Below are 144,179 nucleotides of genomic sequence, written 5' to 3' on the forward strand. Positions count from 1 at the left end.
GTCCTGTGCCGTTGGAGGCCCCGCCGACTACTCTCCTGCCGGGGGTCCTGCCAACCCTTTGTCCTGTCCCGTTGGGGGTCCCGCCGACGACTCTTCTGCCGGGTGTCCTGCCAACCCTATGTCCTGTGCCGTTGGAGGTTCCGCTGGGATTCCTGCCAGCTCCATGTCCTGTCCTGTTGGAGGTCCCGCCGACTACTCTCCTGCCGGGGGTCCTGCCAACCCTGTGTCCTGTCCCGTTGGGGGTCCCGCCGACGACTCTTCTGCCAGGGGTCCTGCCAACTCTATGTCCTGTGCCGTTGGAGGTTCAGCTGGGGTTCCTGCCAGCTCCATGTCCTGTCCCGTTGGGGGTCCCGCCGACTACTCTCCTGCCGGGGGTCCTGCCAACCCGGTGTCCTATCCCGTTGGGGGTCCCGCCGACGACTCTTCTGCCGGGGGTTCTGCCAATCCCAAGTCTTGTTCCGTTGGAGGTCCCGCCGTCACCTGTCTTCGCCCTCGGGCCCGGTCCCCTGACTCTTCATTGGATTTTGTCTTGTTCCCGGGCCGTCCGCCCGAGTCCCCCACCTTGGACTCTGCCTTGCCCCCGGGCCATCCGCCCGAGTCCCCTGCCCCCGGGCCGTCCGCCCGAGTCCCCCTTTTTTAACTCTGCCTTGCCCCCGGGCCGTCCGCCGAGACCCCTTCCGGGTCCTCCGCTGTGCCCCTGGGCTGTCAGCCCAAGCCCGTCCTCCAGACACCCTCCACCCACCTGACAACACCAAACTCTTGGACCTATAAACACACCGAGACTGGTGTTAAATGTACTCTTATAGAGTACAATGTACACTGTGGTTTTTGCTGTGTACTTCTCCCACCACTAAATATGACTTGTTATAAACTGTACTGTAGTGCAGAGTTTAACCATGACAGACTCTGTTCATACTTAAATATACAGATGATACAGGCCTGTGGTTTCAAAAACAGATGTTCTTTCTTACAGCCAATGTCCGACTGAGTGCGTTCATCTCCACAATAAATCAGCTCATTTACACCATGTAGCCTGAGCTGTTCTTCAGAGGCTTTAACGCTTTACATATTGTGATGGCACGAGATGAGATACTGTCAGATAAATGTACTCCAAACACTCAATCTCATTTTCACACCTTTTGCCTGTAAATAATGTATGATGTCCTTTATTGTTTTATGTTTCATGTGGAACCTATATGCTGCAGGTCTCCCTTGAAAAAGAGATCTATAATCTCAAGGGACCAATCTGATTAAATAAAGGTTTGAAATTAAATGAAAAATGAAATGTAAATTAGAAAAAACGAAACTACTTTGCAGACTTATATACTGAATAAACTTTAAACAATATATAAATGTGCAGTTCTGGTTTTAAAGTATCCTTTGTTATGATTTTATTGGTGGTAGTTTGGTCTATTATAATGTATTCTTAGATATGTTTTTCTATTTAATATTGACTAATCTATATATACATGGATATTAAGTTTTCTAGTGTGTGTGTATATGTATTTATTGATGTTGATAGCATAATTATTTCCCAATTTAGGATCAATGTATCTATGTATTTATGTATGTGTGTATCTATTCATTTATCTATCTATCTATCTAGCTATCTATATGTCTATCTATCTATCTGATAAGATAATCCTTTGTTTTCCCACAGAGGTGACATTTGCAGTGTAAAAGGAGCAAGTAAATGGATCGCAGTGAGCATGACAAAAGCAAAACAATTATGGGAAACCATTTTCAAATCCATGTAGAGCTGACTGGAAAGTCTGTTGATAATTCCCTGTAGGTTTGTCACTCCGAGCGGCCCCGTTAACATTACTCATTTTATCCATCTGATCTCAGAGTTTCTTACTCATTCTCACTGAGTCACTCGCTTTCTCAGCTGGTTCAAGTTATAGAGGAGCAAATGAGCCAGGTTAAAGGCTCTGAGCTAAAAATAGGTACTTGTAATCTTGACTGTTAGAAACTGTCACACTAAACAAATTCACAAAGACAATAAAAAGATGCTGGAAAGGATTGTGCAATCAAGATAATCAGATGTTGTTTTATCTGCAGGCACAGTGCTTCTGCTGCCAAGGAACTGGATGAGAACTCTTCTAATGTTGGTTCACACATCAAGAACTCTTCAGCCCAAAAATAATCTTTTGTGTTTTAATTGAGAAGAAATCTCTGTTGCATCCCAACACAATCATCCAGCACTTATGTGTGTTGTTAGCTGTTGGCATCAGACAGACTGACAGACAGACAGTCGTCCTCGCCATCATGATCAACATGCGAGACAACATCACTGTCAAGTCTCAGGGGTGTTTCACAGTTTGGATTACAGCCACTGATAGCACCATGAATTGAAAATCACTTGCACCAGCTATCTGCCCCGTCCCCAAGGCAGATTCACAAAAAGATAACGCAGAAATGAAATTACTGAGCAAAAAGCTACTACTATCTGTCAGCATATGTATCTCCGATCTGAGGTGAACACAGTGTTTCCATATTACAGTTGGAGTCTGTAAACGCCTTTAAGATGTACACTACCTTAATTAAGGCCGACATTTTGTTAATGTGCGTGCTGTTATAAAATATTTTGGTTTCGAAACATCTATGACATAAATGCTTTAAGACATATATCCTGCTTTGTGATACCTTTTGGTGCAAAACCCTGTTGCTTTTAAAAGTGCTTTATAGAAAAAATCGACTTGAAAATTGGGTCATTAAACAAATATTGTCTGATTTTGATGAATTGGAGCCTCTTTACTAAAGGACATCTTTGTCTTTCCTCACAGGAATACAGATCTGCAGGGGTGTGTATCTGAAAAGAAAAGAATAGTACAGGACAAAAACAGTGTGTGTGTGTGTGTGTGTGTGTGTGTGTGTGTGTGTGTGTGTGTGTGTGTGTGTGTGTGTGTGTGTGTGTGTGTGTGTGTGTGTGTGTGTGTGTGTGTGTGTGTTATGTATACATGTTGTACCAGTGGGACTGTATAAAACAATGCAGTATCATAATAACTGAACCACATATTTATCACCTGCAGTGTCAAACTACTGTGTGTGTGTGTGTGTGTGTGTGTGTGTGTGTGTGTGGTGTGTGTGTGTGTGTGTGTGTGTGTGTGTGTGTGTGTGTGTGTGTGTGTGTGTGTGTGTGTGTGTGTGTGTGTGTGCTCATTAATCACGGCAGTGTTGTTCCTCCAGTGGGACGCTGTGATCTCAGGAGGGGAACCATCTGTTGCGCAACACCTTTTCTTCTTCCGTGGTGAGAAGAAACACCCAGGAGTTTGAGCTGAACTCATTAGGCATCAGTGATGACAAAACACCAAAAAGATCATCCTATTTAAAGAGTGAGAGACAAGTTGAGTTATCACTAAATAAACCATGAGAATCCAATTTCAACCTGTCTCTACTGTGTAATTCACTGCAGGTTCCAACACTGAACTATTTGTTAGATAAATATTGTTCAAATCAATAAATCAATGTGTTGTAACAACAAACGATACAGGGAAGAGGACTCAACCTTTGTTTACATTTATCTGAAAACTAACACAATGTCTCCCCCTAGACTAGAGTCATGCTTGACACATCTTTAAAATCGTCAGCAATATACAGTATATTTTTACTCCAATCAGGGCTCCCAGAAAACTAGCTCGATTTAAAGGTCCCCCTAATATACTGTTTTTCATCAATATATATTATAGATGTATACAAAACATGTCTCTGAAGTGTTTGGCTGAAACACCAGCTTTCAGCCCTGTTTCCAAAGTGCTGATTCTCTGTCTGTTACTTTAGATGAAAATAAGGAGCCACTCCCCACGCCCCTCTGAGAGATATTTGGTTAAAAAGAACACAATAGGCTTGTTTGAGACGAGCTGCGGCTCGCCTCGAAAGTAGACGAGAATAGCCGATCGCAGCCGGGGGAGGTCTCAAAAAGCTCGCCTGAAGTCAGATAGCTCGGAGTCGGCTTGTTCTTGTTCTGCTTGTTCTTCTTGTTCTTGTTCTTCTTCTTACCTTGGTTGGTGATTGGCTAATGGTTGCATAAGCCAAAAAATCGTTATGACATCATAAAGTGGCCAAAATCTGATCAGCTCATTTTCAGACAGGTTTTTATAAATGGATCAGGACAAAAAGTGAGCAAATCTTTTTTCCTGAAACTTTTAGAATCTCTTTACACAGAGGGGACACATGTTGATGTATAAAAGACATGAAAAAGTGGATTTAGCACAATAGGCTACCTTTAATACATTTGCAGTGCAAGACTGAAAAAAAAAAAAATCTTGGAGAGATGATGTGGATAGAAAACAAAGTTATACAACCTGAAATATTTCAATTTCCCACGTTAACAGCGGTGCCATCTAAATAGTTTGATTGAGAAATTTGACACACAACTGTTTATAAACGAGGAATTACAAGTCATGTTCCATTTTTCCCTTTCTGATTAAGTATCTCCCTCTGTTGCACATGTTCTCTTTATAAGAAGAACATCAATATACAGTATATATAGGGTTAATACAAACGCTAATTTGTGTTTTTATGTTAAGATCCAAAATTCTTAACACAAACACTTTACTTACTTTTCCTGTTAAGACTTGAAACAACCACAGTCTTGGTGTCCTTTGTGTTGCAATACTGCCATCTTCTGGAGTTCATTTACTCTTCTTTTGAAAGAAGAGAAAAAAGTAAGTTAATCATTCTACCAATATTACTCTCCTGTTCTATATTTTAATATTAGGAAGTTTGTCTAACACTTAAATACTAGTAGGTTTGCTTTAAGGTTCTTAAAGTTGGATACAAATATCTAGATTTGCTAGATATGTTTATGATGACAGAAACCCATACTTAGTTAACCAGAATGTATTTATATCTTCCCTCAAAATACGTAAAAATGTGACATTGTAACTGCACCTTTTGTCTATCTCTTATCATTCATTGGTTATTGGTGTCTTTTGCAGCCTTATGTTTTGTTGTCAAGTCGATCATCCTTAAATGACAGTACTTCTGAAAACCAAATGAAGAGATATGATAAGATAAGATAGTACTTTATTGATCCCAATTCGAGAAATGTTTGTGTTGCAGCAGCATAAAAATACATGGCATTGTACAATGCAAAATTAAAAAGACTAGAAATAAACAAGAAAGTAGAAATATACATGTTGAATTTACAAATAACAAAATATAAAGCAATATATATATATATATATATATATATATATATATATATATATATATATATATGCAGGGGTTAAATTGGGCCGGGGCTGTCCGGGGCTCAGCCCCGGCACATAGGACGATGCTCTGACGTCATCACCCTCGCTCATTTGTCATTTGTTTAAGCCATATGTTAAAACATCTCTCGTTGTTAATATAGACTTTATTTAGGGTCGATATGAGTTGACTTTACTTTAAATTAGCAGATCTCTGTGACAGGATATCGTTTTTCCGCTTAGTGAACGTGTGTCTCCTTCGTGCAGAGTCTGCAGCGGTGTGTGAACATAACCAATAACATACCATAGCCAATAACAAATCAATGCAACTTATTTTATTTTTGGTGTTCATTCATATCTTATTTTATAGTTAACATTTATTTATGCATATTTTTGTATCTCTCAGGTTTTAAACGATATGTTTGGTTTACTGTCCTATAGTATACATTGAAATGATTTCAAACCTGTTCATCCCAATAATTATAAAGGAGTGCCTTGGAAATATGTGTTAACATAAATTGCATTTATCTCTCTTGCTCGCTCCCACGCCCACTTTAGCTGTGAGCTGCGGGCGCCTGATAAGCCAACACCCCTGCACTTTCATCACTTACAGCGCCCATCGTACAGGGCAAATGAAAAGTGTAACTGGGGTGAAAAGGGTGTTACATTTACTTAATTATGAATGTTTTTACATCAAGGCCGAAAATTAGGATGAGCGCAAACAGTCAAAAATGTTTTTTTCCCTCCCAGAGCTGCCACCGCAGCGATCTGCCGCCCTAGGCGACTGCCAAAAACCGGCCCTGTACACCATGCTAAATGTATATCTGCATAAAGCTGAGTTATGATCGGTCATAATAACACAGAATTTGGTGATGATTAACTAGTTTACAGTGAGATTTACTCCCATACTTTTGGCCATACTCACGCAGCCCTACAAATGAATTGAGATTTCCAGACAAATGTTCTTTAGCAAGTGTGCAGAGCAGTGTTGATTTAAAATAGCAATTTGAAGGTTGGATATTTGTAAACCTTTTTTTGTGTATATATATTAATAATTTAAGATGTAAATGAATTCCAGTTTATTTGTAGTACTTTCTATTTTGACTGTGACATTTGGTGGCATCAATGCGTGCATTTGATACAGATAATGGAGCAGTTGCTTTAGGGCCACAGTGTATATCCCTTAAGGTCAAATAATGAGATCCTCGACCTCCACCCCCCTCTCGCACCTCCACACAGAGCCCCCCCACATATCAAATCCCAACTTAACCCCTGTATATATGGAATATTAAATATTAAACTGAATATATAAATGTAAAATGTAGTGTGATTTTAAGTCCAAGAGAAGCTATGGAGCAGAAAGTACTCTGCCAGCCAGAGGTGATTTGTTACAGAGAGAAAGGAAGGAGGGGTAAAACATATATATACATGTTAATATAACCTGCATGCATTTACAGCTATGTAAGAATTATATAATTGTACACGGAAGAGCACACAAAGACACTTTAATTATCCACTGTACAAGATGAACTCTCTCAGATGCACTTTATACTTCCTGAACGGATATGTGTATCTGCCTCCAAATCCCACAATGCTCTGCGGCGATTTCTCCGGAAGAAAACCTCAGCTTTTCCCCTTGCACTTCCTCTTTCCGTCAACGGAGTTTAGGTAGGACATCTTCTGTACGATTCCCTTGACAAAATCTGCTTTAAATCACGTTTTTCTTAGTTCATCCACTTTAAACAAACCTTTATTGTCGTAGATTAAGTGTATAAGAACCTGTCCGTTTGAGTATTTTAGCGTCAGAAGTTAGTTTTAAAGCATTTTGAGGTGTTTGTGTGTAGCTCAGCGTTGACATGGTTAGCAGTGTGTTGCGGCTAAAGGGCCGGCAGCCACTGCACACAGGATGTATATCTGTATTTAATGAATACCGTTTAGGGAAGAGGGAAATAATTTAGTTCGTGAATAACTGACAGTGAGTTAGGAGCAAGATTGTTGTCTTGGTGTCAAACACTGTATCGTACCGTTAGCATGAAGTAAGTTACGTTGCAAAGTGTGCTATGCTAACGATAGCCTAAAAGTTAAGTATTTTGCTATGTAAATGTGAGATACAAGTCGCTTTTTAACCTAGTTTTAGCCCGATAATAACATGGTCGCTGAAGTTCACTTCACTGAAAAAAGCTAATGTGTTTATTAAAGACAGTATATATCTGTAAGAATTAGCCTCAATGTTAGCACTCACTCACATGTCAGGCTGGTAAATAACGCTGTCTCTCGTCCTGTTTCAGTACACGATGGGACGTGTAATCAGGGGACAGAGAAAAGGTGCGGGCTCCGTGTTCAAAGCCCACGTTAAGCACAGAAAAGGTGCTGCTAAACTCCGTCACATTGACTTCGCTGAACGCCATGGATACATCAAGGGGATCGTGAAGGTAAGTGAAGACTGACACTGTTTTTAGGACCATATGGAAGTCTTACTGGATAGGTGAATACTGACATTGTCTTTTCTCTGCCCTCTCAGGATATTATCCATGACCCCGGCCGTGGTGCTCCCCTGGCCAAAGTGGCCTTCCGCGACCCATACCGGTTCAAGAAGAGGACCGAGCTCTTCATCGCTGCTGAGGGCATCCACACCGGACAGTTCATCTACTGCGGCAAGAAGGGTAAGAAAAGTAGACTGATGGATGCATCTTAAAGCAGATGATCATAGTACTCTTGTGTGTAGTCTCAGCTATACCCAAATCCTATCATTAGCATAAAAGCCCTATTTAGATATATAATGTTGCTTTTTAGACTCGGAAATATAAGTCCCTGTTATGTAAATGGATCAAGCTGGTTTGAAACAGCCATGGGGGATGCTGTTGTATAGCTAGCACAGGGCCTATTGATGGATTTAAATAATAAGTTAAGAAGTCTGCTAAAATGCATAATATGGCTTGATTTTAGTAAGAAATACTGAATGCAGTTTTCTTTTGAACGTTCAACTAACTTGCAAATCTTACAGAATCTATTCCATGTAGGGGGTCTTTATTTGGTGTACAGGCATTAATGTTGCCTCAACACATGGCATTATTTTAAAACTGTTGGCCTAAAGTGACATCAAGTGTTGTGAAATTAAACTGTAGGAATAGTGTTCAATGAACAGGTTCTTTTTAAAGTGCAGTGCTTGTTATCGGGTGGAGTTTGGGTTACAATGTTGGTTGGAAGTGTATGATTGAGTGAATGTCTTTCTATGTTTTTACCTCACAGCTCAGCTGAACATTGGCAATGTCCTGCCCGTCGGCACCATGCCTGAGGGAACCATCATCTGCTGCGTGGAGGAGAAGCCCGGAGACAGAGGCAAGCTGGCCCGCGCGTCAGGAAACTACGCCACCGTCATCTCTCACAACCCTGACACCAAGAAGTCCAGAGTGAAGCTGCCCTCAGGCTCCAAGAAGGTCATCGCCTCAGCCAACAGAGCCGTCGTCGGTAAGGACCCTCGCTGTTAACCTCGCTGCCACTTCGACATTGTTTGAAGCTAGTGTTGACAGGTGCTAAATTGGTGTTGGAACTTGAGGATTGGATCGAATCGGTGCACTCTGACTGACTCGGCTCTGTGTGTTTCTAAAGGTGTTGTTGCTGGAGGTGGACGTATTGACAAGCCCATCCTGAAGGCTGGTCGTGCCTACCACAAGTACAAGGCCAAGAGAAACTGCTGGCCTCGTGTCCGTGGTGTGGCCATGAACGTAAGTGAACACATTGTCTTATACATGATGCAAACAAGGTAACAACTAGTTTGCAACATGTTGGTCCCATGCAACAGCTATGCATGTAGGTCATGTTACCAGTATCTGGTGTTCTAGTGATGACAATTATTTACAGCAAGTAAATCTGCTGGACAATAAAAGAAAAGAGATGGGTTTTCTGTTCTAGGATGAGGTCGAGTTATGTACGTTTCTTGTAGTTATATTTTACTTTTTTATTCCTTGCACAAATCAGACCTTCCCATGTAAATGATTGGGGAAAGCTGCCATGTTCAATGTTATGGTGGAGGAGTAAAGAATTCGATTTGATGAATGCCAGAATTTGGGTATCTTATTGTGATAGTTTAGTGTAACAAAATGTAAAGTGATTCCATTATGAGTTAGTGCCATTTCAAGAGTTGGACACATGTGATAAATGTTCGGATCCTTTTGGGTATCCAATTATTTTGGTCAGGATAAAAAAGGGAACAGTTTAAAGGTGGCAGTCTTTCTGCAAAGCTTGTGTTTACGCTGAAGTTGGGTTCAATACATTACCTTAGGTTCCTGAGACTGATCTCCTTTTCTCTTCCCCTCTGTGCAGCCCGTTGAGCATCCCTTCGGTGGTGGAAACCATCAGCATATTGGTAAGCCCTCCACCATCAGGAGGGACGCACCCGCTGGTCGTAAGGTCGGTCTCATCGCTGCCCGCCGTACCGGCAGACTGCGTGGAACAAAGACCGTACAGGAGAAGGAGAACTAAACCTGACTTTCTTGATAATAAAAATGTGTTCCAAAGGATTCTAATCTCGAATGATTTTTATTTTTTTCTGTAGCCACACACTCACTCAAATGTGGGAAAGATGCTTTGATTTTAGAAGCCTGGAAATTGGGCTGGAAGCAAACCAGTTAATAATAAATCAAATATCACTATCGACTGAGAAGGAAACCTTACATCCAGCTTAGACTGCTACGGGTCAATGACAATAAGTCAATTTAAATGTGTTTTCTTATATCTACTTGAGAAAAACCCTATACTATCATTGTATAATCACTTTTGACAGAAATATTGTCCCGAAATGACAGCACTTTGAAAAAAATGGGTGAGAGGGGTTAAGGTGTCTTTTGTGTCAGGACAAGACCTCCAGTAAAAAGGCTGGTCCATCCAAAGGGACATTTTACTGTGCAGATGTTCCAACGTTTATTTGGTAATATACATTTAGATGTTTCTGTGACCCACAGATTCTTGCTAATATGGACCAAAGAACACATTTCACTTTTTAATTGAAGGTGTTTTAAAGACATGCAGATACTGAGAGTATCCACTGACAAAATCTGAACCAGCAGACTTTCTATTTTTCTTGGGACCAGTTACAGCGGCCCCTCCCTCTTAACCAGAAGTTAAAATAAACCCAAAATCATGTAACTCGTTTTAATGAGAATATTAATCTAAGTATCACAAAATTATTAGGTACATTTAAAGTCATTATTTTTGAAATACCAACTCAGGGATAAAGTCATTATTTCAAGAAAGTTTGTCACAGACAACTTACAGGACCTTTTTCACACGTATAAGCTTCCATCTTATTTTCTGTCACTGGCTAAATGGGCTGGGTTGTATTACAGCTGTGGCGGTTCTAGACCAATTTGACTGTGGGGGGGGGGGGGGGCCAGGCTGGGGACAGTTATTTTCTGAGAGGGCACAATAAATGCAGGACGAAAAGACAAAATGAAGTAATTGCGCATTAAGAAAACAATGCACTAGTTATTGGTATTTATTTCAGTTACAGAATCATTCCGATGACAGTATTGGTTTCAGCAACTTTATTACACAAAATAAAACACATTACTGTAAGTTTCAGCTTAAGTTATAGTACCTTTTTTGCACTGCCACCATATCATGAACAGTTACATCTACTGTACATAAGGGTGTCTGCATCCCAGGCTGTAGCTTCCTTCCCAAAATGTCACATTACAGCAACAAAATCCTGCGGTTTTTGTGACTTTTGGCAAACCGGTCAACAAATAAGTCAAGATTCAAAGCCTTTGACCTCCTTGACTCAATACTAAGCACACCCAGATTGCTCAGTCTCTCATCAGTTATGGTGGATCTGAGAAAAGTGTTGACCAGCTTCAATGTAGAAAAACTACACTCACAGGAAGCAGAACTGACTGGGATTGCGACTGCTATTTTGCAGAGTCTGAAGAGTTCAAAAAACACTTATTTATAAGGCTCAATGAACTGAACCAGCTCACCTGTACTATCAGGTCTCTGCATGCCAGTCTTCATTTCCCCATCTAAAAGTCTGCTGAACTGATTTACTTCATGCCCCAAGTCATCAATATTTGCATCATACAACTGAGCAAATGAAAACAGTTGTCTTCTTCAGAAAGGCATCACTTTTGGGGTTAAGAGCTTGGATGCTATTCATCATGTCAGTTTGTCTTTGAAAACCGTCTATTAAGCTCACTGAGCATCTGATCAATGACAGGGTAGAAAAAGGCTGTACGAAACCCGTGTGTATCTTGTTCTGTCTCTCTCTGTCCAACAGTAGTCAGTACGAAGCTTTCAACGCGTTTAGAGCTTAGTGTTTTTTGTCGTTTTGCTGCTGGCTGTATTGCAGTATCACATTGCTCAGAAATGTTCAACACTTCATCCCACAAGTTATCAAAAAATGACTCCTGCCTGAAGTCATTCAATGTCTGAACTAAAGACCCAACTAAGTCAACAGCTTTTGAAAGGTCAAGGGATGAAGATTGTAACATGTCAGAGAGAAGTTGTGTTTTTCCAAACACTTTACGGAGTGTTACAAGATGCACAATGAATTCTAGATCCAACTGTGCCAGCAGACCACGTGCCTCAATAGATCTCTCACCATTGCGTTCTTGGGCTATGTCTTGCAGTACTCGCTTGAGGGCCGGTAATCTATCCATAATGTTACGAAGAGATAGAAATCGGCATGCCCATCTAGTGTCACTCAATCGCTGGAGTTCTCTTGGTGCACCTTCGTACATCTCTCTTTGAATATCTAGCCATTTGGGGTGGACATACGACCCAGATGTGAAGACGTATAGCTTTTCTAGTAAGGAGAAGAACTGCTCTGCTTCTGGGACAGCTTTGACTGTATCTACTAAAACTAGATTTAGACAGTGAGCATTGCAATGAACATAAAAAGCATATTTAGCTTGCGCTCTGATTCTAGCCTGGACCCGAGTGCTTACCGCTCATGACAGCAGCACCATCATATGCTTGGCCTACGAGGTTGTTTTTGTATTCCAGACCGTGACTTTCCAATATGTGAATTATTTTTTCAGTAAGCCCTGCTGCCTCTAGCCTCTCTGCTGACTCAAAATGGAGAAAACTCTCCTGGATAGCACCGTTGAAGTAGTACCTGACTACAAGAGAAATCTGTTCTTTTGTTTCATCTGCCATGATGCTAAAGACTTCACTGTTTTTCACTTCCTGTTATTTCAGATCGAACCATGTCTGCAAGACAACACAGAACTTCATTCTGAATGATTTCGCTTGTGTACTTTGCATTATGAATGGAAGTCAACCTTTTCTTAACAGCTTTGTCATGGTTAGCAATTGTCTCTAGAATTGCCATGAAGTTCCCTTTATTATCCGAGCCTGCTGACTCATTGTGTCCGCTTTGAGCAATGTTTTGTGTCGCAGTAAGTAGCAGCACTTCAGCTATGGTTTTCATATGTTCCCGATTTTCTTGAACCGGTTTGTTATGTTCTTTGTCAAGTACATTTGCCACAGCTCTCCGATAGTCTTTCCGTGCAATCATTGCTTGCGTGTGCTGCTCAGATTTGGCATGGATTGCAAATCCCCCCTCTTTGTATGTAGCCTTTTTGAAACCTGAAGGTGAATCAAATTCAGTGTCTGTGCTTTTCGGAGGGCTAAAATGTCTGCAGGCATAACAATGAGCAGAGTCTGACATTTTGGAGTACTCAAGCCAGGGGTGAATCTTGTACCAGTCTGCCTTGAAACTCCTTCTCCGGTCGCCCATCAAGGTCCTTGGAAACAATTTAAAGTTTGGTTGCATTGTTGGCTCTTCTTTGCATTTGCTGATATCTGTGGAGAAAGATAAATATGTTTATTATTATTGTAACAGATCATTATAAATGACATGCACATTTACCAGAGCAATGAAGAACCACAAATTAGATATCTATATTAATAGATTTATGACACGAGGGAAAATGTAATGAATTCGTATCACACACACACTCCTACAAGAGACAAACCATTTGAACTGTAACTAAGATTAAAGCAGGCACATTTGTTTTTCAAAATCACAAACCTGATGTTCCAGCACTTGCGGATCTTTCCTCTGTCTCACTCTGCGACTCTTCATCTCCCTGCTCTGAACCCTCACTTTCAAGATCAGTCTCTCCTGAAAAGTCCTCAGGCTCTCTCTCTGTGGCAATCTGCACTTCCTGCTGTGTCTCTGTGTTACTGTCTGCCGCGAAAAAGGACATCTCCTTTTTTCGTTTCATTTGTGAAGAACTATAGAGCAAACACAACGGGGAGGACAACACTTCAGCAACGCAGAATATAAATGTATAACCGCTAGTTACATTTCACAACTATATAGCACAAAGACGAATGTATATCACGCTAAAAGCTTTCCAAACATTAATGCAAAGCTCACAAGTAACGTTTGAGCCTTTTAATGAAAGCAAACTGTTCGCTGTCGCTGATTACGTCTCCCACTAAGTTCACTAACGCTAGTCAACAACACTTACTGACCTTAAGTCTTACCTTGTAACAATTGAACGGATACAATAGTTTAACTCACCTTCAATTATCGTGGTAGTCTCTAGAAACGTAGGTTTCGATCTTGCTTGGATACAACAGCCTCTGATCCGAGATTAAAAGTTTGTTTTTCTTTCGCGCGCTTCAGCCGGACAGTGAAAGTGAGTGCACCGCTCTAATGGGTCCGACTAGAAGGACGAATAACGTTAGTTCCGTCAGCCAATAAATCGTTTATCCTTAACTTTTCATTTTCAGGGGGTCCAACGTCGGTGTTACGGGGGCACTGGACCCCGTTGACCCCCCCTAGAATCGCCCTGTATTACAGGCTAGGCGCCCCATTTAAAACATTGCACATTTTGTTGCCACATTAGGTAAAGTCATGCAGCTTAATCCAAAAGTTCTGCAATAAATCATACCTTCATTGTTATAGACTGTTACAGGGACATTGATTTAACTGTATAACCAGGACCTTCACGTGTGACACTATTAGTTTTAGCTCTGTGTACATAATGAAAAAGTATTCAATTACTCACATATCCTAAATAGTACATGTAAAAGTAAACCAACTAAACATGAAGCGGTCATTACAAAGGAGTCACAAAACATACTTTCTCTTCAATTTTTCCAAATATATTTGACTTTAAGATCAGAGAATTACATGTTTTTTGGTAAAATTGTGAATGTACAATCTCAAAGAAAATTCAATTTCTCTTATTTTCTCATTTATTCACAACTTTAATCTCAGAAGTTCAGAATCTTTTCTCTGAATATTAACCACCTTCCCCAGCTTTATTACTCATTGTCTTTTTTACCTAATACACCACATTACAAATGTTCCCTCTGGAGCTGGATGCAGAAACATCAATATTGTGTGTATAATTTCAGACTTTCTGGATGAACTCTTGTGATGCTTGGTAGATGTTCACTGTTTATTGTCCACATGTGAAAAATGAGACACGGGCAAGATTCCATGTTCTTTATTTGCTAAGGGCGCAATGCTTTTTTTGTTATATTTCTGTGCACAAAAAACCTCACAAAGTGAAAGTCCACATCGCGACTGTAGCTCCAGAATTCAACGTCACACCATGGCCAAAACAAAAGTCGGCAAAAAACAGGGCGCAGAACTCTGTACAGTCAATATCTTCTTTAAAAATAACACAAGGACAAAAATGTTCCTCTTAAATCAAATTCTATTTTTAGTGAAATACAACAAAATAAATTCTATAAAATAAGAGCAAAAATATTTAAATATAATACGATGGGCAGAATATTTTCATTTGCAGGAGTATTTGGTATGTTTTAGACAAAAAAAATGAAAAAATACATGCATTCAAGTTACCAATTAAATACAGTATTTACTGATGTTTACCTTTTTACTCCTACAGAATTACAAGTTAGCTCGAGTTGCAACATGACTAACCAGCCGCTATTCTTACGGTGAACCCTGCTGGGGAACCTATTCTCCGTGGAGCGACAGCGCGCGGGTTAGTTACTTCATCCCGAAACAAATCCATGCCGCCAAACCTGACCAGCTCCACGGCAGAAAGGCGGCCGATGGTCAACGAGTGTGTCTACGACTAGGCTCTATCGCAGAGACGGAGGTGAACCACAGTCTATCAAACACCAGATAACCCAGTGCAGATTCTGTTGCATATGTATTTCGTTTTTCAGATTTCCTAAATATGAAAGCTAAGCTGTCTATCCCACCAAAAACGGACTGCCAAATGTTGAAGTTGTAGGATTATAATGTGCAATTGAAAAGCCACTTATTCATACATTGGTTCAAAATATCGCCCTCATTGTAGATAGGGTAGATGAGTAGAAAAAAAACAAAACAAAAAAAAAGAAACCTAAGGGTCACAACACCCTTTTGGAGATGTGGATTAAGAACAGCTTTAGGTTGTTATGATCACAAGTCTTCCCTCGGGCTACACTATTCTGGTGAGAAGCCATGCTAAATGTTACAGCATATTAACTAGAGCTTCAAAAAGGATTGAATTAATTACCAGAACAAACAAAAAAGAAAAGAAAGGCAATGAGTTTCAGAACAATGTTGCATCACTGCTTTTTCACATCAACCAAACACCGTAAAAGTCCACCCAACCATTCCAGATCTCACACTAAAACCAACCACAGCTCGTGAGTTGATTCGGCATGGGTCATAAGGTTGCCAAGGAGCTTAAGAATAATAATATAATTATGATAATAACAATGCGTCCTTCTACAGTTGAATGACCAGTAACCGTCCGATGGTAGAACAAACTTTACTGCTGAGCATGGGTGATAAAACAAAGAGGAGTTGTTGTCTTCTTACAGGTTTTTTTGGGCATTTTTCTTATTTATAATATCCATTTTTGTTTTTCATAATATCTGCAACATCTCCCAACAGCAAACCACACAGAGTTATGCTCCTGGGGGATCTGAACAGTCAAAAACATTAACATACTATGTACACCTTTTCGTCGTGTAGACAAGCGCATCAGCATCGTCGGCTCTGGGTACATTTTCTTTATTAGAACTCTTTTCCACTCCCTCGCCTCTGCAGCCACCAGCAGGCCCCTGTCGCACCGTCAGGCAGCCCCAGGCCAGGGAAGAGCGCCCCCCCCCCACAGGCGAGAGGTGGCCCGGAGAGGAGGAGGAGGCCACCAGCTCTGCCCTGCCTTGAGGCCAGAGATAGAAAGAGACAGAGAGACAGAGAGAGGCCCGACGAGGAGCTCTGTTGACCGGAGGATGAGAGGAAGGAGAGCGGGACGATGGAGGCTCGAGGCACAGCAGGGGGGGCGGGACGTTACTCCTTAGGCGGGGCAGGCGCTGGGGCGGGGGCGGTGGAGGTGGTGGCGGGGGCGGGTGCAGGTGCAGGGGCGACCTCCTCGGTGCTCTCCCAGTTATCTTGTGCTCGCGGGCCTGGGCCGGGAGTGGGCCCGGGGCCTGGGGTGGGGGGGGTCTGGGCGGGCCCTGGAGTCGGGGCCGAGGCAGGACCGGGGCGCTGAGGGTTGTTCATGTGCTGAGCAGCAGGCCCGGTGTACGGCTGCCCATGGGGGTGGTTGTTCTGGGGAGGGGGGGAAAGGGGACAGAAATCAGTGGATTGTAAACAAGTGGTGACCAGTGTTACTGCCTTAAACCTTCAGTCTGTCTAATGGCCAGCAGGGGGCGCCTCCAATGGTCAGATTGTATATAAGTCTATGAGAACTTTACGAGACTCATCACAATACTCAAGTAATTATTTTCCTATTGATTTGTAAATTAAATATTAACATTACATATATAGAGGGAGCAGTTTAACAACGTATTATAATCAGTTAAAAACCTGTATTACAGTTGTTTAAGTCATTTTGATAGACTGATAAACAAATAGATGATTAACACAATTATTTAAATGTTTTCTCATTCCATTTATCTTTTGTTTATAGATTTCACAAAAGATTTCTTAATGGTTTCAAAATGTCATCATTAATAAATACTCCATTCAGTTTATTAAATGTCTGCAACAGTAAACTTCTAAAATAAGTTGACTACAAAAATTGAAAACATTGTTAATTACCATTTCCAAGTTATAGTAAGTAAGATCTGGTAACTTACGTTTAATTGAATAAAACGTAACCTTCAACCCTTTAATGAGCGTAATCTTTAAGTCTCACCGACAAATCCTATTAAAGACCACCAACAACAAACCAATCCCACTAACACATATTGTCCGTTCATCCAATGCCTGATCTCGTTGCTGTGCCATAAAGCACCGTTGTTACATTTAAACATTAACACGCCACGCTTCGCCCTGAGTGACATGTTGCTCCATCATCACGGACACGTCTGATTCCGAGTCGATTCGTGGCTTCCTGGGAGACGGGCTAATGCATTGTTTGCTTCGCTCTTTTAACAGGATTTGTTGACGATAACAGAAACAAAAAGAGTATTGCCATCCTAATCCTTTAATGATCCTAATCTTTTAACGGACATATCCGGGAGAAGTCAAAGGACTTAAAGGATCACAGCTGAACAAGCAGAGGCTGCAGATTTTTCTACATCGATGACTTGGTGGCTGATTCTCCTCAGACTGAAGAAAAACTAAGCTGCCCTATCAGTAACAATTAGACCGGGCACATCTCAGACTGTAGGAACAGTCAAGGATCAATTCTCTAAGGCCTGGCCATTTCTTTTTCCTTTATAAGCTGTTCATGACATTTTTGGAAAATGTGGTTTTCTTAAAGTTTTAACGTAAAAAATATGGAGTAAAGCAGAATTTTGGAAATAATGACATCTTTTTTTTTTTATTATTCATTTTGGTTTCTTGACGAGGCTCTGGAGTTTTTAGAAAGGTCTGGATCCCAAGAGTTGGAAACAATCCTATCAATGAAATGTAATTCTACAAATAGTGTAATATTATTGTCATTACTCTAACTGCAGAGTCAAAAACTAAAAACTAAAATATTAAGCTGCACAGTATTTGAATGTTCAAACTATTCTGTAAAGCCTTGTTTCTGGCTTTATTCATGGCTACACAAACTGACAAACCTTCCACTTCATGCACAATATGCATGAATAGTTACAACATACGTCACCGACTGTCATGAGGGTGTAAAGGTCCCTGAGACACTACCTGCTGAAACTGTGTGGTCCCAGGAGAGTGGGGGTACAGAGACGTGTCCTCTGGAGGGGAAGAGTCCTGATCATCAGGTGCTTCCTGTTCATCGGGCTCCTAGCAGACATGAAAGAAACGTTATCGCAAATTCATTTCCACTTTCAAAGTAAAAAAAGATTGTATTTTTATGAATTTTACACAGCAGGAATTGCTAGTTTATTTGGATAAAAACAGTGGGTATAATTTGAAGCTTTTGAGTTATGTGGGGAAGTTACATTTCCAACTGCTCTCTGTTATCGAGTAAATTATGTTTAAACGAGTTTTCATTTTGTGTGTGGGTGGATTATACACCCGAGAGCATCCTCTCAGCTGGAGAGCTGCGGCTAATTCATTTTTAAAAATATCTAAAACATGAAGTGCAAAGAAACCTCTGGAGGTCATCTCACTGTGCCACTTTCTATAGACAAGGCTGCACATACATGTTATCTTATTAATGTCAATTAACACCAGCCTGATCATTTAAGTGTTAATCACATATCTACGCTTCATGGTATTTTACATTTCTCTGTAACATACATTATAACGTGATGTAGTCTTAAGTGGAATAACAACAGGCTATCAACACATTTACATGAAGCTCATTTAGTACTAGATGACATCTAATGCAAAATTATTGACAACCCTGAGTTAAAGGTTTTTTTGTGAAACTTCGTTCAAATGTTCAAAATGTTTCGTTTCACCCATCTAACTGAAGAGAGTAAAATGTATGTTGGGTTCAAGTCATGTTGAATTATTCTGGCTACATTAGCATAATAGAGAACATAGCACAGTACAGTGATGTCCTCACAGTTTAAATGTAACTAATGTGAAGTTTTGAGAGTTTGTTCAATCAGATGCAGGTGGCTGGCGGCATCACAGTTTGAGTTTGGGGGAAGGAGTAAAAACAAAAACGGCACTAGTGTGAGATGGAGGACTATTCCAGTGATGTTGCTTTGGCGAATCTCTGTGCAGCGAGAGAACAAAGATGTGTTCACTGTGTGCCGCTGTAAACAGGATTTATTATGCCAGTTACACTAAAAGGCTGCCTGTGCACCTTTTCTTTTACTATGCGAGGGGACAACATGATGGAGGAGGGCAATTTAGTTTAATCTTGTATCTATGGTCACAATCTGTGTTACTACCACAGCATGAACATTGTACACAGTTTGAGAAGTGAACAGAAAAACAACATACATCTCAGGTATGCACTGTAGACACAACTGTTGACAACTCAAAGTGATAATTCATTTATCACTCGAGCACTTGATAGCTTTTCACTAGTCTCCTGTTTTTAACTTTTTATGTGACATTTGTTATCTTTTAAATGCATATCAAATAGGACAAAAAGAAAATGGCGCAAAGTTGACAAAATGGGAAAAATCAACGAGGACTCAACATGGCGTAATGCTTCTAGCCTCTGATCACTTTTAAAGCTACAAATAACTTAACATTTTGCAATTCTAGCTAAACAAAGTGTGAAATGTGTTGCATCTAAACATAGGCCAACTGTTTCTCTGCTGATTATTTAATACAATTTCATTTCCTTCTTTGATGTTGTGGTGCCTGGAATACTGACCTTCCCTGGGCTTCCCTGAGTACACTTGAGCTGTGTGTGGAATATTACAGGAGAAGTGTGTCACTTGACTGCATTTGTCAACATAAAAATACAGACATCTTATTTTAAGTGAGAACAAAAAATGATATTTGTATGCATTGTGAACTGCAGCCATGATTAAAAGACAAAACGATATTCAGCATAGCAACATATTCATGGCTGTAGCTTAGGGCGGACATTCAACATTTAATGACTTATTGGAAACACTTTTAGTAAATGGGTCCAATCAAATAAATGTCACTTTCATTTTTTTTAAAATCATACCATAACATTTCAGGACAGAAAAAAGCATTGGCTAAAAAACCCAAACAAGATCAATTTATAATGACATTAGATAGATAAACAATTAAATAATCATAAAAAGTATCGATTATTAATGTTACCATTAGTGTTATACATATATACCTTTACACAAAGTTAAAAGCTGGTCATGTTGTGTGATGTTTAAGCTCCTCTGGCTCATACACAATATATGTGGGATTCGTTTTTTACCTTCACTACTGTACACCTTTTTTAAAAAAGAGACAGTTTACCACAAAATCGAAAATAGATTTGTTTTAGTGAGGATAACCAAGTGTAGGAGAAATTGGCTGAAGACGTCTGCCTTTTCTCGTATACAATAGAAACAGATGGCACTTGACTTGTAGATCTCAAAGCAGCAACAAAAATGACTAAGACTCATTAGCAATGTCTTTCCAGAAATCGTGCACAGGTTACTTGGAACTGCTCACAAAATGGTCTGTGGACTATCTTTAGAAACCGGGTAATGATTTCTGAAGAGACATTGTTGTTGAATGGTTGGCACTTTAAAACCCACAAGCCAGATGCAATCTAGTTCCATTATGTTAGAGAGAAGGCAAACATCTTGACAGAACATTTCACAAAGCAACTCACAAAAACAATCTAGATAGTCACTGCCCTTTGCCAAACTGCCCCTTTACAATGTTCCCATGGCAACATCAGATATGTGTGACTGAGGTGTTTTCCCAAATATTTGCATATTTGCATGCAACAGAAAACTATACTTCTTCTATACTGATGTTTGATCAGACAAGTCTGATATGGACTTTAAGCAGCTGTTCTGAAATCCAGATGTTTTCCACATGTTTACCTACAAACAGTGTCCTAGAGCTGTAATGGTTTGGCTCCCTGAGCACAGTACCTAAGACTGATGGGTAATATAAATGAGCGTGTGTGTGTGTGTGTGTGTGCGCGTGCGTGTGTGTGTGTTAAAATGTCAATGTGATTACCTCCTCAGGACAGAGTTCACAGGCCTTGGCGAGTGTCATACGTGCGCTGTGCGAGCGCTCCAGGAAGTAGCCGTTGGAGGTCTCGTTGCTCTGGACCGGGGGGGACCAGTTGTTGTACGTGTACTGAGGGTTCCCCGTGTAGGGTCTCCTCTCCAGCTCGTCCCCTAACCACTCCACTGCCCACGTCCACTTTCGTTTAAGGTCACCATTACTCTGTATGCAGAAGAAACACAAGCTGATTAGAACATATGTACACCTGTGAATGAAGGATGAACACACTGCTCTATAAAGTCATTTATTCATTTTCTATAATTTGACAAGAAAAAAGCCCACGGTCCATTTATCAATACATCTTGGCCATATGTTTCCTTGTGTTTAGGAGAGACAGAAAGGGTTTCCAAACATTCTTAAACCGAAAATGAAAGGACATCCGTCAGTACTGTACCTGTAGGATCTGGTAAGCCACGGAGCAGTTGCTAAAGAGGGCCACCATGCACTTGATGCACTGGTAGGCTCGTTTCTGGTAGTGGTTTTTGGAGCGCTGGATGGTGTCAAAGAGCCCATCTCTGTCATCGGGAATGCCCTTCAGCACATTGTGGATCCTACACAACCAAACGAAGAAAAGTCATTCAGATCCCAGTCAAAACAAACCGCACTGTTAACTGAACCACAGAGCAGTGAGTCTGACCTGTGTGTCTGCCAGGAGTCCTCGATGAGCAGGATCTGTAGCAGCAAGTCCAGGTAAGGCCTCAGTTCATACGTGTAGGAGTATGCCACCTGCAGACGCACAACACCCACAATCTGAAGTCTTGTGGACAGAAACAAGTCAGCCACCTACAGAATTATAGATGTTGTTTCCGTTTACCTGCCAGAGCAGCTCGCTGAGCACAGTGGAGGAGAACTGAGGGTTCTCCCAGCAGCTGAAGCGCAGCAGCTTCACCGTCTCCTCAGAGTTGCTGCAGTCCTCGATGATCTTCTTCACGTAGCTGGTCCTCACAAACAGGATCTCTGCCACTAGCTGCTGCACCGGCATCACAGGGGTCGTCAGGTTGGTGTCCCCGTACGGGTTAGGGAGAGGAGGGTTACCTGGAGGGGAGGATATTTAGAGTTAGAAGCAAATAGATCATATTTATATTTTCTTCATTGGGCTCAAATTCTCTTTCATGAGTTCATATCAAATGTCTCTGTGGCTGAAGGGTAAAACACTCACCATTGATTGAGGACTGCATGCGTGCGGCGACGTCACAACAACGGACCAGCTGGGAGACCACAGTGTAGAGCTTGCCCAGCTCAGCGTACTGGTACTTAATGGGAGGGCCGGGACCCTCGTCCAGAGCGACCAGCATGAAAGTGGCAGGGACATTCAGCTTCAACAGCTGGGTCTTTTCTGCCAGCCCTGCAAGGGGGGAAACATCTTTAAGTCCCGAACAATTAATAACATTTGGCATGATCTTATATTTTATCATTCCCAGAGGAACAGATGTACATGGCAGGATTGTGAATGCTGTGCGCTCCTTACCGAGATTTGCATACATGACAAAGAGGTTGAAGTACTGCTGCAGGTGACGGCCGTGTTCAGAAACCTCTCTTCTGAGCAGGTTGAGTACAGCTCTCAACAGGTGGTCACTTAGACTGAGGTTATCACAGCCCTGATACAAACATAGAAAACAACACGCAAGAAGACAGCAGGGTTACATCAATATGAAAAGTGCAGGATGAGAAGCCTCTCAGTGGTAACCTGCGATGCAAACGGCTTTAATTATCTTCCGGGAAACCTATGATTCAAGCAGCTAAAAGAGGGCTCCATTAAAAAGGCCATTTTCCACAGAGCTCAGCTGAAGTCTGAACCAACCTGAGTAGCGGGTCCAGGCGAGGCGGTGGGGGAGGGGCACGGCCCGTCTTGCAGGGAAAAGTGAGCGATGAAGACGATGAGTTTGGCAAACGCACCACGGACCTCAGCGCTCGGGCACTCAAGCAGGTACTCTGAGAACCGGTTGGGGAATGCAAACAGGACTTTGTGTGCAAACCAATAGCGTACATTCTTACTGTGTCTCAGCAGGATGCAGAGGGCGTCATACCTACAGGGAAGGACAGGGAGACAAGTTATAGAGGACGAAACAGAGAGGAAATCTAAAAACCCAGAGGCAGACGGAGCTTACCAGTCACTGGCAGGCCCCCGTACCACTTTCTTGGTGTGGAAACCTGTGCTGAAGAGGAACCTAGCAGCCAGCTGAGCACTTATCATAGCAATCTCCTCTGCCTCAGGCAGAAGGTGGTCTTGTCCTGATAGAAAGAGAGCAATGGTTAACATAACAGAGACAATATTCCTCATTAGTACTATAAAATAAGCTGACAACATCCATTAAGCTACACCCAGAGATAAACATATTACTCAAGGTTGGAACATGTAACCGAATTGTTTAAGAGAATATATATCGAAATAATTCATCATCAAAAATGATGCCCTAGACTGTAAACGATAAGCAAATTATAAAAACTTGGATACACGTCATATCATAAATAGAATTATATTGCCGTATGCAAAAACAAGGGAATTGATGCACCTGCCCTTGTTTTGGCTCTGAGCTCCAGCACACAGGCTTTGCAATCAAATAACATCTATAACGTTAAAGAGCAGAGTTTCAGCTTTAAGGCTGTTTACTCAAATGTTAGCCTAATTTGTATTATACACTTTTGTTTCCTAATTATAAGACTATAAAATAACAACTCCGGTTACAATGCCAGGAAAACTGTAAATATTGTTAATGCTTCGAGCCCATTAAGACATTTCAATTACAATCCAATGTGCATGAAGTACAAAGGCAATGATGTGACTGTGGGACATGTACAAGATATTATGACCGACGATGCAAGGGACACTAAAAGACAGAAAATCACAAATGATGACGTTTCAATCCAACCTAAATTAGGATGAAACACAAAAGGCAGTTGATAAAGCAACCAGCAGACTCCAGCGTTAAGGCACAGAGACAACTACAAAAAAAGTGCACTGGTCTCCGACTAAGGCCAATCAGTCAATGATATATCATACAGTCAGACTAACATACCGGGTCAATGTGTTTGATCAGTAGGGAAAAAGGAAAAATCACTTCGTATCTAAACTGGATGCAAGGTAGTAAACATAATGCCCTCTGATATTTATTTTCCTGTGACACAGTTAGGGGTTCTGGCTTTATTAATAATGCAGTGCAGAGGCAGTGCATTTCTCGGCAGCCTGTGCTGAATGTCACACTTTGAATACATTTTTTGAGAAGCAGGTCAAAGATTAGTAGTTGAATTATAATGGCAGCTGCTATATGTTCAAGACAGCTGAAATCTAAAGTGGAGATACGATGAGGAGTTCATTGTTCCAAAGATCAAAGAATCCCTCTGGGGGTTTTGGCATACAGTCATAACTGGAGAGAGTGATGTGCTGCTGTACTCAAATCCCACATCATGCCCGTACAATCATCATGACTGTATGTGTCAAACGTTTCATATACAGTACATTGTTGATCCCTTATGTTTAATCACATGTTGTGGTACAGAGACTGACTGTTATTCCCATATATAAGGACATCCCGCTGTCCCAGTGGCTACAAGGTCTTTGATTGCACACATTTATACTTCAAATTATTTTTTTATAAATATCTATTCATTTTAAATCGAATACGGTTCTACTTTCACAAAACGTAATTCCCCCTGGGATAATTAAAGTATTTTAATTTGTTGATTGATTATCCATTATTCCAAAATATTGACTTTTAGCCTATTTATGTATTGTTCTGCCTTGTGGGCCTAAACGGGTACAAATAAAAGCTTTTACAACGGAGCTACACAGCGTGGGAAAATTAGATCGGGTTCATTGCCATCCTTTATCGGGCAGCAACGTGTGCTCCTAAAACATCCCAAGGCTTGAGATGAGGTTAACTAGCTACCTATATACATTTGGTTTACAACTTTTTAATATACAATAGAGACATTCATGATCCATTGAATAGGTTTTAAATCAAGCAACCCATTCACCAGCACGCTAGGAAGAAGGATTCATACCTGGAGGAGGGTTTAAATAGACACTGTTACAGGTCAGAAGTTTCTTAATGAACTGGAAATATTCCAGGCTGTATTGCATTCGGTTGTGCATGAATTGGACGTTCTGCTTGCGGACGCTGCACTCGATGACACCCGGCATCTTGACCTGATTGGGCTTGGTGGAGGAGATGGTCAGCTCCGAGATGTATTTGACAAGCTCGCTGTCCTTGTCCATTGAGTCCATACGCTCATAGAAGAGGATGTAGGCATTCCACCAGCGCTTCTGCCTCCGGTACGACATCCTCTTCATCATATGATCGAACACCTCGCCCATGTATTCCCCTCCGAAGCACTGGTTCTTCATCTCCTCCTCATCGTCCATCTTGCACTCCGTCACATCACCATCGTCAAACTTATACCAGCGGTTCTTCTCGCCATCGCCGCCGTTCCTCTGGATTATGTAGGAGTAGTAATGTCCGCCGCTGGCCTGGCCTGAGTGGACCAGCACTCCAACCAGGCGATACTTGGAGCTGCCGGGAGGCGTGGGTTCAGAGGGCTCGTTCTGTTGGATCACCTGGTTCTCCGGGTTCACGTCATCGCCCTCTAGCTTAGCCACACCAGCTACCGTGTACGGCTCCATGTCCAGCTCCCTGGGGAACTCAAAGTAGTCATTGAACTTGATGGCACACTCCCTCTCCCAGTCGTAGTCGAAGCGTTTCAGCTGGATGGCCAGGACCGGCGGCAGCTTCTTTATCAGCAGGCGCTTCACAGTGTCCACCTGACAAGGAGAGCAAAGGGTTACGTCTCTGTCTTTTTGAATAAACCTCCAAGTGAAGTGATTGAATAAAAAATCTGCATGGAAACATTCATAGGCTTAAATATTTATGTAGGATTTTTGTTTTTGATCCAAGAACTAGACCAGGCACTAGGATGAAGTACTGAGGGGGCTGCTTTTATCGATGTAACCATGCAAACTAGTAAAAAGGGCTTAATAACAACAACAACGACATGCAGCTCTGTTCTTACCTTCTTATTACACTTCTCACAGTGGTAAGCATTGGCTCCTTCAAGCAGATCTCCTTTAACGTACTGCTCCATGGAGTCCAACAGGTTCTGGTGGTTCCTGATGTCTACATTGAGTGTTGTAAATGACTCCTCACACTCATACCTGGCAACACAAAACATCATTATTATGCAACAACAAAACATCATTTTTCAGTTATTATTCGCGGGGAATAGCACTGCACTCACCTGTGGGGGCATCCCTGACAGATCTTCTGGTCAGCGAAGGACCCTCCCAGCACCTTGCTCAGCATGGCGGGGTGGCCCAGGGCTTTCAGTGCTTCATCCAAACTGTCCACCAACGAGTTGAAAAACTCCAGAGCATCATGCTGCTCCCTCAAATTGACTGGCTCACCCCATAACCTAAACCACATGGAACAGAGAGAATACAATTAGATCAGCAACTACTAAACAGTCAAAATGCGATAGAAATGTATTTGAAATACCTGAACTGTTTCCAGAAGCCCCTGGGGACATAGTACTGAAGCCTAGATGCAGCCAGGTGTCCGAAGATGACCTGCAGGTGGCGCAGTACCCCGATGTTGTACTCTTTCCTGTCCTCGGACTTACTGGCGGGTTTATCATCGAACTGATGGTGGTAGCTGAACACCTCATCACGAGGATCTACGTTACTCTGTTGAGACGAAACAGACAGAAGAACAATATTACGCTACTTTTTCACAATTGTTCATTACTTTTGGCTACCGTTTGTGTTCACCGAGTTCAGAGTTGCTTGATTAAAGAAAGCAAAAATCATAATCACATTTATTTTTGCCAATATTGAGATTACAACTACTCGTTGATTTTTGAAACGGTAAAAACATGTAAATGGTAAACGCATAAATCTGCTGCCCTTTGAGAGAAAAACCAAGAGAATAGATCTATAAATAACAATTCTGTGATGATTCCTAAATAAGCATCTCCACTGTACCTCATTCTCCTGCTTCTCATCCCCAGACATCTCGTCATCCACATCAGTGCCGGTGCCTTCAATGGCCAGGATGCCGTTGCGGATTGGAGGGATCATGTACAGCTGCTGGATGACAGAGTTCATATAACAGGTGGCCCCGGCGTTCTTCAAACCTACAAAGCCTTTGTTGGGTCGGGGCCCCACCGGAGGCAAGTACTCCCACTCTGTCAGTGTCTCGCAACCTGGAAGGGGAGGGAAGGAAACAACATCTCTCAGACATGATGCAATTTACCAATCTTCAAGTGAAATTGCCACACTGCTGTTTACCAACCTAAGTAGTACATGTCAGTCAGGGTGTCGACTATTTGCTTGAGGTTGCGAACACATCCTACAGCCAGTGCCACGAGGAGCTCAAAGCCAGCGTTGATGGAGGCGGGGCTGCTGCACACTGGGATGGCCTGCTCTGTGGGGAACTCCCCGCTCTTCATGTACTGCAGGTACACGTTAGATGCTGGGAAGATGAAGTCGTCGATCAGCTCCTAATCAAGAAAAGAGGTAGAAAGAAATATCTTAGTAATGTTACAAGAAAAGGAAACAAAATAAGAGTAGCTGTTTCAGGTGTTTGTTTTACCTTAATGAGGTTCGCTCCTCCCTTCTCGCAGCCAATGTAGTACTTTTTCTCTGGCGTCTGGAAGGCTAGAAGCTCTTTGGTCACCCCAAGGTGGCCCTCCAGGATGGTCTCCTCCACACCGGTCTCCCCTGTCCTCTTAACCTCATCCTAGCAAATAAAACATATTGTGTATCATCAATACTCGTAAACTACGTATAATAGGGCTGTGCGATTATGGCAAAAATCATAATCACGATTATTTTGGTCAATAATTGATATCACAATTATTAAAAATGATCATCCATTAACTTTGAAAACATCCATTTATTGCAAAAAAAATATTTGAACAGTATGTTTTTCACAGTTGATTACCATGAACTTTAAGTATAATTCAACTGGAAAAAAAAAAAATACATTTTTAAAAAATAAATAAAATTAATAATCGTTTTATTTCGATTACGTTGTTTTTTCGTAATCGTTGCAAGCCAATATCGTAATCGAGATTAAAATACGATTAATTGCACAGCCCTAACGTATAATATATCATATTTTCTCAGACATATGATGAGCCGGTGCTTTTACCCTTATCCGTTTTAGCCAGTCGATCTCGTTGTTGAGCAGCACCTCAGCGTTTGGCAGGTTGATGTTGCTGTTGTAGGCGTAGTTCAGAAGGTGTCTGAGTAAAGTGAAGTAGTCTCCAGCATGTTTGGCTCGCTCCTTGGCTGTACTCTGGAACATTTAAAATTAGGATCTTGTAAGCAGTTCAAATGCCTAGCACTGTGGTGATGCATTATAATACTTTTTTTTTTTTTTTAAAGTGGGAGGATAAATAATAGTCTTTATAAACCCAAGGCAACAGCAGCTCACCCCTAGCACAGTGAAGAGGAGGGTGATAAAGAAGAGGAGGGGTCGATGGCCCATACAGCATCTAGTTGCCATCAGGAAAAACTGCTCCTGGGCCATTTGACGCACAGATCTGTGGGACACAAATGACAACATTACCATCAGAAAAGGCCGTCTCCACCATTAAGGTCAGTATATTTCAGGTCAGTCTCAGTTGGAAAGTTTCCTGGTGTACTTACTTGCTGTGGCAGTGCAGTAGCAAGTCTATGATGAAGGTCTGCCAAGCCTTCTCTTTACTGAGGGTGTCCAGAGCCGTGGGCATGAGGGCAAAGCACAGAGTCATCACCTCCAGGGCTTCACAACACACCTGCTCATCTTCCCCATCTGGCTCCTTAGCTGCATTTGTCTACAAAGAAAAAAGGAACAAAGAAAGATATTAGGCAAAGATACATAGAGCATTGCAATTTGTTTGATTGCTAATCCCCTGAAAGTCCACTAAGCCATTGAGAGCTCTCTGTCTCTTGCTAGAAGCTTAGTGCTTTTTGGGAATGAGCTATTACCGTCTCTCCTCATGTCTTCTATTCAGCTTCATTTAACCTGTATTATGTGTTTTTGTTTAAAACATTGCGACTATATTTAAGGGAATATTACAAAGAAAATGTGCAACATTCAAAGGCAACTCACCTTTTCATATATCTTGCTGATTTCTTCATTTGAACTGAAGACGAGCTGCACTGTTCCGCAGCCTGATGCCCACACTATTTTCTGAACAGCTCGGATCACACAGATGTCTGGGATGTACTTTGATGCCTGGAAAAAATTCTGGTGAAAAAAGTAGTCCCATAGAAGCCATTATTACAGACGGCACCAACACAAGAAGGATCCTCGTAAAAAAAAAATGACTAATTCACAGATTTCTGTCATCTTAAAATCCTCTATCCGTTTACTTACATTTTCTGTTACCTCATCAGAGATCTGCTGGGCGAGGCGGATGGCTACATTGCGCAGCATGCATTCTGAGGCAGGGTTTGGGATGTTTTGCAGGGCGCTCTGGAGGACCAGAGCCTGGTCGTGAGTGGCCTGATTAATCTGTGGAGAATAAAAAGCAGGTTGTGAAAAAAGACGAAAACATGCCAGATACGGCAGTACAATACCCGTCATGCAGGTATGTGTCAGTGACAATTGTCTTTGTGAACTAACCGGAGAGACGGGAATATTTCCTTCTGCGTTGGGCTGGCAGGCCTCAGCCACAGCCTTCACATGGCCGAAGCCTACAGCAGTGAGGAGGAGCTTGGCGATCTTGAGCGCATTGAGGTAAGCTCCACGGCGTGTTTCCATGTCCGCCGATGGGAGGAAGTTGTTTCTGGTGAGCATGCTCAACACCAGGGGCAGCCCACCGCTCTTCAAGAAGTTGTACTGGAAGTCGCTGGCATCCTCGCCCAGAGTGGCACTGGCTGGCATCAGCAAAGCATAAACAACCTGCAACATGGGCAAACCAGTGTGAACCTTCTTATAAGTAGGCTGGCATGGGACAGTAGTACATTTAGGTGGAGTAGGAGTAAAAACTCTCAAATGTGGCACATGGTTAAAATTCTATTCACTGCAGTTTATCAACTACTAATTAACATATTTTGACACACAATGGCCAACTGAGAATGTATTACAAACACACTGAGACCCACCTCAATGAGGTATAGCACTTGTGAGGGTGAGGGGCCGAAGAAGCGCGAGTCCAGTGAAGGACTGAGGCTGTTCTCCCCGAGCTTGGCGTGGTCCAGACACACAGCTCGCAGATTCTCCACAGTAGTGTTGTCTGAGGAAACAGAACAATGACCAATGAGCCAACATCGCCCCGGGCTGTGTTCATGTATGTTTACATTAAGTAAAGTGGCTGTGTATTATTGGAGAATGTGTACCTGGAGGCATGAGTTTCATGAGAACCCGAGCTCCATCTCTGAGCAGTGGCATGTTGAGGTTGCAGCCCAGATCAGCCACCTGCCACAGGAAGGAGATGTAGCGCAGATGCAGCGACATGATCTGTGGAACAGGGCAGAGGGTGCTGTTTACAATGCATTGCCACTTCAATTAAATCCTCACACAGCCCTTATTATTGTGACACATATCAAGCACTTGGAAATCAGCCCAGGTTAAACTCACCACACCAGGAAGACAGCTCTCCACCTCAGGGTTGGGCCCTTCGCTGAAGTGGTTGCCGTGGTTACCAGGAGAGCCAGTTGATGAATCAGAAGAGCTGTCTGGGCTCGAAGGCATGTTGGCACTCACCTGGGTCAGCTTGGCCGTGATCAGCTATAAATAAACAACGATAATGAGTTAGCACTAATGAAATAGATATAAAGAACTAACAACAAATGACATCAGTTGAACAGTCTAATATTCTCACCGTTTTGTCCTTCAAATTGAGCTGACCAATCAACTTCCTGTCGTCAGCTGGATCAACAACCTCCCCACCAATGAAAAGCTCAATCTTCGTATGTGCAGCATTAGCTTTGATCCTGTTGAGGATGCCTCGGCGGACCGAACCGATTGTATCGTTGGTGTGTGACCAGATATCCAGATCATCGACCTGGCGCCCCTGGTTGGGGAAACGGACGATCAGTGTGATATGTTTCCCACGGAAAGCTCTGCAAGAGAAAAGTGGGGGGGAAAAAGTTTTGGCGCAGCCTGATTAATACAGGTGCGCGTATTTGTGTACAACAAGCCTGAGACGGCAGTAAAACATTGTTTATAACAGGCAGCAACAAATAAGGACTAAAGCAGAACATTCAGGAAATTATTAAATCCATCTTTTTTTTGTATAAATCCTGATACGGACTGAGACAATTAAACACTGTGTATTTTCAAAAGAGCAAAAGCAAGGAGCATTAGCAATTAATAGGCGAGATACTCCAAATTGTTATGGGTTCCTCATAGACCAATACTACGCCCTTCCAACAAGTTTTATGAAAATTAGAACAGTAGTTTCGCCGTAACCCTGCCACAACAAAAAAAGTGAACAATATAACGTCTTTTGCAAATGTAATAAAGCGTGTCATCATTGTGACTGTACCTTGACATAGGCAGTATAGTCCTCTCCTCGTGGTAGTCACTGTCACACTCATTGATGTACTCTTTGAGCACAGTAAGGACTCGCACCATGCGAATAGCCTCCTGACGGGCACAGTTGATGCTATCTTTGTCTCCATCTAACACACACAGGGTGTCGTAGGAGGCCTTCAGACGGTCAAAGCAGGACTGGATGAAATCTTCATGAATTTCAACCTAAAGGGAGAGGAAACGGGTAGAACAATGAAGACAGGTAACAAAACAAGTCATTTTAAATTATTTAAATCGACATCTGCTTGGGGCCTTTGTTAATGGATGAACCTTGACAGGAAATTGGAAAGCACAAACCCTACTAACTAAAATAGAAAAGTCAATGTACCTGATTGACTTGTAGTTTTGGTCCGAGGTTGGTATAGATCTCTTTGAGCAGGTCTATAGCTCGGCTGGCTATGTCATCACTTCCTTGAATGACCACCTGGAAGAGAAGGGAACATTTAAAAAAATGAAAGTTATTCTCAGAGTCCGGCTTCAATGCATTAATGTCTGTAAAGTAAAGAGGAGCCTCATTATTGACAAGTCACAATACAAGTGGGGGCAAGGTGCAACACACTAGAGCAGTGGTTCCCAAACGGTGTGCCGCGGCACACTGGTGTGCCGTGAGGCAAGTCCGGGTGTGCCGTGGGATTTTGTGACAACCATACGTTATTATTGCAATACACAACTACACAAAAATAATTACTTTTTAATTTACTATATCAATACTTTGTAGGTTTATATGTACGTAATCTGCGCGACTTGTGCGTCCACATCTCTACGTGCAGTGCTGCATAAACATGGCTGAGTCAGCGATAACTTTCGAGGGATGGAGGTATGCCCATTATTTTGAGTTTGTCCGAAGAATAGACAGGAATGTGACGGTGAGGTGCAAACTGTGTCCAGGCCAGAAGCTGTTATCCACTGCTGTAAACACCACGTGGTCAAACCTCAACAAGCACCTGCAAAGAACACATGCTAAGGTGAAGCTACCGCACACGCTATTTGTTGTTTGTTTATATCACGCAGTCTGTTCTTCTTCTCTGTCTTCCGGTTGTTGACTGTTTTGAATGACAAATACACACTACCGCCGCCTGCTGGTAAGGAAAGTTATTGCCACTGACGAATGCGCAGTTCGTACGTGCTTGGCGAGTAAAGTAACGAGTAAAGTAACGAGTTACTTTATGTAGATAGTAACGAAGTAGTGTAATATATTACTTTTTTTAAAGTAATATGTAATATATTACATTTGTTTAGTAACGACCCCATCTCTGGAGTTGGCGTTCTCTACTCTGGTTTACATGAAGAACAACAGGAGGTCACGGGACTCACGGCTCTCTGTTGAACAGGACTTGCGAGTGGCCCTCTCCTCAGTGCCACCAAGGATAACAAATTCTGCGCGCCCCGACAGGCACATGTATCTCACTAATTTGTAAGTCGGCAAAATATTTACAATAGCACATGTTTCAATGCTGATTGCTGAAATGTTAATTTTATAATTTGTAGTTCAGGACCATGCAGTGCAGCTTCCTTGCATTGACAGTTCTCTGTGCTGAATTTCTGCTGAGTTTCCTTTGCCTCATTTTTAATGTTGTGACCTGTCTGGTTTAAATGAGTGTGTTGCTGCTTTGATGAAACCTAATTTGATAAAGTTTCAAATTAATTTCTGAAATATTTCGTTAATAAATATTTCATGAGTAATATAGTTGTCTTTGTCACATTTTATTTGGCATTAGTAAATAATTATGCACATTTACAGATATCTTACATGATATGAGTGATAACACGTGTTATAAGGGCTATTTTGCACAATAGGTGTGCCTTGAGATTTTTACTTGTCCTTTGGTGTGCCTTGGGCACAACACGTTTGGGAACCACTGCACTAGAGGCCTGCTGTTTTTTCTCTTGCAATATAGTGGCGAAACATTTCAGTATTGGCTTTAGGGGAAGAGAGGATCTCAAAAAGCATGTGCGTAGTGCAAGTCAAAGTATCATAACGGTTTCTACTGTGCCCACAACTCCTCTTTTGTTCATAACATTCTGAATTCCAAGGCCACAGTGAAAAGGGTAGAGTAGTAGTAAACACATTTGTTGCAATTGTAATTTATGCACAAACTACATTACTACAACATTTGAATCATCAGTTCTTCCTCATTTTCCTCAATTGTTCATATTTGGTTTATTAAAATAATTATATTGTGATCATTGTTAAAGAATGTCTGCTATTATCATTATTATGAGTATATTATTATTTGTATAATGCGCTTTCTGCCTTCCTGTCATTAGGAGTTAGAAATGTAATGGCTATGCAATAGATTAGAACCTTCATGATCCTAAACTGCTGGGACATTTCCTCATAGCGAATACCTTTATATTTTCTACTCTTCACTTACTTGTCAGCATAGGTCGGCATTGATGTACAGAGCCGACACAAGACCTTGTTTATATTGGCATCATATTGAAGCCAACTCCATCGATCAAGCTGGCTGAAACCTTCTCTCCCTCTTCTTCTCATACTCCCTGTCACTCTCCTTTAACTCTTCCGGTGACATTCTTTTATTTGAAGATTGTTTTTTGCCCGGCACTTGGACGGTTACTGCTGTTATTAAAAACATTTTGGCGAATGGTTAGGTGGCGAGAAAGTCTGTAGTGAACGAGCGCGCTCCCGCTCTGCAGCAAACAGCGGTTTGCTTTTCACCCAACAATGACAACCGCCTTACGAAACGCTATGTTGTAGCGTTAATAAACAAACTAATTTAACAAAATTGCTTTTCAAAATACCAATACCACAGGACCATTTTTTGTTTTTTTAAACCAATATTTTTAGTGGCCCGAGCGGGCAAGTGGAAAGTACGTTATGCTGGCCTGGGGTGTCTAAATAGTGCTTCCGGGCCAGCGGGCCATTTATAATGTCGAGCCCTGCCAAAGCAACGTACAAATGAGTTACAATCCAAGCCACAATGGATCCAGGAGAAGTCTTCCAGAGCACTCAGCTCCATGTTCTGCCTGACACAAGTGCCATAAGGCTTGAGGCAGATGCATGAAGCAACTTAGCAAATGTTTTGAGAGAGATGGAATATTAGGTGGAGTATGTACTTTTGAAAAAGGTACAGCAAGCATTCTTTAAGCCAGTTAAAAATTGATATAAATAGGCTGAATTCCCTGTCATACATCTGCCTCCCTCAGCGATAAACATATTTTCGGTGTGTGCCTGTTGTAAAAAATCTCCTCACCCTCCAGAGGTAGTCCAAGCCTATTAGTTCCAGGTCGTCCATCATGTAGGCCCTGCGCTTCGCCACCAGCTTGCCCTCCCTGCAGTTGACAGCCTTGAAGAACCTCTCAAAGCACTTCATGCCGTTCTCCGTCAGCAAAGATGGGTCCAACTGCAGGACATTGTTCTCAAAGAAGTCCTTATTGATGTCTGGGTCCAGGTCTGGTTCATCACCCATCAGCTTTGAGTACCTAATCAGTGGCAGCAATAAAACAGATGCCGGTTGAATGACAAATGTAAAAGGAATTCCATCAAGCCAAAAGGCAAAAAGACATCAAAATCATACTGTACCATTTGAAGCAGGCCTCCCGGTCACAGAGGAACACCGCATTCTCAGCCAGACACTTCCAGATCTGCTTGGCCTGAGGGGCGCACAGCCACAGCTGGCCATCTTTTAGCAGGAACCTAGAGAAAGAACAAGATAATCAATAGCGGCAGACACTCGTGGCCTTAAGGTCAGTTAACATTCTTGTGAAGGTCATGTAGTTCGGGCCTGGTGGGGGTTAAGTCACTGGGTACCATTGCTCTTCCCTAATTACCCACTGTTGAACAAGCTACTTCAATTGAGTGGCTCAATAGCTAAAAGACACAACTGTTGATTTATTGTGCAGCTCCTATAGGATGTGTGAGTGTGACCTAAGACGCCTACATTAAACAGTGTAAAGGAAACGCTGATAGTGATCAGTTACAGCGATCATCTGCTTGTATGGCAAAGAGCATGGGACTATCATTTCAATACAAAAATGCTGTTCTCAATTATCTTATTGTAATCAAGTAGTCTTCTTCCAGTGTTCTTTTAGGAGTTTCTTCATACAAATAAAATAAACTGTTAAATTCTATTTATGTATGTTTACTTTTACTACATAAAAACTAAAAAAGTTGTGATGAATTTGACTGGACAGATGTGATCACTATAGCCAGGTTTTTACTGTATCATACACTTTTCTTAGGCTTTAATATATCCCCAGATTCTGACAAAAGATAAATAAGCAGGTCTAAGCTACTACAAAAATGTATACTATATTGATGCATTTATAAGTTAAATGTGATGTTGTACCTAAGGAAGTTGAGTCGTTCCTGTACTTCCTGCACATGACTGTAGCGGCTTCCTGGTCTGACCGTCTGGGGGTCAAACTCAGCCTGCTCTTCTGTAAAAGCACACATACAACCAGTCAGATGGCACATCCCTGAAACAACTGCTGTACATAGTAAAAACTACATTTTCAAGAAACACAGGGTGCACTTTCTGGCCAGACCATGTACCTTTGGAGAACTGCCTCATGGTCTCCATGTAGGCCGAGAGGTTCTCAGCCACCAGGGTGACCAGAGCGTGGTTATGCTGCAGCTGGTTGATCAGGTCGTGGCGGTAAAACACATGAGGACTTCTCTGGGTTTGGCTAAAGAGAAAACAGTGGGAGGAGTGGAGGTTATTAGGGCGACCAACATATAATTCACAGCGAAGGCAAGGAAGACTTTACTCAAATAAAGTGAGAATGAATCTGACAAAACGTACTTGAGTACTACAATTTTTAAGAAAACATAGCATGACTGATTTCTCATTTGTTTTTATCAGGGACATAAAGAAAGCAGCTTTTGGTGTATTTGGGTATATGTGTGTGCATCATAGAATAACCAGCAGAAGAAGTCATATCAATATAGGCCATTTCCTGCCTTGTTTTCCACATCTTTTGGATTGAAAGCTAAACTGAAAGCTAAACTTATTATTAAAATAACCCTAAAATCTATGATTCACAGTTTAGATAGCAATCATACTAAAATGAGCCAAATGGGAATCTGCAACACATTATCATCAGTTTGAATATCCAATAGCCAAATCATTGTTTATAAAAACGAGCTGGCTCAGATTTGTTACATGCTGCAGTTACATCATGATTGCAGTTCATCAGCAGCAGCTAGATTATGCTGACTCAAGGAACAATTATCAAAAATGCATGCTTGTGTTACTACAATTATTTAGGTAAATTATTTATATCTGCATATCAAATGCAGGTAAAGAATGTAAGCATACATTTGAGTGGGTTCAAGGCATGAAATACCCCTGATATTATTTGCATTGAGTGATTTGTGCTGAAAGGAGCTGGCATCAGGAAGAACGGGGCTCCATCTCAAAGGACATTTCATTTAGTTGGCAACTGTCGTGATTAAATGATGATTCTGTGTATGCACTACAGCTTGTGTTCAGTACTGAGAAACTGCACAAAAAAATCCAACAAAGGGCATTTATAAAAAATGATGAACAAGAGGTGGACTAATTGTTCAGGCTGTCCTCAACTAACAAAAGTCTTAGTTGATTTACACTTCAATTACTTTGTTAACTGATTAGTTGAATTAAAAAGACAAACCGTATGTAAAACTGACTTTCTCGAAAATAATCTTAAATGATTGTGTTTACAAGAGATATGCTAATAAGCTTGTCAGAAATAAATCATTCAGCATTCAATAATGATGTATTGACTAAAACACTAGGGTGCAGCCTCCTTATTGCCTGCTTTTTAGCAGTTATGTATCCTGTCTCTTGTTTTAATGAACTCAACGTATGCAGGACTTTGAACAGGGGGTTGAATGAGGAATCAGTCATTTGAGATGAAACCCAAGAAAGAATAGCTTAAGCAGATTCATGACAGATTTACATTTTATAAAGTATATTTATGTTTATATCATGAATATGTCAAAGAGAAAGTTAGACTTGACGTGAAACAGAAATAGGTAGAACCCTGGAATTAGCACTCAACTTACCCCACTAAGTTCGTTTGTATGTTAATTGGCATTTTCTTTCTGAAAAACAACAGGCATGTATACTACATGTTTTCTGACTAGAAAAGGGCACTATTTCAAATCAGAACAATTTGTGATAATACTGAACAATATGATTTCATATAAATATTACAATTCTTTTACAAATGTTCCATGGTAATGTTAAATATAACACTCCCTAAAAACTTCTTTATAAACATGATTTACTGGCAGAACATTTTTTTAAATATGCTAAACTTAGCATATGTAACAGATAGGCCTTTTTCATTAAAGAAATGTTGTCAGAGCAGGAAAAGACAAATGTACATATTTGAATGTCTTATAATACGGGAAAGTTAACCCCAAATTAAAAACAGACTGTTTTAGTGTGAGTATCTGAATGTTGAAGATATCAACCGTAAGATGTCTGCCTTCTCTTGAAAAAAAATGTAACAAGACGGCAAACAAATTGTGGTGCTCAACACCCCAAAAAAATACATTTGAAAAACAAATTTCATAGGATGAATATTATTAATGTTCTTTCTACCGATCAACACCCGCATGCCAATACACCACCGAGAGAAGCACCCATCCACCCGTTACCGAAATGCTCCTGTCCACTGGTGTAGTTCGGTAGAAAGAGAATAATAAAAATATACATTTATCTTGTTCCATTATATTCAAGAGAAGGCCGGTGAACTGTCCCTTTAATGTCATTTGTTACATCTTTGCTTTTCCTATTATGACAAGTCAAAATGTCTGCTGTGAAAAAGGCTTTTGATTAAAAAAATATTAATGTAAACAAGAGCTATATTTAATATTTACTGAACATTGATATGACAAGCTAGCTACCAGACTAGACAGAAACTAGCTAGTCAGCTGTAAACAGAAGTGGGCATTTTGATTTGTGGATGTGCTGGAGGGTTAACATTGTAAGATTATAACAAAGACAAAAATGTAAGGAAAACGTTCAGCTCCTTTCAGTGTAGTAATATAAAGGTGAGTATGCTTTGCCCACAACCAAATAAAAAAAAACACCTGTACTTCCTGTATTAAGGACACACTCACAGTGAGACATGTTTTAAGAACATACCGACAGTCAAAATCAAAAATGTGTATATTTAATAGTATAACAAACGAATACATGTTGGGTGTATCGCCCAGCCCTGTTGGTTAATAAGGGTACTGTGGTGATGCATTCTGATGTTGTCCTGCAATAAAACGAGCCTAAACTGCAAGGCTATTTACTCTGTGGGGCACTCAGCAGAAAAAGTGGACAGGCCTCAGAACTTGTGCAAATGTGATCAAAATGCCAAGAATGTCAGCTAGTCAAAATAAGGTGAATGTGAAAATTAGTTGTGTTTCTTTTCTTGTGGGTGTTCATGCATAATGAATACTAATAATTCAGAATTTGTAACTTAAATAAACACTTTATACTTGCCGACATAATAATCCTCCAGTACATGTTCCAGACATATCAATTATATTTTTACTATGACCTTACCTGAGGTTTTGAGGGGCTTCTCCAAAGAGGCTACAGATTTCTCTGATTTGCTTCAGGGCAGGGATCACCCATTTGTCATTGGTTCGTAGCTCCTCTATGAAACGATCTATCCACTGAATCTTCTGTGTATCTCTGTCCTGTGAGTGGAAATCAAACATCCTTAGTATTCCGAGCTTAATCTGTCATTTTGCATGCCATTTCCCATGTTCACTGACACGTACCTGTGAGCAACTGTAATCTAATATTTTGATGTGAGCACTAAGAGCCTGGTCCATGATGTCTACAGGCACATCATCGCTGTGGGCCAGGTTCCACAGCAGGTTGAGGACCTTGTGGGCCATCACCCCATCCTTATCATCTTCGGCCAAGCGCCGGATTAGTTCCAGCAACTTTTCACGCTGCTTCTTGCTGGCATTGGTCCAGCTTGCCTGCACAAGAGGAACAACCAAATAAAGGTTATTTCAGATACATTATACAGTGTACAAACCACCCTTTGTAATCCGAAACGTAGTGACTGATTACTACAACTCTTACTCACCTTGAAGCAGTCAAAAAGGTGATCGAGCTGCTCAGGTGAGAAGTCCCATGCCAGCTTGGCCAGGAGGTCATGGACGTTCTTCACAATGGCCTCATGCTTACCAGCCTGCAGATATACAACAACCCGACGATTGGGTTAACAAAAATACTTCCAACGTCCACCACCGGACGTCTCGGCGGTGGCAGGGATATGCTGCAGTTGCAATGGGGACCAACAGATCCTGTACTTTCTGTTTCCAACTATTGTTAGGGAGGAACAACTACAGTTGTGGTTAAGTCACAGGAATGCAGTACCATGTCCTATGATTGGATGTTCTTTTGAAAGCAAATGTAATATTGATTTACTCTATGTGTAAAGTGGTCAAAACCCAGCTACATTTTAAGTAGCACATAACACATTTATTGTGATTTGAAAAAGGTCTCATCTGATCCTGATAAAAACATATGCTGAAAAGGGTTGCTCTTACAATTAAATCGTTCTTTAAACTACAAGTGGAATGTAGAGCTCTTCAGTCTATTTCCTCTCTCCATGCACCTTGCTGTGTCGTGTTCACACCATGATGACTCAACCTGTACCGTCATGCTCATTAGAACAAATGGTAGTGATTTAGCTAAATGCTCAGTAGCGGGAGAAGGAGGAAAGGCAGGAGGCTAGAAAGTGGGCAAGAAAATGGGACTGAGGTTTGTTGCTCTCCACTATTAAGAAAAAAAAACGATAATGATGGAAAAGCATGACTGACAAGCAACAGGTGCTCCTGTGTTGGTCCAAATAAAACAATAGTAAACTAAATCGCTATTTTCATTTAACATATAATAAAACTACAAGAAGATACTGTTTGTCCGTACAGTGAAGCACACAAGTACAGAACCACGCACTGAAGTCATGAAGAACAGGGCATTTGTTGAAGGCTGTATTAAACCTTATTGATGCAACTAAAATACAGACCCTCAATATCTCAGACTATATAATGAAAGAAACATAATGTCACAATGTAGAGAAAGAGTGCTTTGAGTGGTTATAGGACTACAAAAGCAAGTCATTCTTTACCATTACAATAATATAAAACACTGAGTTGCAGTGTACCTGTGCCGCCCAGATGTTGTCCAGATCCTGCATTGTAAGAGCTTTTTCTTTGATAACGAAGCGAAGGATCTTCTCCAGTTTCTCCACGTACTGCGGCTGGTGCAAACTGTCCCTCAGCACGATGGACAGGATGTGGTTCTGCTGGATCCACTCCTGATGCAGGACATGAACACACAGAGAGGACAAGTGGATTTTAGATAAAGATAAATAATTGATGCACACGGCACAAAATGTGAAGAGCAGTGCTTACCGCCATGCGCTCTGCAGTCAGCCACTCTTCCTCCTCAGGGTTATGTCGATGAGTGTAGTAGGACACACTGGAGATCACCTTGTTGACTTCATTTAGTGCATTCATTTTGCCGTTAAAAGAAGAAATTTGCAATAACCTGTGGATAAGAAATGTGGTTTTTTTTATCAATGGGATTAAATGTGTATGTGGTGGTAATTGCTCTTACATTTCAACAAAAAGCACAAGGACATTATCTTTTGATACTCACCTAAGAATCATTTTTAATCTAAAAATCTCTAAATTCTTCACGGTCTCCTCCTGCCCTGGTACACGAGAAGCCAGATTCTTCAGAGACTTGATTATCATGGACAGTGCGTCGTTTTTGGCTTCATTCTTCGCCTCTTTCTTCAGCTCCTCATCTGTGAGATTCTCTAGAAACTGGGGAACCATCTCGATGACTGGAAGGAAGTACTTCTTTACCGTGTGCAATGTGAGGAACTCGTAACACTGGCCAAAAGGCCTGTAATGCAGAAACCACAAAATCAGCTCACACAAACAACAGTACAGTGATAGCACATACAAGCAGCATGTTGTAGAATGTTGCTTTCGTTAAACAACTGCCTTACTTGATAAGTGCAGCGATGATCTGGACGTTCAGTGCTTGGCCGCTCATGAAGCGATCGTGCAACATTTGAAACCCGTTTAACGTGCCAAATTTGTTTATTAAGTCCACCAACCAGCCCTGTGGACAATAAATGAGAGGGAATACACATTAAAGAAGTTGACTAAATAAGTTGGTCAGGGGCCTCATGTATAACGCCGTGCGTAGGATTCACGTGGGAAGGTTGCTTACGTAGTAGAAATCCAAAAAGTAGGTACAGAAATGTTCCGATTCACCAAACATTGCGTACCGGCGAGGAAATTGTGTACGGCACTTCCTACGCCGGTTTCCCTTTATAAATCACAACCGACTCGAAATGCGGTGCAGCTTTTGCGGGCTTCACGTAACGCCCATATTTGCCTATAAATAGTCAAAGAAACGCCCATTCATTCATTCTGACTGACTTTATGAAGAAGATAGCAGGAAATGACGACAGAACAGCTAAAAAAGACATCTCACACCGTGTCAGATTCTGGTTATTTTGGGGAGGTCGAGATAAATCATATTGTTTGGTGGATGCCGTTTGAACCAGAGCAGCAGCATGGAGGTCGGATCGTCACCAAAATAAATAAATAAGTGGTCCGAAAAAGGTTAATGACAAAAACAATACACATCTTTCCTCAGGCAGTGTGTTTGTACCGGGGACAGGAGACCCCCCCTTGATGAGAAACTGTAAGAAATGATCGGGGAATCCCTCCGGTGTGGAGTCATGACGACTGGATCTGAATTATGTTTTTGTATTTGGTGGTTTGTGTCCCAGCTGTCGATCAGCTGTGTCTCCACTGCAGCCTGTGCATCTCATCCTTATTTATTTATTACTCCAAGTTATGTTTTTGTGTGCACTGAGGAGTCGCAAACAGGCGTTTGTTTAATCATTTTAAGATTGGCTTTAATCAATGTTTGAAAATGAATTCTTCATATATGATAAATGAGGTAACATTTTATTTATGGTATTATTTCCACATATTTCTCTCCATTCTTCCTTCTGCCAACGCGGTGTCGCAGTTTCTCGTCTCTCCTGTTGTTGTGCTTAGTGCGTACGCATGGGTTAGAGTTTGCGTGGAGGACCGCACGTTTTCCCGTCAAGTTAGTATTTTATAAATCGCAAACATTGCGTAGAAACTGGCGTACGCAATTTTTTGAGCGTATATCGCTTTATAAATGAGGCCCCTGTTCAGTAAGAGAGAGTAAATAAAAATAGTTCTCAATTTCGACTAAAAGAGACATCCGTAACAAAAAATTCACTGATGTCTTGATTGTGTTCCCCTAAAACTAAAATCACAAGGTTGAAAAACAATAATTGTGTGCATTATTATCTCCTTGAGTCTAATTTGACCAAGAGATTCAAAGCAAGCAAGTATTAGACAGGATTAGGAGAGATGAGACATTTAATATCTGTTTTAGCCAATACAAAACTTAAAGATAAGAAAAATAAGACACTAGCAGAATCTTTCGTAATAGTTCCAGTGGAACACTTAGTAGTACTGGCCCCCAGCCAACAGAGGCAGACAGGCTGCAGTGCTGTTCACACTGACCCCGTGCCCACACTGTATTCATCACTTTTCACTGTTCCTATTCTCTGGTGGAGCCACCTTCTCTTTATATTATCTAATTTGCCCCAAGCATTAAGGCTGCTTTCACACCTGTGGCTCATGGGGTGGTCACACTGACTTTTCCCCAACAAACCACAAGTAGTAAACATGAAGCTATACAGACTGAAGGCTTGACATACGGTTAACGCTAGAGGTAAGGTGTGAAAGCACCCTTAGTGTCTTATAGATTGTCATCATCATCAGGCTGGAGGCTAAAAATAGCCTGTTTACTGCACAAAACAAAACATTTAAAAAAGGATGCACTTAATACTCATAATGTAACAGAAATAAATATGATAAGTAATATCATGCTGAATTACTGTTGAAAGTGTCATGGGATCACAGCATGTCAGACATAAGGTAATTTTCAGCAAGGTTAAACCAGGCCAGTTGAGAGAAAAGGAAAGCCTAATAAAACTTGTTAAACATTACATTAAAAAGGTACAATGTTCATGTTTAGTCAACTGTTGCCATGGTGACTCACCTTGGGAGAGCGAGGGTCAGGTGGTCGGGCGAAGAGCTCGTCGTCGGCCAGCTGTGCTCCGGCAGGGACGGTCTCAGAGGGCCGCGTGCCGTTGTAGATGTGGAACTTGCAGTGAGGGTTGGTGGCCATGGCCAGCAGCTCCAGTAAAGGGAACCAGTCCTGAGAGAGCTTGGCTACACACAGCTCCACCAAACGGTGTGTGTTGTTGATGATACACCTCTGTGAGGAAAGGGTTGTTTGTAAAAAAGAATAAAGAAACAATGGCATTAGACAACAAAAGACAGAGGGTAACAACATGTATTTAGCCTTTATATGATCCCATTATATTAATACACTGTACCTGGAAATATGAGAAATACTATATTATGCATGGCTTCTGCCTGGTTACCCTGCATTCAAGCCAGCCTAGCAACTACCAATACTATACTTCATGTCATATGTTTTGCTCAAATTGTATGCATTAGTGGAATCTACAATATTTTTGATGTGAAAACTTAATTCCTTCTGAAGGGAGACATTTGTGCTCCTTTACATGTCTGTCTGTCTCACTGGTTTATCATGAAAAGGTCCAAGAGATCAATCTTTAGTCTTAATACAAAACAGCCAGCCTCAGCTCCTTCCAACAAAAACATCATCGATCACAGCCGGCGTTGCCTCTTTCCTCAGCTCGTTGAGAAACAAACAGAAAATTCAATTTACGGGCAAGACCCAGGTCTGAACAATACATGCATCTAATGAAAAGGGCAAACATTTCAAAGAATAAATTAAGCCGAGTTGGCTGTGCCGAGTCATAATATAGATTTTTGTCAATTTAATAAAACCTTTGCTACCTGACATTTAATCTACGCCACAGTAGTTGTCGTGCGCTGTGGTAATTGAAAAAGGGGTCAAATTCCACACAATTTGTTCAGTTTGTTATGTGTATTGTGGATTTTTTATTTATTTTTATTTTGAAAGATTATAATAAGAGGCTGGATTGTTACCATGGAGTCTTTGAAAAAGCTATTTTCTCATGTACCAAAATATAAAACAACAATAAACACTCACATGAATCTCAAACTTCCAGCCACTGACGGCCTCATCTGTCAGGATCTTTGTGAAGGAGATTGTCAGACCATCTCGGAAAAACCTCTGACACGCCTCACACTTTACATCCATTCCTGCAAGGAAACACACCCCTCATTTCAAACCATACAATGCACAGAGTGTAAAACATCTGTTCGTTCCAGTTTCTAACATTTGTTGAACTTCTGCTTTATATCATTTCAATTACATACCTTTGTTTTATTTGACTAAACCCCTACTTGAAAACACCCATGGACTCTTAACATGTGTGGTGACTTGTGACTCACTTCAAATAATTGTTTTGAAACTTGAATAAAACATTTTTGAACAACATTGTTTTGATTAAAAAATCATAACAATTAGTGGCCCGATTCTATACACATACATTAAATATGTAATTAATGATAGTTTGCACTTCATGGTTAGCCTTTGACTTGCTTTAAAGCTCAGGCAATAAAATGTAAATGCCACAAAACATCTAAACAGACAAAAGAACATTCTGTTTATTCTTACCTTTTTTACTCAGGTCAATAGCAGCTTCCAAGAGGACTTCTAACTCTCCTTTTGGCAAAACTGGAACGACCCAACGAGGCCTGAGAGGAAATAAAGGTGAATCAACAAAGACATTCAAACTCACTTAAGTAATACATGAGAAGATGCAGCTCATTGTATTGAACTTGATATACAAATGTTTTAACTCATAAACTGTTGATTCAAAATTGGGCATTGTGAGCATCTACTGCTAATGAACACAAAACTGGTAAGAATACAGTGGCGATGTAATACATTACATTAGGAAGTTCCACGAAATCTGCATTGAAACTCTCTTAAAGGTAGGGTAGGTAAGAATGGAGAAACCAGCACGAGTGCGCTAGAATTTGAAAATACACAACCGGGAATAAATCTGCCTCTTCCTTCAGACTTCCTCACAGAGCCCCTCCTCCAACACACACATGACACAGCCGGCAATGAGGGCACGAGATAAGTTTGTGCACGACATGGAAGGCTGACAGGCAGGTAGGCCATCCAGTTATTTTAGCCAGGCCGGCTCAGATGATTGGTCGTGCTTTTTACAGCGCCACGGCTTCCACAGATGAACATTTTTAATGTATTTATTGTCATTTATTGTTTAATGTATTCATTGCTATCGGGATGTTAAGAGCATTCCATGGAATATAACAAAAAGTGTTTCTGAAGTGAATTACCTACCCCACCTTTAATAAAGTGACCCTTTTGCGTTATCAATTAATCTGGCTGTAGAGCGATAGTCCACATAGTCCACATTCTGGCTGTATCTAGGGCAGAGTTAGGAGTGACAGAAGATGCAGCCTGTGTGTTAGCATGTGTGTTAGCATGTGGGTAAATACCTGTTGATCATATCATCCAGCTTGGCTAGGTCAGTGTGAGGGAAGGCGGGCTCCTCCTCTTCCAGCTGAGGGGGTCCGTCCCCCTGGCCCTGCTCCTCTGGTGGGCTCACTGGAGAGTTCTCATTAGATGAGTTGGGAGATGATGTCTGGAAAAATGACAGACAATCAAAGTCATTAGAGATTAACCCATTCGTAGCGGGTTACAGCGGAAGCATCATTACCGCAACGTCACAGGTCTGATATCAGCCTTGAGAATGGAAGAGATTCATGTCATGGCGCTTTTTGTTGTTATTCATGAATAATGAAGACTATATGTCTACTCTGATGATCGAGGGCGAGGTCACATTAGCTGTCATTTTCATCAAACACCAGAAAATAAAGAAAACCATAAAGGCAAGCGGTTGGGAGGAATGTGAATGACTGAGTGTATGCGGTATTACTACTGCTACTTCTTAAATACCCTTATTATAAAATTCTAGTGCATTTCTTTTAAAACAGATTTAGTTTATTTTCAATAAATGGGTATGTCTTTATGTATGTACTTTTAAAAAATATATATTTATTGTTTTAGTTTTTTAGGTGGATATTTAAAATGTCATATATGTAATTTTCACTATTTTACTTACATGTATTTAAATTGATGTATAATGTTTATCTGTATACTTTTGTGCTTTTCTAAAAAGAGAATTCACCAGCATATGGAATTGCTACAGCATCTAACATAATGCAACTCCACTGTGAATTAGATCATTATCATTATTTTATATATCCTGGCTTGATGTCATGGTAACATGCCATGTGTATTAGACCATTCAACCACATGCAGCCTTGAGGAGATTTGTTTCTATAAACAAATGGATGATGACAAATGTCTAATCATGTCAGAGCTTTGTGGAAACGCTGAAAATGATACTTTAAGAAGAAGCAGCTTTACCTGCAGGCTCACTGACACTCTCATATCATCAGTTAAATGATATGAAACTGCAGGCTGCCATTTCTCTAATGTATGTGCTCAACTGGTTACTGGCTAACAAGCCTCTGCAATCTGTAGCGTTTTAAAAAGGAGCACAATGGGGCATTTTTGATAATTGGTATCTCCGGACCAACAAACAAAGGGTCAGAAATGGGCCTGACATTAACTATCGACGACAAAATGCCTGACTGAGCCCTAAGCTCAATGCACCAGTCTGATTATTTAATTATATAGAATAATGATTGTGTTCTTACAAATGGCTTTTTTTTTTGCATACCAAAAAATCGAAATCTGTTGCAACACAACAAAACGCCTCCATCTCACCATTATCAGTGAGATGGACTTTTTGACCTCCAAGTCAAAAGTGAAAGTTAACTGCCTGTTTCCATGGGGCCATGTTCCAATGGAAAGCCAAGGCCCACTTCTTGTATGGGGGTAGGATTTCTATTGTTCAGATCACTAAGTGTAAATGCATGTAGGCATAAAGAAGCAGGTGTTTCTCCTGAAAGGTCTCTAAACAAAGCCATTCAAGTCATTATACTCGTAGTATACGGCAGACACAGCAAATGCTCTTTTCATCCTCCTCTACCCAGAGGACACAAAAACTGAGGGCTGACATGGATGTGTTACAAGTATAAATGTGTGAGCATGTGGGTGTATCTGTTACGGTGCTGTTGAACAGAATTTCTTTGGAAGGAAGAGTGTTTGAGAAGCAAAAACAACAATGTGTATCCATGAATGTGAATTTAAGCACCGGATGTGACCATTCCTGTCTTTATTTCATTTCTAATCTAAGGACTGTGTATGAACATCAGTGATGGTGTGAGCAGCTGTGTGTGAGAGTAAAAGAGGGATACACACAGTGGAGGGAGACGCATAACTGAGAAATATGAAATGTGGGGGTGTGTGGTAAAGGCTCCTTCTGCTTGGCTGACCTACATAGGCAGCTTGCCTCTCACGTCTCACCACAGCTCATCTCCAACCAACACAGGACTGCACATGCACACTCACACACACACACATCCTTTATCCATCACTCAGGAGGCTCTGTTCATTGATGCCTCTCCTTCACTCTCTTTTCCGCTCCCTCCTCCCCTCCCTTTTCGTCCCCTTGGGCATCTGTGTGTGGTTTAGGTATGAGCGATGTATCTGTTAAAAAAGCGGTGCTGCAGTGTCTGGACTTACTAAAAAGGGAGATATCACAACTCACTTTGTCCCTTCTCAGGTTAAATATACATGTGTCTGCCGTCAAAAGCAAGTGCAAAGCACAGTCATTCAAAACAAAGCTGTACACTCTTATGTTGAGTATTAGCTGGGAAGATGTTGCTCACCTGGTTCTGTGGCAGTGGGGGTTGGCTCTGAGCATCAGGTGCCTGGCCCTGGCCCTGACTGTCATTGCCCCCCACCGGAGAGCCACGCGTGGTGGCCGTCATGCTCGCCACCGGGCAGATCTTGGCAATCTTGGCCTCTTACGGAGCGCTGGCCAGGAGGGAAATCACAGCCACCTCAGCTGTAGAGCAGAGGGAAGAGAGCCCGAACGCACGAGAGAGGGACACAAGCACCTGGAGGTCTGGATGTGCCGCTGAGACCATTGCATAACCTGGGGAAAAGGGTAGAGGGGTACAGGTCAGAATTATCAGCAGGTTGGTTAAGTCACCTGTAATACATAAAAACAAAAAAACCATAATCTTGTTCTGCTAAATTGACCATAGACATCATCCACTTGTTCTGAACTGGGCTGTGCTCTGCTTGGTAGTTCTGGGTTTCGGTTACGATGCAGTTGTTTTATGAATAAGGATGTTTCAGCCAGGCTTTAAATGGCTGACACGGATCACTGATTTAAATTAGATTCAGAATATCCTGCACTAACAATTAATGATTTGTTGCCGACCCATTGCTGACAGTTTGAGATAGGTATCCCACACCTGCTAGCTTTTTAAAAATCATCACAAATAAGCTTCAAACCAGGAGAAGAAGCTGCATTAGGCAGTGGTGCTACCAGCCCATCTAGCCTTGCAATAATAAATAGCATAATAAATGTCAAACCCCAAAAAACAGCCCCAAAAGTAATCCTATCTTACAAATGCCATTTTTCATTTTCACTTTCAATTTATGTGCATCATGCCATCACGGGTCCTAACACTTGCTATGCACAAATACCTTTCTACTTTTACAGCATGCCTGAATCCATTTCAAGTCCTACCAGTCTAAAGCACCGTCTCAAATGTGAGCATGGGTAGACATGAACATTAGCCTCAGGTGTGTATGGTGACGATAGGGCCACCATGATGGATTGTGAAGTGAAATTGAAATGACCACTGACTTAATCATTAGTGATTGGTTGTCATTGTGATTTTTGTTTAGTACGAACAGGATCTTATTTTTGGACATTATTTGTATCAATTGTAATAACAATGTGTTAACATTAACTAGATGTGGGAACATGGTGACATTGATACATGACACAGTCCAATGGGACAAGAGCCCCGAGCAATCAGACAGTAAAAAACCTGGCTATTCGGCCTGATTACTAAGCGCATATGTCTTGAAGGATAGTCTTGTAATGTGAGAAATATTCCTAAACTGGGAGGTTAAGCCTGGATGTTGATCTGTCAACTCTAAGATGTTACCTCAGAAAGTTTAGTTAATATATTTGCCTTTATATGAATTTTAAAAAGTGTTTATCTATACTAGATTTGTATTTATGACTTGCTTGACTGGACTCCCCATGAACTGGTTAAGGAACATTCCAAATAACTACCACTGCCACAGTTCGATTAAAGCCAGAGGACATTTGTGGCATGTCGTCATACCTCTTTATTGGCATGAATGTAACAAGGAAGATATTGCATAAGGGTGAAGAAAAAGCTCTCTCAACATTGTGTCTGCCCCAGACCTCAGCGATCAACTTAAGTGAGTGCAATGTTTAGTAAACGGAACCATGGTCAAAAAAAGGAAAAAGACCCAGCTTGTATGACACTGGAATCACCCTTTACATATCAGTATGACAATCAGTAAAACATGATGCAGCCGGCAAATGTAGCACTTGACTGACTGATCGACAACAAATTCCACAGATAAATATCCTTTTTAAGGTAGCTTCATCCTGCGTTTCAATCCAAATGATTCATATTTCAGCTTTCATTCAAAAGTTAACCTTCAAATACAAATTGATTAAGAGATCATTTTTCAGGCACCATCCAAAAAGGTGCAGGAATAAGAGATAAGAGAGAATAGTTAGTGATTTAAATAAGCCCTGAGTATTAAGAGATATAATAATTGACGATGATGACTTTTGAGACCAATACATTATCACACATGCCTCCATATCAGCAGCAAATCAGCACATTCAACACCACAGCTTTCAGCCTTCCTGTCATTAAAATGAACTCTTTGGCTATATGCAATTTTAGAGTCAATGTGTTTTTAAATGTATAGTGCCATTCGAAGTGGAATAGGATTATATCCGTTTTCAGACTGCCAATGAAGTCAGAACCCTCTTCCAGCAATTCCTGTGATCAAGATTGATAGGGTGCAGGGCATCATAAAGAAAAAGGAACATGACTTAATGGCTTTTAAATCATATAGAACACGTTCAATAGATCCTCTATGCTGTTTAAAAAACAGAAAGCTTTGGTGAAGAAGATAATCACACTATGTATAAGATGGAACTTTTAGAAGTTCTAAAGGACACAGGTTTATGAGTGATTATGGTCTCAATTTCATTTTCAATTAATGAATCGTCTGCCCTAAAACCTCAATAGTTATCAGGTTTATCAAATTACAATGGAAGTCATGATTGTTTGAAGCACATTATACAAACATATATAAATAATAGCTTTCAACAGTCACAGTCTGCCTTCAAATATGTGCTTTACAAGCTAACATAGGTGTACTAAAGCCTAAACATAAATCTACTTTGCGAGTAGCCATTAATTTGTCACAAGACACGAATGGTTAAATGCGTTTAACTGTTGTTAATGGATGCCTTCTTTAAGGGTAGTGAAACTAGCTTATTTCCTATTTTACAGGTGGCCAGAGGCATCTGCTTCAGCATCGGATATTTGGGTTGCAGCTGTCATTACGAACAGTACATCACATTACTGCAATTACTATAAGCACAATCTGGCGACTGTGTTGGTTTCCTGAGTACATGTCATATAATAAATTGAAAGCTACTATCAGTGAAACCACTCAGAAGCCAAAGATCTACTAATGCGGGGATTGGGTTAGGGCGTTCTGTTTTATCAACAGTGTCAAACAAAGTGATACACACGATAACAACCAGCCACCATTAAAATAAGCGCTAAGCTAGGTATAACTGCGGCCTTTCGCACTGAACCGGCTTCAAAACGCTAACGTTATACTAAACATATTTTATGGACGGAGAAATCGATCATGTAACAGGATGTGTGTTACCTTATAATATCTTCAATATTTACCAGCCCAGGTACTTATAAAGTACAAGGGGACATTATGTAATTATTGATACAAACTAGCGCCCACAACAACCGTTAACAGCTGGTGGTTTAGTTAGTTAACGCCTGGTGCTAGCTAGCTGCGGCACTAACGTTAGGTTAGCTTGCAAGGCGATCCGCCCAGACAGCAGAGCATTGACGGCCTTGTCGACCAAAGCCCGCTGAGACACGCAGGCCTCACTATTCGACCGGGCCTGACATTAAACTTTCCCAGCAAACCTTTGCTACATAATGCACGATCTAGCACACAGATAGTTTGATGAATAACCTTAATCGGTATCGATATACATTCATTTCCCCCGGCGTTATTGTTGACCAACCATGTTCCATGTTACGCCATTTACAATGACCATTGGTAGTGTTAGCATGCTAACGAGCAGCAATCTAGATAAACAGTTCTAGCGTTAGCTAGCCGTTAGCTTACGTTCGGGTAAATACCCGAAGGTGCATTTGGCTAACGTTCCTATTTTGACAAGCGGCTTGCTGATATGACTCGACAACTAGCTAAATAGTTATCCCCTTTATAAAATGAACCCCCCGAGATTATGTTTAACACCACTTCATAACAATTTCAGCGTTCAACTCAAGTTAAGCTAGCTGGTTGTCTTAAAAAACGTTGAATATGTTAGTGACAGGGGAGTCGTCTATTTCCTGAAATGTAGAGTGTTCTGAACCGTATCGTCTAACGCCAAGTTATAACTTGGCTAAAACAAACTGAAAATGAAATATTGGAAGCCAAAAGGATACAAAATGTTAACATCATTCTGGTTTTGATGAATCTGCTATTAACGAAACATATAACAGATATGATTGGAGGATAATCAAATATGAACCATTTGTAAACATTAGGCGTTAGAAGGAAATGTTCTTCCTCAGTCTGTAGACAGTGACCGTTTGCGGGTAACGTTAGCTAGCGCTAGCTTGGCTTCAGTGAATGCAGCGGAGTGAGCTAATCAGACTACACGTACTGTTGACCATGAATTGCAGTTTAATCGTGTTGACATTGTCAAAGATTCAATAAGGAATAGTTAAGAGAGGTTAAACCAACAGCATCTGAATAACACAAGCCGCTAAAATGCAGTAATGTTACCTTGCATCCACCACCAGCTGACGCTAATACTAGCCAGCTAACAATCACCAGCCAGCGCACCGAGCCAGTTAGCTAACAACTCACCAGGAATTTGATATGACTTCCCCCTCTATTCACGGGCTACGTCCAGCCTTGAACGATGGTGTCGTCGTATATTACATAAACGTGGCCTATATGAGTGACAGTTTCGCAGGACCCAAAACCTGTTACTAGAAAGATCTAATTCCTACGTTTTTTCCTCTGCTTCTGGGTGTTTTTCCTGCGTCACCGGCGCGGTAACAGCCCCCTAACTCTATCTAGTCCGATTTCTGGGGCTTGTCACTTCGGTCCCAGCAGTCACTCACAACTTGAATCCGTTCAACATGGCGGAAGCGCAGTCGTACACAAATGCCGTTCAGTAAAAACAGGCCAGACGACTGTGTGAACTCCAATAGTCAGCTTTGTCTATGAGCTAGTTTGCACCACAACGGAGTGCAGCGCAGCAAACACAACACCCGCTGAATGGAAAGGGCATAAAACCTCTCTCAATTCTGATGTGTGACTCCGACTCCAGTATGGATGTACAATCCGTATTTTCATTAAAACCAAGAGAAAAAACGGAGCAAACTGACGCACTTGACTATATCGCCTCCTATCGCACGGGGTGGTCATACATGAAGATGTCATGTTTTCATAAAAGTCCAAATCAGCTCATTCAAACGTACCACAAACAGACATTTCAGCAGAGGTGGAGGAAGTACTCCGATTAGTTACTTAAGTAAAAGTAGCAATACTACAGTGTAACAAGTGAAGTAAAAGTCCTGCATTAAAATGTAGTAAAGCAAAAAAAAGTAGGCTATTTGAATTAAAAAATCACTTGGTAAAGGTAGGATTTCTTTTAAGTAGCCTACTTATTACAATACTGGGTAGCTTAACCTATAATTATTTATTATAATGTGTGTCGAATAATTGTTTGTATTAATAACCTAAAGCTGCAAATTATCAAGTGACTGCATTTGTTAAAAAAGTAAAAGTACATTTGCCCACAGAATCTAGTGACGTAAAAGCATAAAGCAGTATAAATACTCAAATACTCAAATAAAGTACATTTCTTACTTGAGTACATGTACTTATTTACAATACACTACTGCATTTCAGCATTTATTAGAGAGGATGTGATTGATAGAAAACTAAGAATATTGCTTTATTCCCTTTCCTAAATGGTTTGACTGTTTACCTCTGTGCAAAAATACCACCCAAGTTAGGCCTACTTCCTACATTCATTCTTAAGTCTCTGAATTTTGCAAAATATGTTACAGTGTTCATGAGGGCATCTGAAGATTTGAGACAGACAGGTAAAAATGAACGGTTGGATATAGTCTATAAATGTATTCAAAATTCTATTTGATTGAACAATTTATAAACCACACATCAACATACCTGGAACATAACAAAGAGCTACTGGGCCATTATTAGCCCAATTTCTCCTATTGTTTGCAAATGGGGTACATTACACTTCCACATGACCCACTCAATGGCCTTTTTAGGTCAGTTGATGTTGCACTTTATTTGTTGTTCACATTGTCAAAATCCTCCCAGTTTAGGGGGTCAATGACTGCCCCTTGGTCTTGAGCCAAGGGGCAGTAGTGATTGAAATATGGTTATGGCTTGTGGTCATCCAGTGGTCCAACACATCATTAAACAAGACACCAAATTCTTAATTAATGCACGATAAATAATCTATACATTCAATAAAAAATACGAGGGATTGGACAAAGGGGTTATTCACAGGGCATTTTTTTTAGACAGTGTTACAATGTACACACTCAGCTGGCACTTACAGGGCTAATTAAATGCATAAACAGCATTGAAGGAGGATAACACCTTTGCATCTCACTTATCTTTGATTTCAGAACATGTCTCTTGAAGACAGTTTAATACATGTTTATATTGTTTGTTAATCTTTGCTTCAACACCTAGTGTTTTATGCCTCATCTTTACAAAATGCACAATACTCCCCTACCCACGTAAGTCAACAAGGTTGTGTGGGCCTTGGGAAGAATATGAGCCCTTTAACGACATGAGTCTGTAACATCACTGACTGACACACTTAATTAATGAAATACACTTGGTCGATATACAATGCACTTTCAGTTATACAGATATGAATATGATCCATGAAGGATAGTGTCACAGCAGGATATGCACTTAATTAAGTAATACACACATGGTCTGTATAACTGCACTGGAAATTAAATGTTGGCGCTTTAAGTGTATTATGATGCCTTTACTTTTTCTACACTGAGGTATTGCTACATTTCCTTTTGTAAAATGTTGAAGTATCTGGGCTACTTCTTCCACCACTGGTCATCTGTTCCCAGGGCAACATATTTTAATAGCCTACGTTAATGGATATTTGGCCATCAATCTAATCTAAGACCGTTAACACCCAAGCACTTCTCTGGCATTGTAAACCTGGCCTTAAACAAATTGTTCGGCCTGGGAACCAGTAACCCAGTGTGAGACACAATAATGGGGACACATTCATGACTCTCACTCCTCAGGGCTCCTGTCTTGGTTTTCTTTCCCACCGGACCTATGCATTGCTAAGCGTTCCCGACAGCAAAGATGGCGGCAGAGCGGCGTTGAGCCTTCTCCGTAATGAGTTACCAAATTTGGTGCATTTGTTGAGTTTCGTGCCATACAAGGAAACCAAGTCCATGCCGAGAAACTCGTCTCGGGACAGAGATGTTGTGAGATAGCGAAGAGAAATCTTTTCACAATAAGTAAGCTACTACAGCTCGATAGTTTTCCGCTGGGTGTGCATCGCTAACAAACAGTTAGCGCTAGCGTCATTGTAAAATGGCTCCGGTGCAGATTGGGTCAGACGGGCAGCTCGTCCCACTCGGAGGTCCGGTTGTCTCGGGTCCGCAGCCACCTCCACCCGGGACACCGGCCACACAGGGGGTCCGAATGAGCCTGCTCATTGAATTTCTCCTCCAGAGGACCTACCATGAAATCACCCTGCTGTCAGAACTGTAAGTAACATGTTAGCATCGTAGGCCTCAAAGCTAACTTACCGGCGGGCTAATCAGCTAACACCTGTAAACTTAGAGAACTATCTTCCTCCAGTCACTATAATAACACCAAAAGCTAACCGACTCATCAAGATGTAATTAATAGCCCTAATGTTATGCCCTAACAAAGTGGATAGCCCACATATGTGATGGGACGTACCGGTAAACAACACCTCAGAGGTGGAAGAAGTACTCAGGTCATGTACTTAAGCAAAAGTAGATCTACTACAGTGTAAGACCTGCAATCAAAATGTTACTTAAGTAAAAGTATCAAAATCTATTTCATGTGCCAAAATTACTCATTATACAGATCGGGCCATCTTAGAATAATATATGACATGTTTTGATTATAATTATTGATGCATGTGTCAAATATATGTGGGAAAGGCGCAGCACATTGTAATCACGTTGTGTGCTGCAGGGTAGCTTGTGCATTTTATTCCAGGTTTAAATAAAGTATTATTTTATTCTTGATTGTATTTCACATCATTAATCTAAATCTGCAATGTAACTAGGTATTACATAGATGTAGTGGAGTAAAAGTACACGATTTACTGATTTGTAATGGGGTAACAGTGCAAAGTAGCAACACATAAAAATACAAAAATTGTACTTAAGTACAGTACTTGAGTACAATTTGTAATGTTTAAATTAATTACTTTACATCACTGCAACACATAATTTGTATTAATATCCTGAAGTTAGAACTAATGAATTTGATATTTAAAGTAAGTGTTTCTGTGGGGGTATATGGGAGAAACCCATCTGCTGTCCCAAAGACAGTTTATCCTCGCCTCCTAACTAAAAAACCTTTTCATGTAATGTTATCGTGTCATACTCATACCACAAACCCACTGAGTTATGGCATGTTAAAAGCTATGCTGTTGCTCTACTTTGATGACAATGTCAGTAATAAAACGTTGTAATTTATTTTTTATTCAGGCTTCCAAGAAAAACGGACATGGAGAGGTATGTTACTTAATTTCTTTATCAATTCACTCCCTTTAACTACCTATTCTGTTAAGCTGTTGTGTTACACTGTGTTTAATTTCTTACCCACTGTTTCCTTCTTAGAAAAATTGAGATTGTCCAGTTTGCCAGTCGTACCAGGCAGCTATTTGTGCGTCTGCTAGCCCTGGTGAAGTGGGCAAGCAATGCAGGGAAAGTTGAGAAGTGCGCGGTATGTTAATTTGACTTCCTTTTTAGGTAGATTTTGATAATACACAACAAAGTTACTTGGTACCATCAGAACATATCAAAGCTTACTCTTGCTTCTTGTGGTAATAGATGATCTCCAGCTTCTTGGATCAGCAGACCATCTTGTTCGTAGATACAGCTGATAGGCTGGCATCGCTGGCCAGAGATGCCCTGGTACATGCTCGTTTACCCAGCTTTGCCATCCCCTTTGCCATTGATGTCCTCACCACAGGGTCGTATCCACGCTTGCCCACATGTATACGAGTAAGTCTGTTAAAACTGTGTATTAAACCATGCAAGACTACAAATGTATATCAAATCAAATCAAATTGTATTTCTATAGCACATTTAAAAACGATTTTCGGTCGAGCCAAAGTGCTGCACATGCAGATAATAAATAACACATTCCTACCGATGTAAACAGAAGACAATAAATTACAACATCAAATATAAAAATCAAACACAGGGAAGTGTCATGAGTGTCATATGATTGATGTTGGGATATTTCACTCTATGTATGCCTCACAATTGACTCTGTGTCCATTTGTAGGATAAGATCATTCCTCCAGACCCCATCACAAAGGTTGAGAAGCAGACCACCCTGTGTCAACTTAATCAGATTTTACGGCACCGCCTTGTCACTACAGATTTACCACCTCAGCTAGCAAACCTCACAGTTGGTAAGCAGTGTTTGTAAAGCCACTATGGATTTTTTTCTGATAGCTATTCCTATACCTACATTAACAGCTTCTCTAAGGATAATTTGTCTATTACAATATCTTATTTTTATGATTTCTTGTGTGTGTTTTTGTGTAGCTAATGGGCGTGTAAAGTTTCGAGTGGAAGGAGAGTTTGAGGCCACTTTGACAGTGATGGGAGATGACCCAGATATTCCCTGGAGGCTGCTGAAGTTGGAGATTCTTGTGGAGGACAAGGAAACTGGAGGTAAGGCATCTCCATTCCACACCACAGTGTACCATTGGCATGCTGATTGACAATATACTTCATTGCTAATGGGTTTCCCTTTCCCATTTACTCTTAATTGGTTTGTCTGTCAACCCCTTCCCACGCTCCTCCCGCATGTCTTCCCACCTGTCTTCCCACCCCCCCCTCGCAATTGACAGATGGCCGAACCTTGGTCCACAGTCTGCAGGTGAACTTCATCCACGAGTTGGTCCAGGCGCGCCTGTGTGCGGATGAAAAACCTCTGCAGGACATGTACAACTGCTTGCGTATCCTTTCTTCGTCTATGCAATTTGTCTGTGGCCTGCACAAACAAACTTGGCTTTAGTCCCAGTCTGATGTGAACTACTGCAGTAGGGCGTGTGTCTGTGTGTCTGTGTGTGTCTGTCTCTGGGCATATAAAGTATTGACTGGGCAAGCAGACACTTTCAGCATTTCAATGAGAAACTCGGCTGCATTCTTCTTAACAACCTTTAAAAAAAAAAAAGCTCACACAACTGCTTTGAGTTATTTACAAGGGTTCTCACTACAATCACCATGGCAATTCATGTGTTTTGTAATGAATTCCTTATGGAGATGTAACATCTGTAAATTCAGTATTAAGAAATGTGTTCACTGTTTTGTGAATCAGAGCTAATTGAAGTGTCTTTAGTTTTTGTGGCGATATGAAATATGAAACAATGCTTGCACAACAATGTATGATAGCTAAAACATGTGGACAAAAAAAACACGAGATTGAGTAGATTATAAAATAGAAGATATAAATACAGTGAGGCATAAAATAGATCTTTAAAACATCTTTAAATTAAACAAAGAAAAATGACAGTTAAAAACATAATAAATCAAGATCCAAAGCCTTTTACAGATGTATTCTATGTATAAGATGCTCCAACCTATTTATTTTCAAAAAACATCTATAGCATTAGTTTAAAGTAAAAAAACAATCATCTATCATTAGTGTTGTCAGGAACTCTTAATTGTGTCATTGACCATTCTGTTGTAAACCATATATACAGAAAGGAGAGGATCTCCTCTGATCAGAAAGTCACGGTCTTATCACGCTTCAGTCTGTGGTGAAACATGGAGAGAATCAACAGCTTGTTAGCATTCATGCTAATATCAAAGACCCTAATCAAGCATGTGAGATGAGCTCGAATGAGCTAATCACAATGCTAATCAGTACATCTCTGCTCAGCCTCCCCCCACCGACGCCAGCTGTGCAGCTCACCGTGTCAAAGAGCAGTCTGTGTCGGGCACAAATGCCCCTTTTTTCGTGTCTTGAGGATATGTCTGAGTGTGTTTTGAATTTTAATAGAAGGATGTGTGTAGTAGTTTTTCTTTTTATCTCAATTCACCTAGACATGACATTTCCCCACACTGTTTCCTTTAACTGCATTGTTTCCAGACTCCTTCTGTCTGTCACTGCAGCTAGAGGTGCTCCACTCTCAGACTATGATGCTGATCAGAGAGCGATGGGGTGACCTGGTGCAGGAGGAACGATATATGCCTGCAAAATACCTCACGCTCACTGTCTGGAAGTAAGACCTTCTACATTTCCCTGGACACTGTGTTCTTCCAAAATACCCAAATTGAATGATTCATTTATGCCTTTTTCGTTTCATCAGCCAACAGGTTTTGGGTAGGAAAACGGGTACAGCCTCAGTACATAAAGTCAATATCAAGATTGACGAATCAGATGGATCTAAGCCATTGCAAATATCTCATGAGCCCCCACTCCCTGCCTGTGACTCCAGATTAATGGAGAGAGCTTTGAGGGTAAGTCGGATATATGTTCTCAAAAAGGTGCAGTGTGGCTTAATGTACAATTATTTTACAATTAAATAATGTATGCCTTTTAACTCCTTTTTTTAGATTGACCATCTCTCAGTGGAGAAGCTTTTGATTGACAGTGTGCATGCAAGGTCCAATCAGAAGCTACAGGAACTGAAGGCCATTCTGAAGACCAGCAATCCTGGTGACAACTGTATGTATTTACTCAGTTAAACACATTTGTAGGTATATATTAAGCAAAAGAAACCAGTGTTGTCCTCAACAGCAGTTGCAGTCATGTGTTACCACTGACAGCAGTTGAACGTGTGCTTTTACCCCTGACAATAAAATGTAATGGGATCATTTTCTTGGTCTTAATTATGATGAATTGCACATTAAAAAAATTCCCATTAGCTCATAGAGGTGTGCTCTCTCATGCATCCTCCATGTACGTTCTGTCAGTTAATGTACTGTAACTGGTTTTGAGTCATCTACAAAAGAGATGTTGAAGTTTGTTTGTTTGTTTATTTCAGCATTCATCGAGACCGCTTTACCCACACTCGTTATTCCGATACTGGAGCCCTGTGGTCGTTCAGAGTGTTTACACATTTTTGTAGACCTGCACTCTGGCGTCTTCCAACCCATGCTGTATGGATTAGGTAAGTAATAGCAAATCATAATGTTTTTGTAATATTAGTTCATAGGTTCCCTTGTAATGTTTGTTATGCTCCACTCTGCAATAAATAACCCTGTGTGTTCTCTCTCTAGATCAGTCTATGCTGGATGACATTGAAAAGACCATTAACGATGACATGAAGCGCATTATATCTTGGCTTCAACAACTCAAGTGAGAACACCACCTCCATTTTTAAATAGCTATAAACACCACACATACATTCACAGCTGACAGTGTAAAGTATAGCATTGGCAGTTCGCAGTCAACGCCTGCCACTAGCTTGTCAAAATGTACTTATTGCTGTCAATAGCAACACTTGGCTAAGAAGGTGGCAAGATGGTGGTTGAGAAGGATGATGGGGATCTGAATTGTCAGTCTTGCACTAGTAAACAGCGGGAGCTATGAATCCGGAACTTTTTCACATCATGGATTTGATTGAGACATCAAATCTTTCTTTCTCTCTGTCAAGGTTCTGGTTGGGGGAGCAGCGTTCTCGACAGTCTGTGAAACACCTTCCCACCGTGTGCACTGATATTCTTCACCTGTCCAACTCGGCTTCTCACCCCATAGGCAACCTGTCCAAACACAGACTCTTCATTAAGCTCACACGTCTTCCGCAGTACTACATTGTGAGTTCCTGAACAAATCTATTTCTTAAAACCTAAATTCCATATTCAATATTTGAATGGACTTTTGTGTCCACCTTCTTATTCTCCATTGTTGATCCTTCCAATTCGTTCTAATTCTACTCATTCTCTTTTTTTTTTGTAGGTGGTGGACATGCATGAAGTGCCTAGCAGTCCCACAGCGTTGCAGTACAAGTACTCGTTCCTGTCCGTGTCTCAGTTGGAAGGAGATGACGGGCCCATGTGTGCACAGCTCCTGCAGCATTTTAAACCCAACCTAGAACACCTCGTCCAGGACACAACGGGGAGAGTGGTCCGACCTGGCTCTAAGAGAAAGGTAGGCAGCACTAAAGTAGAAAACATTTATCTCTGTTTGTTGACATACAGCATTTCGTATCGGTTTTCATTGATCTTGTCTTCAAGATTAAACTAGACAGTTTGAAATGTGCTGGGAAAAGTAAACGCATTCAATGTCCACCCTCCATTATTCTTGATAAGAAAATATATTTTCTTTTGGGTTGCCTCAGTTGATACATATGTAGTCGGCATCACCACAATATACCACCAAATATAAATTCAGCTTTTCCCTGTACTGGTCAGCGTCCCCTTGTGAACATGTGTACCTTTTTGTGAATGTGAGAAAATACATTGCTAAGGAATCAAGTAAACACATTTGCTTTGTCTCTGTTGCTCCATAGGTATCTGGGGACCAGGGGGAGCCGGAGCCAAAGAAGCCTAAGCGGTCTGGAGAAATGTGTGCCTTCAACAAAGAGCTGGCTCACCTTGTAGCGATGTGCGACACCAACATGCCTTTCATTGGCCTCAAAGCAGAGGTAAGTCCCAGTGCCCAGACATTTCTAATCATTCATACCAGGCATAGATGTGTTGGAATAACATCAAGCATGGCAAAAATATGTTTGGCCAATGCTAAATGTCCTTCTGTCTGTCTCTTGAGTAGCTGTCCAACATGGAAATCCCAAACCAAGGTGTCCAAGTGGAGGGAGATGGCAGCAGTCACGCAATACGTCTAATAAAGTAATACACATAGTCACAAGCATTCCTGCATGCTTTCAAACACACATGAATCACATTTATATTCACAGTATAATAAACATTGCAAAAAACATTGTGATCATACAGCATATTTGTTTGTCCTGCAGGATTCCTCCCTGTAAAGGTGTAGGAGAGGAGACCAGGAAAGCTTTAGACCGCTCTCTGCTGGACTGCACCTTCAGACTGCAGGGCAGGAACAACCGAACCTGGGTGGCTGAACTGATGCTGGCCAACTGCCCTCTCAACAGCACGCACAGCAAGGAGCAAGGTACGCATCATAAACAGATTGTTCCGGGCTCCACACTCGAAGTTTACAACACTGCCCGGTGTTTAATCAAACCCATCTGTCCCCTCTTATTAGCCTCCACGCGGCACGTGTATCTGACCTACGAAAACCCTCTGTCGGAGCCGGTGGGCGGGCGCAAGGTGGTGGAGATGTTCCTCAACGACTGGAACGCCATCAGCCAGCTCTACCAGTGTGTCCTCACCTTCTCTCGAGCACTACCAGGTACGTGCACGGTCATGTGTTAAGCAAAGATTGTAATTCATCTTAATTCAGTCGGTATGTTACTTTACATCATTTTGGTACATGTGTATGAATCTACACTGAATTAAACTAATCTGAGAAGAAAAACCCAGAGCGATCAGATTTACTTTTGTAAGTTTGAAAGATGTTGTTGAATTCTGCAGATGGTTAGAGCTAGAGTTAGTTAAGTCTTGCACTCGTCATGTCCCCCACAAGGTTGTGTCTTTGCTGCTTTGCAAAAGAAACACACTGATCTAATACAGCTACACACTCTTCACTGCTTCCCTCCAGAGATGCCATCTCTTATGAGCCTGTTTTCAGAGGTGCGGCTGTACAACTACCGTAAGCTGGTGCTGTGTTACGGCACCACCAAGGGCAGCTCCGTCACCATCCAGTGGAACTCCAACAGCCAGCGGTTCCACCTCGCCCTGGGCACCGTGGGGCCGAACTCTGGCTGCTCCAACTGCCACAATATCATCCTCCATCAGCTCCAAGAGATGTTCAACAAGAGTCCTAACGTGATGCAGCTTCTGCAGGTACACAGATGTCAAACTGCATCCACAACAAATAAATGTCCACTTGTTGGATCTTGATCCAGTTATAATATGAAGAGGCCTCTAAGGTTACTCTTAAATTAGTTCACTTAATCTTTGTGTTAGGAAATACCTTATAAACAGGAGGTCTCATATCAATATTTTAGCTGACATCACAACGTTATTCTCTCTTCCTAAAATGTATTGTATTCTGTTTTGTTCATAATCTTAATGTGACTCAAATAATTGCAAAAAATACGTATCCTCTATTTCTCTAATCACATATGGTTTAATTTCACTTTAGTGTTCTGTTTAATGTCCTGAGTAACATTATCTATTTATCATCTTCCTCAGGTTCTCTCTGACACACAGGCCCCTCTGAACGCAATCAACAAGCTTCCAACCGTGCCCATGCTGGGCCTGACCCAGCGCACCAACACTGCCTACCAGTGCTTCTCCATCTTACCCCAGTCACCCACACACATCCGCCTGGCCTTCAGAAACATGTACTGCATTGACATCTACTGCCGCAGCCGCGGTGTGGTCGCCATCAGAGACGGAGCCTACAGTCTTTTTGACAACACTAAGATTGTAGAGGGCTTCTTCCCTGCACCTGGACTCAAGGTATACAAGACTTAGAGGCATGTATGTACAGTAAATATGAAGCTTCTGCCAGCAGCTAATTAGCTTAGCTTAACATAAACAGGGGAAAAGGTCATCCTGGCTCTGTTAAAAAGACATGTGTACGAGAGCACCTAAAAAGTAAATTGCATAACCATTAAGTGTTAATAAGTTAGCTTCAGAGGTGCTTTGGGTAGCAGAACTGTAAGAGTGTTTCTCTAATCAGCTGACCTAAAGAAAACTACTTGATTCCAAAAGTGAAGTATGCAGATATATATTACATTGCATTTAGCTGACGCTTTTATCCAAAGCGACTTACAATAACTACATTCGACCAGGAAGACACAACCTTGAAGAAAACAGAATCATATAAGTACATCAGGTTTCATAGAGCCAAAACATTTCAAGTGCTACTCAACTGGCTTTAGATCCTTTATTAGTATATAATAGGGATGGGAATTTGAAAGCAAATGTATATTCGAATATTCGACCCCCCAAAAAACGGTTAACCGGTTAACCGAAATGTACATATCCTATAAAAAAAAAATTGGGTAAAAAAATTGTTCAAAAAAGATTTTCAGATTTTCTTTTTTTTTTTCAATAATTTTTGGAAACAAATACATACATGTTCAAATAACTGTAGAAACCAAGTCGAATTTGTCAAATGTATTGAACTGGTGATCACAGTTTGACAGCTATAGGCCTACAGCTTTCATGTGTGAAGGCATTCACAATCAGCCCAGCTGTAGAGAAGACCCTCTCAGCTGGAACGGAGGTTGCGGGTATAGCAAGGTATAGCATGTATATATAAGTTTAATTTGGCATAGTTTGACCTCTACACCGCACTCACTAACCTGGTCGAAATATTTCCACACATTACTCCTTTTTGACGCCATGTCTGTTGTGTAGGACTCTTCTTAGAGTCTAAATAATTACCGGACTATGACTGGTAAAATATGTTGAATACCGGCAAAACTAAATCTCTCCAGTCAAAATGTCTATGTACTTTGCCGCCACACACGGTTGCCAAGCAGCGCTTATTGTTGTTTAGGCTGGCCACTCATGTGTCATGAGTGTTGACAGGGGGCGGGGGAGCACGCTCATGAACCTCGCAACGGCTGCGGAGCGCATTTGCGCCACATTTGGGCCTAAGATGAGGTTTGAGTCTGCGTGATCTGCCTGTAGGGAGGGGCAGCAGCCATATCATTAGCTAGAACTAGCTAGATCTGATGGATTTGGACATGAGTGAAGTATAACCGGACGCGAGAGAGAGAGAGAGAGAGATCAGCACCTGCAGCTCTGCCCGCTGTCAGGGACCGGTGAGCGGAGCAAAACACACCTTTAGACCGAACACATTTAGCTATGGCACTGTCGTATATATATATACATTGAATTATTCAATTTGATAATATGTAATCAACTTAGGCATCACTCCCAAAAAAATGTATAACATTTTTTTATAAAATATTCATAACTCATATTCGAATACATGAATAATTATTCGAATACCTGAATAATTTCGAATATTCGATTAATCGTTCCCATCCCTAGTATATAAGTGCTCTGTTAGCAGTTCTTTGTTAGTAATTCTATCGCTCGAAGTGGAGTCGACAGAGATGAGTTTTCAGTCTACGCCGGAAGATGTGCAAGCTATCAAGCTATAAGCCAGTGAAGGGAGCGGAGGGAACATTTTGGAAGGTTGAAGACCAGACGAGCCGCTGCATTCTGGATGAGCTGCAGAGGTCGGATGGCACATGCAGGTAGACCAGCCAGGAGGGAGTTGCAGTAGTCTAGACGTGAGATGACGAGAGCCTGGACCAGAACCTGCATTGTTTTCTGTGTCAGCTGGGGACGTATCCTCCTGATGTTGTAAAGCGTGTATCTGCAGCAACGGGTTGTAGCAGCGATGTTTGCAGTGAAGGACAGGTTGTTATCTAGGGTCACACCCAGATTCCTTGCAGTCTGAGTCGGGGAAACAACAGAGGTGCCGATGTTGATTGTTAGGTCAAGAGTAGGACAATCTTTTCCCGGAAGGAAAAGCAGTTCAGTCTTGTCAAGGTTGAGCTTGAGGTGGTGAGCAGACATCCACTGAGAGATGTCAGCTAGACAAGCAGAGATGCGTGCGACGACCTGGGTCTCTGAGCGGGGAAAGGACAGAATTAGTTGGGTGTCGTCAGCGTAGCAGTGGTATGAAAAACCATGCGGGCTAATGACTGATCCGAGCAAGTTTGTGTACAAGGAGAAGAGGAGGGGACCAAGAACAGAGCCCTGAGGGACCCCTGTAGTTAATTGACAAGGGTCGGACTCGGACCCTCTCCAAGTTACCCTGTAGGTACGGTCTTTCAGGTATGAGGTGAGGAGGGAAAGTGCAGTGCCTGAAACTCCAAGTTTTTGGAGAGTGCAAAGGAGGATCTGATGATTCACCGTGTCGAATGCAGCAGACAGGTCCAACAGGATGATGACAGAGGAGAGGGATGCTGCTTTAGCATATACTGTTTATGATTTAACAATTGACTTTCACCCAGCTGTTTACATAGAATGTTGTCTTTCTCTTCTTTCCCCTGTCTAGACATTCCTAAACATGTTTGTAGACAGTAATCAGGATGCTCGCAGGCGCTCTGTTAATGAAGATGACAACCCCCCCTCGCCGGTGGGTGTTGACGTGATGGACAGCCTGATGAATCAGTTGCAAGCTCAACAGCAGCCGCAAACAATGAGAGGGGGTGTGGGAGGTGTCTATCCTCCTCTCACTTCACCACCACCAAATTACCATAACGTAACCCCCTCGCCATCCATGATGCCCACCCAGTCGCCAGGTACAGTAGCAGCAAGCTCGGCTCTTGTCCATGTGTGTGTGAGTGACTGATGTCTGCTTTTGTGTGTGTCATCTGAGCTTTTCATGCCCCCATACAATGTTTGTTTTTGTTTTATGAACATGTCCCATTGCGGCCCTCAAACTATCTGCTGGTTTGTTGCAAGAACAAATTGTGTGAATGCAACAGAAAATGAGGAGGAGCTACCATGTGTGCCCATTTTCAATTTTGCAAAACCCATGATATCAGTTGTGCTTCTCATGCAACACACACACGCCTCACAGCCGAGAGGAAATGAAGCATGCATTTTGCCCTGCTCCTTCCATTCCTCCATCTCAGCCCGCCAGCCAGAGACTACGGCCCACCCTGCTTTAGCATGTGTGTTCATGAGTGCGAGTGTGTGTGTGTGTGTGTGTGTGTGTGTGTGTGTGTGTGTGTGTGATGAGAACTTGTCAAGCTCAGAGTCTGATGAGTCCTTTGGTATGTATGTGTGTGTGTGTGTGCAGGGAACATCCATGCCTCTGGCTCCCCTAGTGGAGCTCTGCGGGCTCCTTCTCCTTTCGGGCCCACCCCCTCTCCGTCTTCTCTTGGCATTGCCATGGGCCAGACCAGCTTTGCCAGTCCTCACGGTAAGCAGCAGGATGGCCCTAAATTCTGGCCTGGTGGTAATTCTGGTCTTCTGGCACGGGCTGAAAATGACATCCAATGAAAAATGGGCAGTATTTAGTGGGCACACAGTGGTGTATACATTTAACAGTGTTAATTGTTGTGTATTAGTGTTATTTTGTTACTGATGGCTGTCTCTTATTCAACCTAGGTGCTCTGGACCCCAGCTCTCCATATGCCATGGTGTCTCCCAGCCATAGGGGCCAGTGGCCAGGCTCACCCCAGGTCTCAGGGCCTTCTCCTGGGGCAAGGATCCCTGGCATGTCCCCTGGTAACCCATCGCTGCACTCGCCTATCCCCGATCCTCATTCTCCGCGAGCCGGGACCAGTAAGTAGTGTTTCTTTCAGTGTTGTCTCGCATAACTTATACATCCCAACTGATAATGGATTCATTTTACATACTATTAGTAAATCATCTTGATACTAATCCCTTTTTAGATTTTTTTTAAATACATTTAACTAGAATTGTTCAAGAAAAATGTATCCAAAAAGGGTAAACATTTTTGGTCAGTATACAATTGTCCCTATCTGTCATTATTTCAAAAAAGAAATGACTCCTTGTTGTTTATTGAGTTGTTATAAAGGAAGGAATCTAATAAAGTACAAACGGATAAATGATTGCGACCAAGATATTTTACATTTGAAAAAGTGACCTGTCATCTCTGGTGGACAAATAATGTAACAAAACAAGGTGATCCTTTCCAAATAATTTGGCACTTCTGTATTTAGTTTTTATGGTAAAACACGCTATAGGTTAATACCTTATCATAAATAAATGAAGCACTATTGAAAATATTGAATTTTTTCTCTAAAACATCGCTTTCCCTCTCCTTCTTTGTTTTTAGGTTCACAGGTTATGCCTTCCAGTATGCCTCCACCCCGCAAGCTACCTCAGCGCCCCTGGGCTGCTTCCATTCCTACCATCCTCACCCACAATGCCTTGCATGTGCTTCTGCTTCCCTCACCCACTCCCTGCCTGGTGCCCGGCCTGGCTGGTAGCTACCTCTGCTCCCCTCTTGAGCGTTTTCTGGGTTCAGTTATCATGAGACGGCACCTACAGAGGATCATCCAGCAGGAAGCCACCGTAAGAATTGCTCTCATTTGCAGAGACAAGTCTTGTGTTCATTTTTATTTGTTACACTAACTAACTGACTGTTCTAACTTCCCCTTCTCTACCAATTCTCCTCCAGTTATCTATTGTGAACTCTAATGAGCCGGGGGTGATCATGTTCAAGACGGAGGTACTCAAGTGCCGCGTGGCTCTCAACCCAAAGAACTACCAGACACTGCAGCTCAAAGTCACTCCAGAAAACGCAGGTCCCTGGACCCAGGAGGAGCTTCAGGTCCTGGAGAAGTTCTTCGAGACAAGGGTAAGCATGAGCAGCAAATGTTCTTATATGGAAGACGTAGTAGTAGTTTAGTGCTTCATTTAAAATCAACACACAATTCCGACCCGCGATGCACTACATTAAGGACACTTTGGAAGTCATGCCTGCCCTGCCCTGCCCTGCCCTGCCCTGCACTCATGTTGTTGTTATTCCATTGATTCATCTTTCTAGGTTGCTGGTCCTCCCTTCAAATACAACACTCTGAATGCCTTCACAAAGCTGCTGGGGGCGCCCACCAACATCCTGAGAGACTGTGTGCGCATCATGAAGATGGAACTGGTGGGTAGCTGTTTCTTATTGAAGAGACATAGTAGCATGTATAGAATCATGATTGTATATGAACCTTTTCAGTTTGGGTGTATTTTGATCTATAGAGAAAACAACAACACAATTGCTACTTCATCTTTACACAGAAAGTATACGATTTTATGAATATGCTAAATGATTAGGGCATTTGATTGTACTAGGTGTCAAATAATTGTAGAAACATTGTGACAAAGCTATAGCACAAGTACACTATATGCTCTGATGAGCCTGCCTCTATGTACTGCTCTGTAGTTAAAATCTGTACTATGTACCTACTATGTTTTGGCCTTACATAAACAAAATAAGAATTCTCTCTGTGTTTGAAAGGTGTTATAAATATTAATATGATTTCTCTGCAGTTCCCTGACCAGGCTTCACAGCTGAAGTGGAATGTGCAGTTCTGTCTCACCATCCCTCCCAGTGCTCCCCCCATCGCCCCTCCTGGGACCATCGCTGTGGTACTCAAGTCAAAGATGCTCTTCTTTGTAAGTCTCAGCAGAGCCTCACTCTCATCTCTCTGCAACAAGCACACACCTATACTTGTGTAGCATCATTTGAAGCAACCTGACCCCGTGTCTGTTGTGCCTTCCAGTTGCAGCTGACTCAGCGTATCCCGGTGCCCCAGGAGCCCCTGAGCATCATCGTCCCCATTGTGTACGACATGGCCACGGGCCTCACTCAGCAGGCCGACATCCCCAGACAGCACAGCTCCTCGGGGGCCGCGGCCCTCATGGTCTCTAATATCCTTAAGAGGTTCAACGAACTGCACCCCGCCAGACAGGGTGAGACTTTCACACTGATGAACACTTAATAAATTACTTAACTGAAAAAAATGTATCATTTTACTAAACTGAAACTAATATCAACTGAATAGTCAGTGTCATCTAAACCTGACACTAAATGTCATTGCTTGTCATTAACACTCCGTATTTTCTATCTTTCTCTCAGGTGAGTGTACGATATTTGCTTCTGTTCACGAGCTGATGGCCAACCTCGCTCTACCCCCCGGCACTCGTCAGTAGAAACAAGAATAAATCAGACTACTGGAGTCCAACCGGAGTCCAACCGGAGTCCAACCGGAGTCCAACCGGAGTCCAACCGGAATCCAACCGGAGTCCAACCGGAGTCCAACCGGAGTCCAACCGGAGTCCCACCGGAGTCCCGTTTGAGACCGAGGACGGGTCCAAACGGAGAGTAACAACTGTGGTCCCAAGATGTCAAAATCCAGCATGTGTCTTCTCTGCTTCAGCCATTGGACTATTGACCTTGTGTATAATTGCTGTTATGGAACATTTTAATTTGTACAGCTGTGGACCACAGTCTTTATTCTTGATAGAAGCTCACAACAAGATTTGCCATTGAGGTAAATCATGGACAAGGGGGGGGCATTTGATGCAAAAGGATATAAATGTTATTTTTTCTCCAGATGCACTTGTAAACAAGATTATCTATTGAAATTAAGGTTGTTTACAAAAATATGTATATTATTGTAAATTTAAGTGTTATAAGGAATCAGGTGAGTTAGATTTTTGCTATAGAATTGACTTCATTCTTTTTTCTTTTTTTTTTTATAACGCCAGACTGATATTATTATAGTATCAGGAGATATATTCCTTAGCGCACTATTTAAATGTTTTCTTGCCTTTACTTTGTCGAGACCTCTGCATTTTTATTTCAAACTTTCCCTTTGGATACTGTAAAACTGTGACAAACTTTATAAGCCAGTTGTATTTTATTAAGACCCATTTTGAGTCCTGGTTGAAGAATGGAGACTTCCTGTCTGACTTTGCTATTTAATAAACCAAGCCCAGAGTTGGTTTGTGCTTTGAAGATCTTCCATTGGCAAATACTTAAATATTCAGATCATTTACTCTTTGAGTCAAAGTAACAGCGATATGGCACTATTGGCAAAAAAATGTACATAGATTATTAAAACGTAAAACTGATTACACTTTTCACTTTAAAATACTCGATCTTCACCAAGCTTGAACTCCATCAGGTTTAAATATAAAAGCACTTTCAGCACTGCTCCATTTAAGTACATTCCACTTTTACTTCCACCTTTTATTATATCAAACAATTGACTCATTAAATATATCGGCAGAAAGCAAACATTGATTAGCGAATACAGGTAATATTACAGTAAAAATGCCAAATACTTCTTGGTTCCTCATTGTTAGGTTTTAAATATTAATCTACACTATCCCAAAAATAATAGGTGGATCAATCAATAATAAAAATAACAAGTATTAGGTGCAACCTTGAGCAAGATGCTGTTGACTGAAGTATTTCCCTTTCATTATATTTGGTATTTAAAGGTCACCCATTATGCAAAATGCACTTTTTCATGTATTTTATACATAAACATGTGTCCCCTCTGTGAAGAGATTCTGAAAGTTTCAGGAACAAAGATTCTCTCTCTTTTTGTCCTGATCCATTTATATAAAAACCTGTCTGAAAATGAGCTGATCAGATTTTGGCCACTTTATGATGTCATAACGATTGTTTGGCTTGTGTAACCATTAGCCAATCAGCAACCAAGGTAACCCCCCCCCCCACCTTAGCACCTGCATCTCCTCCTAGAGCACCACTGTGTTCTTTTTAACCAAATATCTCTCAGAGGGGCGTGGGGAGGGGCTCCTTATTTTCATCTAAAGTAACAGAGAATCAGCACTTTTGGAACAGGGCTGAAACAGGGGTTTATGGGATGCTACAATGATCTGTTTGGTATTTGGAGCCAAACACTTCAGAGACATGTTTGTATATATCTGAGACCTATAATATATTGATGAAAAACAGTATAATGGGGGACCTTTAAAGTAAGTACAGTAGGCCTACTTGAGTCATGGCCATATTATGAGACAATGGGACCCCTGGGCACAGATGTGCTAAGGGCCCCACCTTCTCTCTTACATAGGAGTAAGACACAGACTTCACAGTTTCTTTAAAGTGTGTTTCTTGTGCTCTTTGTATTCGTTTTGAGTATCTTTGTGATCATTTTTGATTCTCTTCCTGGTTCAGTAACATTGATCGTGGCTCTAGTCCTGTAAAGAACAGCTCTGCATCCTCACCAAGTGATGCTGTGGTCTCCATCCTTAAAGCATGACATCATGCAGAAAGGCTCTGTGTGTGTGGAGGGGGCTGAGGGGGCGTTCAAAACTGCAAATAACAGTCTGTTACTGCACGGCTGTTGTTGCAAAGGGCGTGGGCATTGTCTGTTATTCTTTTTTCATGGATTCTCCGGGTATAAAGGATGTATGCTTTGCATCGCAGCTGTGTGTGAGCATCGACACCTGCAGGAAAACGATGAATTACGGATGAAGAAACACCATCGGCTTTCATTCACCCTGATGAACGTTAGAGTCGCGAACGCACCCCTTGCGATACTGTATACTTCCGTCAAGATGCCATAAGATAAATAGACCCTTATCTATTATTATCTACATCTCAACTAGGCTGTTAACTTAGCTTTTGCGAGCTTCTTATGGCTTCTGGGTACATTTAGGAGAATATTGAGGTATTCACAGCCGGTTGAAGTCAGAAATGGCAGTGAGCACAACGGAGCCGCTCTGTCAGCCGTGCGGTTATCATGAAGCTTTCAGAGGTAAGTCCCAGCATCACACACTCCTTTTATTCCAGGTTTCAGCAGTGTTATGTTGTCATATTACTTGTGTTGTCTTTGCATCTTGAAAGAGTGCAGGGTCTGTCTCATTTCAACACACTGACCACTCCCCTAAAGTCCTTATCTCCATCCTCCCTGGGACCTGTAGGACAGTGACACACACATTAATAGATGGTGGGGGTGCGGTGCCCCCTGGGAATTTGTGTGTGTTGAGAAAACAGTAAAGGAAAAAGGGAGGAGATGTCAGACAGACTTGTGATTTATCTGCTGTGTGGTCAGTGGAGCTACAGGTGAAGAGGCCCCTGATGCCGGTCCATCTGAGTCCAGAGCAGGTGGGCCTGGAGATGCTGTGTCTCTGCGGGCAGCTGGACCTCCTCGTCAGGGCTCAGATGCAGCAGGTACATCACTGGAGAATACATGCATTGTTTCCACACAGCTGATACATTTTACATGTAAATCCTCTGCTTTCTCAATAGTTTTATCAGTTTTTGACTAATTGTCAAGTAAAAGTCAAGCATCTGAAGCTGAAAGGAAGTTGTGCTGTGCTTTACCTTCAATGCATTTTCAATTATTGTTTATTTTTTTGTGATTCTTGTTTCTTTGTATTTCCTTGTATTCCCTTTGTCTGTATTGTACGTTATGTCCCCTCTGAATGCCAGATTGCTCATCTCAAGGGGTGTATCTTAATGAATAACCCAACAACCAATGCACAACACATACTGTAGCCATTACACCTGTATCTGTTTACATATGTGTCATGTCCTGGTGAGTCTATCCCATTTACAATCTCTGAAATATATGACAGCATTCAAACACAGCATTTGACTTGACGTCATTGCTAGCTTTAGCATGATTATGTACCAACACATAAAGATTTACAAACTATTTAAAGTCTATTGTGAAGTCTTCCCTACTGTTCATTATGCATTTCAAAACATCCTGTTTAGAAAAATTCTCAGTTTTGTCTGTGACATTATTTTTCATATTATATCACAGTTCCAGGAGCAGTTAGGACAAGGCTGCAGTCCAGAGGAGTCAGACACTTTCCAGGCTCAAGGATCAGAGATTCTTGACCAGATGCTGCAGTGCCTTGAACATCTACCAAAGCCTATGCCACAGCTGGAGGTATCATCTGATTCACATTGTCAATATAAACAGGTCGTTTTTGGCATGACTTGAAATTATTTAAGTCACATTATTCCATTATAATGTTATGAGAATGCAATTCAACGTAACTGTGAAATGCTGTACCAGAAATCAGGATGTTCTTCTGTTTCATCAGGACTACCTGGACATGGTGGGTCTGTCAGTGATGTTCCCTCGTGTTGAGGTGTTTCTCATTCAAGGCAGCCCAGTGGACATGCTGGAGAGGCCTCCGATGGACGGTAAGAGAAGGAAGAAGATAAGAGATAAGAGATAAGATGGTACTTTATTGATCCCAATTTGGGAAATTGTTTTTTTTTAGAAGCTGATTATACATAGAATTTCATATTTTTCACAGTGGTATTACTATTTTTTAAGTAACTAACTTTTTCGCCATCGCTGGTTGTATCAAGGTGAAAATGTATGTTCTCTCCTCACTTTTATGTTCACATTGCAGTTGAAACGATAACAATGATTCGTCCCCATTACACCTGTATTTGTAAACCATATATTTTGCCAACGTGAGCCTTTGTTTCTTTTATAGAATACTTCTTCCACATCGCCAAACTGAACCAGCTCCTAGTGCTGAGTCAACAGCTGGAGGAAGATATCAGACACCTTGGAAGTCATAAATACATTGCCCACCAGCTCTCGGTTATATATGTATGTAGAATAAATCTTTTATTTTTCCATAGCTTTTCCTGTTATGCATTCCACTAAAAGTGTTGTACTATTTGTTGTTGTTCTTTTGCAGCTAGTCCTCAGCTCTTTCAGAGGAATTCAGGCTTTCTCTGAAATAAAGAAAGACATTGAGGCGAACTTCAAACAGATGAAACAGTCTCTGTTGGTGGAGGAAGGCTCGCGGCACGAACCTCAGCTGGCTGCGCACTACATCAACTGGTGAGTCAAATCCAAGATGCAATATTTAAGACTTTATTGCCATATTCACAACAGCTACAGTGCCGCTGTAAATGCAAATCCACAGTCGAAAGTTTCTTCAACAATGCAATATTCTACTTAAGCCTTTAGAAGTCGTACAAGTTAACTATATACATGTAAAACAGAAATAAATAAAACAATAGAAATACTGTTTATATTATAATAAATAAATATGAGAACTATATGACTCAGGGACGGTTTTATCCCACAGCCAATATAATACAATGTTCAACTCTACACTTGTTATTCCACATCTCCATATATTATTACAGTATTTATTCTACTGTATTTCACATTCTGTTTAATCTTATTTTATTTTATATGTATTTGTTGTTCTTACGCCTGCAACTTACCTGCACCAGTATGTTACATGTATTTTGGATGTTGCACTGTTGGAATAGCCTATGACAAAGATTTTAATTGCCTAAAGTATGTTGTAGCTATTGTGCACATGACAAATTAAGCATTTGAACTCATCATATGTAAGTGATGACACTTCACAGAGCAATGCAGCAACTTTCTAATAACAACCATATTCTGTTCTCTGTGTAGGATATTAGAACTTACTCAAAGTTTAACATCGTTGGTGTTGACGCTACCGGAGGAGCTGACAGAAGACCTTCACCAGGCCGTGACCTTCGTGTCCCAGTTCCTGTCCTGACTCCCCTGAACGATGCCTCTGTTTCTGTGAATCCTGACGTTGTGATGCTACAGATCTCTCCAGGAGCTTCTGAATGAACTGATGTTGTTATGACTGTGAAAAGGTGCTAAACTGATTCATGTGGGATTGGATAGCCTACTTCATTTACAAATCATATAGGTTTTTTTTAATCGTTCTCTTGAATGTGATCCATTTTAGTCACTATGATGAGTCAGTTGTTTGAAAATGAATGTAAGCTTGTTGAATCCCTTCTTGCACTACTGTTACAATTACTTCTTTTTTTTTAACCTAAAGTGGAATAATAAAATGTAATGCAATAGGGGGATGTGTTTGCATGTATTTCATTGGTTAGTTTTTCTGGTCTGCTTTTTTTGTGTAGTTTCTAATGTAATTATTTTGAGTTAAATATTGAAAAAGATGTTATTTCTTTTTGTACCTTTCCTGACAAACATTTCTTGTTTTCTTTCAATATATATAATGTAGTTTTAAATGTGTGCCAAACAATAGTAACAATAATTGTTATTTTTAGGATTACCCTTCACTTATTTTTAAGTAAATGGCGCCTCCTGCTGTTCAATTCTTTCAAACAATATTAAATCAGGAAATACCAGACAGTTCCGTTCTGAATTAACAATAACAAGTCTGATAAAGTTACAGTAACATTATGTTTCCACTCGAATAACAGCAGAAATTAAACAAAAAGGGCCTTTCTCTATTTTTTGTAAATAATGACTCCTGTCTGCAGATTACCTCATGTCTGATGCGTGCTACAGATGTTTACAGTGCTGAGGTATGTAGAAAACCAAACCTCCAGGGGAGGGACTAAAGTCTGACTGACACGTCAGAACAACCAACTACATACGTTCAATTTTATTTTCCAGCCAATCAGAATGCTGTTAGGCTGTTCGACAACTTGACTGTGAGAGCTTGGTGGAAATAAGGACGATATTCTTGGTGGAAAATGTTTGAAATGTTTTAATATGACATCTTTTGAATTTTAAATACTATCAAGGAAGGGCGAATCAATGTGAAGAGGGTAAGTTTGAAAAACTGAGGATATGCGACCGACCTGTCTGTGTGTTTATCCGTCACTCACCTCTGTTACAATGTACACACAACAGGGCTACTTCAGTAAATCATAACTTATGTTTTAGTTTTCAAATGAAATATGTGTAATGTAGCAGGGTCGCAGGATGGCAGACTGTGTTTTGAAGTTGTCTATGAAGACCTCAAGGGGCTCAAAGCAGCTTCTCTGCCGTAGTGTCTTTCAGCAACTCTTTTAAATCCCCTGTGAGCTCCTCCCTGTGGAGACGGGCATGCAATGTATATTTTCGTCATGCATACATTATAGACACCCTGCAACCCCTCCAAATGTTAATAATTGACCAGAGATATATAAGTATGGCAACCTTCTGTTTATATACAGGTAAAGGTTTCGTATTGATAACGTTTCCATGATTTGGGTTGAGAAAACTGTCTGAAATATCTTCTGTCTGTACGCTACTTCATCACCACTGTATTTCCAGATTGAGAGTCACACACCTGAACTCTGTGTAAAGATCTGAGAAGGAGATGATACCAGAGCCCACAGCTTCAGCTGCAACCAGGGCCTCAAAGCAGAGGTAAGAGGTTTTGTGTATCCTCTAAAGTGGGGGAATAACATTTCCTCTTCTTCAAATTGTAATTCAAGTATAACAAATATAACCAAACACTTTTTTCAGAATTAAAATATGGAGCCTTCAAGGTCCACAAAGATGATAACTTTTATATTTTTTTGTTTTCTCCACTAGCAATGATTTGTAAGCATTTAGTTATTAGTGTTTCATAGTATGTGGGGCATTTCAAACATAAAAAGTCATTATATTTAATAAGTTGATCATGTTTCAGGAAAATCAAAGTAGCTATAGCAAATACATAAGTATAAACAAGAATTAGATTTTCTATTCAAGTCATTAGAAATGAATGTTTTGACTTCCCAGGAAGAACTCTCATGATGAGGCGAACTCCTCCGCAGCTGTCAATCAATCAGAGGATGAGTCGGGGAATGAGAACAGACAAAAGAGTGCGGTAGGTGTTTCTCTGTTCATCATTAAACAAGCAGGGTCTAAGGTCTGATAGCAACTGTTCAGCAGACGAATAATGGTAGAAGAGCAGTATGACAATATGAGGAAAGCTATCACACAGTGAGAAGGCTCATTAGTGCCCAGCTGGAGGAGTGAACCGCCTGGAGTCTGACTGACTCTTGAATTTGGATCTTGACTCTTCAAAGAACAGTGCTTACACAGAGGAGTTTGTCATTCAGATATTTGCATTTGGCTTGTTTATAATAACTCATATGATTACTTTCTTATCAGTGCTTTTTTTTTTACCCGCAGAGACGGAGAAAAAGAGCACACACAGGCTCAGAGAATGTCAAGCGCAAACGTGCTAAAGCCAGTGGCAGCAGCAGAACAGGAGGCAGCGAACACGTGGAGGCCGTCACCCTGTTCCAGGTGCTCACCATGGGCCGGAGCGCCATGCAGGTGAGACCAGCTCACTCTCACATAGAACATTCGCTTCTGCTCTAGACTGTCTTATTTTAATCTTATTGTGTTAGTAATATCACATTTTCTTCTCCCTGCTCCTTTCCATCATGCGCTACAAACACTGTGTACAGTGTACATGTTTTGTTTTATAATAATTGGGATGTTTGGAATAAACTAATACATTTAAAGGTATTAAACACTATTTATCTCAGATGTAATGCAAGAAACATGCACAAAAACATTAGTACTATGTCTGTTTACTTTCTTTCTTTATTTATAAAGCTCTTTTTACCTATACAACTTCAATATACAAAACATATGTGTTATTTGTTATGCTTCCTGTCTTGGCTGGGAATTACTTTACTCATGGTAAAATACAAATACAAATGTTTTGGTTCACCTTTGATCTATAATAAAGACTTATTGTTGGTTTCAGCAGAGTTTTTTTCAAAAATAACTAAAAAGAATGAACTTACCCGAATTATTAAAAGACTTGAATATACTAATTATACAAATCAATAAACAGTAGAAACACAATCTGCCTCTTGTGTTGTCTGAGCAGACGGTGATTGATGATTGGATCGAGGCTTACCAGAAGGACAGAGACACTTCCCTCCTCGATCTCTCATCAGCTTCTTCATCCAATGCTCGGGATGCAAAGGCAAGCAGACACACACACACACACTAGGGATGTGCATCTCCATCACTGAGGCCGATGCGATGCGCATCTCGATACGTTGCCACGATACGATACATTAACGATACATTTGAAACACCAGGCGATGCGATACGATACGATTCACCCCTGTTGCGATACAGTTCGATACGATTTGATTCAACATTATGCGATTCGGTGCGATACGATGCGATTCAACACGATGCAAAAATAATGATACTTCAATTTGGTACGACAGAGGATTTTTGTTTTATTCCTTATATGCAGCAAATCATACATTAACAAAAAAGTGCTTTACATATTTGGTACTGCACATCCCATCATGCCGTTTATTTTTTTACCTTTAAAAGCTCTCCAGAGTACAATTGTATAACACCTCACAGTTAAACAATGTAAGGATGCATTGCTCATGATTAACAATGTGCAAATAACAGCTACCATAGAGCAATGCCCATACAGCTGCCAGCCTGATGTGCTTAACACTCATTCATAGGCTAACTCACCAGTGAGCAGAAAGCGGTGGGTTCTATATGAACAATAAATAATACAAATAACCTTTCACAAACAGGTATTTCATAACTGCTTACAGTGAGGAATACATTTAAATTATTATTGGCCGTCACAGGCTGCTGTAAACTAAACACCACTCTCTCTGACAGAACACCTCACTGAGTGATTTAACTCATATGTCTAACTTTGAGGTTTCTCTTTTCAGCCGCAGACCCCATGTCGACTCTTTATGTGCGTCGCTAAGTTCCTCGTACTACTTGTGTACTTTAAATCGGCTCGGCATCGTTAACAATTTGCGAGCGATTTTTCAAGTTGACCGCGCACATATACCATCAGGACGTTACCATCAGGACGTTACTGATGGGGTGCGGCTGCGGAGTGATACTGTGTGTATGCAAGCCCGCATCTAGGACGGATCTATGTATCATGGCTGTAGACCTGTTAAGTAATAAAGATACCTCATACAAAGGTCTACGGATACCTTATTACTCTCCATGACCTGCGGTCAACTATATAGCCTAGCATAAAGGACTATTACACCGTCTTTCTTGAACAATCCGAAGTGTTGCCAAACGTTTGATTTGTAGGTATTTTTCGGTGCGCTGTGTTTCTCTTTCTCCTCGACTTCCGTGTGTGTTGATAACTGAGACTCTCGGCCTTCGTAGTGGCGAAGATATCAAAGATCGTATCTGCTGAGCGTTGACAAGATTAGGGGATTTTATATGAATGAATCGGTTTTTTACCGATGCAAAGACGCTACGCAATCGATGCATCGCGAGTTCAACCCGGTTCAACCCAAACTGTAGCCGATGTGCACTCTTTCAATCGGTGCACTCGCATCTTGAACGTTTATGCCGGTGCACCGATGCGAATCGGTGAATCTTAACATCTCTAACACACACACACACACACACACACACACACACACACACACACACACACACACACACACACACACACACACACACACACACACACACACACACACACACACACCCACACACACACACACACACACACACACACACACACACGTAAAAGGTCTTCCATCTGTGTTTCCTCCTGTGTTTTCATCAGTTTCAACCCCTTGATCTGAAACAGTCTGCCTGTATGTGCGGCGTGCGCTTCAGGTTTCTGGTCTGCAGTACAAGAAGTTTCTGGCCTTCCCGTGGATCCTCACAGTCACATGGCCCCTGGACGCAGTCAGTAGAACCTCCTGCTTTATGGATTTGTCTGCTCTGACCTTTCTGTATCATAGCGTCTCATTCATTATTTAATCGCCCCACTGTTTCTTCAATCAGTTTTATAACAGTGATCAACATGTCACCTAATTGGATTCCCTATATTAAATACAATCATATTTGAAATAACGTACACATCACCCTAACTACAGAAGCTCTAAGAGGCAGGTGAGGATTTTATTTGTGGTGATCCATCCAATAGTTTTCTCTCCTGTCTTTAGGTTAACAGTAATACTGCTTAAGACTTCCGTATTTTAGTCTCTTTTGTACCCGTTTTTATCCGATCTGTTTCTTTATTTTAAACACCTTTTGCGCTGAAAGAACACAATTCCTCTCCCCTGCTCAGTACTCTGTGAGTATCTTCTCCAACCTGATGAACTAAATCATTTCTGCCCTTCACGGTCTTTACTCTCTTTTATGTCCCTCCCTCCTCTCTCTTTAGGATAATGTGGAGTATCCTCTGATACAGTTTGGACCGGAGGGCCGCTGGTTCTCCTCTGAGTTCTGCGACTTTTTGTCGGTGCTGGTTTCTCAGTGTCAGCACAGCGTCATTTTTGACAGCTACCTGATGAACACCCTCATCTCACTGCTCACAGAGCTGTCAGACTCTTTAGTACGGGCTTTCAAACACACCTGCACACTAGCAGGTGATGAAATAGAAAACATACACACACAAACAGATACATAAATTCATTCAATAAACTAATATGTGCTTCTTGGTTTGGATGTCCCTGATAAGCCGTGAAGCTGCTGAGCTCTCTGGTTGCCGTGGCTATGAGCCTGAGCGTCTGCATTGAAAACAGTCAGAAACTGTACGAGGTGCAGGAGAGGAAGACAAGGCAGAGAAGCAACGTGCAACAGGAGAGAATAGAGAAGAAAGTCACAGAGGTAAGACACTTTTTATCTAGTTGAGGATGTTATATTTGCTCTATAAGTAATGTCTGCCTCACTGTGTGCCTCCTCAAGCTGCAGGGGAAGAGGGCGGAGATAGAGAGCATGATGGACATCCTCTTTAAAGGAGTTTTTTTGAAAAGATATCGGTAAGTGTTTCTCTGTGACATGGTTGGTTTCAGCGTGGTTTCAATGTGCCTTATCTTATTGAGCACGTGTGTCTGTGCAGCGACGTGCTTCCAGAAATCCGCTCTATCTGTATGGCGGAGTTGGGTTTGTGGATGCAGCTCTACAGTTCTGCTTTTCTCAACGATAGCTACCTCAAATACATGGGCTTGATGATGCACGACAAGTTAAACAACAGGAAACATATGATGTGTTATGATGTGATCAGAAGATATAACAGAGATACTTTTGGGAATAATAGATTTTTGACTGTCTGTTGTCTTTGCTATGAAACCAGTAATCACAGCAAGTTGTCACAGCATTACTCAAGTCTCTGTTAGTACATTTTTTAAAACTGTCTCTGCTCTGACATTGGCCTCATGTTTCAGATTCCAGATGTGCGTCTCAAGTGTGTTTTAGGTCTGCAGGGTTTATATGTAGATCCTCAGCTCCTCCCTAAACTGGACCTGTTCACCAGCCGCTTCAAGGTAAACTATTCTGCTTAAAGTTGCGTTAAGGGATTGTGGTAACCAAGGCAGAAACAAATATTTTAATTAATATTTGTATATGTGTGTACACTCATGCAAGATTGTCATTGTTTGTGTTTCAGGACCGGTTGATCTCCATGACTCTGGATAAAGACAACGAGGTGGCAGTGCAGACCATGAAGCTGCTGCTCCTCATCTCCAGGTGAGTTTGTTGTTCGATCATCTTTAAAGTTTTCCTACTGTTTTTATTTGCATCAAACTACTCCTGTCTCCTCAGAACATCAGATGATGCTCTCAGTCCAGAGGACTACCAGCAGCTGCTGGGGTGGCCTCCAGCGCCACAGCCCGGGACGCCAGAGACTCTGTGGTGCAGAGCTGGGTGGATCAGCTGACAAAGCTGCTGGGGTGCTCGCTGAAGGTGAGGGGGCCTGTCACACTGCAGGGACAAAGAGATGGTGATGAATGGATTGAGACTTAAAGGTCCCATGTCATGGCCATTTCCACTGATCATAATTCCATTGTTGAGGTCTACTAGAATAGATTTATACTGTGCAATTTTCCAAACTCACATTGGTTTCGCATACAGCATCTCTGTAAAGTATGTGTATTCAGCAGTATTCACTCTCTCCACTAAACGGCTCGTTGCAGCTCTTGACCCCCCCCCTCCCTGTGAGCACAGTGTGCTCCGATTGGTCGGGACCAGTCGGGACGTTGTGAATCGCGCTGAGCTCCGTGGAGGTGTGATTTCCTTGTTTAGCGATACACAGCGAAACACAGCCAAACTCACCCTGAGCACACACAAAGTCACAGCCGAAGTAAAAACAATAAGTGTGGCTTGATATTGAGTAAGAAAAAGGTTGATAAACGCTGTGAGAATGGGTCTGCAGTGAGAATGGGTCTGCTGTGAGAATGGGTCTGCAGAGAGAATTTCGCCGCGATCCCAACTGTCTGTTATCAGCCTGCAGCCAGGGAGGAGAAATCAGCAGAGCTGCCTGCACTGAGTGTGTGTGTGAGGAAGTCCGTGGATTGGTCAATTTGGACCAATCAGCGGGGGCTTAACGTAACGGCTTCGCGGACGTAACGTAACGGATCCACGGATTGGTCCATTTCGTTCCGGGTACGGATGACATCATGCGTACCCAGAAGAATCAAATGGACAATGACGTATCTCCAACGAGGCGTTTTGGGGAGGTATTTTCTGTGTTAGAGTTTTACTCGCTACAGGGTGTACTTTGAGGGTTTTGACTCTGCACACCGTTTACATGCATAAAAACCTTCATAACACACAAGGGGACGGGTAATAACCGGAAAATCGTTTGAAGAACAGTACATTTCAGGAACCCCTTATGGGGTCCGAAGAAAGTTTAATGTTGTGGGGTCACCAGATACAAATACTTCACAATTTTTCCTCTATTCTTTGCTTTTTGGTAGAGATTATTGCACATTTGTACCTCTTCAAGCCATATTATAGTAGACATAACTATGTTTTTTATTCTAAAAGGTGCCAAACAGGTTGTATGCTTATAATTAAATGCCTTACTTGACACGATTACTTATTATTTCCTATTCCTCGGTTGTAGGGTGACAGTTTCTCCGCTGATGAGAGAAAACTGGAGACATTTTAGCCACACTGAAGAAACTCAGAGCTTTCCACAAGTAAGGTTTGAGAGCAGTTTGAGCTGACAGTATTTTGCCAGTGGTGTGTATTTATTTGCTGTTCATTCTGTGTTTCTCTGTGTTTTTTAAGCTGTCACAACCTCCTCAGGTGGAACCTGTTTGAGCTGTTTGAGCTCTCCTCTCCTGTCAGTAGAGAGCAGTGAGGGAGGAGCACCGCCTGAGGTACCAGCTCTGCTTCTTTAAAGTCAAGTCTGTACAAGTGTTATGGATTGATTTATCCACAATCTGTCTTGTGTCTCTTTCTCTCTTCTTTATATGTCTGAAGGTGCTGCTAGAGGTACTGCAGTGTCTCTCTTCCTGCATGATCTGGTCCCTCAGCACCAGTACCGACACATTAACATCTGCTGCACTCGGGCTGACGTTTTAACTAGTGCAATATTAATGAATTTAGAACTAGCACAATAAGAAATGTGGATGCAGAAATAGTTGACTGACTGTTCAGCAACTGTATTTGATGAACATGAATCAGTTTGGTCATCTTTAAAGCTACAAATGTACTACTAAAATAAAAACGTTGGGTTTTAGACTGTTGTTGCAACAGAAAAATACATTTTAAGATGTCATCTCAGGCTCTAATTGCTGAAATTCTACCATCCACACAATTAACAGATCAATGAATACAATATTCAGTAGATAGTGAAACAAAATGATACAGAGACTTGATGAAAAGATATAATGTGTGTTAGTATGTTAAGCAATAGAAAGAGCTTTTAAGTAGGACTGTATTTCTAGAGATGCCCATATCAAATGACAATTTTTTCTTTGAACTAAATGCACATATTTGAAGGCAAATTCTGCCCTTTTGTCATCAATATGTCTTGTTTTTAAGCCCTGTGTGTGTGTGCCAGTACATAAAAAAAGATCCGTAAATATGGTCTTGTGAAATCTGTAGGCAAGATAATGTGACGTGTTTGAATCTGTGTGTGTGTGTGTGTGTGCGTGGGTGTGTCTCAGGAGAAGGCCGTGGCCCAGAGGCTCCAGCTGCGTCTCTTCTGTGAGCGAGGTCACCACTGTCTCTCCCACTCTGACCCCAGGGTGCAGCAGCAGGTAAACTGATGTTTTAAAAATCATGGCACATTTTACTTTTATTTTCAACTTTCCAACGTCCTCTCTATTTTCCATGTCAGGCCTTCCTGGGAGTCTGTGACGTTCTGACGGCTCACTCCTTCCAGCTGCAGGTGTGGGACCCCAGCTGCTTCGGGCCTCTGCTCTACACCCCCAGTCCCAAACTGCAGAGGGCGCTCTCCACCTTCGTGTGTATGCACGTCTTCACTGGACCAGATTGTGAGAGCCAGAGCGGGGGTGAGACAACTACATGATCACATGAAGTGTTTATTTTACATCCTTTAACCTTTGTGCAAATGTGTTATGCTCTTTATTGCTGAAACTAGATGTTTCATCGTCACTGTGCAGGATGATTATGTGCTGAGGCTGTTTCTCAAATGAATCAGCTTAACTGTGTTCCTCTGTACTCACCTAAAGTTAATTTCAAGACTTGTACGAACAATCATAAATATCTGCATATTAATAGAACCAAATACAATTCAACAAAGCTCATTAGGCTCTTTTTCTGTGGATAAACGAATAATTTGACCTTTTTTAAAGCATTGAACAGTTATTAAAATAAAACGATGTGAAAAGTTTAGAGGTTTACACATCTGAAAAGTAACACACACTATTTGTGTTAAGGGCCACAAAAGTTTTGGAAACAACTGGTTTCATTTCAACAATATATCATTTTTTTGAAAAGTAAAATACCAATCTGATGTAGTGAAGAAAAATATACAATATTTCCCTCTGAAATCTAGTAGAGTAGAAGATAAGTAGCATAAGATGAAAATCCTCACGGCTAAAACAAGCTTTAGACACGCTCTGTTATGCAGTTAGGAGTCACAAATCCTGCAGGTCCGACTCCACACATCCAAACAGCTGCCTTCCTATAGGTGTGTGTGTGTGATGCACCCAGGAGTGTGTGACCCCCAGCAGAAACACAGTGCAGAGTTTACTCAGCAGATGGCACTCTCACTCTGTGGACCTCAGCCTCCTTCCCTCTGAAGCTGTGATTCAGTGTAGCTGTTCTCTGGGTACAGACATGCAGATCTGAAATGCACGGCCACACATCAGGCCTGATAGCTGCCTGCTGAGCTGCCTGCTGACTGTAAAGTTAATCTGGGTCTGATTGTACCACCTGACCTAACAAGTGACCCTCAATTACAAAGGAAACCCTGTTAATATCCTCACTTTGAAACTGGCTCTACTAATTTGTAGTAAAGGATGTTATACTTTGTTTTCAAAGCCATGCTGCTTGTAAATTGATGACAGCAGTGTGTTCCCGTCTGATCTGAAATGAATCAAACAAGATTGACATGTTGGAAATACGTAATGTTTTCTTTGTAAAGTCCTGCAGGTGAAACCTATAAATCCATTGATGGCTGACTGTCACTAAAACATTTTATTATCTTTACAATAGCTTTACTTTCCGAGACATATTGCATCCAAATGTGGGATCGTCCAGAGAAGTCAATAGCGGTCCTGGTGGGAATCTCTTAAATGTTAAACAAATACAATACAGGATTATTGTTTTTCGAACATGTAATAAAAAGCTATTGTTTTATTGGATTTGCCTGGTAAGGGTTTTATTATATAGGCAGTGTTTTCTATTAGCTGCTGGATCAGAGATCACTCGGAGGGTAAGGGCCCCGAGTTAAATCATAAAATCAGGGCAATCTCTTTCCGTGAGAAAATTCCATTAACTCTGGCTCACCTCTGAGCCTATTTTATTAGCCTTGTGAAAGATTGAAGCCACATGGTGTCACAACCATAACTCTAGTCTTATGTTATCTTTGATTTCCACCTGCTAAAGCCATTGTCCTCAAACTTACTAAAACACTCTGCTTTGTTCTCTTAGTTTCTGTTATATGATTTGTCATGATTAATCACTCTCTTCCCCTTCTCTCACCCTCGACCACTTCACATCCAACCGCACGCTTCATCTCCATCTGGCTTCCTCAGTCAGTGGGAACTCTGAGGAGAGGCTGGAGGAGCTACACAAACGTAGAAATATGCTGGCAGCCTTCTGCAAACTCATAGTGCATAGAGTTCTGGAGATGAGCATGGCAGCTGAGGTCTTCATTTACTACATGAAGGTAAAGCTTAAAAAGATGGACATTTTGGAAAAAAGGTTAATCAGCTTTCCTGCCAAAAGTTAGATTGATACCCCTCTCATGTCTGTAATAATATGAAGCTATACCCAACCGTTGGCTAGCTTAGCATAATGACTGGAAAGAGCTAGTCTGGCTCACTCCAAAGGTGATCAAAACCCACATCTGTTCGTATGTGATCATTTTAAGATTGGGGTAGACTGGGTAGTCACCCAAGATCTTAAAATGATCAAGAAGAAATAAGCCGTCATAAAACAGCAACTTGTGTTTTTAACACTGTAGTTTTGAATATATTATACAAACAACATACTCAATTTTAATTACAGGCTTTAGAAGTGCAGGAAGATACATTTTATTACCTTCCAGCAGGTTAACTGTTTCCCAAGTTAAGCTAAGCAGCTTTTGGCTGTATTAAAATGTACAGTCTGGCATCATCAGGTTTTGATCTAATAATTAAACTCTTGGCACAATAAAAATAAATAAAACCCTTCCTTTAATACAAGTATGTGCTACATAGCTAACTTCTCCCTGTTTGTTCCAGTACTTCAACGAGTTTGGAGACATCATCAAGGAGACGATGTGCCGGACCAGACAGATGGATAAGATAGAGAGCGCTCGCACTCTGGTGCTCTGCTTGCAGCATGTAGAGTAAAGACGTGAAACATACAGGCTTACAAACATGCTTTTAAAAGTGGCTTCCTGTAAGTTTTGTTCCTGTCTGTGCAGGTTCTCCTACCTGCAGAAGCACACAGCAGAGAAGGTTATTGACTAAACTAAAACTAGAAGGTGCCAGAACTAATCGTCAAATCAAGCACATAAGTGTTGTGTTCTTAAAGGTCACCTATTATGCAAAATCCACTTTTTCATGTCTTTTATACATCAACATGTGTCCCCTCTGTGTAAAGAGACTCTGAAAGTTTCAGGAAAAAAGATTCGCTCACTTTTTGTCCTGATCCATTTATATAAAAACCTGTCTGAATCAGATTTTGGCCACTTTATGATGTCATAACGATTGTTTGGCTTGTGTAACGTAAAAGACAGAGAATCAGCACTTTTGAAACAGGGCTGAAACAGAGGGGACTATGGGATGCTGCAATGATCTGTTTAGTATGTCAAGCCAAACACTTCAGAGACATGTTTGTATATATCTGAGACCTATAATATATTGATGAGAAACAGTATACTAGGGGACCTTTTAATGCAGCCAGCTACATCATGTTTTTTTCTTATTCCTCAAGGATGCAAGTCCCCCTGCCCGTTGAGCCCGTCTGACTCCAAAGTAGCTAAAAGTTAGAAAGTCCCGCTTCAGTCCAAGGTGAATTGATTATGTCTAAACCAGTGACACATTAGATTTCCTCCACCATGCTCATACTTATAACTGTGACCTCCTGTAACTCCTCAGCCATCAGGAAAAGACAGCAGACACGGATCCCTTTTCCATCCCAGTGGAGCCTCCTGCAAAGAGATCCAACTTCCAGGGAACTGTCCTCAGCATCCTCAACGAGGCGGACGACGACACTGTGGAAGTTGAACTGTAACAGTTAGTTTGTTGGAGGATGAGACCTGACCTCACACATTTCAAGGGGGCTTTCCTTTTTTCTGTCTCTGTAATTATGTGAGGAAATACCGGCAACCCATCCCCCTCTACAGTCCTATTAATACAGGTTTGTTTAAACACAGTACAATATGTTCAATATAAGGACACGTCTGCTACATCCAGATTGTTTTTTGTATCAACAAATCCCACGAAAACACTTCAGCCAATAGGAATGTATTAATTGTGCAGAGAGAAGCTGATATATTCTATTATTGTGCCATAAATCCACATTTTGCTGGAAACACTGATTGGAGCAACACATATGTATTTATCCACAGCAGACAAATGCACTTTCCCTGCTGATTTAGTTATATTTCGTCCCTACTGACCGCCAGAGGCGGTGCTTTAGCACTGGATATGTCCATCGCGCGCATGCGCCGCTCGAGTACCAATAACAACAAAGTCACCTGTGACCCACGTGTCACCGGCTATATCAGCCGGTGTCGTCAGAGGATCTGTTCCTTTCATCTTCTCGCTGCGCGAGCGTACCTTGGCTACATTTTTGTAGCCTACAGCGTTCGTTCGGTTGGAACATTTGTCAAGGATTCTCTGCAAACAGCTGGCTGCGTGCAGCTTCGCGACTCATCCAGTCGGGGCCGCGAGCTTACCCGTCCTCCAGGAGCTGTGGCTGGCTGCGCAGAGACTTCGTTCGGACAGGTTGGTGTCGGCTTGGTTGGTGATGGCAGTGTTTCCGCTCCCTCTCCCAGCCTAGTTGTCCTGATTACTGTCTGTTTGCTTTTGGGCTTGAACTTTTTTGGTGACGGAGGTGTTTCCGCTCCCTCTCCCAGGAGTTGCCCTTGCTGTGCTGTTGTACTTGTTCTGGCTGCGGCGTTGTGCCAACATTCATTAGCATTGAGCTGTGTTTCTTGTTTGGCTAGTTAGCAGTAGCGGCTGCAGCCACTCGGCTGACGCCGGGTTAAGCACCGGAGTTTCCCGTGCTGTTTTTTCTTTAGAAGCCAGTTTCTGGTCTTAGCTTTGTGTTAAAGCTTCTTGATTTTACCCAGCTAGGTACCGCTCCCTCTGCCGGTAACGTGGGTGTAGCTACATCCCTTTTTCTGTTCGGCGAGTAGCAGCACCGCTCTACTCTTTCCGTTCAGCAGGTAGCTGGTGAAGGCTGTGTTCCCGCACCCGCTCCCGGTTACGCTGCATCTGGCATTCGTCTTTAATTTAACCAGTGTAGGCAGTGTTCTCGCCCCCGCTCCTGGTAGACGCTAAACTGCCTTGTTTATTCCGTTAAGCAGGTAGCTGGAGAAGGCTGTGTTCCCGCACCCGCTCCCGGTTACGCTGCATCTGGCATTCGTCTTTAATTTAACCAGTGAAGGCAGTGTTCTCGCCCCCGCTCCTGGTAGACGCTAAACTGCCTTGTTTATTCCGTTAAGCAGGTAGCTGGTGAAGGCTGTGTTCCCGCACCCGCTCCCGGTTACGCTGCATCTGGCATTCGTCTTAATTTAACCAGTGAAGGCAGTGTTCTCGCCCCCGCTCCTGGTAGACGCTAAACTGCCTGGGTTCCGTTAAGCAGGTAGCTGGTGAAGGCTGTGTTCCCGCACCCGCTCCCGGTTACGCTGCATCTGGCACTCGCCTCTAGCTCAACCAGTGAAGGCAGTGTTCTCGCCCCCGCTCCTGGTAAACTGCCTTAGTTATTAATCCAGCTAGGTGAAGGCAGTGCTCTCGCTCCCGCTCCCTCTGCCGGTAACGTGGGTGTAATTACATCTCTCTTTCTGTTTGGCGAGTAGCGGCGCGGCTCTACTCTTTCCGTTAAGCAGGTAGCGGGTGAAGGCTGTGTTCCCGCACCCGCTCCCGGCTACTCTGCATCTGGCTACCTACAGAATGGCTCATTCATGTAGCGCCTGTATGGCTTCTCTTGAGCCCGAGGACGGCCACGACCGCTGCCCCTCTTGCCTCGGCCTCGAGCATCTAAGGGAGGCTCTCACGGTAGGTGCCTGCATGAACTGTAGCTGCATGCCCCGGGCACTCAGAGTGGCTAGAATCACTGAGGTGGAATGTCTGGCTGCAGCCAACGGACACCTCTCTTGGTCACATCCTCCTCCAGATCAGTTCGGCCGTCCCCGGCGACTTGAGGGAGCGATGGCCATGGGTGCACCCCCCCCAATAGGAGGACTAGAAACAGGCTGTCCTCTAAAGTGGATCAGCTAGCTACCGACATGGACACGATAAAGTCGCTCCTCTTGGCCCTTCAGCCAGGGCCCGGTATGGGCTGCTAGTGTGCCGCCTGCCCCTCCTTCGGTTGCCGCCCCTCCTTCGGTTGCCGCACCTCTGTATGAGGATGCCTTGTCGCTAGCGGCTTCGGCTAACCTCTTCAATGAAGAGACGGAGGACGAGGTCCCGCTCGAGGAGGCTTCCCTCTCCTCTGCTCAGGGGTCTCTGCAGGGCGTGGAGGATGACTCCATGGCGGCCATTATTCGTACGGCCCTGGCGTACCTGCAGATTCCGGTTCCGCAGGCCGACTTGGTTCAGGCTAGTGCCTTCTTCAGGCGTAGCCCAGCCCCTGTCCCCCTCACCGTTCCTCCTTCAGAGGAGTACCTGAGGGAGCTCCAGGCATGCTGGAGGGACACCAGGGCCCTCTGCCGCACTGGCTCTGATGCCCGGACCTTGGCTGCCATGCAGGACCCGACGAGGAAGGGGCTGGGTGGCATGCCACCCATTGAGCCTGCCATCGCCTCCCTGATTCTGGCTCCTGACGAGGCTCTAAGGCAGTGATCACCAACTGGCGGCCCGCGGGCCACATCCGGCCCACCAGACATTCTCATCCGGCCCGCACGGGGGTGACTGTGGCGTTGGCGGAGTGGTTACTGCGTTCGCCTCCCATCCATTTTTTTTTTTACAACGTCTCGTGAGTAAGGTGCAGTACCGGAGTCCAACAGAGAGGCAGCAGCTGCGGGTCAGTAGACTGCGTACTGCGAAACCTTCCCTGCCTTGAACAAGAATTGATCCTTCGTTGTGAAGAGTCTGGTTAATGCGGTCCGCACCACAGCAGTAGCCCCGCTGCGACAGAGTCCAACAGAGAGGCAGGAGCTGCGGGACAGTAGCCTAGAAGCAGGGTTGGGTTGTAACGGAATACATGTAACGGCGTTACGTAATCAGAATACAAAAATCAAGTAGGCTAACTGTATTCAGCTGGCGTTACATTTGAAAAACTAGTAATCTGATTACAGTTACTTTAGTAAACCTGAAGTGAATACATTTTGGAATACTTTTTGGAATTATTGGTGGAAAAGTTTCCTCATAAAATGTAATATTCATTACCGGCAGAACTGTGCACACTGCACGGCGCTGCATGTCTGTGAGCGAGAGAGAGATGTAAAGTGTCTGTGAGGCCCCGCCCCCGCACGCAGATGAGAGAGAGAGATCTCTTTTAAACTATATTGAAAGTTAGAAACGGAGATGGTTCGATAAAATGTGCAAGATAACGTTTATGTAGCATTTCTTTATTGTCAAGATGATGACATTTATAACGGGATCAAATCAAAGTGAATGGCCTGCTGCTGCTGAATGCATGGGGCAAGTGACTGGAAAAAGTTTTAAAAGTTATTACATCGTTTCAGATAATACATAATAATGATAATTCATTCTATTTAGGGGCGCCTTTCAAAGCACCCAAGGACACCTTACAATTCATAACATATTCCAAGGAAAGGTTTTAAGACAGTACAAAGAATGCAGTCTGGGTGATGTTTTTTATGTGGGGTGCAGATGAGAGGGAGCTGTCCAGAATGACACGAAGATGTTGTGTTTGAGTTCTTGATAAGCCATTAAAACAGTAAAATACGTGTCTCCTGTTCACCAAAACATACCCATCTGTTATGGAAAAAAAAAGTAATCCAAAAGTATTCTAAAAGTAATCTGAATACATTTTTAAGACACGTAACTGTAACTGTATTCTGATTACTTTCAGAGCATGTATTCAGTAACTGATTACATTTACAAAGTAACCCTCCCAACCCTGCCTAGAAGTGATCCTTCGTTAGCGTGAAGAGTCTGCTAAGCTTTATGCGGTCCACAGTACCTGAGCGTGCTCCACTAGCACCCCCCCCCCCACTTCAAAATTCTGGGCTATATAAAAATCGCTGGCCAGCGATAGTGTCTATTGGATACATTTTGGCCCTTGGACAAAAGTAGTTGGTGATCCCTGCTCTAAGGTCTGAGGTCAGGTGCCCTCGGCCTCAGTGCAGGGTCACAGGGCTGCTCTGTAGGGCCTACGACGCAGCGGCACGCATGGGTCGTATCGGGAACTCCCTCTCCCATCTAATGCTGGCCGTCTCCACCTCGCTGCAGCAGGCCCCGGCCGAGCCTTCTTTGCTGGGCCTCAGTGATGCATCACTGCAGGCCTTTGCCCTAATGACTAGGGAATTGGGACGAGTTATGTCCTTTCTGGTACAGACTCGTCGCCAGGTTTGGCTGGCCCAGTCACCACTAACGGAGACATGTAGGAGAGTTCTCCGTAGCGTGCCAGTCGAGCCAGGGTAGCTGTTTGGGTCAGCTGCCCTGGAGGCGCTGGAGCGCGCTGCCCAAGCTAGGCAGACCAGACAGCAGCTCTCGGGTCTTCGCAGACCCGTGGCCACTCCCAGCAGGCCCAGGGGCCGCTCTAGCAGCCGCACTCAGCCACCGGCTTACAGGGGTGGTCTGCAGAGGTCCCAGCGGCCTACTCAACCGGCCAATGACTTTCGTGCCCCAGGTCGCCTGGCCTTCGGCCGGGTCAGAATGACAGTCGTCAACGACTCGGCGAAGGCCTTAGCTCTGGCCCAAGAGTTGTCTGTCCTCTTGGCCAAGGGCGCAATCGAGCCAGTGGACCCCCTGCTTCAGGGCCTGGGGGGTTCTACTCGGCGTACTTTCTTGTGAGCAAGAAAGTTGGCGGATTCCGTCCAGTTCTGGACCTCAGAGGAATCAACAGATTCCTGAAGGTACTGCCCTTCCATATGCTAACCACAGCAGACACCCTTCGTGTTGTCGCACAGGGGGAGTGGTTCACAACCGTGGACTTGAGGGACGCCTAGGGCTGCACGGTATTGAAAAAAACTGACATCGTGGTTTTTTCCCCCCCTGCGGTATATATTGCGGTTTTTTTAACCTGTTAAACCCCAAAGTCCCGGCGGGTACTTTACTTTTTTTTTTCACGAGTGTCTCAGGGGATCGTAATATTTAAGAACCTATTAATGTGTTATACCAGATTAACGGAAATAATCTCAGCTAACTAACGATACAAACCATTTTATACCCAAACAAAACACAAGTCTCATAAGAAGCATCTAAATGACCCCTGAGCGAAAAATGCTAACGCACTTTGGCACAGAACTCAAGATAAAAGTACTCTTATTATTACTTATCGTAGCTGCATTTACAAGATATCCGATTAAAGCTGAGGTTCCACAGATTATTTAGGTATATAGTATCATCACTGAGTGATCTGAACTCGGACAGGGGAAGCAAACACAGACATCACAACACGTACCTTTACGTAGCTTCGAGGGGAGATGTCTCACCGTAGCTGTCAATCTGATCAAAAGACGTGTTCAATGGCATTAAAACGAGAAAGAAAAAACGCGGCTGAATCGGTTAATCCATAGGTTTTTAACGTCTCTGTATAAAACAATTATTTAATTTATAATCCATAATTCCATTTTTATGTAAATATCGCAGAGCAAAAGTTAGCTGCTAATGGTAGCCACCAGAGTGGCTGCTGCTTCCGGTCTTGGCAATGCGGAAGTCTCTCACACACACATTACAAAATAAGGACTGTGTGATTTCCCCTCGATTCCATTGGCTCTGACGGTCAGAAAGAGATGTCACATGTCAAAATCCAGCAAGGTGGGCCAGAGATATGGAAAATCCACCCAAATGGCCCCAAAAGAGGGTTTTTTTGGTGCTAAATCTGACTAAAAAGGTCAAATATCAGGGGAAGTTCTACACACACCAACACATGAACAAATAAGGAGTGAGAGTGACGACGCGTAGCCAAAACCGGAAGCTGCATACCACCAAGGTGGCTACCATTAGCAGCTAACGTTTGTGATCCGATTTGTACATACAAATGGAATTATGGATTATAAACAATTGCTTCAAAGCCACAGATACATTATCAACCTATGGATCAACCGATTCAGCCGCGTTTTTTCTTTCTCGTTTTAATGCCATTGAACACGTCTTTTGATCAAATTGACAGCTACGGTGAGACGATCTCCCGTAAAAGCTCCGTAAAAGGTACGTGTTGTGATGTCTGTGTTTGCTTCCCTTGTTGCGAGATCGGATCGCTTAGATACTATACTTAAATGATCTGTGGAGTCTCAGCTTTAATCGGATATATTGTATGTGCAGTTTCGATAAGTAATAAGGGTATCTTTATTTTGAATTCTGTGCTAAAGTGCGTTAGCATTTAATAAAAAAAATGAATAAAACCGCACGTCCCTGCGGTGTGAATACCGCGCATGCGCATACCGCGGTTATCGCCATGACACGGTATGTCGTTCAGCCCTAGGGACGCCTACTTCCACGTGCCAATTGCATCCCATCACCGGAAGTTCTTGAGGTTCGCCTTTCAGGGCTGACATTATCAGTTCCGGGTGCTTCCCTTTGGTCTCTCCCTCTCTCCAAGGGTGTTCACCAGGGTTGTTGCGGCAGCGCTCACTCCCCTGCAGGCACAGGGCGTGAAGGTCCTGCCATATCTGGACGACTGGCTGGTTTGCGCGCCGTCCCGGCCCAAGTGGCCCAGGATACGGCGCGCCTCTCATCCCACGTAGCCCGGTTGGGCCTAACAGTGAACACCGGGAAGAGTTGCCTGGTCCCTTCCCAACAGGTCACTTACCTGGGGATGGTCCTAGATTCGGTCGCCATGAAGGCCTACTTGACACCTCGTCGTGTGGATGACATTTCCCACCATCTTCGCATCTTCAGACTGGGCAAGAGGGTGCCTTACATCCAGTTCCTCCGGCTCTTAGGCAGACTGACAGCTGCCTCAGCCGTTGTGCCCTTGGGCGTATATTGATGCTACGGCCTGTATACGGCAGTCAGAGCAGCTCTTCGTTTGCCATGGCGGCACTAGGAAGGGTCATGCTCTCTCGAAACAGCGGCTGTCCCACTGGGTGGTTGATACCATCACATATGCCTATGGGGCCAGTGGCCGCCCCCCGCCATCAGGGGCCAGATGCCACTCTACAAGAAGCATCTCAACATCGTGGGCTGCCCTAAGAGGGGTGCCCCTGGAGACCATCTGCGCCGCGGCGTCATGGTCGTCTTCTGGCACATTCTCCAGGTTCTACCGGGTCAATGTCGCCACTCCTCACCCTCTGGGTGTGGTCCTGTGGCCAAGCTCCGCTGCTTCCAGCTAGGTGAGTAAGTGCTTGGATTCTTCATGACATGGTTGGTATAGGTCATCCAGTGCTAAAGCACCGCCTCTGGCGGTCAGTAGGGACGAAATAGAACGATAGTTACGGCTGTAACTACGGTTCTGAGTCCCGGATGACCGCCAGAGTATCCTGTCACTCAGAATTCTTGTGTGCTCGCGAGAAGATTCTGGGAACAGATCCTCTGACGACACCGGCTGATATAGCCGGTGTCACGTGGGTCACAGGTGACTTTGTTGTTATTGGTACTCGAGCTGCGCATGCGCGCGATGGACATATCCAGTGCTAAAGCACCGCCTCTGGCGGTCATCCGGGACTCATAGAACCGTAGTTACAGCCGTAACTATCGTTTTATTACAGAGCCTATTCAAAATAGGCACATTTATACATTTCTCATAAAATGGGCTTAGGGCAACACATACAGGCTCACGCAGTCAGAAGGACTTCAGTATTTTTCAAGGGGTTTGTTAAATATATAAAATAACACTATATTTATCTTTGTTTATCAAATAATGTCTCAAATTATTTAAGTTAAGTGTTTTTTATTCACAGACCACTTTCATTTGAGGATCAAGTGAATGAGTATTTTTTAAGCATTCCTAAATACACTTCCATAATTTACCTGAATGTTACAAGTCACATTTGGATCACACTGAGATCCAAAACATGAATATTATGATATTCCTCAGTATTTTAAGAATGTTGCTTTATTGTCCTGCCTGCCACTTTATTATAACTCCCTGTTAAGTTTTGCCAAACATTCCTTATGTATTGCAGCTATTAATTTAAATAAAAAAGTCAAATCTGTTACATTTCTCCATATATTTAAATTGTTAATTTGTATTACTGCCTTTACAGCTTGTCCCACTTTACACCCATGAAGTCATTTCCCAAGAGGGTCAATATTGCACTGCTTTTCAACATCTGTATTTAGTTTAGTCTAAAATAACATGACTGAGCAGCCGCCATTTTAATCTAACAGACATGTATATGTATAGAGCATATCAAAAACAGTCTGTACTAGATGCTTTAAATGAAAAAGCACAGTCCATGTATTTACTTTCCCATTAAAAGTCTTTATTATTAATTTAAAGAAAAGCAAAACATTTTAAAATTGGTTCCTTTTGTTCTGTCAAAGTACATACAAATTAAGTACTTGGTAACATAGAAAAAAGTCTCAAACAATTTCCCGAATGATTTACAACACAGCAAGCACCAAATAAATATTTACAGGTATTTATAAACTCTTCTCTAATAATTTAATAATAACCCCATCTCACAAATACAGTAAATATATGTCATAATGAGTGCAGACCTGTACAAAATACTGTGTGTGTGTTTGGCAGTGTGAACTGTGTGCAGCAGGCTTGACGGTGGTTTGTTTGGCAACTCCTCATTTCAACAAACACCCATTCATGAATTTACAGTCTTGTAGAAAAGCTTCCATTATGATCACTGGAATGTAACACTAGCCAATGACTTCAGATGATAATTAGCTCAAATCCTGAATCAACCAATCAGAATGTGATTTAGCTCATGAATATTATAACACGATACTGATTTTCAGATGAGATAACACTCGCCCCAGATCTTTTTTATACAAAGCATTACACGACTTTTCCTGTGTTCACGTGTGTGTGTGCGCAGAGGTCTAAACGTGCCGCTTGTGACACCACAAAGTCAGCTGTGATGACTTCTGTAAGCGAGGCTGGTGAACATATTTAAAACATTCGGTAATTTGAGCAACCACCATCTGCTCTGATCATATTTCCTGTCCAAATGTGTGATACTGCGTCCATTTTTCCAGCACATCTGACCCCACCAGTGCTCTGTTCACTTCCTGTTTATTGAAGTTTGTCCTGAATCTGTCTTGATGAGATTCATCCACTGCAGGTTGGGCTGTTTCCTGGAGCGCACGGCACTCAGCAGGTGAGAAGACGCTACAGGATCACTCAAAGTCATCTTCATATTCATATTCGTCCAGGTTGCAGTGTGGACTGGGGATCTGAAAGAAGTGTCTCTTTGTCAGACCCAGCTCAGTGGAGATGTGCTGCCCTAAAGGGCTCAGAGGATTTTCATACCTGAACAGAAACATAGAGGAAAAGATCAGGGATCATTCAGACACAGTCAATGTTCTCAATTATAACACTCAAACTGTTTACATTTGGAAAAGCTCATTTGCTTTCCTGCTGAGAGTTATGTAAAAAGAACCAGTTGCTGCTTACAGGAGCTTAGCAGAAATACTAGATGCAATTGTGCCAATATTCATAGTGACCAACCGTGTAATTACAACCATCCCATTGGCTCATACTATGGTCTTTCTTATGCTAAGCTAATATAACTAGCAGCTTCATTTGAACTATACTCATACAAGAGTGGTGTCGATCTTTTCTTCTTACTTTTAGCAAGAAAGCGAATAAGTGTAATTCCTTAAAACAGACAGGAGATTTTGAACTGGAGAGAACAAAGGAGCAACACGTGACGGTACGGACAGAGATGGTGTACAGTTCTTCCTCAGAAGTGGAAGTTTAAAAACAGAAACTGTCTGGTTCCAACACACACACGCACACACGAACGAGATACTGTGCGGTCTGACAGAAGGACTACCTGCTGTCAGCATCAGATCGGATGGGAGGGGGGTAGGGAGCCAGGAGTGGGTTTAGGACTGGACTCACAGAGAGGAAGAGGAGGGGGACAGTGAAGTCTCTGCTGCTGACCTGAGGTCTTACCTGCTCTGGTTAGCTGCCTGTCTTTAGAAGTTGGTGGTGTTCCTAAAACCACACAACATACCTGTCAACAGCCTAATCTACCACTGACTCTCTGAGGGTCTCTGCTGCGGGACACAAGGCCTGACCTCTGACCTGACCCTCACTGTCTCACTGCACAATAGACCATCTAAAGAAATGTACAATCAATTAAAACTCTGCATTTCCTGCCATGTGATGTTGAAAGTTCTGCCATAAAATGAGGCTTTTTGTGTTCTGCATATACTGTGAGCCCTCATAACAGTACATATTTGTTATTACAATATGTAACAATATTCAGCGACTCATTTATAAAACTTCTGAAGAAATGTACTTGGGAATACTTTGTAAAGCCATAAAATACATCAAACCATGAACAAACTCCTATTAACTGCAGACAGACAAAAACATCCATCTGCCAGTTTCTAAAAAAGATTATATAAATCCATGCATTAAACTCAATATGTTATAAGTAATTGACATGAACAATGTTATATATTGTTGTTAATAAATAGGGTTGAAATAATAGTCATTGGTCAAAATAGATTTTGAAAATAAATCTGAAACGTTTCATTACCGCTGTTACCAAGCTGTCTTTTAGGAGAGTCTTGTAAACGTCTTTTACTTTCATGCCGAATTTCAAGTTATAATGAATAGCTTTTATTCGGGGTTATGAGTTAGTGTCAAAGTAAAAGAATTACAAAGAAAATAAAGGACAGTTTTAGCGGTTTAATGAATCCAGCCCTGGACTTACGCGTCGTTGCACTGATCGTTGGCGGCCTCCTCGGCCACCAGGATGTCGTACTCCTCCGCAGCGTACTTCTCCCAGTCGGAGAACTCCTGGCTCTCTGTCTCCATCTCCTGAAAAAACACCACAAGAAACGTGATCCCCTCGACCTCTGACAGAAGAACAAGTTGTTTCCGTCTCACATCGTCTGACAGCCTTACCCTGATGACAGAGAACGGGTCCTTCTGCTCGTGGTCCAGGTACTTCTCGATGTTGAAGAACGTGTCGAAGAAGATGTGGGACAACTTGCACCTCTTCAGGTCCCGCAGAGTGATCTTACCTGGACGGGATAAAAGATCACTTTAGACGAGGCAGAGGATTATAAAAGTATTTAGGACGCCTCAGTACAAGGTTTTAGTCTCACTTTGCCATTCACTCTAGCTTTTCAAAATGTGCCTGAGAGTTATACAGAAGTGTGTCAGGGATTATGAGTGTGATCTCTTGTCTACTAAACCACAAAACAGCTGGGCCACACTACTTCAAGCTAAAACTGTGGCCAATATTTTCTTTTATTTCCATTAATTTGTCAATCGTATTCCAATTACCTGCCTCATCCGGTCTCTAAAATGTTAAATAATAAATAAATGTGTGTGACAAGTTGTAAGAGTTTACTGTCAAGTTGTAACATTGTTTATACAGTACACATCCTATTTCTTAAAGATGTAAAAACAGAAAGGAAGCAGCTTTTCAGATTTGATAACCTTAAAATGTTTGGATTCAATGATATAAAAACAACTGACCGTATATTCAAACATTTTTAATCTGGATGAACTGAACATGTTGTTAGCCAGCCTAACCTCTCATGCAGCTGTTTAAAAGGCTTTAAGATTTCAATGTAACTTCCACAGCGAGCCCTGTCTGATGTTTGGAGGCTGATGCTAGCTCATACTAATTCAAAAAGGCGATTGATTCTTAAATGAAACTTTCAACCCAAAATATATATTCTATGTCATGCCTGAAATCAATGGCCGTGATTTGAATATCTTTGGAGCACTCAAAAAAGTCCCCGTATCTGCTTCTGAAAGTTCTGTATTTCTTGACAGTGGCATTTTAGACTGGGGTGTTTATGAAAACTCCTCTAGTCTCATCTGATCTGCTGTTAACTGGTCATCAGTGTAATATCTCTATCTATGTAATGTAATCTACAACTAATCTAACTGTACGCCTGTACTGAAGAGCATAGATCTTCTAAAGAATACCACATTTAATGAGACATTTTAACAGACTTCAAAACTCTTGAAACGGTTCTGTCGGGAGGAGGCATAACTGTGGAGGGAAATACCATCCTCAAAAAGAAGTTGTTGCGTCTCGTATTACATGCTATAACACACAGTTGCAGTAGCAGCAGGTCGAGCAAGGGGCACATTCCTGCTGCGGCTATCAATACTAAACATGCATACCTCACCGGGGACTAGTGTCTTCTGAGCTAAGTGCTGTCGGGCATTTGTTGACAGTGTGGATGACACCGACAGCTGGCATCAGTCTCATCTGTTTCGCTCCCTCAGCTCAGGATCAATGTGTGCGTGCGTCTGCCTCTCTCCCCGCTGTCTGACTTTCAGTGTGTGTGTGAACTTGTGTATAAACGTGAAAAAGGTCTGACCGTCCACTTCCGGCTTGACAAGGTCCAGCATTTGGCAGAGGCAGTCCTCGAAGGGAAGGGGCTCGATGGCCATGGTCTCCAGCTTCTGGCACTGATCCTCATAGAAGTACTCCAGCTCGTACATGCTGAGCACCCCGTCCCCGTCCAGGTCCATACAGCGGAACCAGTACTCTATACTGAGGAGAGAAGATGTGCATTTCATGAGAAAGGTTTTAAATAACACGAGATGCAAACAGTTTGGTTGTAGGTCAGCATCAGGGTTATTATTGATAAACTAAAACAAACTAAAATAAGCAGTACAAATCTTACCTTGAACTGAAACTAAATAAAAAGGATATACTATAAGAACAATTCAACCAAAATGATATAACCTGGTTAAAAAACGAATAAATCTCCCTTTAAATGTAAGTTTTAGTTGTTTAGCAATTTTGTATATCATTACCGTGAGTGTTCCTCAAGATGATCAAGAAAATGGCTACACACACTCACACACACTAATTGTGACAGATTGACTGTCTTGATGAAACTTTTTTTTATTTTTTACAATGTTTAATGTCTGATACATTTTTTTTTTACGTCTAGTCAAGTACAATTAAAAAAACAAGGACATCATTTAAGTATTGGAGATCAAATGCCATTTAACCAAGCTATTCACTCGGTCTAATTTAAACCAACTGGGGTCATTTTCCTGTGGTAGAGAATCTAAAAGATGTAAACATTATGACTATTCCTATAATAGATGTTTAAGCATGTGTTTTCTATGTATATTTAATGACATACATGTGTGTCATTAAACCTGGCCATAACAAAAACAACACCTACGGTAAAACCAAAACTAAATCTTACAGAATCTTAGCCAGAATTTGAAATGAAAGCAAATTCTAAATTCTAAACTTGTACAGCCTTGGTCTACACACCTGGTGTCGGTCTTCTTGTCCTCCTCAGAGATGAGGAACCAGACAAAATCAGCGTAACTCAGCCGCCCCTCCTTGTACACCTTTCGGTCTCTGAAGGAAATAAAAAAACAAACTGTTACTAATGACACCTAAAGAGTGTTGTTTCAAAATGTTTAATGATTTGCTCACAACTTGTGATTGGCATCTTTTAAACTCCCATTCAAATCTCCACGTACCTTGTGACTGTCCCTGAGAATATCCTCTCAATCATCTTCTGGGAAAGGGCTGGGGAAACACAGCAAAGAGATCATTTAAAATCCAGACTGTTGGAAATAAAAACCTTTCACTCACAGCGCTCTCAGTTAATGTACATCTTATTCACAACACATGTCATCCATTCTCACAGACTGTAAATCCAGAGTGGCTAGTCTAAGCCCTTATTTTTTTTATCTCGACAACTCTATAAATCCTCTGGTCATCGTTTGGCCATATAGTCGTAGAAATTGTTCCAGACATGGCGTCATTCGAGGCAGAGTATAAATGCTGCTCTCTTATTGATCTTGTGTCTCATTTCCCCTGCCTCACTCACAGACCATCAACTAAGAACATGTGGTGTGGAGTGTGTGTGTGTGTGGAGAAGCGCCAAAGAGAAGTCTATTTCTCACAGTGTGTGCGTGTGTGTGTGAGTAGTAGACCCAGACAATAACACTAATGCTTTTTATTTGTACATGAAAGTTTAACCTTCTGACAGTGCCAACAAATGCATGGAAAGTGAGAGAAAAGCCGTGTTCTGACAGGTTTCAGCACCTTTATTGTTTGAACTGTGTGTGGGAGTACAGACATACAGTTTATCTGAAACCAACTGCTCCTTAAAGGTCCCCTATTATGCAAAATCCACTTGTTCATGTCTTTTATACATCAACATGTGTCCCTTCTGTGTAAAGAGATTCTGAAAGTCTCAGGAAAAAATATTTGCTCACTTTTTGTCCTGATCCATTTATATAAAAACCTGTCTGATCAGATTTGGCTACTTTGTGATGTCACAATGTTTTTTTGGCTCAACCATTAGCCAATCACCAACCAAGGTAACTCCCACCCACCTTATCACCCGAATCTCCTCCTAGAGCTCCATTGTGTTCTTTTTAACCAATCATCTCGCAGAGCTATACGGGGAGGGGCAGCTAATTTGCATTTAAAGCTACAGACACAGAATCAGCACTTTTGAAACAGGGCTGAAACAGAGGGGTTTATGGGATGCTACAATGCACGATCTGTTTGGTGTTTTGAGCCAAAACACTTCAGAGACATGTTTCGTATATGTCTGAGACCTATACTATATTGTTTAAAGAGAGTAGAATAGGAGCCTTTAAAGAGAAGTGAACCTTGGTCATTGTGCTGGGCCAGGTCTTTCTGGTCTATGTAGAGGTCGTGGTCGGTGTCCAACTCCCAGAACTTGCAGTAGATAACGTAGAAATGTTCATAAGAGAAGAAGTCTGTCAGCTGGTTCACGTCGTCCTCCTGCTCCAGCAGCGCCAGATTCTGGGACAAACGAAAAGCCAAAATCTCAATGATAGCTTTTTGTTTTATAGATGGTCAATATACCGGTACAATTTGTCAATGTGTCTATTCATATCCATTATAGTTTACAGACAGGCTGCGTTGTTCATGTATTACCTTCTACACGTGGGGTAATCACACATGCAAAATAGTTTTCAGGTGCAACTAGAAAGACACCCTTAGTTTTACCGGAAATAAATTGGTTTAAATAATAAATAAAAACAAGAACAGATTAGGCTACCATTCTGGTGAGAATATTGTTATCATACCAGATATACAAAATGGACAAAACAACCAAAAATAATTGTTCTATAATAAAACGTACATGATTACCACAATGAAAATGTGTGAATTTGAAGATAAATGTTTTTATCAATAACTTGAATGCTATCTTTACACCTTTTTTATTTAATCATGGTTTAAAAATAAATATTATTAAATATTTTTGGGTCAAACAGACATACAAAAAGTGGATTTTAGTACCAGAGATAAAACATTAGTTTGGTTTTGTAGTCTTGTACCTGAAGTAAGTTACTTTTCCTGAGCTCACAACATGTTATTTTTCCGGTCCATGAACGATTTACATTGTAGAATATCCTCTGAATCACCTGAAAAACAGTTTACTGTGTTAACAACTAAATATTTCATGAGAAAACATTTTGAGGCATTTTTTCAATCTTACAATAGTAATGTGCTGTTATTCGAGTTGTGTTAGCATACCGTTGTGATGTATCGTGAGTGAAAGTCCGGTGCCTCCTTCAGAAAGGCCAGGCCTGCGTGTGTGTTCACCACATCCTGGAAACCATAGAGTAAAGTCAGCTCTCTCTGTCTGTCCTGCACGTCTGACTCATCTCCATAACAAACCCCTCAAAACTAACACACCGTGTGCAAAAGAACAAATCAATGACATGCTGTGCTTACAACAAAAACAAACACAAGTTCAGTCAAAATCTGCAGTTACTTTCAGAAACGAGTCAAATGGCAAACCACATGTGCCTTTCTTTTTTGTTGCTCATTCAGAATAGGCTTTTAAATGCCTGCTTATTCAAACATTCAAAGTTGTCAGTGTCCATCTACATCACTCAGCGCATATGCTTTATACATTTTACCACGTAAAGAAAAAGCTTCAGGTCTTGTTGGAAGAGGTCATCACATTTAAATAACTATTTGAAGTCAGAAAACACCGGGTCAACCGCTTTTGGGATGTGCTTAAGTCTTTTGGCTCCGACAGCAAACCGATGAGAAGGCCAGAGAAAAGCGTTCTCTGGAGACTGCTCTTCACCTTCCTCATGCCATAAAGTCACAGGGGGTGTGCTGCATTTCAAATAAACTGTAGCTATATTTTTCCCATGAAACTCCCCCACGTCTTTTTTTTTTTTAATTCTACCCCCTTCCATTTACTCTGCTGGGGGAAAGAATTGTTGACATATATGCGAAGGCGGCAATGAAATTAAAAGGCCTTATTTCAGGGCAGTCGTCGTGCCTCTTTGACTCTTAGTGTGAGAAATTAAATCATAGAGAAACACATAAATCACAGCGCACAGGAAACAGGCGGGGACAGTCAAATCTACTCCACAGCAATCCGCCTTTCATTCATCAAAACAGTCACAGGCCATTCGCCGGGCGGAGGGTTACAAATTAAACGGCGTGTGCCACAAGGCATCTCTGCTGGTATGCTAACGGCTGTTCAGTCAGGCACCCCCCCCCCTGCCAGCATGAAAATGAATCAGGTGTCGGGTGGGACTGGTGTGGAGCACCAACAGCTTGTCAGGGGGAATGAGAAGACACACAGCCAGCACAGCAGGTTCACATGGTAAGGCCGACCAACAGTGAATTAGACTACTCTTAGAAATACATTTGATAAATCCATGTCATTTCTAGGATTTTTTTTGTTGCTTTAATTTGTTTTAAAGGTCACCTATTATGCAAAATCCACTTTTTCATGTCTCTTCTACATCAACATGTGTCCCCTCTGTGTGAAGAGACTCTGAAAGTTTCAGGAACAAAGATTCTCTCTCTTTTTGTCCTGATCCATTTATATAAAAACCTGTCTGAAAATGAGCTGATCAGATTTTGGCCACTTTATGATGTCATAACGATTGTTTGGCTTGTGTAACCATTAGCCAATCACCAACCAAGGTAACCCCCCCCTACCTTAGCACCTGCATCTCCTCCCAGAGCACCATTGTGTTCTTTATAACCAAATATCTCTCAGAGGGGCGTGGGGAGGGGCTCCTTATTTTCATCTAAAGTAACAGACACAGAATCAGCACTTTTGAAACAGGGCTGAAACAGAGGGGATTATGGGATGCTACAATGCATGATCTGTTTGGTATTTGGAGCCAAACACTTCAGAGACATGTTTTGTATATATCTGAGACCTATAATATATTGATGAAAAACAGTATAATAGGGGACCTTTAAATAAGAACCATGTCCATCCCTCTTTGGTTCTTTTCTGCTGAGCTTGAATCCTACACTTCTTCTTTCAGTATCTCCCCCTCCACTGACCTACAGTAGCTTCCCTGAATTAGTTATCCGCCACATGAAAAAGCACTACTTCATCAGGACAGGCCTGAAATGAAACCCAGTTCCCACCACCCACGCAAATCCAGTTATGCCACCCAGCACTGCCAAGTCCAGCCCTCCACCTGGGTGAGCTGCCGCCAGTACCTGCAGGAATGGAATAAAGTCGTCTTGTTCCAGGTAATTACAGCAAGGCTTGGCCAAGAGGTGCACAAATTTAGTAGCGTCGTCGTGACAGGTCTGCAGAGTCCTGGAGGAGAAAAGAGAGAACAGATGGTTACAAGGCTACTCCCCTCTTTCACTCTTATGTTCGCTCTATTCTTTTTTATCATTCTTTCAAGAGCACATGTTTGAAATGTTTCCCCCCAAAAGTGCGAGCGCAGGTATAATACATTCTGAAATTAGGATTCTGAATCGCTGCCTGGTGATTATAAGCGTCAAGTGTTGCGGGGGAAATAATGCCTGTGGCCTCTCATCTAAGAATGGCTCAGTCATGAGCTCAAGTCAAAGGCCAGGTCTATCAGCCCTCTAGGCTCGCGCATTAATACAAGAGCATGCCTATTGCACACAACAGCATTCAACTAAGAGCACAGACGCCATTACAAAAGCCCTATGGTACCCTTTACAATTTCACACAGAAAGACACTGAATAGATGTTTGCATTTTTTTTTTTTTAAACTGTATATGCCCAGCAACTATTCCCTTTTGAGTGTTTACGAGGCCTTTGTAATCAATGATATCTGTTTAGAAATGAAAGTAGATGTCAGAGAGCTGCATGCCACGTCTGTCATTTCAGTGAGCGGTCATCTTTGTTTCGAGGAGATTGTACGAGCTGTTTGGCTGGGAGTACCAGTGGTCCAGTGAGAACAAGAAGAGCCATTGTCTTACTTTCTCCACATAGCCACGAACTTGTGAACGGACACGAAGCCGGTCCTGTCGCCTCCAGCCAAGCAGAACAATGGCATTTTCCAGTAGAAAGGACACTCACAGGCCTGGGGAGACAAGTAAGCAGATCAGATACAGTGTGTGGAGTGGCTATAGAGAGGAGAGATGGGAAAAACACTGCATTTCCTTTACACATGTGATTTTAATGCAGAATAGAACAGCACAATGACTCTGAAGGGTGGGCTGGCGGTAGTGTTAAAGACCCTCAGGAAACCTAGCTGTCATTTATCTCTTCACTCAGATTCCCCTCAGGGCCATTGCTCACATTCCTCAGGGAGACATGGATAATATTTTTGGAAGAGGTTTGAAAATCAGCAAACATTTGTAAATGGCACTAATGGAAATCATTTCCTGGGTGGCAGCTTCACCTCGATGCTTCACATCACATTCTCACCTTGGCGACCTGCCCCATGTCCTCAATGGTGGCCCTTTCATTTGGGAATTGGGAAAATGTTTTCTCAATTTTGGTAATGAGGGTGTCGATGTTGATGTTGGCTTGCGGCCGTCCCTTTGGGAAGTAAAACTTTGGAATGCTTTCACTCAGCGCTGTGGGGACGGGCTTCTCCGTCCTCACCTGGGCCTGAGACAAACACACAGGGAAAAATACGATTAGCAACTGATGCTAGCAAAGGCTAACTGCTCTCAGATCAAGCATTCCAGCATGTGCTAAGGCTTGTCTGGATGAAAAAGTTACACTGCCAGCACTAACACACCTCTCATCAGCCCCATCAGGGAAGAGCAGCTAGTGGTTATAGTAATGAACCATTTATCTGTAATAAATGCCTGTGTTAGACTAAACCCTTTAAAAGATTGTAACTCAATAATACATTTTAAATTAAGAAGTGACACTAATAAGTGTTAAACGGCTTGACTGATAATAGACTGAAGCGTAAACCCCTTGATTGACAATAATTAAAGAGAGTCAGGTATTTGAATCCTCTATATACACCCCCACATAATTCTAGATACGGCTGAGGACTTGTTCTATAAATAAAATCTAAATGTGGTAATCTACTGACAGATGTACCGGTCCATTTTCATTTGATATGCAAAAGCTGACCCTTCTTAGTTGAGTCAACTAATTCATCTTTTGTTTTGGTGTCTTAGTTGAAGTTGACCGTTAGTCACCGGTCATCACATCTGTGGCATCGCAATAACGTTTAATTAAGAAGTATATTTTGGTCATCAAAATAGATTATTTTGAACAAAAGGGTATCTCTATAAAACAAAATAAGGTAACACAAGACAACCACATCTTTTGAGTTACTCATGTTTCATCATGTTATTGACAGTTGCTTGAATTTAATTTATAATTTGTGTAAATCTACTCAGAACTGATGTGATTAAAAATAGTGACTGGATGTCTAATAAGTATAATATTATTTTCTTTAATGGACAGTCCTGATAAATAACTAGATGCAATGCAATGGCATGATGCGTAAACCTTGGCTGGGTTTACACAGAGTTCTTGATTAAAGGCAAACAGAGGTTTTAATGCCAGCTCTGGAGATAGAATCAGGGCTGCCATGTTATAAGTGTGTGTGTGTGTGTGTGTGTGTGTGGACTGTAGAGGTACAGTAACACATCTTTAAAACCTTCAAATATGTCAGAGCTTGGAACCATCTGTGTGCTACTTCTGCCAGGGACCCAAATGATAGATCTGTGTGAGGCTTTAGCAGAATATGCCATTAAGCTACAATCATGCTGGAAACCAGTCTATCCTTGTATGTCTAATGGGAATGACATAATGCAAGCTCTTTATTTGATGATCATTTTGTTTCAAACCAGTATGATTTACTACACAAACTGAGCGCAGCTGAGATACTGTGAAGAGATCACATCCATTGATACAAAAAAGTTCAATGGCAGTCTTTTAAATCTGGGTTATCATCATTATTTCTTTTAAAACAATCACATCACTAATGACAATTTTTTGGAGAAATTCTGTTTTCTCATCACTGATGCTTGGCCATTGGCCCGCTAGCTTGTTGGCTGTTTTATCTGCATACTTTAACCTGTGAGATTAAAACGTTTATTTTGATATACATTTTCCAAATTTAGGTTTGGCGGCCCCCACTGCGGGCCCTGCCTCCCGTGTTGGGACCCACTGCTGTAGAGGGCATTCATCAGTGAGGGTACACCTATAAAAAGCCAGGATGCATTTGGTCCAAAGTGTGTTATGTGCACATATTAGCCACTTACTAAAAACAGCTTGAGCAGAGAATGCTTCACTCTCGTCATCTCGTACCCAAAGACCTTACATGAGTCAGGAATTTGCTAACTGGCCTCCATGACCTTTAATTATCACATGACAGACCCACGCAGGCTAAGAGACAACAACTATCATCATCTTGTTTTTCTCTGACATGTTCTACCACTTGTTCTCAACTCTGGCTAGAAATTGACAAAGCTCCAAAACGCCATCATTAAAGCCTTAGAATTATAGAGCAGAACATAAGAGGGCTAAATCTATCCATATCCGTTTTCTACATGATATACATGTCAATACTGATCTAAATAGTTTTGCTGTGTTCTGCCAGAGGTAATCTGCTCATTTCCATCGGATAAACGATAAATGCGGCTGATCCTCTTCTCTGTCCTGTGTGTTGGTGTCAGCCATGGCTATAAAAGGACATAAACATCTCCCGTGGCCCTGCCCAGCAGCGTCCCCTCTATCTCTCTCTCGCTCCATGCTAACCACTAGCAGAGCTCTTGAGCACATCCTCTAAGCTCCATGACATTTTGCACATTCACAATGATGTGGTCTGTAAGAGGAGAGTAAAGCAGCTGAGCACAACATACCACACAAGATGAAAACATCATCTAATAACCATAGCTTACATCATTCACTTTTTAAAATGCCCCCCACAACTTATCATAAATATACAAATCACGTTGTCATATGACACAGCAGTGTGTGGAAGCTATTTGAATAATGCTGCCTGGAGAAAGTGATACAAATGATTTGTCCTCACTTGTCCGAGGTGTGCTGCTGGTTCCAACAACACATATAGTTCCACTTTGCAAAGAATAATAGCCAACAGTGAGGAATAGGTACAATGACAGAGGCATGTTAAATAGCACATTTCCACAAAGGCCAGCTGAATACCAAAACATCAAACCGACAAATTCTACTCCACATTTAAAGACCTGCCCACTGGCTGACAGGCCAGAGGAGCCTGTGTGGGCGAGGGTACACTCATACAAACACCTGCCTGTCCTTGTTGGAAGGCTCTGAGCCTCTTCTTGAATCGAGAGGGCAGAACAAAGTCACAGCCGCGTGCCAGCAGGGCCAACTCCTTCCTCAGGTCAGGGTCCTGACGCAGAGAGAGCTCCCTCATCCTCATCCTCGCTCCGGACAGGATGGGGAAGACATACACAAACACAACAGTGAATCCGGCGGTATCCTCTTGACTGTGTACAAATCACTCAGTGAGCTCTGTGAGCAAAAGGCCGTGGCAGCAGTGGAAGTCCTCTGTGTGCCTGTGATTGTCCTCTGTCAGAGTGAGAGCCTCTTAATGCAAAGGAGCAGCTGCTACTGTGACTCTCTCTCCCATTCCAGATCTGGTCGCACAATCTCAGCTCTGCCTGCCGCTCTGTCCCAGCCTCTACATAACATGCACATACGCGCACACACACACACACACACACACACTGTGCGGGGGTCAGGGAGCCCTTGCCTCAAAGCCGGTGGGGCGATAAGAAGCGACAGGGTGTTTGTGTGTGGGAGTCACTTACTGTACGTGTGGGATGGGAGGGGTGTGTGCAATGGATCTGCCCTTTCCAGTTTGCATACCTCTGTGCTCAAGGAAGGTTATGTAAAGAGACAGAGCTGTTGTTGCAGCTTGCAGCACCCCTGAAGCCAATTAAAGGATGCACCTCAATTCCAGGATGACTCACGAGTCACCACTCATAACTGCGCACCACAACCAAATACTGCAGGGAAACTTTGATTGTGCTCCGAGGCCTTCAAACCGAACCCCCCTTACTTTGGGCAATCCGTACAGACACTAATTGGGACATTTTAAAATAAAAACCTACAGAAGATAATGCTATGTGCCTATATCTCCCGTCACTAAATCTGCCTGAAAGAATACATCACAGAACAACAGGCATACAAAATAAACTCAACGTGACTTCGGCGAAGCGACAACACATCCAAGGTATGACTGCTTGCTTAGGAATAGATAACAAGAGGTCATGTCACCAGATGACACATAAACAACTTTAAGAGTTACATCTTTATTTATTTATTTATACATATATTCAAGTATTCTGTATCGAATCTATGGTGGTCTTTGTTTTGCCTTCTTCTTGCAAGCTTGGGCTGCCAGCCATTCCCCATCTTATTATAGTTGATGGGCAATGTAGGGGGGGAGGACACATGTCAAACTCAAAGAATGATGACCGAACCAGTCTGCGCCTATTAAAAGCACCAGCAAGCACTGTTTGGGCAATTCAAGAAACTAGATCTGGAAAACAAGAGTGTATCTTTACTTCTCACAAAAATATCCGCTTCCGGTTGCCGTCCTGGAGTGATGGCAATTACATCAATTCCTTCCAATATGCTGATCTAACAGCTCTAGGGTTTCCTTCACTGCACTGACTGTTCACAGGGAAAGCCCAACACCTACATGTGTACACTGCTGTTAATGTTAATTACTCACTGATGTGCTGTCCACATCAGTGGGCTACGGAACTAAACTTTATTGTTATTGTTGTTTTACAAAGAAAGTGAAAGCACACCCACATTATTTTTAGATGACAGGGTCAAAAAGTCCACAGTTTTCCACTAGTTTCTGCTCAAACCCAGTTCCTGTTATCGTCCACACACACAGGACACTGCACATGCTTGATAAGCTGTTTGTGTGATGGCGGCTTTTTGTTCTTGCTCATCAATGCAAACCAAATATGGAAAAGAGAGCCCAGAGGCCAAAATAAAACCTAGTAAATCACATGAAACTGTCAACTCGCATGCAATTCTGTCCTGTCCAATTTTGCGTTTGAAGCAAGGTAAAAGAAGTGTGTTTCGCAAACAGAGGTTTCACAACACAGCAGGGATAATGATGTGTTGGTTTACATAGGAAGCAACAGCCCCCTTGGTGTTTTAAAATCACAAGGCACACTTTCAGTAGCAGTGTGAACTGAGTCAACAACACACACACAATAACACACACATGTTCTGAATATAAGCTTTCTTCGGTATGGTATAATGTGGCTTTTCAATAAGCAGAATGCTAATAAGCTCCAGCAAGCATCTTCCCTAACCAAATCATTGTAGGGCCTACACAGAAAGCTTGTCCAAAAAACGTTAGCCTCAGAGGAAGCCTCAGAGGAAGCTACCAGTCGACTTAATGCTGCTAAAGTACCATGTCCTCGCTCTAATGGGTCACTGTGACAAACAGAAAAACACGAGAACTCAGACTGACCCCACAACATGTCTAGTCTGTAAACTATTTAATCTGATTTGTACAGAAGCGTGTCCAATCGTTGTCTCTTTATCGCATAATAACACATGAGATTATGAAACACACTGTCTGCAGTTAGCGACTACTGGCAGGTTGAAACTCCCAGCAGTCAGGTGACTAGTAGGCACATGTTGACTTTTGTATTTTAGTAGAGCTTCAATTAGAATGGCATTCAGCACAGTTGTTTTAAATCTTTGATATTCAAGATATAACATGTATTGCAGATAGCAAACCGGAGAGAAATATTACAGGAGGGTGGGGCAAATCAATCAAACGGTCCCAGAGGGCTTTCCCAGACCGTCAATACAAGCATACACAGTGATCCACAAATATTAAGTTCAGTTGGTTTGAGTATCTGCCTTCACACGGAGGTGACTCATATGTTTTCATGACACTGAGCCACAACTGGTTCCCAGCCAGGTACAGAGCCGATGCTGCGGTGAAATCCAGAACGCTCCAGCACAATCGGATGTCTGAGACAGGGATTTGTGATACATGTGAACGTGTGCCAAAAATAGGCTCAATTGACTGACAACATGGTGGGCTCAGGGAAGGTCAACAAGTAGAACATGATGTGAGCAGATCAGCTGGCTTACATAAGAGCAATTATTAAAAGTAGGATGGTTATCACAGGGTTTGTTGGGTAAATCCACATAATATTAAAGGTAGGGTAGGTAAGTTTGAGAAACCGGCTCGAGATACACTTTTTGTTATATTCCATGGAATGCTCTTAACATCCCGATAGCTATGAATATCTTAAGTGCTTTGACAAAAAATGTCATCTGTGGAAGCCGTAGTTCTGTAAAAAGCACGACCAATCATTTTATCCGGCCCGGCTAAAGTAACTGGATGGCCTACCTGCCTGTCAGCCTTCCATCTGTGCACAAACTTATCTCGTGCCCTCATTGGTCATGTGCGCGTTCGTGTGTGTTGGAGGAGGGGCTCTGTAAGGAAGTGGCAGATTTTCTCCGGTCGTGTATTTTCAAATTCTAGCGCACTCGAGCTGGTTTCTCAAACTTACATACCCCACCTTTAAATATAGTTATTTATCAATTTTCTATCGAAGTATGTTGGAGTGAAATCATATATTTTGATCTTTATATCAAATGACATGGTCTGAATTCATAATAACTACACATACTAATACTAACTCACATTTCTTCGAAAATCGGATGTCAATCGGATTTGAATATTGTGGGTTTGTTTTTACAAAACCTAACTGGAAATATGCATTTATTTTGTGTCTATAATTTCAATGAACAGGGTACAGATATATATTGGTATCAACATTTTAAATGACCTAGACATTTTTGGAGTGACAGTAAAAAGGGCCTTGTTCACAAACACAACAGTATTACAGTAACTACTGTGTAAATATTGGAAGTTCCTAGGGGTTAGGTTTTAGAGACAAAAGCTTTAGAGACTAATGGCGCATTTCCACTGCAGCGGTAACGGGTACTGTTTCACAGTTTTTCTGGCTCTCCAAAATCCAGGTTTTTTCCGGGCCAACAACCGGGCTGAATATGCTAAACTAGTGAGAGAATCGCTGGCAAGGGGGCTACAACTACAACAAAATGAACATATTTTATCGTGATTTAATAGTAATACACGTTTCAAAATGAGGCCGACGTAACAACATACTGATACCGGTTAGTAAAAACCATGAATTAATGCTTTGACAAGTCTGCAGACAGACGGCAGGCAAAAAACCTTTTAAAATGCGTGTTTTCTGAATGGAGCTTGGCTAAGCTAACGTTATATATGTTCCGACCGTCCACACTCACAACAACGGCCTATACAGACATAAATAAACCAGCGACTGTATTCGCCATGACACAGGCAGTCTGTGGTTTGTACTTGTTTAACTTTTGTCTAGTTTCTGAACAGATATGAGAAGCTGTGAGCTTGAGTGCTAAGAGCTAACGGCTGATGTTGGTTTTGTGTTTCGCATTGAAGATTACGTCACGGCTCCGCCTACACTGAGTTACTATAGTTACTACCCCAGTTCCTAAACTGTAATGGGAATGCAGCATTTAGTGAGCCTGGCCTACCAAGGCCTAACTATACCGTACTAAGCCGTGCGAGGCCCTGCAGTGGAAATGCGCCATAAGTGAATTGTGAGTTCTGTGATTGAATTTTCCATTTTATATAAAAATACATGTGTTTATGTTTCAAGGGTCCAAACGATGAGGGTGAATAGATATATTGGAATGATGCTGCACAAACAGCTCAAGTCAGACTAATGATAAAAGGTTACGCAAATACAAATCTACTTTTTTTTCCTCCAAAGTTTAGGAAAACAACTGGACCGTGCCCATCAAATATTTGTAAAATGTGGAAGAAGACCCCTCATATTTATGTTTGCTATCTCTCATAGGGCATGGATCAACTGATTCTTTGTTGACACCCAAGGTTTGCAATTGTACACTTTAAACTCACAAGTTACCAAGACTCCAAAATAAAAGGACCTGTGGGGAAACGATTTAACACCTGGCTCTCCCTGACAGGTCCGGGAACTGATAATGTGACCCTAGACCCCCGCTTCAAATAGCTTCAATGTTGCTGGGCCCAAACAAGCATGTTATAAAAATACATATTGCGAAATAACCTGTGATCTTAAATGCTGAGAGAAAAAAGTAAATTCACTTTACTTCTGATTTATATTACAAAAACTATTGAGTGTTTTGGTGGGTGTGACCTATTGAAGTTCATTTGAGGTGATGAGCAGAGCCACACAGGAGCAGAACTGTAGGCCAAGCCTCCATATGGAGCCATTTACTGTACATGGTGTTAATAAACAATCTATGAACAGATATTCTGACAATGAGTGGCATCTAATATAACTAGTTTAAGAGTGAAATACAGAGAGGATGAATGTGCTGCCACACCTCATCTCACTGGCCGAGTTCTGGGTATATAACGCCAACACAAGGGAACCAAGGCTATCTATATCGGTGTCTGATGTCAAAGTCAGACCAGCTGCTCCAGGACGCATCAGTGTGACATAAATTGAATTTTTGTGTAATCCTTTAAAGAATGCATCTGTATGAAGGCCTTCATTTTGTTGTTTTAAAATAGAAGTAATACTTTATACAACTTCACAATCCCTTTAATATTGAGTGACACAGCAGGGCCACATGCCATGACACATCACAGCAGAGTGCACAAATCGTCCAGCAGTTGCTTTTTTACTAATCTGGGGGGAGCGGGTGGCATTAGGGGCCAAATGTCACTGGAAAGAAAGAGACATGTGGAAATAATAATGTGCGGATCAGACTGTCAAACCGTGTATTGCTCTGTCATAAGGGCTCATTAATAAGACAAGATGAAACGAAAGAAAGATCTTGATAATAAAGATGAAAAACAAACCGATGAGAAATACTAAATCTTAAACCCACAAAGGGTTCAAAACTCTTCCTCCTGTGTTCAGGCTTTCTTAGAGATGAATCATGATGAGGTTACAAAAAGGCCTTAGTCAGACTTTCTTTGTATCTTCACATAGACTTGAGATAGAATATCTCACAGGAAATCAAAAAGTGTAATAGATGTTTTTATCTGATGGGTTTTAGTTAGATCGTTTTGCCTGAAAAGAAATGGAAAATGTAGCATGATGACTTTTGAAAGTCCTTACTTCCAATTCAATTGTTGTATAAACGATAGGGTAAATGTGATGCTTTGTGACAATTCTTTGACATTAGCTGTCTACCTGAAGCTTTCAACGTCTGGTCAAGCACACTGATATTCTTTACACACATCACACTGATAATATTACTGTCTGTAATAGTGTCAAAAATATATTGATTTGCATTAACGTAAACTCATGCAGGTTGGGTATAGTTGTATGCCTTACACAATAATCAAAAGATCATCATCTTCAAAACACAATGTCCTCTACTCTGAGGCGGTGTTTACACGAGAACGAAACGGGTTGTATCTGCTACTTTTCCCTCGCGTATAGCCCGTTCGTTCACACGAGGCCGTAACGGAACCGCAGAAACGGACCCCGCAAACGATAACGGGTCCCAAAGGTGGATAGATCTGCAAACGGAACTCTCTGGGGGGCAAACGGCTCAGTGTGTACGTCCTCTACGATCATTTCCTGATAACGATGAAGCCATAGCCCCGCCTCTGCTGCTCACTGCTGTAGCATGGTCAGTAGCTACTGTCAGTAGTTACTGCTAGTGCTACTGACCATGCTACAGATGTTAGTGCAAAATCTACAGCTCCTCTACCACAACCATCAGCAACAAGTGGACATGGAGAATTACATGAACTACATGTTGCTAAATCCACCGCGGAGAATAAACAGAAGGGCAACCATGGCAACCATGCTCGGGGGTCTTCTTCGCTGCTTTTGGTGTATTTTGTGGCAGAAGTACAGCGCCACTTACAGGCCCGGCACATGTACTACAGCGTTTCCAGTGGTCTCGTGTGAACGGACACGTTAAATGAGCCGAATGCGTGTGAACAGACTTCTTTGATAACGAATTCGGTCCGTTTGTGTTTGCGCTCCCGTGTAAATGGGCTCTGAGTTTAGCAGTATGTCACCTGTCAAGCCCTGGTGTTTTAGTCAGAGAAAGAGCAGATGCATCACCAGTGATCACTTTAACGCCTCCTCATGCCTGTCTTTAGCATGTCAACAGCATGTACGAGGCAAAGTCTCTAAGAGGTGCCTCCTGCTGTTTGGCTGTCACCACACTCGCTATGCTCACAACCTCTCATGTTGTCCTTGAACAGACTTACAAAACATTTCCAGCCTTTCAAATGCTTTGTGTGGCTTGATTTCTTCTAAAATTGAAGCAGCAAAAGCAAATATCTCATATACCTCTAGAGACCTAATAAGATCTGCAACCCGCAGGCTGAAAGTAGTTAGCAGAGTGCCAGGGATAGACTGGGTGCAGACACTCCCACCTCTCATACCACACTAATTCGTGGGCGAGGCACGCACATTTGGAAAGTATTTGACTAATAATCAAAACATATGCCCACAGACACGGAGGCTCCACTATGATAGTTCCGAGTGGACAGCCTTTACATCCCTTTGATCCCATAGGATGCTCAGCAGCCTCTTGTGGTCAGCCTGGGAGTACACATTAGAGCCAAGTTTGAGAAACTAGAAATGATAATGTATAAAAGGTCCGGATGGAATTAATTAATTAATTAAAGCCTGATTGAAGGTTTTGAAACATGTCCGATTACGGAAGAAAGACACTGCAGGAGACAGCAATTGTTTCTTGCTAAAACATGGAAGATGCTATTCACAAAAAAAATATAGCAACCATAAACTCAGTCCATTTACACTAGGCTATACCACAGGTGCACTTGTAAGCAAAGTCATGAAAGTATAATCTGAGCAGTTGCAATTAAGGCCATTTGACAGCATAATTGTGTCCGGTCATAATGGGAAAAGCACAGGTGTTGCTAATAACTTAATGTTGCCTCGATTGTATTCAAATATACCAGAAAGCTGTATCAACAATGTGACATCATGCATACCTGGACTCTGAAGCAAGAAGCATCTAAATGTTTTTATTTATGGGCATGCATAATGCAGCTCTGATGGATTAATATCAGGCGGCTCCAGAAACAACACTGAAACTGCAGGACACACCTTCTTTTATTTATGTATCGAAAGCAACCTTAGAAGAAAGCCCTGTGGCATGATGTCGTAAGTTCATCTCAAACTCACTTGAACCTGAAAAAGTGTTTCATAACAGTTAAATAGGAGGTTTGAATTTTGAATAATGCGTTGCATGATTACAGATATGTAGATAAGATAAGAAGAAGTACTTTATTGATCCCAATTTGGGAAATGTTTGCATTGCGGCCGCATCAATTATATAATGGCAATTATTGAAATGTTGTTCAATTCTTTTTTGTTGTGTGTTTCAGTTTATAACTTGCCTTTTTTGTGCTGACAGACCTCCGTAGTACTCGGCCATTGGGTCCGGTCACTCTGGTACTACTGTTACTGCCAGAAGGAAGTGTGCTGGCAGACGGGGGGCTGGAGGGAGTACCAAGGGGAGCGGGCTTCTTCTCTGCAAGGTTCCTTTGGGATGCCACGTTGTTGTTCTCATTGAAGGACAATGCCTTCTTCTCCTGGGCGTCTCCACTGCTCAAGTCGATGTATTGTCCACTTTTGATTAGGTCGAGATAATCTTTGAGTAGTGACTGTGTTGCATCATCACTCAGCCAGTTGAGGAAAAGCTCATCCACCTTCATCTTAAGAACAGGCTGGAGGACTTGTGGGGACGGCATTTTGCCGGATATTACTTATTTCCACACACACGTTCCTGTGTGAAAAAAAAGAATCAACATGATCATCACAACACACCCCTCTGCAGTGCTGTAAAGTAAAAGTATATGTAATCAAGTACTGTACTTACAAAGTAATTAAAATGAGCTGCACCTTAGCCAGCTTTGGTAAGTAACAGATTAATGCATCAATAATTATGATCAAGACATGATATCAATTATTCAGAATTGGGAAAATCTGCATAAAGATTCGTTTTACTTTTGGTAATTAAAGTATAATTTGATGCCAATACTTTCCTACTTTTACTTGAGTAACATTTTGAATGCAGAACTTCTACTTGTAACGAGTGCACTGGTATTTATACCTTTACTCGAGTACTTCTCCTCAACCTCTGCCCCTTACAGCACCACTTCAACTGACATGGTGACAATGTATAACCAAGGTATTAGTAATGCATTGCAGTGTGATACAAAGTAACAATTGCTGTGAGCTGTCCTTTACTTTGAGTACATAACACAACACTCACTAACATTATTGAATTTTAGCGCGAACCATCAATGTTTTTTAGCCCACAGGCAAAAGGGAACGTGAGCCCATATTGACCCTGATAACATTAGCTGTTATTTTTAACTCAGGAAATACAGCTGCTTAAAGCAAGTGTTTACTTAGCTAGCGTTACTTGAGGCTGCTAGACTATTTACTGAATTGCCATGGTCGTAAGAGTAAGTAAGTGTGTGTTATAAGCTAGTATAAGAGAAACGGGCAACAACAACAGTTTGTTAGCTACTATAGCTTTAGCAAGCTAACGTTAGAGGGCTACATACGGTACCAACCTTAGAATGAATGCACGGTAACGTAAAATGCGTTGATGTGAATCTACATTACTTCCTTCATGTGCAAAGCTGCAACACACATGTCTGTTTGCCTGCCGATTATAAACGCAGCGCTGTATCTCCGGTGTTCATTTCGCTGAGCAAAATCAGCGCTACTTCTCAAACTCTCGTTCCCCTGGTAACCACCAAGAGTTAACGCGAGATCTTCCTCGGGGTGAGAGTTCATCCAGACCCCAAAAGGAAAGTGTACTTTTACCCCCCACCTGTAATTATTCGGTTTCTTTGAGCGGTGTGTTGGGTTCAAATATAATTCTCCTCTCAAGCATGATTTCAACTGCCACAGTTGTCTTCAAAATAAGCCCCCAGTACATAGGTATTCAAAGTGTCTGCTCAAGGAAAAGTGACCTTATTTTGGTTCAAAACGGGCCTACTAAATGTAAGTCCTGCACCCGAAATCGACCTTAAGTACAATTAAGTAAGTATTATCAGTAAGACATTTGTTGTTTGTATATAAAGAACTCATATTCTCACTCTCTTTGTGTCTTTCTGTTGGTTTATGTTATACAAATAGAAGCCAATGTTTAAAAAAAAATTGTTTTTCTTTACTTTTCCCTCCAAAATCACTTCCTGAAAGATACCTGTTTTTATTTATGCAAAAATTCACATAAAACACTGATATCAAAAGTAGGTTGTGGGATTTGTAAGTTCAAACATACATATCTTGTTTAACACAATTATATCAATGCCTTGTGTTCATCACATTTATAAATACCTGATCAATTTTTTTTAATCAATTTATAATTGTTTGTTTCTGCAATGCAAAATCTAGATTTGAATTGGTCATCATCACAGGAGTTATTATCAGGAAACCAGCTCTGTGTGTTAAGCTTTTTTAAACTAGTTCCTGATTCTCTTGCAGGAATAACAATGATACACCTTTGCCTGACTCCCCTTATTTTCTCTCCTCAGAGCCTTTACTCATTGGAGCAGATGAGCTCCTGGTGTGAAGAGTCCCAGACAACGTGGCTCCCTCGATGCGTCCTCATCGTAGAAAGCATCAACACAGTGGATAAGGGATATCAAGAGGTCAGTTTAAATAACGGGCACTATATTTGACAACCAGGGCCTAAAATAAAGTGTACTCTTTTTTTATACATTCAAAATCTGTATCTCAAATCCAACCACCCACATTAATTAAATGTGGTTTCATGAAGAAATCCATTTTGGACACACATGAGTGGCTTACGTGTAGCATGAAAACGACTGAAAGAGATTTCATGATAACAGGACAATCAGGCATCAATGCTAGAGTAACAATTTCCCTTCGGAATTATTTTCACTTACATTGCAACCAAAAATAACAACTTGATTGCACTGTCTTTGTGAATACAGCCTGCCTGGGTAATTATACTTAACAATTTTGGTCTAGACTAATCTTAAAACAAAACATTTATCTTTTTTTCAATTAAGTGCTTTTGTGTTTCATCTATTATGTCATTATTTAATGCTAATGCTTCTATTCTATCATTACTGACATGCAAAGTTGAAAAGTTTATCCTTGATTAAGACCATCACAGAGTTTTATGTTGATCTACCATGAAATACAAGGCATTGACTGATATGGACTTATTTATATGGATATGTCTCTGTGGTTTTAAAATAAAAGGCATTTGGGACACCTGAAATCTTATTAATGACTACATTCAAAGTGCCTTTAGCTTTTTGTAAAGAGCAAATTAATGTTGGTTGCATGGTTGTGAAAAGTATTGACTGAATTCTTCTTATTGCTTCCCTTGATAACACCAGCAAATCATATCTGAAACATTCAGAGCTGTCTGAGGCGCAGCACGTAATGAGAACCCTCTTTGTTCTTTCTAACAGCGGGCCCAACATATGTTTTAGAGCCTAATCAATATCAGAAATGAGAAGAGAAAAAGTGAAGGTCTTGAAACTTTAAACCTTGCAACTTTTCAAAGTGTAATTAAAGTGTACAAATAGGATTTTACCCAAAGCAGTGTGCATGTTGTTTTTTTACGCCTTGAAGGACATTTCAAAGGTTTGGCCGAAGCTGAAACCACAGGGGGACAGCTGGTTAGTGTAGGAAAGTGTTAGCGAGAAGTTCATGTGTGCAGCTCTCCCTAAATGCTGTCAGCTATGCTATATGGGCGCTTTGTGAAGTAGGCGATAAGCAATCTGCTCTAATAAGGAGAGTGAATAAAGCAGAAAGTGTTGTATCTATGCTCCAGAGAGAGTTATTTGGATCATGTTTTACTCAATGCACATAGATAGACAACAGCCCATGTTTTTTGTTTGTTATTAGTTTGTTTGTTTTACGTCATATAAGTTTAAATGTTGAGTTAAGTTAATATGACCTCTTTGTTTCTTAAAAAAATGATCAGATTTCAGATTGGCTGAAAGTGCATCAATATTCTTTAAAAAGGCAACGATACTACTCTATAGCTTTTGGCGTTTTCCAGCTTTCTAAATTTTTTTATTTTAACATAGATAAATGGTTTAAATATGACCTTACACCATTTCATGTTAGATTGTAACATTTAAACAAAACGTCAGATGGCTGTCATCAAGGTTGCTGATCCTTTGAATCCGATCCAAGCCTTATATCTTCAAGTGATCCTGTGGATTCTTGTCGCTTCTAACCTTCAAGTTATAAATAACCCGTCTGTAGTTTTGGTTTTCATAGCTACTTTTCTAATTAAATATCCTGCTTACATCGACATAGAGATCTCACAGTGCCATAAGTTTGTTCTTTCAACCGTTATTCTGCAGTTAAGTACAATTATTGTGAAATCCAAAGATGAGACAAACCACAGTTAAAAATGCAAACAAATGAATTCAATATCTCTTCCAACTATTTACAATAATTTATATAGTTTGAACACATGAACATGATCCATATCTTTGTATTGATTATATATCTGATGCTAAGCAGTTTGTGGTGTTTGGAAAAAGGCTTGGAATTTATTTGATTGTGGACAAAAAATACTTTTGATCATTTTATTCTAGATGAGATTAGCATTTTACAACATTCAGAGAAAGATCTTTCCACTTGATTTGAAGAGAAAAGTTTTCTGCTGAAAATAGTGAAACCTTCATCAGCAAATTACATTTAATGCTCTTTTTAAGATAATATGCATTGGACTTTATAGTATCTGAAAAGACTGTGAAAGTATGTTAAAGTTATATTTGTGTAGAGATGTACTTTACCTCTTTAGAACAGCTAACGGCGAGCATTTAGAGCGGCATGTTTGTTTTCATCTTTCTCAGTCGTCTCCTTCTCTTATCCAGACTGTGCAGTTCTCTCTGTAGCTCCTTTTGAATAAAAAAAACAAACAAACACTGCGAGAGACACCCAACCGACAAGATCCAGTATAATGGCCTGGAAATATTTGTTATGTGTTTAAATTATTCTAATAACGTGCTGTCAACGAGCAGAGCACTTTTGAATTTTTACAAATTGTATTTTGCTATTAAATCTCTTAAACATAAAACATCCTGATAGCATTTTGGAAATCATATTGACATATACACCTCTTTTAGACATTTCCATTACATTTTACCAACAGAAAGTTAAAAAGTAAAATATTTGAATTTTTAATTACTATTTTTTAGCATGATTTTTAGTACATCTTACAAGATGGAAATAGAAACTTTTTAGATAAAGAAACCATTTTAAAATACAGTACATGTACTGTCTGTCTTCATAATTAGTAAAATGCATTATTATTTTCTATTGTAAATTGGAGATAAAAAATACACTATGTAAAACTGAAATAAAAACACATTTTCGTTGACCTGATTTCAATCTTCCCCTAGCCCTTACAAGAATATTTTAAACATTATTTCTGCTTGTTCTTAGTAAACTGAAAATCAGTTGCGTGTTATACACCTGAGCCACCACAATGGTCTAAAATATCACATTCGTTTTATGTCCCTTTCATCTCAAAGTCAGTCGGCACTACTCTAAAGTTAAGAAGCAGGATGGATTTGTAGATATTTCTCTGTCTGTCTGATTTCCAATAATAGCCAGACAATGTTGAAATAACTGCTTGCATAAAGTAACAATTGTACAAGGATGTAGCTGGTTTAGTGATATTTTTTTTACCAGAAATCACTTTAATCTTGGACTTAAACATTCTCTGTTTGATATGGCTTTCAAATGAACCGTGGTATGAACCTCACTTTCCGCCTCCCAAAATGGCATCGGGTAGTGATGAGCCTTCTCATCGCTCTTTCAAGGCTACACTGTAAACACGCTACACTGTTTTTATTCCTTAAGAATATCACAGACAGAGAATCAAACCATCTTCAGTCAACATTTAGATTCCTAATACTCTGTGCGAAATGGAGCCGCAGAGGAGGAGACTTCTTTCATTAGACACTTCACTAACGCTCTGAAGTTTGCTCCTTCCATCTGAGATGACTTTAAAAGAGAAACAATGCCTCTGCCTATTGGGGTCTTTGGAGATTTTCTCTCTCATCACATATTAATGAAAGAGGTGGCATGTATGGAGTTGGAGAGATTAAGAAGGAAACCTGGTTGCGAGCAGCTGCCTTTATGTGCACAGATATATGACAGACACACACATGTTGTGATTATTGTTTTTCAAGAAACTTTCCAGAATCTTCTACATTTAACAAGCATTGATACACATACGGTAGACATACGAGGATGTATAACATCTGCCTGTAGAGGGCACACTTCACCTGAGATGCTCCAGGGCTACACCTTCTAATCTCTCTCTTTCCCCACATAAACAATATTCATTTGAGCATAATCATCTTATATCAGCCACAGAGACAGTATGAATTAGAGGTGAGTTCATGCCCGTTATTTTTGATGAATGTAACGTACACCACTTCCTAACATTCACCTCCTTTAATGAGACAGGCCCATCGAGACAGAGCGGGATCTTTTTGATATCCTCAGAGATGCATGTCGCGCAGAAACATTAACGCTCATAATTCATAGCAAATCAAGAAAGATTTTGTTGGAACAGAGGATCACACCAATTACCAGTTGTTTATTGTTTGCTATTGTTGTGTTTACTGCAGTCTAATCACATTTGGAGGTCGGCCACAGCACTACATCAGCTCCAAGTGGAAAGGCTCTTTTGAAGCCTTTCAATTCGTTGTGCCATATTAGCTGCACTGAGCAGCCCTAGACAACATGCTGCCTTTGCTTTCAAGATAAAAAAGAAACAAGCATTACATCACTCTCTAAATAACTTCACAAATTGAGGAAATTGCACGTAAATTGGTCACCAAAAAAAAAAGGACCAGCCCATTAAGAGAAATGTGTTTCATCTATTAATTTGCCTCGAGATAATAATCATTTACATAATGATTTGAACATGGGAACAAGAGTTTGTGTTCGATTCTGGGCAAATGTTATTGGCTGCTGATGTTTGGCCAGACAAAGCTCCCTCTCTTTCCTTCTTGCCCCTCCTATGGAATAGCAGATTTGTGGCATGAAAGCAAGAAAATCATGGAAATAAGCAAGGCCTTCATTATACCAAGGTCATTACAGCTGGCTTTTATCCTCCTCTGTACTTATAGGAGGTAAGGGAATCCTATTCTTCATCACCCAAGGCCTCACCTTTGAACACGCACACACCAGGGCCAGAATCTGCACACACACACACACACACACACACACAACACACACACACACACACACACACACACACACACATACACACACACACACACACACACTCACACTCACACTCACACTCACACTCACACTCACACACACACACACACATTCACACACAAACACGCATTGGTTTCTCTTTCATTTGGCCTCCTTGAATTTCATCATTCATTTTTACATCACATTAGTGTGGCGTGTTAGTGGTCGGCTTGCCTGCATATAGCGTGCGGCTGTTACTTCAGGAAAAGACTGAATAATGTACGGGAAAAGGCAGGGGAAGGCTAGAAGGGAGTCGAATACAGCACTGATGATCTCCTCATACCGTATATAAATGAATTAGAGCATACACAAAGTGAAGTAAATAGATCATAACGGCTCTTGGAATTTTCTTTGCTGGACGACAAGGTACACTAGGATGTGGGTGGGCTGTTTTTCGACCACACTGTAAGGTTGTAACATGATTGACTTGTAATGTAAAACACACCATAATGATATGTTATGGAATCATTGATTTCTATAGTCATTTGTGTCTCACTATTTTGTACCATAGTGTCCCATTTTTGTACTTTAAAGTATTAACAGCACGTGTCGTTTGTACTTTAAAGATAATTTCACATCTTTTCAGATAAAGGTTTGTATGATAATGATATTGTAATTAGCCCATTACTTTCAAAGTAACCTATTCTTACAATTTGGAGGAGGAAAAAAAAGAAAAACTCTCTACGTTAATATTTTTAATGAGCGTCACAAGACAGTGTTGCTCCATCAAAAAAGGAATAACTGTGATCTGGAGGGGAAGGAAAGTGTTCTCTTAATGTGCGCCAGAGATGGGCTTTTCTGTCTGTCTCAGCGACTGTGTCTGATATGAAACTCTGCATTGATCTGATACCACCAAGAACTGGTCTGCATATTAAACCGACGCTGTGATACAGCTCCTTGGAGACGGATGAATTGTGTGTGTGTGTGTGTGTGTAGGCATGTGGCTGCAGTCCAGGTTCAGGGTAACAAAAGCCTAAGTTATGTGCTGTCCATTGATAGTCATGATACAAACTGTAATATCCCTCAGAAGTCCAGCTCAGCGCCTGCCAACACACATTGGCCTTCAGTTCTGATGCTAACATCATTTCATCTTCAGGAGGAGCTTTGTGGTTTCTGTCCCAAACGCTTGATCTGGTTCACCCTACAGGATGATCCTCACTGTCTGTCTTCCAAAATAAACAGGCTCATGTTTGTTCTCCAAGGCACAAAGAGTGTCCTCCTGTCTTTAAGTAATGAAGCCTTTTACTGTTTAAACTCGTCCACAATGTAGTCAAAAAAAAATGAAACACTAAAATCTGGTGTGCCTGGGAACTGACAACATGCCAGGAGATATCTTGTTTCATGAAAGTGCACATGTGAGAACATAAACACTGTGTTCCCCTTTTATAGAGGTTTTTCGCTGGAATCTTTTTACACAGTATGAAAACAATCCTCTGCTGTTTTTTTTTGCCTTGCCGTTTTTTAAGCACCGAAAACGGACGCATACTTTTCAGATTAGGACTGGCAGAAGTGCTCATGAGACAGTGCCGGAGAAAGGATGAACATTAAGCACCTGATCGGACAGGATCAATGAAAAGCAATTAGATGATAAGTCTGTGGGAGCAGTGCTGGAATACAGAGGCCGAGACCTTTACAGCAGCAGGGAGTATGAGGGGATAAACTGTACAAACGTGTCAGATCGTTTTTAGATCTCAAACAGGGTGGAATTAGATCTTCACACACGAGGTGAAGGAATCCAAGAAGCTGTGATGATATGCATGGTGTACAGTATTTATGTGTTCGTGCTTCTGTCTCCTTGTGTGATTTCAGCGTGGCTTATGTGTTTTGCCTAACATCTATTGTCATAATGATGTGTGATTATTAAGGGAGCAGGGTTTTCACAGCAGGGAAAAAAGGGGCTGAGCCAACAACAGGTTGGGCCTCCCTTTGTGTCTTTGTTTGAACGCTCAGCAAATACATATTCATGCTCCCAATATGCACACAATAGCACACATTTGTTTACTATATTTGTTTATTTGGGTTGCATATATTAACAAAAACAACATTTTTTTTGGGGTTGTAATGCAAACAAGGGCTCATGGTTATACAAACAATGGATTCTCGCAAAGGAGGTGGACACCAGGAGCCGATGCCTTGTTATTTCAGTAGTATCCCTGGGAGAGGTTAAGCTCTCGCAGCAGGCTAGCTATTAGGCTAAACCACGGAGCGCTGTGTTCTGTGTGGGCTGAAAATACAAGTTCTGACCATTAGCGTAGCTTCTGTGCCCGGTTGCAGACTACAAAAGCGTTTTTCTTCCAATTTGTGGGTGTAATGATGACACACAACAAATAACGTGGTGCTTAATCCAGGCTTTGTTTGTTTATTGTCATATTTTTCTCTTTAGTCGGTCCAACTAAAATCCCTCATTTGTGGCCCTTAAAAGCAAATGAAGCTATAAACACAGTGTATATGCTACAAGGAAGTGCCTTTCCCCTGCACTGGGTTCATGTATCGGCTCCTTTTCAACACTAGATGGCTGTCTGTGCTGCGTGAGCTCTGATTCTGAACCAGTGGCTCTCCAGGCTGCTGTTATTGGCCCTGGAAATGCAAGGCTGAGCAAAAGATTTTTGTTAATAATGCTTCGAGACACTTGGGTTATGAAAAGACACAGCTACACAGACATAGCACCCAACTTAATGTTTTGATGTTTGAATTTGCGAAGCCTTCATTTTTTTTATGAAGTCACGAACAATGGATTAAATATACTGTCATCACAAAAGTCAGGTACAGATGCACACTCACTGAGGTGAAAGTGCATGTGAGTAGATTTAAAAATAAACTCTACGTAATGTCAATTTGAATATATATTCCACAAATCTTGATTTTTATTTTTTGGTCAGAAAAGACTTCAGTTAAAATGACAGTTTTCAAAACAAGTCAAGGGTGCTATTAGTGTCAAAAGAAACCACTGAACAGATTATTTATCATATAATTATTCTGACTACAGCTCCATTTCCATGCCTTTCTTTTATATTAGTGTATCGGCTGTGTGAGAGGCTATTTGTAGTTTATTATGTGCAGTAAATGCGACCACATAGAGCACTTGGTTGCAGTATTGACTTTGAAGATTGACTTTCTTCTTCTTCTTCTTCTTCTGAGGCCGTCCGTCTCCTTAGCCTGAAGCTCCCAAACCGCACAGCCGGCCAGTTGGCGGTGGCCTTTTATTATGATGTCAGCACTTCGCTTAAAGAGCATTCAATATCTCCAGGACGACCGTTGGTGGAACATCAATAGAATAATACAGACACACGGGATAGCTATTGCTCATTGCCGGTCAGTTCATTTGCCAATTGATTTATTGGTAGCTGACAGTGTAATGGAATTAAGTAGCAGTGATTATCACAACTGAACAGGTTGTTTGTTTGTTTGTCCTGCATCCGTCATAGTTGGCATTATAGAGGTAGACAATTATACAAACAAATAGTACACACATCTATTCAAATCTACAAAAGGACTTACACAGACACGTGAAATACGTCATTTTGTATTATTTTAAATTAGACGTTACAGGCTCCTGGGTGTGTTATGTGATTTCTCATTTGACCCTCAACTGAAGGCAGAAGGTCCCGAGGCTAAGAACTAGGTAATACAAAGAAAGGAGGAAATAAGGAGCTGAAAAACAAATGAGTAGAGCAGTGGAGTGGAGGAGAAAGCTATTAGTGCTGGCTGATTTGCAGGCCTATTAAAAGATGGTGATGTAGAAAACAAGCAAAGCTTTGTGAGACAGTTGTACCAAAATCACCTACATCAATCAAGGTGTGATTACTTCAGGAGCCGGAGTTATTGGGTGCTAACATTGGAACGCACACTATTTAATGTTACTAACACTCTTAATAATGAGAGGCAGCTTGTAAGAGAAGCATTGCATTACTCAAGTCTCTCTTTTACAATCCCAACAGCTGCAAAAACAAAAATATGATTAATTCATTCAACTGGTGTTGGCCTGTTTTATATCGATATTGTCACCATGATGATTAAATAATATAAAAAAGATTTAAAGAAGCTTGATGATTTGAGTGCTGAATGCTTTGTCTGGTGTGTTTGTGCACCTCTCGATCTGCTGCTGCATCTCTACCTCTGTAATTCATGCAAAATGAAATGAAAACCTTCTTAGCAATATGCAGATTTCTTTATGCAAAGCAGCATTACCTATGGTGCGCGGACGGCAGCTAATGCCTTTGATCAGTCTCTCTGACATTCTCTAACTACTGAGAAGAAAAGAACTTAAAAATTGTAAAGGCTCTTAATTGAAGTGAACATAAAAGAAGATACATGGTGTTAATTGGTATACGCTAAGAATAATCTAGACCTTGGAGACCACTGTCCCTTACCGGCCCCCCTGCCAAAGTGTCAGGATTTACATCTTTAATTCAAGATTTCCCCACATTAATTACCTCGCAGGCAGTGAAATGCGGATCACTTCATTTTAAAGTATAATAAACATCCAAATAGTTTCTCCCCCCCTCCCTGGCCATGAATATCAATTTGTGTTACTGTGCAAAAGCAGGGCTGTGCTGCTCTTAAGGAGATTGTGCAGAGAGTTGTGGGCTTTAAAAGCTGTCCATAAAGAGACATAGTAAAAGCATAATTGAGGTCAACATTGGACAAAAACTTTAATCATCCTTTTCATTAAATGTTAAGAAAACACATTAGGATGGCGAATGAAAAATAAAGAATATATTCAGAGGTTACTGAAAAATGTTGTGTTTGCTTTTTTGTTTACAGCACATTGTGATGGGAAACGTCATTTAAGACAACACTAAAGCAGGTTTAAATTGCTATCTGTTTGGCATGGCTTAATTTTGGCATGACTTCTAATTTGTATGTGTGTGTCTGTGTGTGTGTCTGCTCTGCAGTGAAGCAATTTGAACACTGAGCCCCAGTTTGACCTTTGATTATGAGAGGAATACAGCGGTGCTCATATCCCAGGCCTCTCGGTTCCCTCTCAACATGATGAATGGGACACCCTCAGCTGCAGGACAAAACAACCACTCGAGGATACAGGGTGACACACACACACACACACACACACACACACACACACACACACACACACACACACACACACACACACACACACACACACACACACACACACACACACACACACACACACACACACACACACACACACACACACACACACACACACACACACACACACGCAGAAATGCTGACAGACAAATGACACTCTGATGGAAAGTGAAGCACTTTTAAGTCCTTAAATGCCACTCGCAGCACATACTCACACACAGAGTATGTCATATTACAGCTCCTACACATATCTCCTTGTGTTAAAAGCACATTTAACACTGTGCTGCCCTTGAAAATAAGCAGCTAAGCTGAGGCTTTTATCTTGTGAGCAGGTTCATGTATGGATGTATTAGTATGAAATAGAAACATCCATAATGGCTTATTGAAACAGTTTCAAACGTACCCAATTGTGGGTAAAATTATGCAGTTTATTAAGCAACAATAAGCAATTTATGTAAACACAGTTCAAACGAGCGCAGCTACCGTGCACCTTAAAATCCTCCTTTTTTGAAGTGGTTTTATTTTGGGGTTTCATTGTAATTTATTGGCTCAAAGTGCACAATACAGTGTTAAAACTGATTTGATATAGAAACCTGTAGGGACATATTAATTAAAATAGCAATCTAATTAGCATTCCACTGTGACCTAAAAGTTGAATATTATTAGAGCTGCAACCGTCGGCTGTGATGAAAAGAGCTTACATGACAGTGAAATTGAAATTCAAAGAGCTGGAGATAATGTACACACAGATCAAAAGAACAAACGGTGGGGAGAAAAATAATACACCATGAAGTTTTACATTTCCTCACAAGGGGGAAAACCAGCATGTGCACACTCATGCACATGCACGAACACACACTGAAACACATAAGAACACACACTCACTCTACTCAGTATTAGGTAGCTTGGATGTAATTATAAAAAAGATCTGCCAGATAGAAATATTGCTTCTATGTCAATGAGTAACCATGAGGGTTGTAATGGAGCATAAACTATACTTCACTTGTCTGTTAGTCCTAAATGTTGGGCATATACATCTTGCTGATGTAAATTGATTGTAAATGTTATCCTGAGTAGCAAACTCATGTGAATACAGAATGTGAATATTGTTTCAAATGTATCAGTAATTTAGTAAAAGCAGTTTATATATAGATAAAACGTCTGCTCACAATTACTTATCAAAACATTTCAGTTACTGGTTTGAACCTATACCTAGTACAGTGATTTGCTGCAGCTCTGACAACAATAAAATGTGTTGTCATTGTGGAACATGAACTACCTTTATGTTGATATGATCATTAAACTGATACATAACTTTAACATAACTCTGATTATTTCCTTTGGTAAAAATAGCATCAGCTAATTATGGATCCTGTTAGAAGTGAAAGTCCTCCTTTAAAAAATGCATTTACTTAAAGGTGGGGTAGGTAAGTTTGAGAAACCGGCTCGAGATACACTTTTTGTTATATTTCATGGAATGCTCTTAACATCCCGATAGCAATGAATATCTTAAGTGCTTTGACAACAAATCCATACAAAAATATCATCTGTGGAAGCCGTAGTACTGTAAAAAGCACAACCAATCATTTTAGCCGGCCCGGCTAAAATAACTGGATGGCCTACCTGCCTGTCAGCCTTCCATCTGTGCACACACTTATCTCGTGCCCTCATTGGTCATGTGCGTTGGAGGAGGGGCTCTGTAAGGAAGTGGCAGATCTTTTCCGGCTTTGTATTTTCAAATTTTAGCGTACTCGAGATGGTTTCTTCAAAATGACCAGTCTATGAAAATTAGGTTAAGAAACACCAATGCGTCTTGTTTGAATGACAGGAGTAAACAGCTGACAGCCGCGGTGAAACCTGAAACTCGAGCGATTAGAGCGATGCGAATATTCGGGGTTTATATCCATGTAAATACTATGGTAGACTACAACAAAATGAACATATTTTACAACGATGTAATTGTAATACACGTTTCAAAATGATGCCGAGGTAACAACATACTGATACCAGTTAGTAAAAACCATGAATTAATGCTTTGACAAGACGGCAGGCGAAAAACCTTTTAAAATGCGTGTTTTCTGAATTGAGATCGGATCGATCAGGATAAACTAACCTCTGCTCCGTCCAAACTCACAACAACGGCATACAGACATACATAAAGCAGCGCCTGTATTCACCATGACATAGACAGTCTGTGGTTTGTTCATGTTGAATTTTTGTCCAGTTTCTGAACAGATATGAGGAGCTGTGAGATCTGTGTGCTACTCTAACGGCTGATGTTTCGGGAGTCGGGACATGTTGCGCTTTCGGGTGCTGACCATAGACTGTATAAAGGTGCTGACCAATAACGAAGCGTCATTTCTTGACTGGCAGTAAAAACAACAGTGCTTCTCTGGCTGGCTCTGTCCAATCACAAACAAGAAGTGTTCTCCCTAATACCCTTTCCGTATAAATTGAAATGCTGTGGTGTTTTGTGAAATGCTGTGGTGTTTTGTGAAATGCTGTGGTGTTTTGTGAAATGCTGTAGCGTTTCCGAAATGCTGTATCGTTTCCGGAAATGCTGTATCGTTTTCTGAAATGCTGTGGCGTTTTGTGAAATGCTGTAGCGTTTTCGGAAATGCTGTGGTGTTTCCGGAAATGCTGTAGCATTTTCGGAAATTCTGTATCGTTTTCTGAAATGCTGTGGTGTTTTGTGAAATGCTGTATCGTTTTGTGAAATGCTGTGGTGTTTCCTGAAATGCTGTAGCATTTTCGGAAATTCTGTATCGTTTTCTGAAATGCTGTGGTGTTTTGTGAAATGCTGTATCGTTTTGTGAAATGCTGTGGTGTTTCCTGAAATGCTGTATCGTTTTCTGAAATGCTGTAGTGTTTTCTGAAACTGCTGTAGCGTTTTCAGAAATGCTGTATCGTTTTCGGAAATGCTGTATCGTTTTCGGAAATGCTGTTTTGACTTGCACTTCAGGGCCACCGTTCTTTTCCCATCTCTTAGATTAAATGTTAACTGAGAAAGTCTACAACTTGTCCCTCTTAAATTTAACAGAGTCAAGGTAGAATGAAAATGGAAATGCTTGAGCTAAGTGCAATCACCATTATTACCATGCTTATGTATGCTTTCAATTTTATTTGGTTTACTCTCAGTCATAATGTGAAAAAACCCAGAATACATACAGCTTTGTCCAATGGAATACAAAATTGACAATTTCTGTCCATATTTGCTCAAATGATCTAATCCTCATATCGGTATAAAAAATGTCAAAACATGTTTTATTCCACAAGATGTTGTGATGTTTTATGACGATGGTTGACATGAGGTCATACGTTCACCACGTTGTCGCTGGTTGAAATCCAATAACCTTCCCAGTCTGAGTCATGTTGAAGGATAGCTCTCCTACAGTACAGCTGGAGGAAGCAGAGGAGAGCTTTACATTGCTCCGAACGTTGACACCACACTTGAGCTGACATGTTTCATCATATCACCAAACAAGCTGCTGCTCACAGCCTCTGGGCGGCAGGTTAACCTATATCAACTGCCACAGCATGCCCCCATATACATTCAGCCTTATACGGGTCATGACAATCATAACAGTCCTCACAGGGGTCAGCACACTCCAGTGTTACTTTTGTTTAACCTTCAGGGCTTCAGCGCTTCCTCTGTATCCCTTCAGGGAGAGTTGCATATTCCTGCATAGCCATAGAGTAGCATGTTTTCTCGGTAAGGGCCTACTTTACTAGCGCTCCACAAGTGGGTGTGTTAACATGTGTCCCTGATGTGGGCCAGCGCGCCAGCAAGCCGGTGATAATTATTCATTAGTATTCATTAGTGTGAGGTGCTGGCCGGTGCAAGGCTCATGTTGAATCAGTGTTTTGACGAGGCCTCGGCCCGGCGCGGGTCAGCGGAGAGCCAGTAATTAGGCCCACCAGTCAGGAGGCATTTTCCTAGGCACAACACGTGAGGTTGAGAGGAAAAATATGCAACCACCAGGAGAGGGGCTGCGGAGACAGAGAGAGAGGTTGAGAGAGGGTGTGTGTTTTTCAAAAGAAGGCCAACCTTGGCCTCTTTGCTTTCCCTGTCTGGGTGCCGTTAAATACCTTAAGCATCTTTCTCCATCACTCACTCCTTCAGAGGTAAATGTGTGGTAACATTAATTGTTTGCTTTGTTTGTCTTTTTGACTATTTGTTATTCTGTTGCCTGTTCTCTTCTTTGAAGCTATTTTGTTGAAATTCAAAATTAACCTTGTCTGTCTCCACCTCTGCTCTCCCCTCCTCTTCTCTCATTCCGTTCCTCTTTCTCCACATCTCCTCTCTTTATCTCTCCCCTGTTTTCATCGCTCCTTGTCTCCTGTCCTCACCTCTTGAAGATTTTCCTCTCCTCTCTCCTCATATCCTGTTCTCTCCATTCCTCTCTCCTTGCCTCCTCTTGTTTGTCCTCTTATTAGCATCTCCCCTTGCTCTCTACTCTTTACCTATCCTCTCTCCTCTCCTCTCTTCCCGTTTCCTCTCCTCTCCTTTTCTTTCCTATCCTCTCCATTATGCAGTATCTGCTTGTTTATTTCATTCTAATGTGTCTGCCTTTGTTGCATATGTTTATTTATGGGTCTTTGCTTGTCGCATGGTTGATAATAACAGCAGTTATTATCACTTACAGACATAATTGTGTAATGGTTAACATGACAGAGTGGTCGCCTCAGAGGAATGCTGTTAGTATTGTAAATACGACTGAGGCCTAACTGAATTAATCTAATCGGAAGATAATTACACAGGCTGGAACAAAGCCGGACCAGATTTATCAAACTGTTTCCTGCCCCCCTGAGCCATTAAAGGAAGAGATGTGGCAGCATAGTGAGGTTAAAGCGCCCGGCACACCTCAAAGCTAGCTGTGCTACAGCTGTCAGAACATATCTGACACAGAAAAGGGGCTTTGACGTTGACTGACAGCAATTGAGAAAACAAGGGGTCAAGTGTTGAGCTGTTGTGAGACAGGAGAGAGGACGGTGCCAACCCCCCAGATCCAAATCCCTGTGGAGGACAGCAGAATCCAAGCAGGTTGTCCTGTCAACACAAAACATCAGTTTACCTTGAATTAAAACAAAGAACATAAGCAATTGGCTACCTCTCTCTTTGCTTAGTCTCTATTCGTTCGATCTCATTGTTTTTCTTCGTCTCATTCACTGATGTACAAGCGGGGATTCAAGGGGAGAGGGAGTGCATGCATAGCATAGCCTCGCTGTATCCTGACATGATTCCAGATTAGACAAATTCCCTAAACTACAAGCGGATAGCATGACACCATCCTCTTTCCCAACACCCCCCTCTTCCTCCCTTTCTCACCCTGCTTCCCTCCTCTACATCCTCTCTCCCCTTGGTCTTCGGCGTGCACATTTTTCTCCTTCAGATTTATGAAATCGGCATATAGGTGCACTTGACAGCTCTCAGATTGGCGCTGTAGAGGAGGGAGATCCAAAAGTCAGTCGGGTTGGCTGGGTAAATCTATCAGCGGTCCGTCCAGGAGGAGGAGGAGGAGGAGGAGGAGGAGGGATGAAGAGGATGAAGAGGGTGTGTGTGTTGAGGGGGAGAGCCAAGGGATAGGTGGAGAAGGGGGAGAGGAGAGCGAGGGAGAGAGGCTTGGTGGGGCCCCGCTGAGCACATAAGCTTCCATGCTGAGCACAACCGTGGCTGGCTGACAGTTGTGCTCAGCCTTCACTGTAATAATGAATAAAAGGAAACTCCCTGCAGATTACACATCTTCCGTGTTTTGACATTGACCTTAATACATAATTTAACCACAAAGCCTGAAGAGTGTGTAACAAGATAAGAGAGGACCAGAGGATAGAAAAAAGATGCCTGAGCTAAAACATACAGGCCTGGAAGAAGAAGAAAAAAACGCCTTATAGCTGTAATGGCTCTAATATGTGAAAGTCTGAGAGGACCAAGCAACCGGTAATTTCTTTCAGGATGGGGGCAATATTTGTGGGTAGAGGACTAGAAGATGGAAGTTAGTTTTGGAGTAAAATCATGGATGTGTTAGTGTGAAAAATGCAGTGATTTTCTAGCTTATTGAATTCCTAGTGGGAGTGAAGTGTAGTGTTGCTTAACCTAACTAAAATAGTATTGTGCAAGGTGTGGGTGTGGGTGTGTGTGTGAGTAAAAGTGTGGACCAGCTGAACGTGATACCTGAAAGATATATTTGTAATTGTCAGTGTCACTTCCTGGTTTATAAATGTGTGTTTACCTCGAGACGCTGAGTGTTGTGATGTTTTGAGTGACTGTAAAGTGCAGCGTTTGCTGAGCCAGCACTCTCTCTAACTACATGTTATGTCACCGTCTGGGGTCACAGTTCTCACACACACACACACACACACACACCACACACACACACACACACACACACACACACACACACACACACACACACACACACACACACACACACACACACACACACACACACCACACACACACACACACCACACACACACACACACACACCACACACACACACACACACACAGTCAGGAAATGCTTTCTGTAGCTGAATACCTCAAGAAGAGCACTAACAGACTCACAGAGCGTTTCTGGTATATGTCCACTTCATCTATAAATAATGCTCAAAGTCAGCGTTTAACAACAGAATTGTTATTATTATTATTCTCATCTATTTTGCGCATTTGGTGCATTCACATGGGCCTTTTTGTCTATTGGGAAATGTTGCTTCACATGATTCATGCATTAACAATCATTACAACCCAATTAAGGAGGTGATTACGTCACTGGTGGCCTGTTAGGTGCTGTGAAACACAGATGCAGATATTAAATATGAATCACAGAGGCCGTATCTGCCCCCCTCCCCCCCCCCTCGCTCTCTCATCCTCTTAACTCCTCTCAAACCCTTTCGTCTTTGCGCTCTACAAAGACAGACTGTTCTGTAATTGAAGCAGTGTGTCAAAGCAGTCTTCCTGTCCGCGTGTAACCCTCTGATTCACGCTCTTCTCATTAGTGTCATAATTACCTCTGGTTGAAAAGCGAGGGCCTGAGCAAGCCCCTTGGTGAGCGCTCAGGTGAGAGTGTGGGCCCGGGGCGCTCTCAGTTGGGGGTTGAGGTTGACCTCCAACCCAGTTGGGGCGGTGGGGATGTGCTGAACCTCGGCCTGCATGCAGTCCACAGCTCTGCACATGCAGTCTTCTTAAAGGCTACATGCTGATTTGCATGGTAACAAGCTGTTGTAAAGGGAAAACTGGTTGATGAATGAAACATGAAGAATTGCTGGATGGAATTGATGAGCTCTGCTGCTTTTCCTCACATTTTCTACTTCCTCCATCATCCATCTATCCATGCATGTGCCTCCTGTCACACCTGTCAGCCTGTCCCCAGGCCTTGGCCTCAGCCTGTGTCTCTGAGCTTGTGGAGCTCTTCAGGGGATTTGCTTGGCTGCAGCCTAACCGGCCCTGAACAGCCTCCAAACTGGTCCAGCTGGGTTGGACATCAAGTGTGTGTGAGTGTGTGTGGACTTGTGCCATCATGGCTCCGTTACCACAGAGAGCCACAGCTATGACTGTGGTAGCAGTAGTTCTTTGGTGCTTTGCCATCAGGCTTCCCTCCAAGGGCCGTGTCAAGACGGAGAGACTCTTGGTCTGGCTTTGCATACGAGTGTGTGTGTGTGTGTGTGTGTGTGTGTGTGTGTGTGTGTGTGTGTGTGTGTGTGTGAGAGAGCATGTTGGGCGATTCAGGGCGGTGCTCTACTTCTGCAGCAGTAATCTAATGAGCCTGTAAACACACTCATTTGACATCATTAATTGGAGGGAGATCAGAGATCCGAGAGGGGTGTGAGCACAGTGTGTGTGTGGTAGCGGTCGGAGGGTTCTCCCATCAGAGAGGGTTCTCTTAGATCAAAGATTTAGAGTGTGAAATCCTTGATTATGCGACAGAGAGACACATTAGAGGCAGTTTTCTGCCAAGCTGAGAGAGCAGCAGAGTGTTTGGTCAGTGCCAGCAGCAGGCCTTGATTTTACCAATAAGAAACACACACAAAGCCGCCCTCTGTTTTGTCAATTTTAACAGTGAGTGGACAAATCAAAGTTGGAAGACGGGGAGTTTATCTGGTCCCAGTTTATTGATTTTCAAGTATAAGTATCAATTGTCAACACATGAAGCTATATTTTGGACGTGTCGTGACAAAGCGTCTGCCGGTGCTTTTGAAAAAAGTTTGAGTCCTCTTTGTAACTGTCACAGAGAGTGATCCATTAGCTCGAATTGTGCTGCCATACTGGTTCAGTCACATTTGTCAGCTGGATCTAAGCTGGGGGGAAACATAGGTGCAGGACTGGAGTTGCTAGCTAGTAGTTCTCTGACTGTAACCCAGTCCAGTCCTTAATGATCTATCTGTCTACCACCCGCACAATGGCCCACACCGCTGTTCGCTTTCATTTACAGAGTGCCAGTCTCTGAACTCTCCTCATCAACCCTTTGTTCCTTACCGTTTCATGTTTTTTTGGTCGAGTTGAATGGCATAGCTGTGTATGGGATACTTTTGAGCGAACGGTTGAGAGAGATGGCAAGAGCCGGAATTTTCCAGCGCAATACATTATGAAGATTTCACTTTCTGCCTTTGATTCTGTGCTGACAGTTGTCCTTCAGCCCTCCTTTAAAGTCCCACTTTCAATCCCTAATGGCTGTCATGTCGCTGCGTTCTCTGGACTCTTACTCAAAGTGTCATTGGCATAATGGTCGGCAGCCGTTGGCCTCTTTTGATCATCCATGCTGTGTGCGAGAGCAACGGGAGCTGAAACAGTGAGGTGTAGGGTGTGTGTATGTGTGTGTATGTGCGTGTGCGCACTGCTTGCACCTCTGCTCGGCTGCCACTCCTAGGCAAAGCTCCACGACCGGAAATCTAAAATTCACTTTCAAATAGTTTTCCTCCTGTTCTTGGTGCCTAATAGCCAGGCAGTGCAAAGTGTGTGTGTGTACTCATTAAAGGGATCGCGCAGGTTTCTACTGTATCAGCATCTCAGGCTCAGCCCAGTTTGGCACTCCCTCAACGCTTATGCATACTCCAACAAAGGGATCAAGGGCCACAAGGGATTGAGAGAAAGACCAGGAGAGAGAGAGAGAGAGTGTGAAAATGTGTGTGTGAGTATGTGTGTGTGATGGTGAGCTGAGGCCTTGGACAGATATAGCCAAACTGACGTCAAGTTCAAACAACCTGGCCTGTGCTCAAATGTATTAAGCCAGTCCAAGATAAATACACACTCAGGCCAGAAAGAACACATCTAAGCAAGATGATGAGCGCCAGAAAACATCCGGAAGAGCTCCGACACATTCCAACAGAGACAAGCTCGTAATAGAAGCCAGTGTTCATTAACTGAATGATATAATGTTCAAACATCCTGGGCTGAATCCCGTTGTTTGCATCCAAGTTTAGTGACACTTTTCCAGGACCCGTGTCCTCTCATTTCCTGCCTGGTTCACCTGCCTGCCCAACAGCAGCCCAGGCCCTGGTCCACAGGTTTTGGCCAGTCCCTGGTCCAGGTGTTAGCCAGGCTCCAGATCCCAGGGCGCTAACACCATCGATTTCCAGAGAAGTGGGGACCAGAGTGGCTGCAGGGCTGCTGCACATCAGGGGGTGTGTGTGTGTGTGTGTGTGTGTGTGTGTGTGTGTGTGTGTGTGTGTGTGTGTGTGTGTGTGTGTGTGTGTGTGTGGTTTCATGACACAAAAAGGTTTGTCTGCTTTGATAACATTCACTCAGAAAATGGTTGTTGAATTTGACAAAAGGGAAAAACACCTTCTCTGGCATTGCTCATTATTCCATTATGCTTTCTCTTGATGCCTTTTGAACTTGTATGGCCTTTGTCCTGAATTCACTATTCCCTTTATTCTGTTCATGTTTAATATTTCTTGCTCGCATACTTTGCTCCAGCAAATCATTCTCACATTTGTGAGCTAATATTGAATTATACAACGCTCAATGCCTCCTGCAGTCTGAACCTTGAACTCAGTATGTTTGATGCACACAGCAGAGTGTACAGCCCTACATTTAATATTGTGTTTCTATTGTGATAGTTACATAGAACTTTTTCTTGTCTAGTTTCCCCTGAAAACTTCTACACTTCTGTGTTAATCGATTCGCCTTTGGACATATTTATTTAATCCTCACACTTGAACTCATACATACACTCCTCTCCCCTCCCCTTTATACACAGAGGGATCCAGATCAGAGCGCTCGGCCAAGATCGTGTGTGATGTAAAGTTCTTGAGAATAAAAGATGTCTCTTCCAATAACATATTTCCTGCATGTATTGAAAGACATGTCAATTTCAGTTACACCTGGCGCAGCAGTTGGAAAACAGAGAGTTCTTCGCTTCTAAAAGACAATGCCATACCAGTCACTCCCCACCTGAATGACTGATACATTAAACATGCAGAAAGCAGCGGGAGGACACTAGGGAAGGAGCGTTCAAAGACAAAAACAACGCATCCAAATACAGAAAAAGAAAAATATGTTGCTTGCTACAGTACAATACAGTGCAGCTGTCTGGTGCTGCAAACTAGTCCTTCCAGGAACAGAGATAGCTGTTTACTCTACACAAAATAAGGAAAAATTGCCTGATTTGCTGCAAACTGGTCCATTGAAATGTGCATTTAAGTGGTCTATGAATACATTTGTTTTGGCTGCATCATGAATCTACTGTATATCTGTGTCTCTGTAATATTCCAGCACTGTTTGACATTGCAAAAGTGAGAATTTCCTCGCCTCTCTATGCTCTGAAAGCTACTCTAGAGAGGCAGCTGATCATACAGGCTTTTGTTCGAGGAGCTGGAGAGTATCTCTGCCGTCTAGTTCCTTGACAGGACTGTCAAGAGTACATGCGGGCCTATAGACCAGAAGTGCTAAAATCCGCAGTCCTCACCATGCTCATGAAATGCTGACACAGCTGCCCTAGGCCTGGCCCTGTTGTAGGAAATTAATTCAGGCAAGTCAGAGGATACATCAGCCAGTGAGACAGACAGACAGAAGGGATCCTGTGAGGCAGGCAGTGTGAAGAGGAGTCTCGGGTCTTTGTTCACTGCTGGACATGTTAAGACTCCATTAGGAAGCCTGACACACAAGGGGACGGCTGCCTCTGTTCTGACTGAGCAAGCAACTTACCAGAGGACTGGGACTCTGCTCTTTCCTTACACTCTCTCTCTCTCAATTCAATTCAATTCAAAAGCTTTATTAGCATGACCATATTTACATACAGTATTGCCAAATCTATGTATAGTTGTAACATCTATACAAAAATACATACAAATAAACAAATGAACAGTTATAAACAAACTGCAAAGAACATGTTTTTTTTTCTCTCTCTCTCTCTGTCCAGCTATGACTTTCACTCACACAGAACCTCTTGGCAATATTTAAAGACACAATGTGACAATAGGAAAGAAATTCATTTTTACTAAACCCGTGTTGGTTTTGATTTGTGTATTTGGGAAAAATGTGGATTTTCAAAAGAAAGCTTTAATTTGTATTTTCATCTGGCTCTAGCTGGCTAAACATTCTTGTTTCAATGTAGCTCTAATCTAGTGCGTAATCCTTGCCATTTACCACATCCTTTGCTAGTTGACTAAATAAACTGACTAAATACTACCATATATTTTTTTTTTAACAGAGAAGTTTCAAAAGATATTGAAGTAACATGTACATGTCATCTACCTCATTCTTTATTTCCCAAATCGGTTTTTCATTTCACTTTGTTGCATGTTTCTTTTGAACCTCTGCTGAGTTTCTACCAGGTTTTCATTAGGGATTTGATATGACAAATTGAAAATGTTCATGTGCTGGTATTTTGATTAGTGCAATAACTGCAAAGTAAAAATATAACTTTAATTCAACCAGCTGTTGGCAATGATGTTAGCTGTTGCTATAGCGTTATACTTAAAAATTGGACACGATTCAATTTCAGCTGGAAATAAAAAACAAGTGGATAATTTACACCTTTTTGTGATCAACTGAAAAGCATCCATTAACTTGGAAACTGCTTTAAACTGATTTTTTCACTTACTGCAAGTAATTTTATCTAAGGTTGAAGATGTATTTTATTTTTTTAATCAGCTAGCGGCCTCTGTTTCTAGACTTACATTCAGATTGGAGTGTTCATCTTGAGTCTTTAGTTAGGCCTTGGGGAATCCTTGTTAATAGATCCTCTTGCTTAGGGCCTCTGGCTTAAACCTTGCCATTTACCACTTCCTATGCTAGTTTGCTAAATACTCTCAATTAGGTGGCTGGCGGGGCATTTTGTACCACTCCACATTCTGACCGCTCCTCCTTCTTCCTGTTAATGTTTGGCTTGACCTTGGTTCTTGGAGATATTGCCATGAGAGGACCTGGACACTTCATCTTCAACATCTCTCTGGATATACTACTAACTGTGTTGTGAAATGATAATTAACTCCCGGCATCAATTAGCATTCAACATGCGGAAGGATAACGAGGAGCCAATTACAAGAAAATATACATAATCAATTATTTATTCACTCTTAATTACAGTGAGTTTTACCCTGTTACAGCAGCGGCAGTTCAATTAATGACCTTCAGCTATCTTCATGTGAAATTGCCATGGAGCGGAGGAATTTACCCAAAGCCAATAGTGAAACAAAGCAGCAGAAACACACACACAAGGAACACACACAAAAAAGAGATGGTGAGGTAGTAAAGGGAGAGCAGAGGAGGGAAGGGACTGGCACTGCCTGTCAGTCAGATGCCCAGAGCTGCAGTGTAGTTGATGTCACCCACACGGCTGAGCCGTCTGTCGAGGCCACCTGCCTCATTATGGGAAATGTATGCATCTGGGGCAGGCTCTGGCTGGCTCATCCTCAGCATGGGCAGCGAAAATGGCACGTTGGCAACTATTACTGCATTATGTTAGCAAACTGTACACACTGCATGCATACATACTGCACTGAGAGAGAGAGAGAGAGCGAGAGAGAAGAGAAGAGTTTTACTGAATGGGCTGGAACATTTTTGGAAGTAACTTGGTGTGTGTGTGTGGATTTCTCGCTTGAATTCAGACTGGGATAAGATAGGTGCCATTCTTGGACAGGCAATTTATAGAATATGGCACAATGATACAAACTAATTAGTTAAAATGTATGGTAAAGGTGCATTATCTTTGAGTAAGTTTAATAGTTATTTGTGTGTGTAAAGAGACAGCCTGTAAGAGGACAGCTGAATGTGGTGGATGCTCGGACCCTGAGTAAATGTCCTCCTCTCTGGACACAGGGTCCTAACACTTACAGATATAACAAACTGATCACAACAGAAAACTTTCTCCCTGTCCATCTCTGCTCCCCCCCGGCTGCCTTCCGCCCGTACCTGGCCTGAATACCATTAGACCTAATAGAGCGCGGTGTGAGGGACAGCCGATCATGATGGCGTCCCGTCAGTGACACCGACATGTATCTTGGTGCTCATTATCATCCTTGAACAGCACCAATTTACATCTGATGCTCTGACTAATTCTGCTCCAGTGTTGTCAAGAGGCATAGGAAGTGGCCTGGCCGTGATGACAGCGCGGCTGTCAGGAGCCTGTGGATGGAGGATTCCTCGGGGCATGATTTAATGCCCATGTCAAGCCCCGCTGTCAGCCTCTCTCTCTCTCTCCCCGCTCCCTGCGCTCCTTCTCTCCATCCAGCCATTAGGATTCAGCCAGCGGAGCGATGGAGCGATAGAGCTGGCGATTGGCCTGCTTAGGATTCACACTCTGGGCAAGATAATAACACGCCCTGTTTCACAAGTGATTACCCTTTCCCTGTAAACTACAATTAAGGCAAAAAGAGAAAAGCGGCAAAGAGGTGATGGAGGAACAAAACGTGTAAAGCCGCCAAGTGAAGAGGAAAACCTTGTGCTTTTTCCCTCGCTGGTTTATGGCGGCTTGTTTGTCTAATTTCCATAGACAACTTTCCCGCTGTGTTTTGCTGAGTTGTTTTGGTTTCTGTGTGGTTGTATAACACCCACAGATTGTGTGGCCCCGCACCCTCTCTTGTAGAGTGATTAACATATTGCATGATGTCTCTGGATAGTTGCCCTTGCACTATGCAATCCTTTCTTGCTCTCTATATATTTACTTTGGTAGGATAGCACTGAATTTAAGCAGTTTG

General features: G+C 41.8%; 6 protein-coding genes across 15 annotated transcripts; 4 read left to right on the forward strand and 2 right to left on the reverse strand.

The window, feature by feature from the left end:
* Window positions 1-6,815: 6,815 nt before the first annotated feature.
* Window positions 6,816-9,713, forward strand: rpl8 (ribosomal protein L8). The gene is made up of 6 exons (XM_034213577.1): window positions 6,816-6,860; window positions 7,481-7,624; window positions 7,714-7,855; window positions 8,442-8,660; window positions 8,802-8,917; window positions 9,516-9,713. Exons 2-6 carry the CDS (start codon window positions 7,487-7,489, stop codon window positions 9,672-9,674), a joined length of 774 nt encoding a protein of 257 aa, XP_034069468.1. The 5' UTR covers window positions 6,816-6,860; window positions 7,481-7,486; the 3' UTR covers window positions 9,675-9,713.
* A 4,588-nt stretch (window positions 9,714-14,301) lies between these two features.
* Window positions 14,302-53,344, reverse strand: usp9 (ubiquitin specific peptidase 9). 7 transcript variants are annotated; one of them, XM_034213571.1, is made up of 48 exons: window positions 53,032-53,344; window positions 48,565-48,833; window positions 46,261-46,406; window positions 45,407-45,486; window positions 44,876-44,988; window positions 43,829-44,047; window positions 41,718-41,833; window positions 41,360-41,611; window positions 41,113-41,248; window positions 40,863-41,015; window positions 39,780-39,884; window positions 39,463-39,669; window positions 39,242-39,378; window positions 37,741-37,779; window positions 36,247-36,380; window positions 36,041-36,131; window positions 35,275-35,388; window positions 34,946-35,174; window positions 32,059-32,154; window positions 31,684-31,895; window positions 31,018-31,258; window positions 30,774-30,923; window positions 30,533-30,653; window positions 30,299-30,429; window positions 29,817-30,095; window positions 29,568-29,705; window positions 29,301-29,438; window positions 28,856-29,022; window positions 28,641-28,749; window positions 28,356-28,502; window positions 27,795-27,941; window positions 27,495-27,702; window positions 27,185-27,405; window positions 26,700-26,887; window positions 26,443-26,616; window positions 26,218-26,359; window positions 25,213-25,969; window positions 23,319-23,442; window positions 23,012-23,237; window positions 22,679-22,808; window positions 22,370-22,573; window positions 22,025-22,245; window positions 21,848-21,936; window positions 21,605-21,761; window positions 21,160-21,372; window positions 19,871-19,900; window positions 18,274-18,372; window positions 14,302-16,725 (listed from the first exon to the last, which is right to left on the reverse strand). In XM_034213571.1, the coding sequence occupies exons 2-48, from the start codon at window positions 48,664-48,666 to the stop codon at window positions 16,465-16,467; spliced, it is 7,893 nt and encodes a 2,630-aa protein (XP_034069462.1). In that variant the 5' UTR covers window positions 48,667-48,833; window positions 53,032-53,344; the 3' UTR covers window positions 14,302-16,464. The 7 variants fall into 7 exon arrangements, with proteins under 7 accessions (XP_034069462.1, XP_034069465.1, XP_034069460.1 ...); XM_034213574.1 differs by having other exon boundaries at window positions 22,370-22,546; window positions 52,886-53,344; XM_034213569.1 differs by having other exon boundaries at window positions 52,886-53,344.
* Window positions 53,345-55,371: 2,027 nt separating this feature from the next.
* Window positions 55,372-70,832, forward strand: med14 (mediator complex subunit 14). Of its 2 annotated transcripts, XM_034213565.1 has the most exons (29): window positions 55,372-55,818; window positions 56,800-56,826; window positions 56,932-57,037; window positions 57,145-57,318; window positions 57,605-57,734; window positions 57,871-57,999; window positions 58,179-58,286; window positions 59,423-59,555; window positions 59,643-59,793; window positions 59,890-60,001; window positions 60,321-60,446; window positions 60,556-60,634; window positions 60,933-61,092; window positions 61,235-61,426; window positions 61,788-61,922; window positions 62,048-62,124; window positions 62,250-62,410; window positions 62,504-62,650; window positions 62,960-63,204; window positions 63,556-63,825; window positions 66,392-66,638; window positions 67,142-67,264; window positions 67,453-67,629; window positions 68,147-68,385; window positions 68,492-68,671; window positions 68,861-68,968; window positions 69,355-69,480; window positions 69,588-69,777; window positions 69,944-70,832. In XM_034213565.1, exons 1-29 carry the CDS (start codon window positions 55,643-55,645, stop codon window positions 70,015-70,017), a joined length of 4,302 nt encoding a protein of 1,433 aa, XP_034069456.1. In that variant the 5' UTR covers window positions 55,372-55,642; the 3' UTR covers window positions 70,018-70,832. The 2 variants fall into 2 exon arrangements, with proteins under 2 accessions (XP_034069456.1, XP_034069457.1); XM_034213566.1 differs by lacking the exon at window positions 67,142-67,264.
* A 1,322-nt stretch (window positions 70,833-72,154) lies between these two features.
* On the forward strand, window positions 72,155-75,679 carry si:ch211-218d20.15. Of its 2 annotated transcripts, none has more exons than XM_034213567.1 (7): window positions 72,155-72,599; window positions 72,897-73,015; window positions 73,614-73,742; window positions 73,900-74,002; window positions 74,305-74,423; window positions 74,515-74,660; window positions 75,252-75,679. In XM_034213567.1, exons 1-7 carry the CDS (start codon window positions 72,539-72,541, stop codon window positions 75,358-75,360), a joined length of 786 nt encoding a protein of 261 aa, XP_034069458.1. In that variant the 5' UTR covers window positions 72,155-72,538; the 3' UTR covers window positions 75,361-75,679. The 2 variants fall into 2 exon arrangements, with proteins under 2 accessions (XP_034069458.1, XP_034069459.1); XM_034213568.1 differs by having other exon boundaries at window positions 72,908-73,015.
* Window positions 75,680-76,251: 572 nt separating this feature from the next.
* Window positions 76,252-89,384, forward strand: si:ch211-269e2.1 (cohesin subunit SA-2). Its single transcript, XM_034213550.1, is given in 27 exon segments — window positions 76,252-76,396; window positions 76,887-76,982; window positions 77,340-77,427; window positions 77,736-77,882; window positions 78,448-78,507; window positions 78,510-78,621; window positions 80,173-80,273; window positions 80,755-80,959; window positions 81,052-81,200; window positions 81,279-81,352; window positions 81,433-81,556; window positions 81,758-81,856; window positions 81,979-82,058; window positions 82,134-82,230; window positions 83,437-83,455; window positions 83,458-83,512; window positions 83,604-83,643; window positions 83,645-83,695; window positions 83,799-83,879; window positions 84,488-84,580; window positions 84,661-84,835; window positions 86,546-86,679; window positions 87,236-87,342; window positions 87,421-87,454; window positions 87,803-87,979; window positions 87,981-88,009; window positions 88,097-89,384. Coding segments are annotated over 26 exon segments (2,517 nt in total). The 5' UTR covers window positions 76,252-76,396; window positions 76,887-76,932; the 3' UTR covers window positions 88,233-89,384.
* Window positions 89,385-96,699: 7,315 nt separating this feature from the next.
* On the reverse strand, window positions 96,700-119,433 carry ppp2r3b (protein phosphatase 2, regulatory subunit B'', beta). 2 transcript variants are annotated; one of them, XM_034213563.1, is made up of 14 exons: window positions 119,259-119,433; window positions 118,074-118,462; window positions 107,096-107,281; window positions 106,645-106,748; window positions 105,904-106,006; window positions 103,951-104,025; window positions 103,752-103,838; window positions 103,056-103,212; window positions 101,910-101,958; window positions 101,695-101,784; window positions 100,778-100,953; window positions 99,339-99,457; window positions 99,145-99,251; window positions 96,700-97,727 (listed from the first exon to the last, which is right to left on the reverse strand). In XM_034213563.1, the coding sequence occupies exons 2-14, from the start codon at window positions 118,425-118,427 to the stop codon at window positions 97,595-97,597; spliced, it is 1,740 nt and encodes a 579-aa protein (XP_034069454.1). In that variant the 5' UTR covers window positions 118,428-118,462; window positions 119,259-119,433; the 3' UTR covers window positions 96,700-97,594. The 2 variants fall into 2 exon arrangements, with proteins under 2 accessions (XP_034069454.1, XP_034069455.1); XM_034213564.1 differs by lacking the exons at window positions 118,074-118,462; window positions 119,259-119,433 and adding an exon at window positions 109,917-110,469.
* Between the last annotated feature and the right edge of the window lie 24,746 nt (window positions 119,434-144,179).

Source organism: Gymnodraco acuticeps, unplaced genomic scaffold (genome assembly GCF_902827175.1).
Source record: "Gymnodraco acuticeps unplaced genomic scaffold, fGymAcu1.1, whole genome shotgun sequence".
NCBI classification, from domain to species: domain Eukaryota; kingdom Metazoa; phylum Chordata; class Actinopteri; order Perciformes; family Bathydraconidae; genus Gymnodraco; species Gymnodraco acuticeps.

Bases quoted from the DNA above. Each gene is read 5' to 3' on its own strand.
- rpl8 (XM_034213577.1), top strand. From the start codon at position 7,487: ATGGGACGTGTAATCAGGGGACAGAGAAAAGGTGCGGGCTCCGTGTTC. The intron at 8,661-8,801 runs GTAAGGACCCTC...GTGTTTCTAAAG, and splicing joins AGCCAACAGAGCCGTCGTCG to GTGTTGTTGCTGGAGGTGGA. The intron at 8,918-9,515 runs GTAAGTGAACAC...CCCTCTGTGCAG, and splicing joins TCCGTGGTGTGGCCATGAAC to CCCGTTGAGCATCCCTTCGG.
- usp9 (XM_034213571.1), bottom strand. From the start codon at position 48,666: ATGACGGCCACCACGCGTGGCTCTCCGGTGGGGGGCAATGACAGTCAG. The intron at 44,989-45,406 runs GTAAGAATAAAC...GTTTCCTTGCAG, and splicing joins TATTGACCTGAGTAAAAAAG to GAATGGATGTAAAGTGTGAG. The intron at 30,096-30,298 runs GTGGGTCTCAGT...CCCATGTTGCAG, and splicing joins AAGTGCTATACCTCATTGAG to GTTGTTTATGCTTTGCTGAT.
- med14 (XM_034213565.1), top strand. From the start codon at position 55,643: ATGGCTCCGGTGCAGATTGGGTCAGACGGGCAGCTCGTCCCACTCGGA. The intron at 62,651-62,959 runs GTACGTGCACGG...GCTTCCCTCCAG, and splicing joins CTTCTCTCGAGCACTACCAG to AGATGCCATCTCTTATGAGC. The intron at 66,639-67,141 runs GTACAGTAGCAG...GTGTGTGTGCAG, and splicing joins GATGCCCACCCAGTCGCCAG to GGAACATCCATGCCTCTGGC.
- si:ch211-218d20.15 (XM_034213567.1), top strand. From the start codon at position 72,539: ATGGCAGTGAGCACAACGGAGCCGCTCTGTCAGCCGTGCGGTTATCAT. The intron at 72,600-72,896 runs GTAAGTCCCAGC...CTGTGTGGTCAG, and splicing joins TTATCATGAAGCTTTCAGAG to TGGAGCTACAGGTGAAGAGG. The intron at 73,016-73,613 runs GTACATCACTGG...ATTATATCACAG, and splicing joins TCAGGGCTCAGATGCAGCAG to TTCCAGGAGCAGTTAGGACA.
- ppp2r3b (XM_034213563.1), bottom strand. From the start codon at position 118,427: ATGCCGTCCCCACAAGTCCTCCAGCCTGTTCTTAAGATGAAGGTGGAT. The intron at 107,282-118,073 runs GCAAGTTATAAA...TGTTTGTCTCAG, and splicing joins GGTCTGTCAGCACAAAAAAG to GCCCAGGTGAGGACGGAGAA. The intron at 103,839-103,950 runs GTATGCTAACAC...ACTGTTTTTCAG, and splicing joins ACTCACGATACATCACAACG to GTGATTCAGAGGATATTCTA.